General features: G+C 42.9%; 2 protein-coding genes across 4 annotated transcripts; one reads left to right on the forward strand and one right to left on the reverse strand.

Moving 5' to 3' along the window:
- Positions 1 to 4,283: 4,283 nt before the first annotated feature.
- Positions 4,284 to 73,115, reverse strand: LOC121534575 (potassium channel subfamily T member 2-like). 3 transcript variants are annotated; one of them, XM_041841150.1, is made up of 28 exons: positions 73,021 to 73,115; positions 72,457 to 72,536; positions 72,106 to 72,205; positions 69,115 to 69,163; positions 68,851 to 68,910; positions 68,605 to 68,679; positions 68,049 to 68,132; positions 67,697 to 67,791; positions 57,505 to 57,685; positions 56,585 to 56,749; positions 55,819 to 55,955; positions 55,471 to 55,534; positions 52,314 to 52,422; positions 51,980 to 52,088; positions 51,626 to 51,775; positions 50,076 to 50,272; positions 49,595 to 49,811; positions 48,730 to 48,835; positions 48,338 to 48,510; positions 38,036 to 38,107; positions 37,555 to 37,689; positions 17,208 to 17,319; positions 14,811 to 14,912; positions 14,266 to 14,349; positions 13,687 to 13,815; positions 8,621 to 8,939; positions 5,950 to 6,040; positions 4,284 to 4,992 (listed from the first exon to the last, which is right to left on the reverse strand). In XM_041841150.1, the coding sequence occupies exons 1-28, from the start codon at positions 73,113 to 73,115 to the stop codon at positions 4,878 to 4,880; spliced, it is 3,405 nt and encodes a 1,134-aa protein (XP_041697084.1). In that variant the 3' UTR covers positions 4,284 to 4,877. The 3 variants fall into 3 exon arrangements, with proteins under 3 accessions (XP_041697084.1, XP_041697085.1, XP_041697086.1); XM_041841151.1 differs by lacking the exon at positions 38,036 to 38,107; XM_041841152.1 differs by lacking the exons at positions 38,036 to 38,107; positions 51,626 to 51,775 and having other exon boundaries at positions 13,666 to 13,815.
- A 15,547-nt stretch (positions 73,116 to 88,662) lies between these two features.
- On the forward strand, positions 88,663 to 126,345 carry LOC121534778 (protein crumbs homolog 1-like). The gene is made up of 8 exons (XM_045206123.1): positions 88,663 to 88,844; positions 89,692 to 90,723; positions 93,871 to 94,424; positions 110,102 to 110,267; positions 123,240 to 124,161; positions 124,387 to 124,428; positions 124,636 to 124,758; positions 125,986 to 126,345. The coding sequence occupies exons 1-8, from the start codon at positions 88,796 to 88,798 to the stop codon at positions 126,242 to 126,244; spliced, it is 3,147 nt and encodes a 1,048-aa protein (XP_045062058.1). The 5' UTR covers positions 88,663 to 88,795; the 3' UTR covers positions 126,245 to 126,345.
- The last annotated feature ends 17,834 nt before the right edge of the window (positions 126,346 to 144,179 follow it).

Here is a 144,179-nt window from a genome sequence, read left to right on the forward strand (position 1 = left end):
ATTATCATTATCCCACCTTCTAAAGTAATTGACAGGTGGCACCATTGACTTACGGCATCAATATGTGTCTTCAAATATTATTCTTTAAGAATAGCTGTTAAATTATTTGCATATAGGAAATCGGGTCACAATGCAGACACAGTGGACGAATATGAGACACATTTTAATACCATGTGTAGACATAATTCTGAAAATGTGGGCACAATCAGAATATAGACAAGATCAGGGCAAAGGTCACATGTTAGCGGCAGGTATAAACAAGTCTTTTTTTTGGTCATTGTGTCAATTCAAAGTTGGCAACAATGTCATTTCGATGAACACTGTGATAGTATCCAATGGTGTAACTTTTACTAGGTACATGGAGGACCTGTACCCCTCCAATTTTTTTAATTACATTTTGGTCTATTGATATATTATCATTGAATGATTTTCGTGCGACTACAAGACTTAATGTGCATGAGCTGGATAAAACAGCCATTGAAAAGAAGTCACCACTGATAACAGTATTAATTCCATATACTGTATATAAAACACATTTCACAAAGTGTGTGAAAATGTGTCTTAAAAATGTGCCTTCACAAGACAGCTGGTCTCTGTAGTCTGCTCTCTCTCCCTCCCTCTTTCTATCTCACTCTCTCTCTCCTTCTCCCCCTTTCTCTCCCTCCACCCTCTCCCCCTGTCTCACATCGTTGCAGGTAAAGAAGTGCCCTTGAGTCAGATCTAAACAGTCTCTCTTTCCTTCTCCCCCTTCTCTCTCCCCAGGCAGGTAAAGAAATGCCCTAGAGTCTTAGATCTAAACGACCATCGCTGTCATCACACAGGCCTTGATGTTTGTTTACCCGATGAGTCTTCTTCTTCCCTCACTCTTACAAGATTCCCGTGGTTACAATTAAGGATTGAATTTGCATATTGAAGTGTCAAGTGAGCAGCGAGCGCTGCCCTCATAAGCAGAGATGAGGTTGTTGTTTTTTTCTTTATGAGACCACAACGACTGAGAATTAGTGAAGGGATCGTTTGCTGTGGCTCAGGAGACCACCACTTGAAGAGGCGTTGACACCTCAGCGGTGAAAGATATCAACCGAAGACATTAGCAATTTTTTTTGTGTGATTGTAAGCTCCCTGCTAGTCCACTACCTTATGTGTCCCCTGCTGTTTCCCGGCATGTATGCATTTTAGCGGCTCTTCATTAAGGACCTGTCCTTTAAAAAAAGGCTGTTTCTCTTTGAAGATGATGTTTCTGGAATGAGATGAGTGGTGGTGATATGTGTTTTGATTAATTATGAATTAACTAAAGGAAAATATGAAAGAGTGTGAAGGAAGCGGAGTGAAGCGGAATAGATCAAAATCAAGACAAAAACCATCAGATTACTTTCCCCAATATTTCTTTTTCAATGATTTTCACTGATCTTCTTTTGAGTAAATTCAGACTTAGATGTTGGTAGAGGCAGCTGTGGAGCACCAATGAGGGGGAGTATGTAGATCAAAGAACAGCTATGTGTCGTCTTGTTCTCGGTGCAGTTCTAAATCTCCCTTGGGAGGCTGAAAAACAACATGAAGATGTTGGGTGTGTTGTGTGAATCTCAAAGGTTGGGTGTGTAATAGGGCAAACATTTTGAAACAGCGTAACACAAGATCATTATTTGGTGTTCTAGATAATGAATTACAGAGGATGCTATTAGTCCTAGGAAGGATACAACATTTTCCAGATTTTATTTGTGGATGAGAGATGACATATCACAAGCTATTGCCAAGGAGTGCTTCTGTCACCTAGTTTTCCAATTTGCAAGTTGTTTTTTTATAAGCATTATTTCATTCACTATCTGGGTAGTCTTATAGTGGCCAGAAATCAATTATCATTATTGCAAGAGCTATTCTTTCAATTACAAAAGCATAACATTAGAAAAGACATCCACAAAAATCTACAGATTTGATGGCAATCCAGGGTGGGATCTACTTCATATACAGTCTGTGTTTGGATAGGTGTGATTTTATCACACCAATTAAGCTGTACCTTACTGTCTAATAAATGTGAGTACTACTTTAGATACCTCTCTCAAGGGCAGTGTAAAGCTGTCACTTTGCCATCTCCCTTCCTCAGGGATTTTCTGCTGTCTTCCTCTGAGCTCTTAAGCCTTTATTTAATGCCACACACACAGATAGATGCATGTGTGCTCTCTTTCTCTCTCACACATACACATCCACCACAATACAGAGCTTTATATCCAGGACTCCATGACTTTGGCACCGCCCACATCACAGACCCAGGAGCTACCAGAGTCCAAAAAACACTCACCTGCAGACTAGAATAACTAAAAGACCAGGGGGTTTATGGCAGACCAGTGTATATTATGGCAGACCAGGGGGTTTGATCAAGGCATTTACACAGATCAGACAAGTGTGATACCTCAGTTTCAAGGGTGTTTATTTAAAACAAAAAAAAGAAAAGAAAACAGGTCTCCTCCAGGAGACCTCTTCTGGGTTACCGCCTTCTGGGCTCCGGGGAATGCTGTCTCCTCTGGGGTAGAACACAGAGCCCCTCGGTTCTATCAGACCGTGAGGACGTCTGTCCGGTAGCAACCTCTCACTACCTACAACCCTCCCGTGTGGTGCCCTCCTAGCAGCTTTATGGGCCCCGTACAGCTGGTGAGCAATCAGCCCCTTGATTACTCACCAACCTCAATCAGCCCCAATTAGTCCTGGCCGGAGGACCCGTCGAGACCTGGAACGTCCAGCAGAGGGAGCCACCGCCGAGTGATGTAGACTCCGTCTGTTACCAGGCCTCGACGAGTCTCCCCCTGGTGGCTTGTCCGCGGTACGCCACAATATATTCATAGAAATGTGTTGCTTCTATGGCCACTCTGTAGGCTTAATTTTGAATACTATTATTACTTCTGACTCCTGTCATCGTAATAAAATGTTGATTCATGTGCACTGTCCCTGTCAAATAAATAAATAAACTATTTCATGCAAAGCGCGTTATAGTTGCTAGCGGCGTCACTACAGATCCGGGTTCGATACCGGGCTGTGTCGCAGCCGGCCGCGACCGGGACACCCATGAGGCGGTGCACAATTAGCCCAGCGTCGTCTGGGTTAGGGCAGGGTTTGGCCGGCCGGGATGTCCTTGTCCCATCGCGCGCTAGCGACTCCTGTAGCGGGACGGACGCATGCACGCTGACACGGTCGCCAGTTGTACTGTATTTCCTCCAACACATTGGTGCGGCTGGCTTCTGGGTTAAGCGGGCATTGTGTCAAGAAGCAGCGCGGCTCGGCTGGGTTGTGTTTCGGAGGACGCACGGCTCTCGACCTTTGCCTCTCCCGAGTCTGTACGGGAGTTGCAGCGATGAGACAAGACTGTAACTACCAATTGAATATAACGAAATTGGGGAGAAAAAGGGGTAAAAAAAATCAAAAATCAAAAATACCCTTTATAGCGCGGTGCATTATACAGCCGACAATGCGCCTTTTAAAGGCATTTTCCCCGCAATTCACATTTCCACCATCGTACCATCGCATTCATGGTAAACGCTGCGCATGTTGACTCAACTGTAATTTCCTTTAAAAGTCTGTTAGTGCGCCGTGCTATAACGTGCCTTGCATTGAATCCCAGTCTAAATAAACTTAAAAGCTAATGAAGAAAATAGTTCCCCACAAGTTCAGAAATCTATTTGCATTCAAAGTGTGCAGAGTAAACATTCCATCATTTATGACAGTCATTATGAATGACAACAAACATTTAACAGATGAGTATAGTACAATGCATGATTCAAATGAATAAATAAACTGTAAATATGATATCAGGTATAGAGAGCAATAGTTATAGAGCAATGTGGTGTCTTTTTGTAGGCACTAACTCTGCCATGGCTGGTTGGGCAAAGCCTATGGGGAAATTAACAGGGTTTTTGACTGATATTATCTCATAGAACACAATTTATAAGATCTCCTAAGCCTGTGTTAACCTCAGACTTCATTTTCTGCGTTTATCCCAAAACCCCATTCTTTCCCCATTAATTTCCGCCATAGCAATGGTTGAACAAGCCAGAGGTTACTCATTTCCGTTTTTTAGGACTACAAGCCGGCGAGCTCTATACTGTAAACTATGAGGACAGATGTTTGCATAAACATGCAAACAAATACCACCATTTACATTTGAGTCATTTAGCCGACGCTCTTATCCAGAGCGAGTTACAGTTAGTGCATTCATCTTAAGATAGCTAGGTGGGAAAATCACATATCTCAGTCATAGTAAGTACATTTTTTTCTCAATAATGTAGCTATCAGCAAAGTCAGTGCTATTGTGAATGTTAAAAAAATGGGGGTGGTGAGGGGGGGGTGCTGTGGGATTATACTAAAATACTATTTGACAGGTAGGGTTTCAGTCATATTTGGAAGATGGGCAGGGACTCTGCTGTCCTAGAAGAGCTTTGACCATGGAGTGTCTTTAAAATCATTGAGTTCGCAAACTGAGTTTATCCTCTGGAAAGGCCACATTTTGAAAGAGAGCAATACAGTTTAAGACGTACGTGTATCTGTGTTAATTGAAAAGTAGATAAAGTATGGGGATGATACAGTCCAAGATTATATTGATTGCACCACCACATGCTTTGCGCAATGCAATGTGAATTGTAGCACATAACATAATTATGGCATTAAAGGGATAGTTCACTTTGTTGAAGTTTTAGCTTTTTTTTCGACGTACCTAAGGTGTTGTCATTTCATCCTCACCGTTTTACATTTGTTGGTTATTTAGCTAGTTTTATTTTTTGTTTTGTTTTATTTAACGTCCAGAATCTCCTGGCAAGGATGTAGCAGTGCAAAAAATGATTGATCCCTTTAACACACCAATACTACTGTAAAGGCAGGTTGTGTGTAGGTATGGATCAGAAAGAAGTCTCTATCTTGGTGTGCTCCCCAAGACATGTGCTGCTTCCCAGACTCTCCCTGCTGTCACCAGCCTTAGGGACGTACCCCAGGGGATCTGAACGGATAATATACCTGTAAAATAGGATGGAGAACATTTCAAATATACATTCCTCTCACTCTGAGTGGTTTGATATTTTCAAACATTTGTTTATACACAAAATAATACGGATATGGGAGTAATATCGAGTAGGAGACATTTTATGATCTATTAAAGCTCTGACACACCAGTTGGATTGTCAAACGTTTGCCTGCCGACAGTTCTTAGCACCTCTGAACAGAGTGTCGGCAGTCAAACTCTTTTGTGTTCACACTGCAAAGACCTTGGAAGTCATCAGCCACTCAGCCTTGTTAAAATATTCTAAACCAGAAGGTGGCAGTAGCGTTGTTTAGCTATGCATATCCGTGCGTATTGCTTATTGTCTAGATACCAAGCTACCTGTGCTAATGTTGCTATTTTGTAGAAAGCCCTTATTGATACTAACCAGATGGCCACAGCTAGATAACTACCTAGCAAGATGACGAATAAACAATTTAATTCACTCTCCATAATCCCATACTGCCAGTGCCAGCCCATAGCCAAATGTTTAGCTAGCTAACGTTAACATATTCGCTAGCTAGCACAACATTGCAACAGGACACTACATTAACTCAGCATCTAACACCGGCAGCTGTTTCATGGAAAGTAGCTTATCCATTGTGATTGAATTATAATGTCAATACTAGCTACAGTGGTTAGCTAGCTTGGAGGAAGTATTTAGTGTTGTGCTACCATCCCATAGCCTACATTGCATACGAAGTGTGACTGGCTCATCCTTGGATGTACGGAGAAAATGCCCTTTTTAGGTTTGTTGCTACCGGATCGGCACGCAGCAGGTACCACTTTTGTTATAGCAAGAGAAGGAACGGCCTTCTACTGTGATAAGTACCTATCGGCAGTGAGATTCTCTGTGTTTCATGCTTTAGTCTGCACATCATCAACTGTTTGGGTGTGTCTTTAACCCATACTTAACTACTTATTGCCATACTTACACTATGTCATTCAGTTCCAGTTTGGTGTCAGGAGGTGGGTTGATCAACACATATGTGTGGGAGTGAGTGCTCTGGATTTTGCTCATGTCATCTAGAATAGGAAAAAACAGCAATCATAGGTCCTAGTGGAAACATACTTGCGAACTCTTGAAAAAGTTTAAATTAAACAAAATCAGCATCAGCCAATTAGAATCGTCAATGTAGTTGAACATGATAGAATGCTACATGTTAGCTTTTCCCATGAACTAGCCTGACACACTTAGCCCTATGCTAATACGACCAGCTGGTAGCCTAGTCAACAAAGGTAAACCTTGAATTTTGAAGTTTTAAATATCCCTCTGTTGGCCAAGTTGACCTATTGTAAGACATGCCATTGTTTGGTGGATATACAGTCTAAGATCTTTGATTGACTGATGTGGAATTTGTTACAGGAAATAATCGTGGCCAGCTGACATTGTGTTAGCATAGGGCTAAGTGTGCCAGGTAATTTTGTTATACACTGAACAAAAATATAAAACGCAACATGCAACACTTTCAAAGAATTTACTGAGCTACCGTTAATATAAGGAAATCAGTCAATTGAAAAAAAAAAATACATCTATGGATTTCACATGACTGGGAATACAGATATGCATCTGTTGGTCACAGATACCTTAAAAAATAAGTAGGGGCGTGGATCAGAAAACCAGTCAGTATCTGGTGTGACCACCATTTGCCTCATGCAGCTCGACAATGGGCCTCAGGATCTCATCACGGTATCTCTGTGCATTCAAATTGCCATCGATAAAATGCAATTGTGTTTGTTGTCCGTATCTTATGCCTGCCCATACCTTAACCCCACCGCCACCATGGGGCACTCTGTTCACAACGTTGACATAAGCAATACGCTCGCCAACACGACGCCATACACGCTGTCTGCCATCTGCCCGGTACAGTTGAAACCGGGATTCATCTGTGAAGAGAACACTTCTCCAGCCTGCCAGTGGCCATCGAAAGTGTGCATTTGCCCACTGAAGTCGGTTACGAAACCAAACTGCAGTCAAGTCAAGACCCTGGTGAGAATGACGAGCATGCAGATGAGCTTCCCTGAGATGGTTTCTGACAGTTTTTGCTGAAATTCTTCGGTTGTGCAAACCCACAGTTTCATCAGCTGTCCAGGTGGCTGGTCTCAGACAATCCCGCAGGTGAAGAAGGCAGATGTGAAGGTCCTGGGCTGGCGTGGTTACAGATGGTCTGCGGTTGTGAGGCCAGTTTGACGAACTGCCAAATTCTCTAAAACAACGTTGAAGGCAACTTGTGGTAGAGAAATGAACATTAAATTATCTGGCAGCAGCTTTAGTGGACATTCCTGCAGTCAGCATGCCAATTGCACGCTCCCTCAAAACTTGAGACATCTATGGCATTGTGTTGTGTGACAAAACTGCACATTTTAGAGTGGCCTTTTTTTGTCCCTAGCACAAGTGGCACCTGTGTAACGATCATGCTGTTTAATCAGTTTATTGATATGCCACACCTGTCAGGCGGATGAATTATTTTGGCAAAGGAGAAATGCTCACTAACAGGGATGTAAACAAATTTGTGCACAACATTTGAGAGAAATAAGCTTTTTGTGCGCATGGAACATTTCTGGTATCTTTTATTTCAGCTCATGAAACATGGGACCAGCACTTTACATGTTGCATTTATATTTTTGTTCTGTGTATTTCGCGTTTTTATGTGCAATTATTGGGAGACCATTCAGCCTGAAGAACACCACGGGACATTACTCGGGCTGGTTCAGAGCAGGGACTGGCGACTGAGGAGCTGCAGGGAGGTGACTTGACTCAGCGAGGATTTGCGAAGCAGTGGAAAGATTTGCAAGTCGGAACCAGGCTACTTGCAAGTCGTCGCAACCAACGTGCTTTGGACAGTGGTGGACGCTGGCTGACTAGTTCTGCGAGCTATTCCCAAGGAGAGCAACCACTGCCATCTGGAGGACTATTTAATTATTTTGACCATGTGATATTTACTACAATTCAGCTTTTAGTTGTGAATGTGTAAAATGTTTAATGTTCTGAAGAGGACCACAATGGAAATATTTAAAACTTTTTTGTGTTATGCTCAACACATTTTTTGTTTGCATTTTTGGCTGCATTGTGTTTTTAAATTGTCAAATAAAATCAATCAATCTCATGGGAAAAGCTAAAATGTAGCGTTTTATTACATTCAACTACGTCGTCGATTCTAATTGGCTGATGCGGATTTTGAGTTCACAAGTACGGACCCCCAGTGATTTAGGCTACGGCCAGCCAGAGATTTTACAGATTGACGGATGATGGACAATGGAGATGGACGGATGATGGACAATGGAGTTGATTGTTCTTTAAAACCTCACAATGTCTGCCTTTCTGCAAATGCAACTTGTCCGAAAATAGCTAACTAGAGTTGAACTTTTCACAGACAAAAACGGACAATGAGACATATAAATACGTATTCAATTATATGCATTCATCATTGTCCGTTTGTTGACTGACAATCATCTCTGTCGTCCATCCATCCATCCACCCATCCATCCATTAATCAACAAAGCCTGAGTCTCATGTTTCAAACACATAACAAGTTTTGCTTTCTATTCCAGGAAACTCAACTAGCAATCCCCAAAAGACCTCCCTCCCCATGTGTGGTCTCTCACCGTAAGCCGTGGCACAGAGTCCCAGGCTCTTCATCCGGTTGTTGACCAGCTCAGCCAGCTCCTGTCTCTCAGAGCGTCTGGCCCTCAGACCCAGGCCCTCCTGGCCCCCCTTCTGAGCCCCCCTCTGGTTCCCCCGTGTGCCTCTCCGGCTCAGCTTTCGCACCCACTGCATGCTCTTCCTCCTCAGCAGGGGGGCCTTCCCGTCCAATGGGTCGCTGGAGGTGGAGCTGCGGTGGAGCCCTCTGGTCACAGGGGGAAGCTCTATGTCGGTCTGCTCCTTGGCGTCGTCAAAGTCCTCCACACATACCGAGAGCTGTGACTGAGTACAATCAAAACACAAAGCCATATACAGTGGGGAAAAAAAGTATTTAGTCAGCCACCAATTGTGCAAGTTCTCCCACTTAAAAAGATGAGAGAGGCCAGTAATTTTCATCATAGGTACACGTCAACTATGACAGACAAAATGAGGAAAAAAAATCCAGAAAATCACATTGTAGGATTTTTTATGAATTTATTTGCAAATTATGGTGGAAAATAAGTATTTGGTCAATAACAAAAGTTTCTCAATACTTTGTTATATACCCTTTGTTGGCAATGACACAGGTCAAACGTTTTCTGTAAGTCTTCACAAGGTTTTCACACACTGTTGCTGGTATTTTGGCCCATTCCTCCATGCAGATCTCCTCTAGAGCAGTGATGTTTTGGGGCTGTCGCTGGGCAACACGGACTTTCAACTCCCTCCAAAGATTTTCTATGGGTTGAGATCTGGAGACTGGCTAGGCCACTCCAGGACCTTGAAATGCTTCTTACGAAGCCACTCCTTCGTTGCCCAGATGGTGTGTTTGGGATAATTGTCATGCTGAAAGACCCAGCCACGTTTCATCTTCAATGCCCTTGCTGATGGAAGGAGGTTTTCACTCAAAATCTCACGATACATGGCCCCATTCATTCTTTCCTTTACACGGATCAGTCGTCCTGGTCCCTTTGCAGAAAAACAGCCCCAAAGCATGATGTTTCCACCCCCATGCTTCACAGTAGGTATGGTGTTCTTTGGATGCAACTCAGCATTCTTTGTCTTCCAAACACGACGAGTTGAGTTTTTACCAAAAAGTTCTATTTTGGTTTCATCTGACCATATGACATTCTCCCAATCCTCTTCTGGATCATCCAAATGCACTCTAGCAAACTTCAGACGGGCCTGGACATGTACTGGCTTAAGCAGGGGGACATGTCTTGCTCTGCAGGATTTGAGTCCCTGGCGGCGTAGTGTGTTACTGATGGTAGGCTTTGTTACTTTGGTCCCAGCTCTCTGCAGGTCATTCACTAGGTCCCCCCGTGTGGTTCTGGGATTTTTGCTCACCGTTCTTGTGATCATTTTGACCCCACGGGGTGAGATCTTGCGTGGAGCCCCAGATCGAGGGAGATTATCAGTGGTCTTGTATGTCTTCCATTTCCTAATAATTGCTCCCACAGTTGATTTCTTCAAACCAAGCTGCTTACCTATTGCAGATTCAGTCTTCCCAGCCTGGTGCAGGTCTACAATTTTGTTTCTGGTGTCCTTTGACAGCTCTTTGGTCTTGGCCATAGTGGAGTTTGGAGTGTGTGTTTGAGGTTGTGGACAGGTGTCATTTATACTGATAACAAGTTCAAACAGGTGTCATTAATACAGGTATCGAGTGGAGGACAGAGGAGCCTCTTAAAGAAAAAGTTACAGGTCTGTGAGAGCCAGAAATCTTGCTTGTTTGTAGGTGACCAAATACTTATTTTCCACCATAATTTGCAAATAAATTCATTAAAAATACTACAATGTGATTTTCTGGAATTTTTTTCCGCAATTTGTCTGTCATAGTTGACGTGTACCTATGATGAAAATTACAGGCCTCTCTCATATTTTTAAGTGGGAGAACTTGCACAATTGGTGGCTGACTAAATACTTTTTTTCCCCACTGTAAATGAATGAAGTCCATGGTATGTCTATGGTGAAACAGGGTCAAATGAAATGACCAGAACAAAGCGAAGTAAAACATATACAGAAAAATGGAGTTAAATTGATGCCCAAAAAGTTTCACAAATGATCAAGAGCGAGGCCAGACAATTTATAAGTGGGTTTGACGATGATTTCTTACTGATATTACCACTAGTAGCAAATCTCACCACGTTTGTCAAGCACAATTTAACCAAGACATATTACAGGGGAGGAAATCCAACTTCATCTGCACTAAAATGAGATTTAGGGCTCTATTTTCGGCTGACGCTAAGGCGGTGCAAGAGTCAAATGCACATCAGTTTGCAATTTCGTCATGTAAGAACTGGCACGCTAGCATTTTCCACCCCTTATACCAGGTTAGCCAATTTACCTGTGTAACATCAGCTCACTTGCGCTGAGGTGGGAGGGGTGGTAATATTTGAGGCGTGTCCTTAAAATCAAGCGCAAAAAGGACAATTTCATGCAGTGCTAAAGGAAAATGTTAAGACCCACTAAAAGCAGGTCTTAACTGTAACACAGTTAGTAATGGCATGGATTTCTAGAGCGAAAACGCAGCCTATCCAGCCGGGATGCACAGTGCCCATGGAACGAGAGATTATTATTGGTTTCCCCCCATAAAAACCAAGAATAGCCTACCCTCCCCTTAATCAAGGCTGGTTTAGCAGCTTCACATATCCTGGCCATGCATTAGCCAAGTAGCCTGAGAGTGCCTTGAAATAAATAAAGGTTTTTGCTTTTTTGTTGTTGTTGCTTTTTCATGATTCATAATTCACATACTTAATTTTGCTTGGCCAAGTAGGCTATTCAGGCGCTCTCCTCCAAATTATTCAGTCCTCCTATAATACCATAACAATGGCAGATTTTTTTAGAATGTGCCTCGCCCATAGGCAATGATACAATTGACAGGAGCCTAGTACTTTGTATAGATGCCAGACATAATTGACAGATGAGTCAAAAGTACAGTAGAACTTTTTGGATGACATGGGTCCCATTATGCCTGGCGAAAACCAAACACTGCATTCCACGGTAAGACCCTTATACCAACGGTCAAGCATGGTGGTGGTAGTGTGATGGTTTGGGTATGCTTTGTCTTCACGCAAAACATTCGCACATCTATACAAAATACTAGGCTTCTGTCAATTGTATCATTGCCTATGGGCGAGGCACATTCTAAAAAATTAATTGGGGATGCTTTGCTGCCTCAGGACCTGGACGACTTGCCTTAATAGAAGGAACCATGAATTCTGGTCTGTATCAGACAATTCTACAGGAGAATGTCAGGCCATCTGTCTGTGAGCTGAAGCTGATGCGCAGCTGGGTCATGCAGCAAGACAATGAGCCAACACACACAATCAAGTCTACATGAAAATGGCTAAAAAGCAACACATTTGTAGATTTGGAATGGCCTAGTTAAAGTCCAGACCTAATCCCAATTGAGATGTTGAGACAGGACTTGAAGTGAGCAGTTCATGCTTGAAAACCCACAAATGCCGCTGAGTTAAATAGTTCTGTATGGAAGAGTGGTCCAAAATTCCTCCACAGCGAGGTCAGACTGATCAACAACTACAGGAAGCGTTTGGTTGAAGTCATTGCAGCTAAAGGTGACTCAACCAGTTATTGAGTGTAAGGGGGCAATTACTTTTTCACACAGGGGCATTGGGTGTTGCATAACTTTGTTTATGAAATAAATGAAATAAGTATGTAATTGTTGTGCTATTTGTTCACTCAGGTTCACGTTATCTAATATTAGGTTTTGGTTAAAGATCTGAACATTCAGTATCAAAAATATTCAAAAGTAGAGAAAATTAGAAAGGGGGCAAATACTTTTTCACAGCACTGTATGGGCAGCGTCTCAATCCACCCCATCCGCCTATGGCGGCCTTCCACATCTGCGGTGGAAGGTGGCCGAGCTACAGCGATGTTTGTCAGAACATGAGACATCCCGAAAATCGGTCTTCTCATGAAAACGGTTTGGCCTACAAACCAGTATGACCACTCTATGGAAGGATGAGACTCTCACAAACACGATGGTATTCACAGCTTTGCTCTACAACCAACACAAATGTCACGGACTAGTTTTTTAAAAAATGAATGGAAGTATGGAGGTCGTTTTGTGCCTACCAAAAAAAAGGGGTTCAATTCGTGTTAAAAAAACTAATATTTCCTGAGCTTTCTTATATCTCCTAGATATAGGACAGACACTTCTAAGCTTTTTTCCTTATTACTTATTCTTTTTTGCAATTTATGAATGTGTTATTCAATGCGTTTCTTTGGGATTTGGTAATAAAGGTCAAATTCAATATTTTATCAAATACATTTATTTTTATTATTTTTTTATACGTAAAGAGGAACTAAAATAAAAAATCCAATACCTAAATGATCCATGGAATGACCATCTTAAAACAATTCAATATGTCAGCTTATAATTGCCCCCTTGCTTATGTTTGTTTAACCCTCCCGTTGTCCTAGGGTCAAAATGACCCGCCACTGTGTTGAACCAACTTTATTTAATTTTTATATTTTGGGGATCATTTGTGAGAAGGAGGCAGTGAGACTTTAAAGAAAGTATCACTGCCTCCTTCTCACAAATGATCCAAAAAATATAAAAATTTAATAAAGTTGGTTCAACACAGTGGCGGGTCATTTTGACCCTAGGACAACGGGAGGGTTAAATAGAACCCTCAATCTGGCTAAATGAATATCGATTGGTTTTCCAAAATCATGGAATCTCATAAATGGGGCTGAACTTACCTGGGAGTATGGCTCGCGCTGCATATGGGCGAATAAAAAAGGAAATAGGAATGATTTCAATGACTCTTACTGTGTTGTAATGTGCTTAAATAATCATGAAAGCATGCAGACTAAACATGTATACGTAAACGTAACAAACGAGGAAAGAACACACACACACACACACACACAAACACACACACAAAGCACGACTTCAAATGAACCACAATGACACAATAATCAATGCCGCTATAATATGTAATTAACACAAACTTTCAACCTAAACTGGCATTTTACAGCCAAACAAATTATGTAACACTATTAGAACAGCCTTGGGTCTAGAGGTCACCTCGGAGGAACCAGACATCTGGGATTCGGTCCTGTAGATGCCGATGGGAATGTCACCGACAGTGGAACACAGTTTCTGATAGAGCCTTCCATACGTCTGGATCCACAGGTCATCCTCTGAGATCTGCATCTAAAAAGGTAAGGAGGAGGTCATTTCTAATTCCATTTCTCTATACAGGAAAAACACATTCCTTGCAGCAGCACCATATTTGATCTAGATTCTAGAAACACTGTGCATTACACTATAACCATGAGAAGTACACCGAATGGAGTCACTTACCTGTCAATATAAGGATTTGGACAGACAAGGGAAGCCTGCACTAGGCAGTTTGCTGAGTATATTCTCGGATCTTAGCTGCTGTGCTGTCACACATAGGACTACTGTACTGTACAACGGCTGCATCTTAATAGTCTACAGAGGCCTCCTTGTCTTCCTTCCTTTCATCTGACATAAGGAGAGGAAGCCACATTATACTATTGGGATGAACCAAGAGAATCCTTGCCTTATTGCCTATCATCTGGAATGAGAAGGAAGCCACTTTTGACTATTGTGGTGCACCCCGAACAGAGAGTAACTCACAGAGCAGAGGAAGCCAGAGCCCGGGGTGGTGTCCAGGCCCAGCAGCAGCCTGGTGATGGAGATAATATAGTCTTTGACAAATGACTGGGATGGCAGACCAGGACAAACAGAAGAAAAGGTAAGGAAATTATGTCAAATAGTGTTTTTGTGCACAGTCATTTCATAAAAAGGGACATTTCTGATCATACAGAAATACAGAAATCAACACAATCCAATTAAACTAGCATTATATCCTATAGACACTGGGATACATATGAACACATTCTATATTCCATTAAGGGTTTTAACAGTAAATATCTGGTGGGTATTTGTTTTTGGAATAAATAACTATAATCGCTCCAGTACATGCCCTTTAGCAAAACCAGTCTGTGCCACAGAGATAACCTTGTTTTAATTAGCCTCTGTAGGCTAATTAAAGAGATTAGCCTCTGTATACAGTACCATAAAACCTCTAATTAGGTAGCTACATCAACAGTGAGTATACATCCAATAGCATTCCTATGCTCTCTGCTTCAGCACAGTACAGGTGGGTCCTGCCTGGTTACCTGGTAGAGGAGAGTGTCCAGCATGCCAACACTGAAGACCCTCCCGGCAGCAAATGGCAGGCGGAACATGAAAGCCAGGTTGGAGCCTTTCTCCCGCTCTTTCTAATAAGTAATAAGTAATATTAATACATATTTGTAGAGCGCTTTAATACATGCAGGAATCACAAAGCTCTTTCTGCTCCCATAGACATACTGTATACCAGTCAGGGACACCAACACACTAATGTTAGGATCACAGGATGTATAAATCTGAAGCATCCATTTAGAACTTCTTCTCACCACCAAATATGGTGATGAGAGGAAGTCCAGTGGTGGGAAGTGGGAGAAGATGGCGCTAGATGAAACTAGGCTGACATTTTCTCATCGATGAAACATTCGATCTCAATACAGTTTTCTGTTACCAAAACTAGAATATGTTATGAACAGAGTGCACTAAGCTTTGTAGACTTTACCAATTGAAAATGTTGGTGACATTCCCAGAAAGACAATAACCCTAAGCACACATCAAAATAAAAAAATGAATGGTTATTGACCACAAAATCTACATTTTGCAATGACAATCTCAGTCTCCGAACTTGAACCCCTTTGAAAACCTGTGGTTTGAATTGAAGTGGAGTCCATAAGCGCAGATCGAAGGCAATCAAGGATAAGGAAAGATTATGTATGGAGGAATGGTCTAAAATCCCTCCCAATGTGTTTTCCAATCTAATAAAATATTTTTGAAAAAGGCTCAGTGCTGTTATCCTTGCAAGGGGTGGGTGCTGGAGTATTGAAAACGGGTGACAATAATTTTGACGCCTATCTTTTTGAGAATGTTTTTTTTTTATTACTTGTTAAACAAAATCTCTCTGAGCAATTGTATTAGTATAAAATAATATAATTTCCAAAAAAAATGTGAATACAATATAGCTCAGTATTTGTATTATTTATTTTATACTGTATTTTTGCTCATCTATATCAAGGGTGCCAATCATTTTGGAGGTGGCTGTATCTTGGGTGAATTACCAGTATCCTTGACAGCATTCCCCAAACCTCTTCTTGAGTAGCCCAGCCACTTATTTGGTATATTGCAGTACAGCATACCTGATTCAACTGGTCACCTAAGCATCAAGTCCTTCAGGTGTAATAACTGGAATAGAAATGAGAATGGCTGGGGGTACTCAAGAAGAGGTAAAGATATTTGAGAGAGAGAGAGACAGTTGGTGGTCGATAGTTGTATGAGGGGAACGGCAAACTGCAACAGGAACAATATGGAAGGGATGCATGCACAAAACATACTACCCCTGAAAGTTTTACATGCCACGTGTGTCTATGAATGTGAATGATAATTTCTCATAGAAAAGGGCCGACAACTGATGTTGTTTGAGATGGAGGTGGAAATGTTATATGCTTGTACTGTATGTAGGCTACTGTCCAATCTTTGCATAATTATGTATAACCATCTGTTCCTTTGCTTTGAAGACTACTCAACGTCAGTATCCTTTGCTGCTGTAAACAAGACATTGGTGTAAACGTTGCATTTATAGAGCTACAGACATCTACACACAATAGTTTGAAGAAATAATTAGTAAAAAGACTTGTGGCAATCCAATGCGTGATATAGAGCAGCACATTGAACAGTTGACAACAAGCTTCTAATTTACGCTTGGCAGCATGAATGCGATCTCCGTCAACGTCCGGGACATTCTGTGTTCAAAATAACTGGGAACTGGAAACTTGGAAATCTCTGACTTCCGACTTCAGTGCGCTCGAGACAACCAGGAACTCTAAGAAAAAAAATTAGCTCCGACTGGGAAAAATAGTCTTGAACGGTCATCCAACTCCAAATTCCAACTCTGGTCTCTTTCTAGCGCTCCGACTTTCCGACCTGAAGATAAATATGCCATTTAGATCACTGACGTCATGATTTGATCGTCTGAAGGTAACCAAGTACAGCGCTGTAAAAATTGCAAAAAGTGCATAGGGGGTAAAATGTACAAAATAATAATGTTACCAAACATGGGTCTAAAAAAATAGTTTCCCCCCGAGTTTTCATATATCGCTCAGAAATAGGACAGACACTTCAAAAACCTTGTTCCTTATGATACATTTTTTTACTGTCTGTTTTGCCATTTATTAATGTGTTATTCAATGCGTTTCTATGGACTATAGCAGTAAAGGCCAAATTCAATGTTTCATCAAATATTTAATAAAAAAATTGTATACCTACAGGGGTTCTAAAATCAAATGTCTAAATTGTACAATTTATGACCATCTTAAAACAATTCCATATGTTAGCATAGTATATATTGCAATCTAAGGGCTTAGACCTATAGGGGTTTTAAAATGCGCTTTGTCCGCTGTCCAGTGTGTTGCTCTATATCCCGGCCTTGACGTACAGCTCACTGATGATTTTACCTTCTCCAGTTTAGAGAGAGCCAGAGAGTACCAGTCCTTAGCTCTGAACTGCATAAACCTCATGTTGGCCGGGTGGGTTAGCTCTGTGATGATACTGAGGCTGGGGAACAACCTGGGTGAGAAGTAACACAATATAGGTGGGATTAACTGGACTAAATAAAACAGAAAAACAACGACTGAACACAGTGTCAACCTCGCAAACAAATGTGACACCCAAAATACATTTACTTAACTGAATGACTAGATCAAATGAATAACTCTGAATGAATTAATAGCCTAGCTAATATAAACAGACATGATAAAACGTGGGCAACACAAGAAAAAACAGCATTGCTATCTACTTACACCATTCCAGTGTTTTCACCATTTAGTGAACAGCTACCTACAGTGCATTTGGAAAGTATTCAGACCCCTTGACCTTTTCCACATTTTGTTACGTTACGGCCTTATTCTAAAATGGATTAAATTGTCCCCCCCCCCCCTCATCAATCTACACACAATACCCCATAATGACAAAGCAAAAACAGCTTTTTCTGAATTTTAGCAAATGTATTACAAATAAAAAACATCACAATTACATAAGTATTCAGACCCTTTACTCAGTACTTTGTTGAAGCACCTTTGGCAGCAATTACAGCCTTAAGTCTTCTTGGGTATGATGCTACTAGCTTGGCACACCTGTATTTGGGGAGTTTCTCCCATTGTTCTCTGCAGATCCTCTCAAGCTCTGTCAGGTTGGATGGGGAGCGTCGCTGCACAGCTATTTTCAGGTCTCTCCAGAGATGTTCGATCGGGTTCAAGTCCGGGCTCTGGCTGGGCCACTCAAGGACATTCAGAGACTTGTCCCGAAGCCACTCCTAAATTGTCTTGGCTGTGTGCTTAGGGTCGTTGTCCTGTTGGAAAGTGAACCTTCACCCCAGTTTGAGGTCCTGAGCGCTCTGGAGCAGGTTTTCATCAAGGATCTTTCTGTATTTTACTCCGTTCATCTTTCCCTCGATCCTGACTAGTCTCCCAGTCCCTGCCACTGAAAAACATCCCCACAGCATGATGCTGCCACCACCATGCTTCACTGTAGGGATGGTGCAGGTTTCCTCCAGATGTGATGCTTGGCATTCAGGCCAAAAAGTTCAATCTTGGTTTCATCAGACTAGAGAATCTTCTTTCACATGGTCCGAGAGTCCTTTAGGTGCCTTTTGGCAAACTCCAAGAGGGCTGTCATGTGCCTTTTACAAAAGAGAGGCCCTTCTCCCCCGATTCCTCAGTTTGGCCGGGTGGCCAGCTCTAGGAAGAGTCTTGGTGGTTCCAAACTTCTTCCATTTAAGAATGATGGAGGCTACTGTGTTCTTGGGGACCTTCAATGCTGCAGAAATGTTTTGGTACCCTGCCCCAGATCTGTGCCTTGACACAATCCTGTCTCTGCGCTCTACGGACAATTCCTTCGACCTCATGGCTTGGTCTTTGCTCTGACATGCACTGCCAACTGTGGGACCTTATATAGACAGGTGTGTGCCTTTCCAAATCATGTCCAATCAATTGAATTTACCACAGGTGGACTCCAATCAAGTTGTAGATGATCAATGGAAACAGGATGCACCTGAGCTCAATTTCGAGTCACATAGCAAAGGGTCTGAATACTTACGTAAATAAGGTATTTTTTGGTTTTGATTAACTGTCTGACAACATGAAACATGAGATGAGAACTACAATAAATCAGAAAACAAATGGATTCGCTGATGCAGTGTAGTAAGGTTGCCAAGGAAACTAGCTCTGCAGTGTGTACCATTTCCTGTCTTTCAACTACATGGTTTAAAAAATAATCCCTAATCAAAATTAATCTTCAAACCCACCTCTAAAATGTTAAACTGTGTTTAAAGGTTTATTAAAAGATTAGCCTGTATATGACACTTTTGATATCATAGAAATGCCTGCATAAGACCCCTTGGGCTCCCGAGTGGCGCAGCGTTCTAAGGTACTGCATCTCAGTGCTTGAGGCGTTACTACAGACCCCCTGGTTCGATTCTAGGCTGTATCACAACCGGCCGTGATTGTGAGTCCCATAGGCCGGCGTACAATTGGCCCAGTGTCGTCCGGGTTTGGCCGGTGTAGGCCGTCATTGAAAATAAGAATTTGTTCTTAACTGACTTGCCTAGTTAAATAAAAGGTAAAATAAAAAAATTATAAAATAAAATAACTGAACATGTGGTCCAGTATATTGGACTATAAAATAGTTTGACCAAAGGTTAAAAACATAACAGTGAATGGTTCTATTTCAAATACTTGTTTCGATGTCTCACAATAGGGATTCGCTGATAGGCGGATCACTACAGGAAGAACCAATCACACAGCGTCTGTCGGAGACAGACAGGTTGAGTGGCAAATGAGGTGAGGCCCTCCCTCCTTATAAGGCACCACTCGCCCCACCCTCTGGTTATTCTCACTCTCATCATTACGCTTTCTGAAGCTATCCTCAGCACGACTTGATCCCGGTCTGCCTGCTTAATTGTTCTCAGGCCAACCGTGAGGTTAACGCTACAAACGTAGGACCTCAGCTCCTGTCAATAGTGTTATGTACTGACCAAAAGGAATGTTTTTGCTTCAAATAGAGTTAGTTTTCTACTTCTCAGTAGCTAGCGTCACATGGCTAGCTATCTAGACCTGGTTAGCCCACGCTGCAAAGCATAAGCTAACTTGTCTAGCTCGCTGGAAAGCAAGCTAACCACACTAGCACAGACGGTAGTATCTCCCTTCTCTCATTTAGTTTAACTTACGTTCACTCGTTTGTGTCAACTAGACCAACCGGTTTTAGCCTCACGGTTCTAAGGTCATAGGAGAACACCACGGTTCCCTTCGGCTAGCACTGTGCTAGCTACAGCACACCTTAGCCACACAAGATAGTTGCTAGCTAGCTAACGCCTTACTAGCCTCGTGGTTATAGCGTTAATACTGTGCTCACCCTAGCTAGCCATTAGCCGCAAGGCTTTTAACAAGCTATCTTACGCCTATTCAAAGCCTCTGTATTAGCAAGCCCTGTTCTATACAATGGCCACTGCCATCGGAAAATCGGTCTTCTCACAAAATCGTCTGTAGCGACCGAACGACCTACAAACTATTATCTCTATGGATGAGACTCTCACGAACACGTATATTTAGGTTGTTTTAGACAGGGCTTAGACTGTTTAGTGCCACAAATAAGGGGCTAAATACATGTAAAAAAAAAATATATATATATATATATATATATTCCTGATCTTATATCTTTCAGATATAGGCCAGACACTTCAGAACAAACTTCCTTTAGATTTTTTTGGGGGACTATCTGTTGTTCCATGTAGCCTGAGTGGCGCAGTGGTCTAAGGCACTGCATCGCAGTGCTAGCTGTGCCACTAGAGATCCTGGTTCGAATCCAGGCTCTGTCGTAGCCGGCCGCGACCGGGAGACCCATGGGGCAGCGCACAATTGGCCCAGGGTAGGGGAGGGAATGGCCGGCAGGGATGTAGCTCAGTTGGTAGAGCATGGCATTTGCAACGCCAGGGTTGTGGGTTCGATTCCCACGGGGGGTATAAAAAAATAATGTATGCACTCACTAACTAAGTTGCTCTGGATAAGAGTGTCTGCTAAATGACGTAAAATGTAGTGAATCTGTTATTCAATGTGTTTGTATGGGCTAATAGCAGTAAGGACAAAAATAACTTTTCATCAAATAAATGTTTTACTATATTGTTTTGATACTTCAAGGGGTCTTAAAATTCAAAATCAAATAGCAAAATGATCCTTTGTATGACCTTCTTAAAACAATTCCATATAGGCCATTCCTCCCCCACTGAGCTAGAGGACTCCTGATACCTCCATGAGTGATAAGTATAATTTTTGTCTTTATCTGTTTGTCTGTCTAGTACTGTCTTTTTGCTAGCTAGGGCCATCTACTTTAAGTGCTGCCTGTCTTCCCAGCAGCCTACTTGGTGTGTGAACTGCTGACTGCTCATAACTTGCAGATTGTTGACACATCAACCAGGATTAAGGGACAATTTGTGACTTGTTTTGGTAATCAGTGGCTGTATTGGAGGGGGAGTGGTTTTACCTCTCCTAGGCAATCAGCAATTAGTACAGGGAGGTGTGCTCGTCACCTCTGCTAGGCAATTAGCAATTAGTGTTAGTACAGTCTCCCCTGGTTTCTCAGCGGTGGCCGCGTCAGTGGCGGTCTCGTCGGCAGAACTAAGACGGTTATGCCGAGTTGTTCTGCGGAGTTGTTCGAGGAAGGAAAGAGAGGAAGGCTCCACACCACTCACTAGTTATTTTCTGATGATCTCATTTGCTCCTTTGTAGCTTTGGCTACTATGCTTGTGTTTTCTCTAGCTGTTCGCTCCTCTCCCTGTAGGCTTTACAGACACTTCCCACCCCTTGGCTGCAACCCTTCTAATTTAGTGTATCCTGCACGCACAACCCATGTGTGGAATTCCTGGTATCTGGCAGCGTTTGGAACTGCCGATCTGCAGTCAAGAACGCAGAGTTCATCTCAGCCTATGCTGCTCTTCAGTCCCTTTACTTTTTGGCCCTGACGGAGACATGGATCACCCCAGAGAACACTGTTACTCCAGCTGCTCTCTCTTCATCTGACTACGTTTTCTCTCATAGTCCAAGAGCATCTGGTCGTCCCAGTGGTGGTACAGGGCTACTCACTTCTCCTAACTGGAGATGTTTCTATTTTTCTCTCTCTCACCTGTCCATTTCCTCATTTGAATTCAATGCTGTCACTGTCACTTGTCCACTCAAGCTTAACATTGTTGTCATCTATCTCCCACCAGGTGCCCTTGGAGAGTACCTCAATGAGCTTGACACCTTGATAAGCTCATTTCTTGACGATGGCTCACCACTCTTCGTACTTGGCAACTTCAACCTCTCGACGTATGCCTTCGATTCATTTCTTTTCAACTCTCTCTATCCCCTCCTTGCCTCTTTTGACCTCACCCTTTCCCAATCCCCTCCAACTCACAAGGCAGGCAATACGCTTGACCTCATCTTTACTAGAGGCTGTTCGCCCACCCATCTCACTGCAACCCCCCTCCAGGTCTCTGATCACTACTTTGTTTCCTTTTCCTCCAACCCTAGCCACTCAGCTCCAACCCAGATGATCATGCACCGTCACAATCTTCGCTCCCCTTCGCTCCCCTTCTATCCTATCATCTCTCCCTTCTGCTAAATCCTTCTCCCTCCTGTCTCCTGATTCTGCCTCTTCGACCCTACTTTCCTCCCTTTCCGCATCCTATGACTCGCACTGTCCCCTTTCCTCCTGACCGGCTCGGCCCGCCCCTCCTGCTCCGTGGCTGAGTGACTCATTACAGAACAGGACTGTGGGCAGCTGAGCGAAAATGGAGGAAAACTAAACTTCCTTATCATCCTTTCACTCCCTCCTCTCTACCTTATCTTCCGCTGTATTCACTGCTAAAGCCACTTTCTATCACTAACCCTAAACTATTTTCCACCTTCTCCTCTCTCCTTAATTCTCCACCCCACCCCCTCCCTCTCTGCAGACAACTTTGTCAACCAATTTGAAAAGAAGGTTGACAACATCCGCTCCTCATTCACTCAGCCTATTAAGTCCACTGGTCCCACTCACACAGAACTATCCTACGAGTTCTCCCATTCCTCACTTCCCTCATCCCTGACCACTGGCTGCGTCCCCTCTGACTTCAAAATGGCCCAAGTCACTCCCCTCCTCAAGAAACCAACATTCGACTTATCTGACGTCAAAAACTATAGACCTGTAGCCCTTCTTTCTTTTCTTTCCAAAACACTTGAGTGTGCTGTCTCTGATCAACTCTCTCGTTATCTCGCTCAGAACGATTTTCTTTTCCCTAACCAGTCAGGCTTCAAGACGGGTCACTCAACCAAGACTGCTCTTCTCTGTGTCACGGAGGCTCTCCGCACTGTCAAAGCTGACTCTCTCTCCTCTGTCTTCCTAGATCTATCTGCTGCCTTCAACACAGTGAACCATCCGATCCTCCTCTCCACCCTCTCAGGGCTGGGCGTCTCAGGCTCTGCACACTCTTGGATTGCATCCTACCTGGCAGGCCGCTCCTACCAGGTGATGTGGAGAGGATCTATGTCTGCACCACATACGCTCACTACTGGTGTCCCCCAGGGCTCGGATCTTGGCCTTCTCCTCTTATCTCTTTACACCAAGTCACTCGGCTCAGTCATATCCTCACATGGTCTCTCCTACCATTGCTATGCGGATGACACTCAACTACTTTTCTCAATTTCTCCATTTCAACGTCATCCTAAATAACAGGTTTGCTATCCTAGAAGACAATATGGAGTTAACCATAGAAAGCTTCAACAAAGCTATGGAAGAAGCAGGGGAGAAAGTGCTTGGTCACAATAAATCCAGAGCAGAGGAATGGATACCCCAATTCACCTGGAGAAAAATAGAAGAAAGGAAACACATACGAAAACGCCAAATCTACTCGACTGAAGGAAAGGATAGAAAAATTATACACAGCAAAGGACAAAGAGGTCAAGAAGGGAGCCAGGAAAGACAAAAGAGAATATAACTGCGAGCAGCAATGAACGGGGTTCACAGGATGACAGAAAGGATACAAGGTCAGTTGGATAACAAACCAAGGACTCTGTCATGTAGGATCTATCTTCCTTTATGTGCAATCATGAGTCTAAATATTTGACGTATGGTTCATGTGGAGAAGATAATTGCAGATGATTTTGAGCACAAACAGCAGCAGTTAGGATAAGCTCCCGCTAGAAACCCCACTTTCAGCAAACAGAATGCACTCTTAATGTACTATTTTTTTTATGTACTTATCAAAAGTTATAAATTGATATTTTTTCTTCAAAGGAAGATAACGTTTTCCAACAACAGGACCAATTACAGGACTTATCTACTTCAGGAAACCACTGAAATCTTCTGAGAACAACTATATGGGAAAAACATATACTTCAAGGACCTCAGGACTAGTATTGACAAACAAGTGCTCAAAGAAATTACAAGAGTATTACATATCTGGAGGTTAAGAAAAGAACAATCAGTAAACCTATCTGTGAGGAAAACTTGTGAGGAAACTTGAGATACTTGAAGGTGTGGAAGGCCTACTCCTTTAATTATACTGGACTGAGCATAATTTTATCTTACTACAAGTCAGTATTATATATATATATATATATATTTTTTTTGTTGTTGTTGTATTTTACTCCCAATTTCGTAATATCCAATTGCAATCCAATTATGACCTTGTCTCATCGCTGCAACTCCCCAACGGGCTCGGGAGAGGCAAAGGTCGAGTCCTGCGTCCTCCGAAACATGATTTGCCAAACCGCGTTTCTTAACACCCACCCGCTTAACCCGGAAGTCAGCCGTACCAATGTGTCAGAGGAAACACCGTTCAACTGATGACTGAAGTCAGCCTGCAGGCGCCCGGCCCACCACAAGGAGTCGCTAGAGCACGATGAGCCAAGTAAAGCCCCCCCCGGCCAAACGCTCCCCTAACCCGGACGACGCTGGGACAATTGTGCGCCGCCCTATGGGACTCCCGGTCACGGCCGGTTGTGATACAGCCTGGGAACAAACCCGGGTCTGTAGTGACGCCTCAAGCACTGAGATGCAGTGCCTTAGACCGCTGCACCACTTGGGAGGCCCAATATTTTATTATTTCAATAATTGTATAAACCACAATTGAAATATTTCAAAAACAAACAAAAGGCATTATTTTAAAAAGCATCATCCCAGCATTGTTCAAGAAGTTGTCATGGAGATTGTTTACCCTGAAGAATTACAAAGCACAGATGCCAAGAAGAATCACAAAGCAGCTGTGCTTTCAGACCACTTTGTGTCCCTTTATGCTGATTTTACCAAGAAAAATAACAAATGGACTAACAAACATTATATTCCACAATGATAGATCAGCCATATTGAAAACAGTGCAGATCCTATCCCTATGTAAGAGAAAAGGAAATTAATAATGGATCTCGAATTATTATAAATAAGGACACAGATCTTGATATTCCCAAACTAACCATGAATATTTATGACAGTGGAACTGTCCACAGTAATGAGGATGACCTTAAGAAATGTAAGGAATTCTTTACTACATTGAAAGCTGAAGTTGAAAAAGGATGATCATAACAAAGAACAATTTGAAGAGACATTTAATGCATATAACTTTCAGCTTTACTTTGCCCAATACAAATAACAAATTGTAGCGCACATATGAGACAAGCCAAATTCAGCAGTTGAGGGAAGAAATCATCAAAAGCCAGATCTCTTATAAGGAGCTACAGTCTCAGATGAATGAATTACAACAAGACAATCTGTCTCTAAAAATTCAAATGAAAAGAGACCCAGGACAATATGGTGCAGTGGAAGACCCTTTCTAGTGAGCTACAATCAGGCAATGGGCCAGCCCAATGAACTCAGTCCTAACGCAGCCAGTTACACAAAGCTGAATAAGCCATGTCACTCTACAGGATCACCAGAACTTATTGCAGAGCAAAGAACTAAACCACCATCCTTGACTAAGAGTCTATAGAAACAGTAAGAAAACACTAACAGACCATCCTGAAAGCCAGCCCTCAGCTTCCATGCAAACAGGAGGTGACAAAATACCTCTAATGGACCCCAATAGAAACTACAGAAGAAGATCACGTCAACCCTTCCACTCTCAGGTGCCATGCCAACCCTTCCTCCATCACCCAGAGTAGCCACGTCGACCGTTCCTCCATCACCCAGAGTAGCCACGTCGACCGTTCCTCCATCATCCAGAGTAGCCACGTCGACCGTTCCCCCCTCATCCAGAGGAGACACGTCGACCGTTCCCCCCTCATCCAGAGGAGACACGAAAGACAACTGAAAGACATTACAAGGAAACTCTAGCTAACCCAACTGATTGAAGGCCCGACTAGGATAACAAAATCCACAAAAACACAACTGGACTTGATATTATCCAATAAGCCTGAACGAATAACAAAAATCATACAACATCATTTCTGGTTTATCTGACCACAATCTTACTTTGGTTGCAAGAAAAATCACCAAACAGAGGTTCAGATACCAGGATAGTAATAGGACCAAAAGTAACACCAGTCGCATTCCTAAAAGAGATTTGGATCTTTTTGAAAATGAACTAAGGCAAATCAAATGGTCTGAAATCATTTATGGTGTACAGTGCCTTCATAAAGTATTCATACCCCTTGACTTAAGCACATTTTTACTCCTGAACTTATTTAGGTTTGCCATAACAAAGGGGTTGAATACTTATTGACTCAAGACATTTCAGCTTTTAATTTTGTATTTGTTTGTAAAAAATTTGAAAAACATCATTCTACTTTGACATTATGGGGTATTGTGTATAGGCCAGTGACAAAAAATCTAAATTTAATCAATTTTAAATTCAGGCTGTAACACAACAAAATGTGGAAAAAGTCAAGGGGTGTGAATACTTTCTGAAGGCACTGTAGATTTAGAAAACGACTGCAATGAAATTACAACAACAATTCATCAAATCCACAGCAAATTCTCAAGGAAAGTCCCACTCTTTGGCACCTGACGAATAAGAAATCACTCAAATCTGGTTTAGAGGTTGACCGCCTAGTTTACGATGGACTGAGAAATTAAGTGACTGAGAGTCACAGGAAAGCCAAAGCTGGAGGCCAAAAGCAAGGAGGCCAAATGCAACCTCATAAGGAAAAACATTGATAAACTGACTGGAAAAGGCCATGTCAAGAATGGTGTACTACAACTTAAGGTAGATGGAAGTCTCCAAGACAAAAACTCTGTCATCGCCACCACTTTCAATAACTACTTCATTGATTTCAGTTTTAGAGTTGGGCCAACAATTTACCATCAGAGACCAGACTATCACAACTCACAACGACTGTCACCAGGTTTTTAACCTAGTGAAGACAAATGAAGGGAAGGTGCATAAACTCATATCCTCTGTCAAATTCTAAAGCCAAGGATATACAGTACCAGTCAAAGGTTTGGACACACCTACTCAAGGGTTTTTCTTTATTTGTGCTATTTTCTACATTGTAGAATAATAGTGAAGACATCAAAACTATGAAATAACACATACGGAATCATGTAGTAACCAAAAAAGTGTTAAACAAATCAAAATATATTTGAGATTTGAAATTCTTCAAATAGCCACCCATTGCCTTAATGACAGCTCTGCACACTCTTGGCATTCTCTCAACCAGCTTCACCTGGAATGCTTTTCCAACAGTCTTGAAGGAGTTCCTACATATGCTGAGCACTTGTAGGCTGCTTTTCCTTCACTCTGTCGTCCGACTCATCCCAAACCATCTCAATTGGGTTGAGGTCGGGGGATTGTGGAGGCCAGGTCATCTGATGCAGCACTCCATCACTCTCCTTCTTGGTAAAATAGCTCTTACACAGCCTGGAGGTGTGTTGTGTCATTGTCCTATTGAAAAACAAATGACTGTCCCACTAAGCCCAAACCAGATGGGATGGCGTATCGCTGCAGAATGCTGTGGTAGCCATGCTGGTTAAGTGTGCCTTGAATTCTAAATAAATCACAGACAGTGTCACCAGCAAAGCACCCCCAAACCATGACACCTCCTACTCCATGCTTTACGGTGGGAACTACACATTCAGAGATCATCCGTTCACCCACACCGCGTCTCACAAAGACACGGCGGTTTGAACCACAAATCTCCTATTTGGACTCCAGACCAAAGGAAACATTTCCACCAGTCTAATGTCCATTGCTCGTGTTTCTTGGCCCAATCAGGTCTCTTCTTCTTATTGGTGTCCTTTAGTAGTGGTTTCTTTGCAGCAATTCGACCATGAAGACCTGATTCACACAGTCCCCTCTGAACAGTTTATGTTGAGATGTGACTGTTACTTGAACTCTGTGAGAGCCAGTTTCATCATAGAGCTTGATGGTTTTTGCGACTGCACTTGAAGAAACTTTCAAAGTTCTTGAAATGTTCCGTATTGACTGACCTTCATGTCTTAAAAGTAATGATGGACTGTCGTTTCTCTTTGCTTATTTGAGCTGTTCTTTCCATAATATGGACTTGGTCTTTTACCAAATAGGGCTTTCTTCTGTATACCTTGTCACAAAACAACTGATTGGCTCAAATGCATTAAGAAGGAAATAAATTCCACAAATTAACTTTTAAGAAGGCACACTTGTTAATTGAAATGCATTCCAGGTGACTACCTCATGAAGCTGGTTGAGAGAATGCCAATAGTGTGCAAAGCTGTCTTCAAGGCAAAGGGTGGCTATTTGAAGAATCTCAAATATAAAATATATTTTGATTTGTTTAACACTTGTTTGGTTATTACATGATTCCATATGTGTTATTTCATAGTTTTGATGTCTTCACTATTATTCTACAATGTAAAAATTCGGGGGGAAAAAGTATTTGAGGGAAAAAAGTATTTGATCCCCTGCTGATTTTGTACGTTTGCCCACTGACAAAGAAATGATCAGTCTATAATTTTAATGGTAGGTTTATTTGAACAGTGAGAGACAGAATAACAACAAAAAAATCCAGAAAAACGCATGTCAAAAATGTTATAAATTGATTTTCATTTTAATGAGGGAAATAAGTATTTGACCCCCTCTCAATCAGAAAGATTTCTGGCTCCCAGGTGTCTTTTATACAGGTAACGAGCTGAGATTAGGAGCACACTCTTAAAGGGAGTGCTCCTAATCTCAGCTTGTTACCTGTATAAAAGACACCTGTCCACAGAAGCAATCAATCAATCAGATTCCAAACTCTCCACCATGGCCAAGACCAAAGAGCTCTCCAAGGATGTCAGGGACAAGACTGTAGACCTACACAAGGCTGGAATGGGCTACAAGACCATCGCCAAGCAGCTTGGTGAGAAGGTGACAACAGTTGGTGCGATTATTCGCAAATGGAAGAAACACAAAAGAACTGTCAATCTCCCTCGGCCTGGGGCTCCATGCAAGATCTCACCTCGTGGAGTTGCAATGATCATGAGAACGGTGAGGAATCAGCCCAGAACTACACGGGAGGATCTTGTCAATGATCTCAAGGCAGCTGGGACCATAGTCACCAAGAAAACAATTGGTAACACACTACGCCGTGAAGGACTGAAATCCTGCAGCGCCCGCAAGGTCCCCCTGCTCAAGAAAGCACATATACAGGGCCGTCTGAAGTTTGCTAATGAACATCTGAATGATTCAGAGGAGAACTGGGTGAAAGTGTTGTGGTCAGATGAGACCAAAATGGAGCTCTTTGGCATCAACTCAACTCGCCGTGTTTGGAGGAGGAGGAATGCTGCCTATGACCCCAAGAACACCATCCCCACCGTCAAACATGGAGGTGGAAACATTATGCTCTGGGGGTGTTTTTCTGCTAAGGGGACAGGACAACTTCACCGCATCAAAGGGATGATGGACGGGGCCATGTACCGTCAAATCTTGGGTGAGAACCTCCTTCCCTCAGCCAGGGCATTGAAAATGGGTCGTGGATGGGTATTCCAGCATGACAATGACCCAAAACACACGGCCAAGGCAACAAAGGAGTGGCTCAAGAAGAAGCACATTGAGGTCCTGGAGTGGCCTAGCCAGTCTGCAGACCTTAATCCCATAGAAAATCTGTGGAGGGAGCTGAAGGTTCGAGTTGCCAAATGTCAGCCTCGAAATCTTAATGACTTGGAGAAGATCTGCAAAGAGGAGTGGAACAAAATCCTTCCTGAGATGTGTGCAAACCTGGTGGCCAACTACAAGAAACGTCTGACGTCTGTGATTGCCAACAAGGGTTTTGCCACCAAGTGCTAAGTCATGTTTTGCAGAGGGGTCAAATCTTTATTTCCCTCATTAAAATGCAAATCAATTTATAACATTTTTTACATGTGTTTTTCTGGATTTTTTTGTTGTTATTCTGTCTCTCACTGTTCAAATAAACCTAACATTAAAATTATAGACTGATCATGTCTTTGTCAGTGGACAAACGTACAAAATCAGCAGGGGATCAAATACTTTTTTCCCTCACTCTATATGGAATGGACACTGTGTTTCTAAAACAGTACAAATAAATCCTGATACACCCAATCACCAAAATAATTAACCTTTCAATACGGCAAAACACATTTCCTATGGCATGGAAATCAGCTATTGTAACTCCAATATATATATATCAGGAGACAAACATGATGTGAGCAACTAAAGACCAATCGTTATCCTCCCTGTCATCTCGGAAGTTGCAGAGAAAGTGGTCATGGAACAGCTAACAGCTCACCTGAATATGGGTAGTTTTCCCCTTCACTCCATGCAGTTTGGGTTTAGGGCAGGGTTGAAAGTAAGGCAGTACGGTCCAGTAAAGCGTCCTGGCAAAATACATAGTGGTGGTATGCCGTACCGGTAAAACATGAGCCTATCACAAAAATTTAAACAAAATGTAAAAAAAGCTGTAGGTTATTACACCATTATTTATCATTAGGCTACCGCATGTCAGAGGCTTGAGAAATTAGCGAATGGACTTGAAGACCAGTGGTATAGCCTACTCTCCAAAATGCAATGTGGTTAGACGAGAACACTGAAGTTTTGCCAAGGCAGAGATGAATGGCCGACACCAAGACGTGTGTGGACAGCAGTGGATGCATAAATTCTGGCCTAATGACAATCGCCAAAATGTCACTACAATTTCTGGTGTTTTGTGTAACAGATGTCTCTCTCCATTCACCACTGTTTGGAGGCTGGAAATATGTTGCGAGTGGATGAACGTGCGCGGGTAGCCTAGTAAACGAGCCCTTTGAAGTGATTGTTTGACAATCAGATGAAAACATCATGACTGATTGTGTTTATGCCACAATAAAAGGTAATACATTAAAAAAGTTAAATGACATCTTTACGACTATTGAATTAATAGGGATTCTATATGTGAGCGTGTGCACACTTAGGAGGTCCCGTACCGGGAAGAAATTCAATCTACTTTCACCCCTGGTTTAGGGTCAACCACTCTACAGAAACAGCATGTTGCTATCTCCTAGAGATGACCAAGGCCAAGCTGGACAAAGGGGGTGTTGTAGGTGCAGTTCTCCTTGACCTCAGAAAAGCCTTTGACACTTAACCACAATGTCCTCCTCTCCAAGCTATCCAACTTCAACATCTCAACAAGTGCTTTAAAATGAATTGAGTCTTATCTGGAAGACCGGATGCAATGTATTGGGATTAAATGTGAACTATCATCACCAAGGGATTGCACTATGGCGAGTGGCACAGGAGTCAATCCTGGGCCCTTTGTTATTCAGCCTCTATATTAATGACCTTCCATCTGTTTGCCAGAGCATGGATATTTAAATGTATGCGGATGACACAGTTATTTATACGCATGGCAAAAATGCTGATGAAGTGGCAAGCAAACTAACAGCATCATTGGATAAAGTGGCTGAATGGCTCAACCACTCCTTTAAATATCTGGGCATTATCCTAGACCCTACTTTCACGTTTAAAAAACACAAAAAGATGTCCAGCAAAATCAGATATCGTCTTTCAAATGTTCGATACATCAGGTACTCACTCTCTACAGAGGCAGCCAATATGTACTGTATTTACATGCAATGATCTTCTCTCACCTGTCCTATTCTATCACCGGCTGTTCTCAAACCAATGAAACATCAATGAAACCCCTTCGATCACTATATAAACAAGCACTGAAGATCCTGGACAGGAAATTAGATCGTTATCATCACTGTAATATTGAATGTTATATCCTACTATACTACTGTATGAGTGATGTGTATTTAAATATGTTTATATATTTAGATATGTTTAGTAAGGGACCACGGATGAAATGTAGCAGTGTTTAGCTAACACTGCTGCAAACCTCATATTTCACTGTCTGAAATGTATGTTTTTAACTAAACATGGTCCCTTTAAATAAACTACTACTACTACTACTACTACTACTACTACTACTACTACTACTACTACTACTTATGCAAAGAATGAGTTGTTATTAGTTTCCTTGTTTTTTTTTATATCAATACCAAATTCAGTGTGGTTCGTCTTAGGGACATCAATGATAATGATGACAAGTTTGATAGGCCACTGTGGAGTGGATTAACAGTGGTTTAAATGGACACGTAAAATCAGATTTTTGATTTGTCAATAACTCAGCCAACTTTTCAAGTTAAGAAATGTACCATGGGCCGAATTTGGTGTCCTTTGGTCCTATGGTTCATGAAAATAAGATTTTAGATTTTTTGTGTGTGCATATTTTAGCATATTAGCGTACGTGCTACTGGTATAGTGTGGCCATCTTTAAATGCATCAATGCTATTTTCCCAAACTATTTAGGGACTAAAGACCAAATCTGGAGTGAATCTGACTTTTGGTCCATGAGATAAATATATTTGTATGATTATTCTAAGCATTTGTGTTACATAGTCAAAACAGTTAATTGTTAATAGTTTCCTTATTTTTTAAGATATAAATGCCAAACTTAACATGGTTTATTATGGTAATGTATTCGATGACCCCAAAAAGTTTAAAATTAATAGGCCATTGTGAAGTGGATTTACAAAGCATTTAAATGGACACGTACAATCTGATTTCCTGATTAATCAAGAACTCAGCCATCTCTTAACTTAGCTTGAGAAAAGCTAAGGGATTGGTTAACAGATGTACCATGGGCTTACATGCAGAATTTCGAACTTATATGGTTCATGAGAATATTGAGATTTTTTTCAGCATGAGGAACAATACCTACATATACTGAACAAAAATATAAACGGTTACACGTGGTCTGTGGTTGTGAGGCCGGTTGGACGTACTGCCAAATGTTCTAAAATGACGTTGGAGGTGGCTTATGCTAGAGAAATTGACATTCCTGCAGTCAGCATGCCAATTGCATGCTCCCTCAACACTTGAGACATCTGTGGCATTCTGTTGTGTGATAAAACTGCACATTTTAGAGTGACCCTTTATTGTCTCCAGCACAAGGTGCACCTGTGTAATGATCATGCTGTTTAATCAGCTTCTTGACATGCCACATCTGTCAGGTGGATGGGTTATCTTGACAAAGGCTCAAATGCTCACTAACAGGAATGTAAACAAATTTGTGCACAAATTTTGAGATAAATAAGCTTTTTGTGAGTATGGAAAACTTCTGGTATCTTTTATTTCAGCTCATGAAACATGGGACCAGCACTTTACATGTTATTATATTTTTGTTCAGTGTACAAAGTTTAAAGTCTCTAGGTCAAATGGGGCGACGGATATGATGATTTAAGTGAGACTGCACCTATAGGCCAATCATGGCATTCTTTTTGACCAAGTTACTCATGGCCTCTAGTTTCTGTGTGCCAAATTAGAAAAAAGTTACCAATCTATGCTTGAGTTATTAGACAAGGAAATGTCAAGGAAAAGAAATAATCTAAGAATAACGATAGATTTCACAGCTTTGTTGTGAACGCCTAAATATGTAGAAAGACTTGCCACTTTATTTTTATTTTTTTTATTTCACCTTTATTTAACCAGGTAAGCCAGTTGAGAACAAGTTCTCATTTACAACTGCGACCTGGCCAAGACAAAGCAAAGCAGTGCGATAAAAACAACAACAACACAGAGTTACATATGGGGTAAAACAAAACAAAGTCAAAAATACAACAGAAAATATATATACAGTGTGTGCAAATGTAGCAAGTTATGGAGGTAAGGCAATAAATAGGCTAGAGAAGAATGGGAGAATCTCCCCAAATACAGGTGTGCCAAGCTTGTAGCGTCATACCCAATAATACTCGAGGCTGTAATCGCTGCCAAAGGTGCTTCAACAAAGTACTGAGTAAAGGGTCTGAATACTTATGTAAATTTGATATTTCCAGGTAAAAAAATTTTTTTAATTGCAAACATTTCTAAAAAGCTGTTTTTGCTTTGTCATTATGGGGTATTTTTTTATTTTTTTATTTTTTATTTCACCTTTATTTAACCAGGTAAACCAGTTGAGAACAAGTTCTCATTTACAACTGCGACCTGGCCAAGATAAAGCAAAGCAGTGCGATAAAAACAACAACACAGAGTTACATATGGGGTAAAACAAAACAAAGTCAAAAATACAACAGAAAATATATATACAGTGTGTGCAAATGTAGCAAGTTATGGAGGTAAGGCAATAAATAGGCTATAGTGCAAAATAATTACAATAGTATTAACACTGGAATGCTAGATGTGCAAGAGATTATGTGCAAATAGAGATACTGGGGTGCAAAAGAGCAAAATAAATAACAATATAGGGATGAGGTAGTTGGGTGGGCTAATTTCAGATGGGCTGTGTACAGGTGCAGTGATCGGTAAGGTGCTCTGACAACTGATGCTTAAAGTTAGTGAGGGAGATAAGAGTCTCCAGCTTCAGAGATTTTTGCAATTCGTTCCAGTCATTGGCAGCAGAGAACTGGAAGGAATGGCGGCCAAAGGAGGTGTTGGCTTTGGGAATGACCCGTGAGATATACCTGCTGGAGCGCAGACTACGGGTGGGTGCTGCTATGGTGACCAATGAGCTAAGATAAGGCGGGGATTTGCCTAGCAGTGATTTATAGATGGCCTGGAGCCAGTGGGTTTGACGACGAACATGTAGTGAGGACCAGCCAACAAGAGCGTACAGGTCACAGTGGTGGGTAGCGTATGGGGCTTTGGAGACAAAACGGATGGCACTGTGATAGACTACATCCAATTTGCTGAGTAGAGTGTTGGAGGCTATTTTGTAAATGACATCGCCGAAGTCAAGGATCGGTAGGATAGTCAGTTTTACGAGGGCATGTTTAGCAGCATGAGTGAAGGAGGCTTTGTTGCGAAATAGGAAGCCGATTCTAGATTTAACTTTGGATTGGAGATTCTTTATGTGAGTCTGGAAGGAGAGTTTACAGTCTAACCAGACACCTAGGTATTTGTAGTTGTCCACATACTCTAGGTCAGACCCGTCAAGAGTGGTGATTCTAGTCGGGTGGGCGGGTGCCAGCAGCGTTCGATTGAAAAGCATGCATTTAGTTTTACTAGTGTTTAAGAGCAGTTGGAGGCTACTGAAGGAGTGTTGTATGGCATTGAAGCTCGTTTGGAGGTTTGTTAACACAGTGTCCAATGAAGGGCCAGATGTATACAAAATGGTGTCGTCTGCGTAGAGGTGGATCTGAGAGTCACCAGCAGCAAGAGCGACATCATTGATATACACGGAGAAAAGAGTCGGCCCAAGAATTGAACCCTGTGGCACCCCCATAGAGACTGCCATAGGTCCAGACAACAGGCCCTCCGATTTGACACACTGAAATCTGAGAAGTAGTTGGTGAACCAGGCGAGGCAGTCATTTGAGAAACCAAGGCTATTTAGTCTGCCAATAAGAATGCGGTGGTTGACAGAGTCGAAAGCCTTGGCCAGGTCGATGAAGACGGCTGCACAGTACTGTCTATTATCAATCGCGGTTATAATATCGTTTAGGACCTTGAGTGTGGCTGAAGTGCACCCATGACCAGCTCGAAACCGGATTGCATAGCGGAGAAGGTACGGTGGTATTCGAAATGGTCGGGTGATCTGTTTGTTAACTTGGCTTTCAAATACTTTCGAAAGGCAGGGCAGGATGGATATAGGTCTGTAGCAGTTTGGATCTAGGAGTGTCACCCCCTTTGAAGAGGGGGATGACCGCGGCAGCTTTCCAATCTCTGGGGATCTCAGACGTTATGAAAGAGAGGTTGAACAGACTAGTAATAGGGGTTGCGACAATTTCGGCGGCTAGTTTTAGAAAGAAAGGGTCCAGATTGTCTAGCCCAGCTGATTTGTAGGGGTCCAGATTTTGCAGCTCTTTCAAAACGTCTGCTGTCTGAATTTGTGTGAAGGAGAAGCGGGGGGCATGGGCAAGTTTCAGCGGAGGGTGCAGAGTTGGTGGCCGGGGGTAGTGGTAGCCAGATGGAAAGCATGGCCAGCTGTAGCAAAATGCTTGTTGAAATTCTCGATTATTGTAGATTTATCAGTGGTGATAGTGTTTCCTAGCCTCAGTGCAGTGGGCAACTGGGAGGAAGTACTCTTATTCTCCATGGACTTTACAGTGTCCCAAAACTTTTTGGAGTTAGTGCTACAGGATGCAAATTTCTGTTTGAAAAAGTTTGCCTTTGCTTTCCTGACTGCTTGTGTATATTGGTTCCTAACTTCCCTGAAAAGTTGCATATCGCGGGGCTATTTGATGCTAATGCAGTACGCCACAGGATGTTTTTGTGCTGGTCAAGGGCAGTCAAGTCTGAGGAGAACCAGGGGCTATATCGGTTCTTAGTTCTGTATTTTTTGAATGGGGCATGTTTATTTAAGATTGAGAGGAAATTACTTTTAAGGAACAACCAGGCATCCTCTACTGACGGAATGAGATCTATATCCATCCAGGATACCTGGGCCAGGTCAATTAGGAAGGCCTGCTCGCTAAAGTGTTTTAGGGAGCGTTTGACAGTGATGAGGGGTGGTCGTTTGACCGCGGACCCGCTACGGACGCAGGCAATAAGGCAGTGATCGCTGAGATCCTGGTTGAAGACAGCTGAGGTGTATTTAGAGGGTATGTTAGTCAGGATGATATCTATGAGGGTACCCATGTTTACGGATTTAGGGTTGTACCTGGTAGGTTCGTTGATAATTTGCGTGAGGTTGAGGGCATCTAGTTTGGATTGTAGGATGGCCGGGGTATTAAGCATATCCCAATTTAGGTCACCAAGCAGTACGAACTCTGAGGATAAATGGGGGCAATCAATTCACATATGGTGTCCAGGGCACATCTGGGGGGCTGAGGGGGGTCTGTAGCAAGCGGCAACAGTGAGAGACTTATTTCTGGAAAGGTGGATTTTTAGAAGTAGAAGCTCAAACTGTTTGGGCACAGACCTGGATAGTATGATAGAGCTCTGCAGGCTATCTCTACAGTAGATTGCAACTCCACCCCCTTTGGCAGTTCTATCTAGACGGAAAATGTTATAGTTGGGGATGGAAATTTCAGAATTTTTGGTGGCCTTCCTGCCTCTGAAGCAGAGATGGCAGTTAGAAGGAACGACATGAGGTAAGTGTACAAAATCACAAAGAAACTCACGGCAGACAAAAAGGCCAGCAAAGATGTTCCACTGAAAGATCAAGATGGGAGACCGATGAAAGAGATGAAAAATATAGAGTGAACAGTGTTTGCACATTGACGATAGTTGCGCTACCTGAACAGTGTCTGAGCACTAACAAGGGTTTCGCTACCTAAACACTAACAATGGTTACGGTACCTGAACAGTGTCTGCACATTGATGATGGTTTCGGTACCTAAACAGTGTCTGCAGATTGACAATGGTTGCAGTACCTGATCAGTGTCTGCACATTGACAATGGTTCCGGTACCTGAACAGTGTCTGCACATTGACGATGGTTTTGGCGTCAGCCATGTAGTCCTCCTCTGCACTCATGGTGCTCTCCTTGTCCACCACCACCATGTTGGCTGCAAAGGACACGCCGCAGCGCAGGAGGTCATCCAGGCTAGGGGAGACACACACACACACACATTTGACTTGAATTTGACTTCTTGACTTGAAAAACTCAAGACCTTAGTTATAGACTGTCAGGAAAACCTCTGGACTCTGCACATGAGCTAGCTATCTTTTGAAAGATTCGCTGTGGAGAGAGAATCGTAACTAATAGTACCTCGGGGGCTGTCTAGAAAGGTGACGTTGGACACAGGACTTATTTGAGAAATTGATATTTCAGTTCACTCAGTCCGTTTCCTTTAGATGTAGTCTTGATAGGAAGACTAATAGCATACAAATGCAGTACTTGCACTAAATTAGATGATTGATACGGTTATAAGGTGATGTGCGTCAAGTACTTATCGATGGAGCCGACCATGTAGAACACCATGGGGAACCAACAGATCGCCTCCAGGAACTGTGTGTCAGGCCTGGTGAGACAACAGAACGCGTCACAACATGGAAAAGAATAGAATAGAATGGAATTCAATTAAATTGAATAGATCTTCATTGTCCATATGAACAAATATTGTTATTTTTGCTGTCACAGTACCCAACCCGCCATATCCAAAAGAGACAGACACTTTTATAAAATAGAGAAAATATGGTAGGAGGTGCTGCTTTGCTTGTGGTAAAAGTACCAAAAAGGGCGCTCATTGGTATCTTGCTGAATTCAAGATAAGCCATAGCCATTCAATCTCATTTAACATTCACTTCCCAGCTAGCACATAACGTTCTGAGAACCATATGTTTCATAGAGCTTGGTGAGCGCGTGGTTGTCCTATGGTTATTTTGCATACAACCTTCCCACAACTTTGCCGGATAGTTGCTTGGCTTTGTAACATTCTCAGCACATTTAAGGAACTTGACAAAAAAAGAAACGTTATTTTCTTGGTATTTCATTACTTTAAATGTTCAAACATGGTTACATTTAATTGTAATTATGGTAATATTCTAGGAATGTTCTCCAACTGGTTTGCATTGGGAATGATCTCAAATATTCAAATCGAATCAAATATTTCAGAGAACGTTAAGAAACAACGTTCTTCTGTGGGGATTTTAGTACTTCAACACAAGGTTTCCTCATGGTTCTATTTAAAATCATGTTCTCAAATTGTTCCGAGAATGTTAAGAAAACGTTCCATAAAAAACACTACAAAACTTTAGTAACGTTCAGAACTTTCTAAAAATGTTATTTAAAGTGGAACTGAAAGCGTTTTAGCAACATTAAATCTTATTAAAATCTGATCATAGGAAGAATATGACACCTTTTTTGTTTACATTTTCTGACAAGCGAGCACTTAGATTTTCACGTTTTCATAAATTCATAGAATGTTTGGGAATTATGTATTGTAACGCATTTGTGAAAATTCTATAGCAATATAGAGTGGGAAGGCAGACGTGTGTTTTGACAATGAATAAACCAAAATAAAAACATCTCTCTTGTCCAGGACCAGTGTCAATGGGGCTGATGTGGATGCGGTGTCGGAGTCAGGCGCAGGACACAGAAGCTCAGTCAAACAGACTTTACTAGTCAAATATACAATACAAAAATAAACGGGCCTCAAACACTGGAGGCGAAAGCGACATGCAAGCAGTGCGTAAAACACTAACTAAATGAGCACAAAACTCTGACATCAACGGACAGGCGGACAACAACACACAAACTCACATACACAAAGCAGAAAAATTATAGGACACATAATTAGACACAAACGGACACAGGTGCAACAAACATCAAAACATCCAACGGTGGTAGCTAGTACTCCGGGGACGACGAACGCCGAAGCCTGCCCGAGCAAGGAGGAGGAGCAGCCTCGGGCAGAATCCGTGACAGTACCCCCCCTGACGTGCGGCCCAGCCGTGCGCCGACCCCGGACTCGGGACGCACCAGGAGGACGCTGGAGCAGGGCGCGTGGGATGACCACGGTGGAACTCAGTCAGGAGGGATGGATCTAGGATATCCCTCCTAGGCACCCAGCACCGTTCCTCCGGGGCCGCACCCTCCCACTCCACGAGATACTGGAGACCCCCCATCCGACGCCTCGAATCCAAGATGGTCCGGACCGTACGCTCGGAGCTCCTCGATGTCCAGTGGGGGCGGGGGGTCTCTCCTATCTCACCTTCCTGGAGTGGACCAGCTACCACCGGCCCGAGAAGAGACACATGGAACGAGGGGTTAATATTCTTATAATCAATAGGCAGTTGTAACCTGTAACACACCTCGTTCAATCTCCTCAGGACTTTAAAAGGCCCCACAAACCGCCGACCCAGCTTCCGGCAGGGCAGGCGGAGGGGGCAGGTTTCGAGTCGAGAGCCAGACTCGATCTCCCGGTGCGTGACACCGGGCCCTCACTGCGGTGGAGATCGGCGCTCGCCTTCTGTCGACGGATGGCCCGCTGCAGATGGACGTGTGCAGCGTTTCACGTCTCCTCCGAGTGCCGAACCCACTCATCCACCGCAGGAGCCTCGATCTGGCTCTGGTGCCATGGTGCCAGAACCGGCTGATACCCTAACACACACTGGAAAGGGGTTAGATTGGTGGAGGAGTGGCGGAGAGAGTTCTGTGCCATCTCTGCCCAGGGGATATACCTTGACCACTCCTCCGGCCGGCCCTGGCAATAGGACCTCAGAAACCTACCCACATCCTGGTTAACTTGTTCTACCTGCCCATTGCTCTCTGGGTGGTAACCCGAGGTAAGGCTCACCGAGACCCCCAAGCGTTCCATGAACGCCCCCCAGACTCTGGAGGTGAACTGGGGACCTCGGTCAGACACTATATCCTCGGGAACCCCGTAGTGCCGGAAGACGTGGGTAAATAGTGCCTCAGCGGTCTGTAGGGCAGTAGGGAGACCCGGCAGGCCTTAGAAAACCGATCCACAATGACCAAAATGGTGGTATTCCCCTGGGAGGGGGGAAGGTCGGTCACAAAGTCCACCGAGAGGTGAGACCATGGTCGTTGTGGAACGGGCAGGGGATGTAACTTCCCCCTGGGCAGGTGTCTAGGCGCCTTACACTGGGCGCACACCGAGCAGGAGGAGACATAAACCCTCACATCCCTAGCTAACGTTGGCCACCAGTATTTTACGCTAAGGCAGTGCACTGTCCGGCCAATACCTGGATGTCCAGAGGAGGGTGACGATGAGCCCAACTAAATAAGCCGATCACGAACCCCGAGCGGAACGCACGTCCGCCCCACAGGACACTCTGGGGGAGTAGGGTCGGTACGTAACGGCCGCCGATCTCCGCATCGACCCCCACACCACCGGAGCCACCAGACAAGACTCCGGCAGTATGGGAGTGGGCTCAATGGACCTCTCCTCTGTGTCATACCGCCGGGACAGGGCGTCTGCTTACCGTTCTGGGACCCTGGGATGTACGTTATTTAAAAAAATGAACCGGGTTAGAAACATATTCCACCTAGCCTGACGAGGGTTTAATCTCCTAGCTGCCCGGATGTACTCCAGGTTACGGTGGTCAGTCAGAATGAGGAAAGGGGTGTTGAGCCCCCTCAAGCCAATGCCTCCACACCTTTAGGGCCTGAACCACGGCTAACAGCTCCCTGTCCCCCTACGTCATAATTTTGCTCCGCCGGGCTGAGCTTCTTAGAATAGAACGACAGGGGCGGAGTTTAGGTGGCGTGGGACCGTTGCGACAGTACTGCCCCCAATACCGGCCTCTGACGCGTCCACCTCTACTTGGAATGGTAAAGCGGGGTCCGGATGCGCCAGCACCGGAGCCAAAGTGAACAGGTTCTTCAGTTTAACAAATGCCCTGTCCGCTTCAGCTGACCACTGCAAACGCACCGACCCCCCTTCAGCAGGGACGTAATGGGAGCTGCCACCTGTCCAAAGCCCCCGGATAAACCTCCGGTAGTAATTAGTAAAACCCAAAAACTGCTGCACCTCTTTAACAGTGGTTGGAGTTTGCCAATTACGCACGGCAGACACACGGTCAACCTCAATCTTCACCCCTGACGCGGACAACAGATAACCCAAAAAGGAGATGGACTCCTGGAAAAACAAACATTTCTCTGCCTTGACATACAAGTCATGCTCCAACAGCCTCCCCAACACTCGGCACACCAGGGCTACCTGCTCGGCTCGTGTAGAAGAGTACACTAGGATGTCGTCGATGTACACCACAACACCCTGCCCATGCATGTCCCGGAAGATCTCGTCCACAAAGGATTGGAAGACTGAAGGAGCATTCATTAACCCGTATGGCATGACGAGATACTCGTAATGACCCGAGGTGGTGCTAAATGCTGTTTTCCATTCATCTCCCTCCCTAATGCGCACCAGGTTGTACGCGCTCCTGAGATCCAACTTTGAGAAGAACCGCGCTCCGCGTAATGATTCAGTCATACTCGCAATCAGAGGAAGAGGATAACTGTATTTAACCGTGATCTGATTGAGACTACGGTAATCAATACACGGGCGCAAACCCCCATCCTTCTTCTTCACAAAGAAGAAACTCGAGGACACTGGGGAAGTGGAGGTCCGTATGTATCCCTGTTCAAGGACTCGGCTATGTAAGTCTCCATAGCCGCTGTCTCCTCTGAGACAGAGGATACACATGGTCCGCGGGAGTGCTGCTCCTGTTTGGAGGTCTATCGCACAACTCCCCGTCTATGAGGGTGGCAACCGTGTCGCCCCTTGTTTTGCTGAACACGAGTGCTAAATCCTCATACTCAGGGGGAATGTGCATTGCGGGCACTTGGTTCGGACTCTCCACCGAGGTCGCCCCCACGGAAACACCTAGACATCTCCCTACACACTGGGCAGACCACTCCATGAGAGCCCTCTGTTGCTACGAAATGGTAGGATCATGGGCGATTAACCAGGGAAGCCCCAGCACCACGGGATACGCAGGAGAGTCGATCAGATATAACTGAATGGTCTCCTCATGACCCCCCTGCGTATTCATCTTAAGTGGTGCTGTGACTTCTCTAATCAACCCCGATCCCAGCGGCCGGCTATCTAGGGCATGGACAGGGAAGGGAGCATCAACAGGCAGGAGGGGAATCCCTAACCTTAAACAAAATTTACGATCAACAAAATTCCCAGCTGCGCCTGAATCGACTAGCGCCTTATGCTGGGAATGAGGTGCCACCTGTGGGAAATCTTACAGGTATACACATGTGAACAACAGAGAGCTCTGGGTAAGTGGGGCGCCTACTCACCTGAAATGACTCCCCAGTGCGTGACCTGTTGTTCCCTCTCCCTGGAGACCCTCCCCAGCACCTAGCCGCAGTGTGCCCTCCACGGCCACAGTTGGTGCAGGGGACGGCCCCCTCGGGTTCTCTCTCCTCCTCTCTAGCGCCAGCACCCCCGAGCTCCATAGGGATCGGCTCGGAGGTGCTGGAGGATGGAATGGACGACCCCCATTCGGGGACGTCCGCGGGTAGCCAGCAGGGTATCGAGACGGATGGACATGTCCACCAACTGGTCGAAAGATAGGTTGGTGTCCCTGCAGGCCAGCTCACGACGAACGTCCTCACTAAGACTGCATCGATAGTGGTCGATGAGGGCCCTCTCATTCCACCCTGCATCCGCCGCTAGAGTCCGGAACTCCAGGGCGAACTCCTGTGCGCTCCTCTTCCCCCTGTCGGAGGTGGAACAGACGCTCCCCGCCCGCTTTCCCCTCAGGTGGATGGTCGAAAAACTGCCCTGAAGCGGCGGGAGAACTCCGCGTAGGTGATGGTGGCGGCGTCTATTCCCTCCATTCGGCGTTGGCCCACTCCAACGCCTTGCCGGAGAGACAGGAGATGAGGGCGGAGACGCTCTCGTATCCCGAGGGCGCCGGGTGTATGGTGGCCAGGTAGAGTTCCACCTGCAGGAGGAACCCCTGACACCCGGCTGCAGTGCCATTATACGCCCTCGGGAGCGAGAGCCGAATTCCACTGGGTTCCGGTGCTGGGATGGGAGGACTGGCCGATGGTGATGGTAAGGTGGGCGGAGGTGTGGGCACCTCTCTAGTTACCAATCGGCGCAGAGTGTTCGTCACCTCATTCATGGCGGACCCGAGTTGCCGGATCATGGCGTCTTGCTCGCTGATCCGATCCTCCAGCGACTTGGGTGCCGCCGCTGCTCCTGCTGACTCCATGAGTGGTGTGTTGTTCTGTCAATGGGGCTGATGTGGATGCGGTGTCGGAGTCAGGCGCAGGACACAGAAGCTCAGTCAAACAGACTTTACTAGTCAAATATACAATACACAAATAAACGGGCCTCAAACACTGGAGGCGAGCGATTACGCAAGCAGTGCGTAAAACACTAACTAAATGAGCACAAAACTCTGACATCAACGGACAGGCGGACAACAACACACAAACTCACATACACAAAGCAGAAAACGTATAGGACACATAATTAGACACAAACAGACACAGGTGCAACAGACAGACCAAACCAAACAAACATCGAAACATCCAACGGTGGTAGCTAGTACTCCGGGGACGACGAACGCCGAAGCCTGCCCAAGCAAGGAGGAGGAGCAGCCTCGGCAGAATCCGTGACAACCAGAGTCTAAGCAGACCGGTGCGCCATAGCCAATCAGAGCTACAGTAGGCCAATATGCAAATAAGCCATTTGCCACATGGGCCTGCAATCATTCACTTTGAACTGGACTGTGTTACAGGCAGTAGCAACAGCACGACTTTAGATCATTAGAACGCATTCGCCAAAAGCCACCTGAATGGATTTCTGCAAATATTGGGGGGCTCTCAGATGCTTGAGGGGCAGCTCTTGGGGGGACTGTTGGGGGATCTTGGATGGTTGGTGGCCTGGCAGTTGGGAGCTTGGGCACTGGTTCGGGTCCCCGATTTGACTTGGTGGGAGATCTGTCGATGTGCCCCTGGGCGGGGGTGCTTGACCCTGGTTGCTCCTGTGGGTCACTCTGGATTGGAGTGTCTGCAAAATGACTGAATGTAACGTAAATGTTGAGCGGCTTCACTGCAGTTAGATTGTATGTTTTAATTTTATTTAATTTTTTTATAGATATGCTTACTTAGGCTAACAGTCGTTCAAGTTCAGCATAGCTAGCTAGCTAGCAAAGTGATTCACATTTCTTGCTAGCTAACCAAATTACACCTGCATCTCTAGCTGTAGCCACCCAAAAACGATGAGGGGAAAAAGTCAGTCACTCATCCACTCCTCCAATGACATGACATCCTCATAGTAGCTAGCTAATGTTAGGCTCTGTGTTTTTAGCTTACTAAATAAATAATGAATGCAGCATTGCTGTGTGGTGCACTCAAAATGTATTGTAGTTGAGTAGCAAGTCTAGGCTACTCCCCTCGGGCCCCTCATCACCACAAACGACTTCAATTTTTTAAAACATTTTAGTAATTTAGCAGATGCTCTTATCCAGAGCGACTTACAGTTAGTGAGTGCATACATTTTTCATACTGGCCCCCCATGGGAAACGAACCCACAACCCTGGCGTTGCAAGCGCCATGCTCTACCAACTGAGCTACACAGGGCCTACGATGGCAATGATGGCAGTCTCAGACTAAAGTATGTAGCAAACGACAGAGCAGCAGAATAATTTAGTGTGAGTCATCAGGCTAGACTAAAGTAACACTGACATCTTTTAGGGAGCAATAATGAGGTGACCAATAATGGTTGCAATGGAGAACAGCTGTGCGGGTGAATTATGCGCTTATTGGCGGTTTAACGAGACATCAGCTGCCGATAATCTAGTGCCATCGATGGTCACAATAGGCCCCTTGTTATTAGATTATTAGGCCTTCTGTAGCTCAGTTGGTAGAGCATGGCGCTTGCAATGCCAGGGTTGTGGGTTCGATTCCCACGGGGGGCCAGTATGGAAATTGTATGCACTCACTAACTGTAAGTCGCTCTGGATAGGAGCGTCTGCTAAATGACTCAAATGTAAAATTATATTACAATACATTCTGTAGGCTACCCGTTAGCCTATCCATTGTCACATAATAAAAGGTGTGAAAACCGATAATAGCCTACTGTTTGTGTTTCTGTGGATGAGTTGATGAGCTGATTTGCAGTGGTGTAAAGTACTTAAGTAAAAATACTTTTAAGTAGTATTTATATTTTTGACAACTTTTACTTAACTACATTCCTTAAGAAAATATTGTACTTTTTACTCCATACACTTTCCTTGAAACCAAAAGTACTCGTCACAGGAAAACAGTCAAATTCACGCACTTATCAACCGAACATCCCTGGTCATCCCTACTGCCGCTGATCTGGTGGACTCACTAAACACATGCTTCGTTTGTAAATAATGTCTGAATGTTGGTGTGCCCGGGCTTTCCATAAATAAATAAAACAAGAAAATGGTGCCATCTGGTTTGCTTAATACACTGCTCAAAAAAATTAAGGGAACACTAAAATAACACATCCTAGATCTGAATGAATGAAATAATCTTATTAAATACTTTTTTCTTTACATAGTTGAATGTGCTGACAACAAAATCACACAAAAATTATCATTGGAAATCAAATTTATCAACCCATGGAGGTCTGGATTTGGAGTCACCCTCAAAATTAAAGTGGAAAACCACACTACAGGCTGATCCAACTTTGATGTAATGTCCTTAAAACAAGTCAAAATGAGGCTCAGTAGTGTGTGTGGCCTCCACGTGCCTGTATGACCTCCCTACAACGCCTGGGCATGCTCCTGATGAGGTGGCGGATGGTCTCCTGAGGGATCTCCTCCCAGACCTGGACTAAAGCATCCGCCAACTCCTGGACAGTCTGTGGTGCAATGTGGCGTTGGTGGATGGAGCGATTCATGATGTCCCAGATGTGCTCAATTGGATTCAGGTCTGGGGAACGGGCGGGCCAGTCCATAGCATCAATGCCTTCCTCTTGCAGGAACTGCTGACACACTCCAGCCACATGAGGTCTAGCATTGTTTTGCATTAGGAGGATACCAGGGCCAACCGCACCAGCATATGGTCTCACAAGGGGTCTGAGGATCTCATCTCGGTACCTAATGGCAGTCAGGCTACCTCTGGCGAGCACATGGAGGGCTGTGCGGCCCCCCAAAGAAATGCCACCACACACCATGACTGACCCACCACCAAACCGGTCATGCTGGAGGATGTTGCAGGCAGCAGAACGTTCTCCACGGCGTCTCCAGACTGTCACGTCTGTCACATATGCTCAGTGTGAACCTGCTTTCATCTGTGAAGAGCACAGGGTGCCAGTGGCGAATTTGCCAATCTTGGTGTTCTCTGGCAAATGCCAAACGTCCTGCACGGTGTTGGGCTGTAAGCACAACCCCCACCTGTGGACGTCGGGCCCTCATACCACCCTCATGGAGTCTGTTTCTGACCGTTTGAGCAGACACATGCACATTTGTGGCCTGCTGGAGGTCATTTTGCAGGGCTCTGGCAGTGCTCCTCCTTGCACAAAGGCGGAGGTAGCGGTCCTGCTGCTGGGTTGTTGCCCTCCTACGGCCTCCTCCACGTCTCCTGATGTACTGGCCTGTCTCCTGGTAGCGCCTCCATGCTCTGGACACTACGCTGACAGACACAGCAAACCTTCTTGCCACAGCTCGCATTGATGTGCCATCCTGGATGAGCTGCACTACCTGAGCCACTTGTGTGGGTTGTAGACTCCGTCTCATGCTACCACTAGAGTGAAAGCACCGCCAGCATTCAAAAGTGACCAAAACATCAGCCAGGAAGCATAGGAACTGAGAAGTGGTCTGTGGTCACCACCTGCAAAACCAGTCCTTTATTGGGGGTGTCTTGCTAATTGCCTATCATTTCCACCTGTTGTCTATTCCATTTGCACAACAGCATGTGAAATGTATTGTCAATCAGTGTTGCTTCCTAAGTGGACAGTTTTATTTCACAGAAGTGTGATTGACTTGGAGTTACATTGTGTTGTTTAAGTGTTCCCTTTTTTGAGCAGTGTATAAGGAATTTGAAATTATTTATTATTTTACTTTTGATACTTAAGTATATTTTAGCAATTACATTTACTTTTCATACTTAAGTATATTTTAAACCAAATACTTCTAGACTTTACTCAAGTAGAATTTTACTGGGTAACATTTACTTTTACTTGAGTCATTTTCTATTAAGGTATCTTTACTTTTACTCATGACAGTTGGGTGCTTTTTCCACCAATGCTGATTTGGGCCATCAGTTGATTGACAGATGTAGGCCTACCATAGAACGATAAACTTTCCTTCAGTGTGGATGCGCGCCCACGTTTTATAGCTAGGCTATGTATAATTTGTCAATATACAGTAGTTATACAGTAGTTATGGTCTTTGGTGTGGATGACCTTACTTACTAAGCTGTTATGCGCCGGCTACAGTAGCACAGGCCAACTTTAACCGCTGGACCACACTGACGCCACCAATCATTTATTCTGCCTATTGCTTGCCTTTAACATATAATAAAACTACATAGGCTACTTGAACTGGCGCCCAGTGGACCTGCAGTCTAAGGTACAACGTAGGCAGCTATGGTACTGCATTGTATACAAACACCGCTTCCAGCTGCACTCTGGCGGTGATTCTAAATATTTCTTCAGATATTCAAATCCTCCTGCTGATTATTTTCATCCTGCGACGCAAATCTGTAACGCTTTAGCAATGGAGACCTGACCAAGAGGGCAGCGCAATAAAAAGGTTAAGAAGATCAAATAAAACGCTGCTCTTACTGATTATCCAGGAGCAGCACAATCGGGTTCAGCTCTTTCTTTAGTCTGTAGGAAGCTCTAAGTGGGACGATGAAGTTGTACAGTCCATTTCCCGCCGTCTCAGCCGACACAATGATTAGCTTGTTCTTAAAGCTATATGCTTTGGCGTCCTCAAAGTTGTTATGCTGACAACCCTATGCGGAAAATAACATACATTTTTATGTTGTTGTTTTAAAATGTAAAAAAATGTATTTCAATTAAAATGTGGGTCGGTTTCCCGGACATTGATTAAAAAGCAGATTTCCCATTGTGCATGCATTTTAGTTCAGGTCTAGGCTTAATAGTGCCAATGGTTAACATGACTTAATACTACCTATATTGCTTTAACTGATTAAGTGACATGCATCATTTACCCCTTCCAGTCTGAGGCAACAGTATGGTACTTTCTCCTTCAGTAGATGGCAAAGTGTTGGAGAACTACCGATGTAGGGCAGGTTGGGAGAATAGCCTTTCACATAGCTTCAAATAAACAGACACACAATTCATATTTTACTGTAGAGTATGGATCGCCGATTAAAATTAATAGACAAACAAATGTCATTATTGTCTCACAAATCATCATCTAATGCAGGTGTTCTCCAATTCCAGTCTGAGAGCTACCAGGTGTGTACGTTTTTGTTCCAGCACTAACCTACCTGAATCAATCAACTATGCATGGTCTTCAGTCTAGAACATACAGGTGTAGGGTCTTAATTTGATCACTCTTTTGTTGCTGAGAATTTTCTTGCACCACAGGAAATGCAGATGAGCTTTGTGATTTACATAAATTAACTGAAAACCCACTCTAACACAAAGTTATATTAACATTATTGCACATGTAACCTACTTTTGGCCAGCTAATAGCCTAACCACTGATAAAGCAACATTATGGACTAAACCAGTGGAGGCTGGTGAGGGGAGGACGTCTCCCCTCACCAGCCTCTACTGGACTAAACGTTCAAATCCTGTTGCTACAGGATTATTTTGCTGTGACAAAATAGGTCTAAATATATCCTGTATCTGTAGTTAATTGAATAATGTGCACACTGTAGCACTCCAGGACCAAAGTTGGAGACCCCTAACTGAAATAACCAAAAGGCTCTTTTAACCCCATTTTTTTTTCATTGGAGAATAAAAAGTAAGACATATTGCATGGTATCAATGTAACAGAGGTAGTAACATGTTTCCTGAAAAAAATGTTTGGCTTACATCCTCTTATAGAAATAATATAAAACATACTCCTCAGTTGATTGGTCCTCCTCGGAGGGCAGGGTCTCGTCCTCTGATTGGTCGCTATAGAGGTCACCTGTGTGCATAGAGGAAGTATCTGGCACCTCTAGCACGGGGCTGATGCTGGGCCTCCTGCTGTTACCCTTAATGTCCTCTGGGGGGAGACAGAGAGTAGGCCCAGAGCGGGGCTTGAAGCCTGTGTCCTGGAGGTCTGTGGCCACAGTGCCTGAACAAGGATACAAAGGAACACAACATTTACAACTATTTATTGTGGGCATTTTTCTGTGTCTGTCTTACAAGTCATTCATAATATTTCAGAAAAATACCAATTGTAGTTCAATAATGCAGAATAATCGATGACTATATATACCAATATCCACACTAGCACACTATACTTGCCCAATACATCACTCACTTGTTAGTATACTTCATCACTTCATGCTACGTAGTACACACGTTTTGATATTGGAATAGAGCTCATATTACTGACCCATGCTGGTGATGACACTGTGGACAGGCAGGCAAGGCCAGCTGACCATCCTCTCCCTCTTAAAGGTTGAGTTCTCCTCCTTGGTGATGTTGATGTAGAAGCAGGTGTCATTGGGGCTCATCCTGAACTGGGACCCGGGGTTCAGCAGGATGCTCTTACTGTCCTCCCGGCACACCCCGATCAGACACACACCATACCTGAGGACAGAGATCGAGGTTTAGAGTTAGCTCACACAGAGTGGAGGTACAGAGGGGAAATAACAGAGGGAGAGATGTCTGTTCAACGCCTATTTGACTGGGCAACTGAGTTTTTCCTGACCACATGATGAGACCAGAGTGTTTGCTAAGGTTTTCCAGGTATGGTCATGAGGAGTCGCTTGAAGTGTAAGAGGAATTGGAGATGGAGGAATGCAGTGCTGAGGCAGAGGGCTCGTAGAGAGGACGACTGGCTACTATTCTGAACTTTGTGTGGTGAGCTTTCTGACGCCCAGAGCTGCCGACGCATTGCCCAAATGGGTGCTTCACAGAGTGGAAGAGGAGAAGTCCAGTGGCTATATGACTCGTGCTGGTTCCCGGACTTGCCCTCTACAAGATAATCAGCAGACTCCATCACCATCATTTACCATCCTCTGACCAGCTCCCTCCGCTCAAGCCATCAACTGACCCTCTCCATCTGCAGAGGATGCAGCTTTCAAAGACTTGGGCTCTATTGGTTGACCTGACATATTTATTTTTTGTTTGTTTTGTGCTTATGAAGTGCTTTGAGATTTCTGTTATGAAAAGTGCTATAGAAGTTTAATACATTATTATTATTATGATTATTATGATTATTATTATTATGTGGTCAAATCCCTACCCTTTGACCTACATTTTGTCACCTGTATTAGAATATTCATAAATAGGGCTGGTTTTAAATGTGTCGGATCAGTGCTATTTCAGTCAAATATTTTGTTGATGTTTATTGTATACCTGGTGTGTTATACCTAATAGCTACCGGACTATCTGCATTGACCCTTTATGCGCGAACTTTATTTTACTCATCACATATACGCTGCTGCTACTGTTTATTATCTATCCTGTTGCCTAGTCACTTTATTCCTAGTTATATGTACATATCTACCTTAATTACCTCGTACCCCTGCACATCGACTCGGTACTGGTACCCCGTGTATATAGCGAAGTTATCATTACTCATTGTGTATTTATTATTCTGTGTTATTACTTTTCTATTATTTCTCTATTTTCTTTCTCTCTGCATTGTTGGAAGGGCCCATAAGTAAGCATTTCACTGTTAGTCTACACCTGTTGTTTAACAAGCATGTGACGAATAAAATGTGATTTTATTTGTTGGTTAAAAGTGTTTATTGAGCATTTAAGCACACATATCCGTCCCCATCCATGGATACAACTGAAATAGCACAGTATATCTAACCATTGGAACCGGGATCACAAGAAAATGTAAGGTAATCTGTCAGTAGGGCTGTTTAATGGCAAGTCTGTGACCCTTGACCCTAGGACCCCCCCTAAGACGTATTGGTGTTTTCTACTTACTTCTTATGTGAGTGGAAGGAGGTGTAGGTGAAGCTTTTCCCCATGTACTCCGAGAAGATGATGCTGTCTCTCATGGCGATGTTATAGACCTCGTTCCCGGAACACTTGCCATAGGTCCTGTGCCACTGCTCTGGAGACTGCTGCCCCTCCCTGAAGCACATAGAGTAATGAAGAGGGTATTCATAGTCTAGGCTTTCGCAGTATGCATTTTTTTCCATTTGCAGACTTGGTGGGTAGAGTAAAGACTTGGGTAGAAACTTGGTGGGTTGGTGGGTTGCCTACTGTAGATCTTCTGGAGTGTACACCATTGAGGTGTTGACTAGATATGAGGGTGGAGGGTGGTTGTGTACTTACAGACCCTGTGAAGTGTGGACCAGTAGTGTTATAAGGGTGGAGGTCGCTGGACAGATGCAGTTCAGGGCCAACATGGCGTACTTTAATTCCTCCTCACACACAACATGATCTAAGGCAATGGAGATTAATAAGATTTGATTACGTTTGACGTATTACTGAGATGGGACTCAATGAGACTAACCTGAATACATAGAGAAAATATAAATACAAAAACTAGAGAAGGAAGGGTTAACCCATTATTGGGGCCACAATTCAGGATATTCCAGAAAATGTATGCCAAGATCCCAAATCATCTAAACAAATGTTTCTTAACAATACATTAATCTGTCTTTACCTGCAAATTTCACATGGAATTTATTCTCTGGCTTTAGAATCTGGACATAAATGGGGCACTTTGGAGCGAAATCCTTCACAGCCCAAGCTCGCAGAATTGTCTGATGGTCCTTAAGAGGCAAACAAGACAACAAAAACACATCAGAGATACATTTGTTTGAGCTGTTTTATGTTCCATTGCTTTATGCACTGCACCGTGGTTATAACACTGGCGCCTAAAAACAATGGGTGACCAAGCATTCTGCGGTCTCGTCCCCCGGCTCTGGAACGAGCTCCCGCTCCACCTCTGCATGCCCCAGATCACAACTGCCTTTAAGTCTGAGCTCAAGAACCACTTCTTTAAACTGGCTTTCGCTTATTGTGATCTATTTTGTGTTGTCTTTTGTTGGTCCTATACGTTAGTTTTAAGTTCTATTGTTTTGTCCTTGTCGCCTCCTTATTCTGTTGTGTATCTTGTATAGTACTAGCTACTAGATAGCTACTATCTTTCAATTTTTCGCCTAATGTTTTTAGCTCTTTTATTAAAGCATTTTTATTTTAATGGTTGCTTTCAATGTAAAGATCTTTGGGATTTACTTCTATAAATGAAAAGCGCTCTACAAATGCTATTTATTATTATTATTATTATTATTATTATTATTATTATTATTATTATTATTATTATTAGGTATGTTTATGTCAGATGTCATACAAAGCTTGAGCAATACAAAGTCCCTCTGTACCTTGTATAAGTACTTGTCCTATTATAAGTGATACTCTTGCCGGTATGTATCATAGTATTGTCAGCTCAATTTGCAATAAAACGTGCCATGCTATGATTTTTTATCATAACATGCTAACTGGATTTACTAACTAACTGGATTTATGTCAACTCCATCAGACACCATATAAAAGGCATTTCATTTTTACAGTGTTTAAAGGCTTTGATTGTTTAATTCGAACATTCAATTATTAAAATATGTTATACAAATCTCCAAACTTCTTTTTGTTTTGTTTTATAGCACTATTAAATGCTCGAGGGCTAATTTAATTAGCATTTTGGGATGTGTTTCTCGATTTATACTAAACAAAAATATAAACGTGTTGGTCCCATGTTTCATGAGCTGAAAATAAAAGAGCTGAAATAAAAGATCACAGAAATGTTCCATACGCACAAAAAGCTTACTTCTCTCAAATGTTGTGCACAAATATGTTTACATCTCTGTTAGTGAGCATTTCTCCTTTGCCAAGATAATCCATCCACCTGACAGGTGTGACATATCAAGAAGCTGATTAAACAGCATGATCATTATACAGGTGCACCTTGTGCTGGGGACAATAAAAGGCTACTCCACAGATGTCTCAAGTTTTGAGGGAGTGTGCAATTGGCATGCTGACTGCAGGAATGTCCACCAAAGCTGTTGCCAGAGAATGTAATGTTAATTTCTCTACCATAAGCCACCTCCAACGTCATTTTAGAGAATTTGGAAGTAGGTCCAACCGGCCTTACAACCGCAGACCACAATTAACCACACCAGCTCAGGACCTCCACATCCAGCTTCTTCACCAGCGGTTTGCTGATGTCAACGTTGTGAACAGAGTGCCCCATGGTGACGGTGGGGTTATGGTATGGGCAGGTATAAGCTACAAACAATGAACACAATTGCATTTTATCGATGGCAGTTTGAATGCACAGAGAAACCGTAACGAGATCCTGAGGCCCATTGTCGTGCCATTCATTCACTGCCATCACCTCATGTTTCAGCATGATAACGCACAGCCCTATGTCTTAAGGATCTATACACAATTCCTGGAAGCTGAAAATTTTCCAGTTCTTCAATGGCCTGCATACTCACCAGACATGTCACCCATGGAGCATGTTTAGGATGCTCTGGATCGATGTGTATGACAGCATGTTCCAGATCCTGCCAATATCCAGCAACTTCACATACCCATTGAAGAGGAGTGGGACAACATTCCAAAGGCCACAATCAACAGCCTGATCAACTCTATGCAAAGGAGATGGGTCTCGCTGCATGAGGCAGATGGTTGTCACACCAGATACTGACTGCTTTTCTGATCCACGCCCATACCTTTTTTTGTGACTAACAGGTGCATATCTGTATTTCCAGTCATGTGAAATCCATAGATTAGGGCCTAATGAATTTATTTCAATTGACTGATTTCCTCATATGAACTGCAAGTCAGTAAAATCTTTGAAATTGTTGCATGTTGCGTTTATATTTTTGTTCAGTATAGAACATACAACCTAGCACAGCAAATACTTCAATTGTTTAAGCATATGTTGCAGAACAGTGATTCAAATATTATTTCAGAATATTGACAAAAAAGTAAACTATTGACAGAGTTGACAAGCCACTGACGGAATTGTCAACAGATACTCAAAACAGACATATTTGTGCCTCTAAAAATAAAGGTTCAATACAAACATTTGTTTAATATGGGAAATTATTCATTTGAAAATTCCCAATAAAAACATACCCATTCTATCAGATTAGTCAGCACGCATTAGACAAAAATCTGACAGAGTTGATGTTTTACAGAGTTGACAAAAATGTCATTTTTCTTCTTCATTCAAGTGATATATGACTTATTGACTCTAAAAACCTAATTAAAGGTAACATATTTGAACCAAAATTCCTATTCTATCTTAATCTATCAGGCAGATGGAGTTGACAGTTTATGGTTAATACGATGGCGATTCCAATATTCTTTGTTTAAATCTATCAAAAGTAGAGAACTTTACAGACCATAAGTGGTCTTGTTGCACTAAATGTAATGAGGACATGAATAAGGGGTCCTTATGGTATAGCTGACCTTGCTCATTCCGGATTAATTTATGATTTTAGACAAATTTGACAGAGTTCACCAAATCTCTGGACACATCTTTTAGGAATCACAGTTTTGAGATAAATATTATTTAAAGTCACAGAGGGCTATTGCAAGAAAAAATATATAAAACAATTATTATAACTATGCTAACTAGTAGTAACCTTTAGCATATGGTTTGCTAGTGCCCATTCAGGTATGTATTGACCTAATCTAACACAAAAGCCTGGTGGGCTGGTCACTCCTTAGGCCAGTGGGCTGGTCTCTTAGTCCCAGTCTGCTCCTGATTTAACACTTGTTGTAGTGGTAATAGTAGCAAATGTACGTACTGCGGCGGTGCGGTCCACCTCACAGCGACTGCTTAGGATGAAACAAGCCTCTGCATTATCCAGTCTGGAAAAGAAGGACACCCATTCAATACTAAGTGGTTACATCTCAATACTCTACAGTGGCTTCCTCTCATCTCCTCTTCAACTGTATACCAACCCACACTCATCTTAAAACATAAGAGAGGTGAAAGGCAAGCAATATGGTGGATACCCATTGCCTATCCACTATTGTTTTTTACCAGTCCAGCTCTTCCACATCAGTGCAGTTGAAGGAAAGGAGACTAAAGACCCAAAGAGAGGAAACTATTTAAGCGGATTGAGACGCAGCCCTTAGTGTTGGTAACTCACTTGGCCCGTATGAGGTCCTGGTCTTTGAGGGCTGACCCCTGGAGGTAGATGACACGCTGGGACCATAGGGGGATCTGGAGGACCCGGCGAACCTGGGGGTCCATCTCTGTCGGACACAGGATGATGACGTAGTAGTCCTGGATGGGGAGGAACACAGAGGAACAGCCTGGGTCGTGTTCATTAGGCACCAAATGGACGAAAACGGACTGAAACAGGGAGGGACTACCTGGACTTGTCCAAAAAGAAATGCACATTTCTGTTGCAAAGTGTTTTAAAACCTTTCCTGACGCGTGCCTGAATGAACAAGACTCAAGTATACACGCACGCACACACTGTCACGCCCTGGCTCTGGGACTCTGTTATGTTGAGCCAGGGTGGGTTGTTTCTATGTGTTTTGTGTGCTAGGTTGTTTATCTAGTTCATTTGTTTCTATGTTGGCCGGTGTGGTTCTCAATCAGAGGCAACGTGAATCAGCTGTTGCTTGTTGTCTCTGATTGGGAACCATACTTAGGTAGACTGTTTTGCCACAGTGTTTGTGGGATCTTGTTCCGTGTATGGTTTGTGTCTGTAAACCAAGGACTTCACGTATCGTTTTGTTGTTTTGTGTTGTGTGCAAAGTACTAATTATAAAGTATGTACGCATATCACGCTGCGCCTTGGTCCACTCTGTATGACGATCGTGACACACACACACCAACTAATTCACCTACACACACGCACGCACGTACAAACACACACACACACACACACACACACACACACACACCTGCAGCCTGGGGTGGGCGTAGAACTCATTGAGGAAGTCCATCAGGAGGTCTATCTTGAGGGAGCTGACACACAGCACCACATGTTTCTCCGTCTGGGCCCGATGGCGGCTGTAGTTCCCCCCCGACTTCTGTCTCTCCATCCACAGGTAGGCTAGCTGTTCAAACTGACCAATAGCACCCAGCACAGGCACACCTTACTAATACTGCTCATGTTGCGCAAAACACATTCTCAAATCATTCAAATCGGCTAAATACATGGCTAAATGCATACAGTTCACCCAATCCAACACATGTTGTAATATAGAGTAAAGCATTTATATTTTATCACTCTGTTCTTCCATCCTGGTTCTATAGAGCTACAGTGTGCATTGTTTTCTCCAGCCCAGTACTAACACACCTGATTCATATCATCAACTAATCATCAAGTTAGGTGTGTTAGTACAGCTAGCTGGGACAAAAGCCTGCATACCCTGTGGATCTCCAGGACTAGTAGTAGAAAAAAGATGCTTCAACAGAACATTGAAATTGTGTCCATAAAAAAGGCCAGAGCAGCAGAATGGCCGAACAGCAGCAGTATGGATACTTTTGGCCTACCAATGCATCTACAATGCCTCGAACATGATTATGCCCTTTCTAGTTCAGCTGACTCCCTACTCGCATGTGTTCTATCGATTTGGCATTTCCTAGATGTCCGAACATTAGTCCAGTTGATTTCCCTTTAGCAAATAGATGGGAGTGTGGTAATTTTGTCTGTGTGTCTTATTGTGTCTCTGTTTGTCTGTCTGTCTGTCTGTCTGTCTGTCTGTCTGTCTGTCTGTCTGTCTGTCTGTCTGTCTGTCTGTCTGTCTGTCTGTCTGTCTGTCTGTCTGTCTGTATGTGCGGTGCACTGTATGTGTGTGTTCTTGGCCGACTTTCTCACCTGAATGGGCAGCACCACAAGGGCCACTGAGATCATGATGATCACCAGCAGCTTGGAGGGCCACACGTTGGGTGTGACGTCGCCGTAGCCCACCGTGGAGAACGTGACAACACAGAAGTACCAGGAGTCGAACAACGTCAGATTCTTGCCCGCCCGCTCCAGGTGCTGGATGCCACAGATACTACCAGGGATACAGGAAAGCAGTAACACAGGGGTTGTGAAGGGAGTGGTGTCATTGCATCATTTGGGGACAGTTTACCAGACACAGATTAAGCCAAGTCTTTGATTTATCAGGATTTTCATTTTAGGTTCTCCATTGAGTTTGTGTTTTAGTCCAGTACTAGACTTAATCTGTGTTCGGGAAATCGGCCCTTGGTGTCTACACTGAAACAGGAAGTAGGGCCAAGAGATTTTCCAGACCACATGACCCAACCAGGAAAAACACTGGGTCTTTTAACTAAGGCAGATGGTCAAGAAAAACTATTGGTACTACACATAGGGCCAGTTTTCTGGACAGAGATTACATTTACTCCTTGACTAAAAAGCACTTTCAGTGGAAATTCTTATTGAGCTTTTTGGATCAGGACTAAACTTAATCTGTCTCTGGGAAACCGGCCCATAAGGTTTTAGTCGAGAAGAAACATAAACCTACAAGCCAACTGAACTTCCCATAGCCAGACATATATCCTCAAATCTCTTTGTAACATACACTATTGTTAATGATGATCGATATACTGTATGTCGTCAAATATATCTGTGGATGTATTTATTAACAGAAATGCTCTGCATATTGTGGAAATGTATTTTTGCAATTCTTGAATGAATACATAGCATGCATCCTATCTGTTTTTTTTGTTGAATGTTGTGGTCAGTCATGTATTGACATTGGAAGTAGCTTAACCTGTGATCGCACTGGTCCAGTAAATAGATTTGTAAAACTTGGCCACTGAATGAGTGTGCTCTATTCTGTGGACTTATTGGATTTTGTAGGGGAATGATTACATGGAGTAATGTCGTCATTCCAGTAAACCTGCATTTACCAGCTAGGACCTTAAGAGGAATATTCTGTCTACAAAGACATAAGTGTGTCTCAAAGTGATTTAATTTAATTTAATATCTGTTTTGTTTTTGTTTTACATCCTACACAGCACATCTAAATCATCTATAACATATATGTTGTTTTGAGAAATGATAACTGATGGACTACCAGACAAGGGTGTGTGACCATCATCAGCCTTCACCATGAGTATCACTTTATGACCATAAAGGGACAGAGAAAAAACTACGCACACACACACACACACACGTACATTATGGGCAGGGCAGCAAATGGCAGAACTGAGATCACTTAGCGGCCATTAACCCAAGGCAATCAGCTCAGATGAGACAGTCAGCCCACAGGAAACTCAGAAGAGCTGTTAGTATTGCTTTCACTATCAGCCATTGATAACCAGCGTCTCTTTTGTGTACAAGTACATCTACTTTACAAATAATAGCATCCCATATGGAAAAACATAAATCTAAAATATATTTTTAGATCAATTTTTTTATGATACATGTGAAAGATTTAAAATTGGCCAAATAATGTATTCAATATATATATATTTAATAGATTTTAAATACATTCCAACATATATTACGGAATTTATTTAAAACGTATATATACATGTATTTCAAATGTATATCACAATATATGTAAAATGCATCGGAAAATGAATTTTATGTATTTCAAAATATAGTACAGTCTTTCATGTGACAAATAAACAAACATACTTGACGAGAGCATTGGAACCAACGTCCAACGAGCAGAACTTAACGTGTACTGGGTCGTTCCACGAAATGACTTTCTTTTGCATCCCTTTGATATGTTAAGTAGAAATTATGGACCAATATTGAATTTTAAAAGCCTGGACCACATGGAAAATTCAATACATCTGATTATCAATATGAATAAAGACTTACTAAAATGCCAAAATTCAACATTTTGAAATGTCCCTCCGTAAACCTTCTGTGACACACACACAAACACACACACACACACACATTATGGGCAGGGCAGCAAATGGCAGAACTGAGATCACTCAGCGGTCATTACCCCAAGGCAATCAGCTCAGATGAGACAGTCATTTTACATTTTAGTCATTTAGCAGACGCTCTTATCCAGAGCGACTTACAGTTAGTGAATACATATTTTTTTATACTGGCCCCCCGTGGGAATTGAACCCACAACCCTGGCGTTGCAAACGCCATGCTCTATCAACTGAGCTACATCCCTGCCGGCCATTCCCTCCCCTACCCTGGACGACGCTGGGCCAATTGTGCGCCGCCCATGAGTCTCCCGGTCGCGGCCGGCTGCGACAGAGCCTGGATTCAAACCAGGATCTCTAGTGGCACAGTTAGCACTGCGATGCAGTGCCTTAGACCACTGCGCCACCACAGGAAACTCAGAAGAGCTGTTAGTATTGCTTTCACTATCAGCCATTGATAACCAGCGTCTCTTTTGTTTACATGTACATATACTGTACAAATACTAGCATCTCACATGGAAAAAAATATATTACAAAAATATCTGTATATTAAAAAAAATTATGCTACATGTGAAAGATTTAAAATTGGCCAAGTAATGTATTCCCCCCAAAAATATTTAATAGATTTGAAATACATTCCAACATATATTACGGAATGTATTTCAAATGTATATATACAGTGCATTCGGAAAGTATTCAGACCCCTTGACTTTTTCCACATTTTGTTACATTAGAGACTTATTTTTTTATGGATAAAAAAAAAAAAATCTCATCAATCTACACACAATACTCCATAATGACAAAGTGAAAACAGGTTTTTAGACATTTTTGCAAATGTATTACAAATAAAAAAACAGAAATACCTTATTTACATAAGTATTCAGACCCTTTGCTATGAGACTCGAAATTGAGCTCAGGTGCATCCTGTTTCCATTGACCATCCATGAGATGTCCACCTGTGGTAAATTCAATTGATTGGACATGATTTGGATAGACACACACCTGTGCCACAGTCCCACAGTTGACAGTGCATGTCAGAGCAAAAACCAAGCCATGAGGTCGAAGGAATTGTCCGTAGAGCACAGAGACAGGATTGCGTTGAGGCACAGATCTGGGCAAGGGTACCAAAACATTTCTGCAGCACTGAATGTCCCCAAGAACACAGTGGCCTCCATCATTCTTAAATGGAAGAAGTTTGGAACCACCAAGACTCTTCCTAGAGCTGGCCGCCCGGCCAAACTGAGCAATCGGGGGAGAAGGGCCTTGGTCAGGGAGGTGACCAAGAACCCAATGGTCACTCTGACAGAGCTCCAAAGTTCCTCTGTGGAGATGGGAGAACCTTCCAGAAGGACAACCATCTCTGCAGCACTCCACCAATCAGGCCTTTATGGTAGAGTGGCCAGACGGAAGCCACTCCTCAGTAAAAGGCACATGACAGCCCGCTTGGAGTTTGCCAAAAGGCACCTAAAGGACTCTCAGACCATGAGAAACAAGATTCTCTGGTCTGATGAAACCAGAATTGAATTCTTTGGCCTGAATGCCAAGCGTCAAGTCTGGAGGAAACCTGGAACCATCCCTACGGTGAAGCATGGTGGTGGCTGTATCATGCTGTCGGGATGTTTTTCAGCAGCAGCGACTGGGAGACTAGTCAGGATCGAGGGAAAGATGAACGGAGCAAAGTACAGAGAGATCCTTGATGAAAACCTGCTCGAAAAGAGCACTCAGGACCTCAGACTGGGGTGAAGGTTCACCTTCCAACAGGACAACGACCCTAAGCACACAGCCAAGACAATGCAGGAGTGGCCTTGAGACAAGTCTCTGAATGTTCTTGAGTGACCCAGCCAGAGCCCGGACTTGAACCCGATCGAACATCTCTGGTGAGATCTGAAAATAGCTGTGTAGTGATGCTCCCCATCCAACCTGACAGAGCTTGAGAGGATCTTCAGAGAAGAATGGGATAAACTCCCCAAATACAGATGTGCCAAGCTTGTAGTGTCATACCCAAGAAGACTCGAGGCTATAATCGCTGCCAAAGGTGCTTCAACAAAGTAATGAGTAAAGGGTCTGAATACTTATGTAAATGTGATATTCCGTTTTTATTTTAAATTTGCAAATATTTAAAAAAAATCTGTTTCATGTGATTAGTGATTCATTTACGTCTGTCCCTCAGACATAAGTATTCAGACCCTTTGCTATGAGACTCGAAATTGAGCTCAGGTGCATCCTGTTTCAATTGATCATCCTTGAGAGGTTTCTTTAACTAGATTGGAGTCCACCTGTGGTAAATTCAATTGATATGACATGATTTGGAAAGGCACACACTATCACGTATCAGGATATGACCCAGATGCAGACACGGGAGGTGGATAGTACAGTTCTCAGATGATTTATTATAAACACGGGGCAGGCAAAGGGCAGGTCGAGGGCAAGCAGAGGTTCGGGATCAGGTCAGATTCAGGCAGGTACAGGACGGCAGGCAGGCTCGGGGTCAGGGCAGGCAGAATGGTCAGAACCAGGAAAAACTAGGTAACAGAACTTGAGACACAGGAAGACAGGAAAGAACGCTGGTAAGACCTGACAAGACAAGACAAGACTAACTGACAACCGACAACCAGAGAACACAGGAAACAGGAGACAAAGGGCTGTGAGACATAGGTTTAATCCTAGACACATGAAAAGTGGGATGCATACGGAGGGCACGGGGCAACAGAAAATGAACAGCAGAGGGGCTAAGGATCTTGGAGATGGGGAAAGGGCCGATAAAACAGGGGGACAGTTTGCGGGATTCTACCCGGAGGGGCAGATCCAGAGTGGACAGCCATACCCTCTGCCCGAGACAATAACGGGGAGCCGGGGTCCGGTGGCAGTCCACCTGTCATCAATACCTGGAGGTGGTCTTGAGAAGAGCCGACTGGGCTCTCTTCCAGGTACGGCGACAGCAGCGGACGAACATCTGGGCTGAGGGTATGCTGACCTCTTCCTCTTGCTCCGGGAAGAGCGGGGGCTGATATCCCAGGGATACTCAAAAGGTGAGAGACCAGTGGCTGAGCAAGGGAGGGTGTTGCGGGCGTACTCTACCCACAAGAGCTGCTGGCTCCAGGTGGTGGTATTGGCAGAGACCAGGCAGCAAAGAGTCGTCTCCAGGTCCTGATTGGTTTGCTTCAACTGGCCGATAGACTGGGGGTGGAACCCGGAGGACAGGCTGGCCGACGACCCAATGAGCATGCAGAACGCCTTCCAGAACTGGTACGAGACCTGAGGACCCCGGTCGGAGACCATGTCCACCGGAAGTCCATGGATCCGGAAGACGTGCTGCACCATGAGCTGGGCCGTCTCCTTGGCTGAGGGTAGCTTGGGGAGAGGGATGAGGTGGGCAGCTTTGGAAAACCAGGCCACCATGGTAAGGATAACCGTGTTGCCATCAGACGGGGAGAGACCAGTGACGAAGTCCAGGGATATATGTCACCAGGGACAGTGAGGGATGGAAAGTGGTTGAAGGAGGCCTGCCAGAGCTTGCCGAGGAGTCTTATTCTGGGCACACACGGTGCAGGCTGCGACGAACGCGGAGACGTCAGGAACCAAGGTGGGTCATCCAAAAATGTTGTCGTACAAAGGCCAGGGTCCGATGGGAGCCAGGATGGCAGGCCAGTCGAGAGGAATGAGCCCATTCCAGAACCGAGGAATGGGCAGAGTCCGGGACAAACATCCGGTTAGCCCCACCCCCTTGACCAAGAAGGAGAGTGATGGAGTGCTGCATCAGATGACCTGGCCTCTACAGTCACCCTATCTCAACCCAATTGAGATGGTTTGGGATGAGTTGGACCGCATAGTGAAGGAAAAGCAGCCAACAAGTGCTCAGCATATGTGGGAACTCCTTCAAGACTGCTGGAAAAGTATTCCAGGTGAAGCTGGTTGAGAGAATGCCAAGAGTGTGCAAAGCTGTCATCAAGGCAAAGGGTGGCTACTTTGAAGAATATAAAATATATTTTGGTTACTACATGATTCCATATGTGTTCTTTCATAGTTTTGATGTCTTCACTATTATTCTACAATGTAGAAAATAGTAAAAATAAAGAAAAACCCTTGAATGAGTAGGTGTGTCCAAACTTTTGACTGGTACTGTATGTGTTATGAATGACCAAAGTTGTCTGACTTTATAGTAAGTACAGTGTCATATTATAAAAGGCATTTATGTATATATTATAAATGACTGAATGTGTGACTTAGGTCGCTTGCTGAAATAATTGTTCCTGTCTTGAGTTTGGTCTAATACACTGTAGCTTGAATCCTGTCTAAAAACACCAGATTTGACTCTGGGGGATATACAATGAAATCAATGTGTATTTTTCACCATGTAAGGCAGTAGTTCCCAAACTGAGGGGTCGGCAGGGGGAAATGACCGAACAGAACAGCCAGGTCTTGAGCAGGACAGAAAGAAAGATATCACGTTTTGGTGAAGGTCACTAGTTGGTTTGTCTCAATCAGAAGCAATGTATGCCACAGCACAAGAACAGTAACAGCTTTTATTGTGAGAGAAGATGATAAGAACATAAGTATTGCGTTCACATTCTTCCAAGCTTCTTGAGCAAACATTTAACATAGAATACACAAAAAACATAAAGCAAGTGCTTCTTTGTATTTTGAGGCACTATGCCTTTTTAGGGCATTTAAGCTCCAACTCCTCTCCTAATGTACAAAACAATCTGTGGATTATGTAATTGTAGATACATTGGAGAAAGACTGCCACTTAAATAAAATCTTGCTTTCAAGTGCCCCTCTCTGCTGCACACAGCCAGCTTCCATTGCCCTTGTCACATGGATGATTTAACTAGTAATTACCATTTGGAAGGCCGTTCAAGTGGAGTTTTTGCAGATGTGTTAAATTCCTACTTCCAACTTGGTTACGAACGCACCATAACACCACTAACCATCCACGTTATAGACATATAATACCACTCATTGGAAGCACAAGACCTATACCTACACTTTGACATATTGTGGAGCATTAAATGATGTACAGTTTTTGTTTAAATTTATAAAAAGACAAACAGATATATTTTTCATTATTTAATTAAGCTCAAGATAGGCACTTACTATAGTTTTTTTTAATCTCTTGAGATGGGAAAACTAGTTTTGTAATAAGTTGAACATGTGCTCTTTATGACAGAATGTTAAAATTAGGTGAAATCAAAATGATTTATTTTACTCACCATCACAAATTAAATTACAGTGCCTTCGGAAAGTATTCAGACCACTTGACTTTTTCCACATTTTGTTACAATACAGCCTTATTCTAAAATGTATTAAATAAATAAAAATCCTCAGCAATCTACAAACAATACTCCATAACGACAAAGTGAAAACACGTTTTTTGAAATGTTTGCAAATGTATGAAAAATATATTTAAAAATACCTTATTTACATAACTTTTCAGAACCTTTGCTATGAGACTCGAAATTGAGCTCAGGTGAATCCTGTTTCCATTGATCATTCGGAAAGTATTCAGACCCCTTGACTTTTTCCACATTTTGTTACGTTACAGCCTTATTCTATAATTTATTAAATTGTTTTTCCCTATCATTAATCTACACACAATACCCCATAATGACAAAGCAAAAACTGGTTTTTAGAAATGTTTGCAAATATATTACAAAAAAAAAACAGAAATATCACATTTACATGCACTACCAGTCAAAGGTTTGGACACACCTACTCATTCAAGGGTTTTTCTTTATTTGTACTATTTTCTACTTTGTAGAATAATAGTGAAGACATAAAAACTATGAAATAACACATATGGAATTATGTAGTAACCAAAAAAGTGTTAAACAAATTCTTCAAATAGCCCCCCTTTGCCTTGATGACAGCTTTGCAAAATCTTGGCATTCTCTCAATCAGCTTCACCTGGAATGCTTTTAAGAGTCTTGAAGGAGTTCCCACATATGCTGAGCACTTGTTGGCTGCTTTTCCTACACCCTGCCGTCCGACTCATCCCAAACCATCTCAGTTGGGTTGAGGTCGGGGTATTGTGGAGGCCAGGTCATCTGATGCAGCACTCCATCACTCTCCTTGGTTAAATAGCCCTTACACAGCCTGGGGGTGTGTTGGGACATTGTCCTGTTGAAAAACAAATGATAGTCCCACTAAGCCCAAACCAGATGGGATGGCGTATCACTGCAGAATGCTGTGGTAGCCATGCTGGTTAAGTGTGCCTTGAATTCTAAATAAATCAGAGACAATGTCACCAGCAAAGCACCCACACACCATAACACCTCCTCCTCCATGCTTTACGGTGGGAAATACACATGCAGAGATCATCCGTTCACCCACACTGCGTCTCACAAAGACACGGCGGTTGGAACAAATAATCTCACATTTGAACTCCAGACCAAAGGACACATTTCCACCGGTCTAATGTCCATTACTAGTGTTTCTTGGCCCAAGCAAGTCTCTTCTTCTTATTGGTGTCCTTTAGTAGTGGTTTCTTTGCAGCAATACGACCATGAAGGCCTGATCCACACAGTCTCCTCTGAACAGTTGATGTTGAGATGTGTCTGTTACTTGAACTCTGTGAAGCATTTATTTGGGCTGCAATTTCTGAGGCTGGTAACTCTAATGAACTTATCCTCTGCAGCAGAAGTAACTCTGGGTCTTCCTTTCCTGTGGCGGTCCTCATGAGAGCCAGTTTCATCATAGTGCTTGATGGATTTTGCGACTGCACTTGAAGAAACTTTAAAAGTTATTGAAATGTTCAGTATTGAATGACCTTCATGTCTTGAAGTAATGATGGACTGTCGTTTCTCTTTGCTTATTTGAGCTGTTCTTGCCATAATATGGACTTGGTCTTTCACCAAATAGGGCTATCTTCTGTATACCACTGCTACCTTGTCACAACACAACTGATTGGCTCAAACGCATTAAGGAAAGAAATTCCACAAATTAACTTTTAACAAGGCACACCTGTTAATTGAAATGCATTCCAGGTGACTACCTCATGAAGCTGGTTGAGAGAATTCCAATAGTATGCAAAGCTGTCATCAAGGCAAAGGGTGGCTATTTGAACAATCTCAAATATAAAATATATGTTTATTTGTTTAAAACTTTTATGGATACTACATGATTCCATATATGTTATTTCATAGTTTTGATGTATTCACTATTATTCTACAATGTAAAAAATAGTACAAATAAAGAAAAACCCTTGAATGAGTAGGTGTGTCCAAACTTCTGACTGGTACTGTAGTTCAATCAATGATTTTTCCACCTGATTTCAACAAAATTACGTTGAACCAACGTGGAATAGACGATGAATTGACATCTGTGCCCAGTGGGATATTTCATATTCTAGGCAATGTGAATAAACGCAGTGAAATACTGTCTGTTGAGTGCAGGGTTCGTTCTTTGGAATATGTGCCTTCAACTTTCATTAAAAAAGTCATTTTTTCAGGATCTAGTAGTAATTGCTGCCACTACCTTGCTTTTGTGGCATCGCACACATTACATTAATGGTCTTGTGGCAGTCAACAGGAAGCCAGATATTGAGGGAATTATTCCGAGGTAATTTACATTGTAATGCCATTTACACACAGAGTGCACTGGAGAAAATAGGTCCCAGAGCTGTACACTTGGTAACCCAGAAATATGATGTCAGACATGATGCATTAGTTGCAAGTGACTGTAAGTGCTTGAAGCTCTGAGGTGGAAAACCACAGATAATGACCAGCAATTCAATCTGGGCTGATCCTGTAAGACCCTATTGGATGTGGGAGAGGTGGTCCAAAGCAGGGTGCTTTGCCTCCTCCATCCACTTATTGAGTTAGCCTGAGAGAACATGCCAAATTGCTAAGTGCTAACATTTTTTTTTTTACATTTGTAAATTTTTAGTCATTTAGCAGACGCTCTTATCCAGAGTGACTTACAGTTAGTGAATGCATACATTTTTTTTTTCATACTGCCCCCCCGTGGGAATCGAACCCACAACCCTAGCGTTGCAAGTGCCATTCTCTACCAACTGAGCTACACGGGACATATTTTTTGCTGTTGTTTATCGTCGTTTCTGAAACTAATTGTTTGCTTAATTTACATTGGTTTTCGAAGTGCCCATGTTTGGGATGCAGACTGCAATTTACAAGTGCACACACATGCAAGCACACGCACACACTCACCAAGTGAATATGAGGCAGAAGAGGGTGGAGATGAGAATGAGCACCTGGTTGGAGATGGCAGACTGTGTTCGCTGTATTCGCTGATGCAGGTCATTCTAGGGGGAAAAGGTCATGGGTGGTTGGTAACCTTTCCACCTCTATCTATTTTTGTAAAGGACTTTTTTAATCTATTTAATTGATAAATAAGGTAGGTACAAGTAGTTGAGATGGGGAGACAGAACAGAGGGATAGAGCAGTGGCGGGACCGGGGATCAATCCGCTGCCTCCAGGTGTAATGTGTGGTCCAGAGGTGGCAGCACTACCGCAACAAGCTGATTCAGCCGTATCTGAGTTGAGGCAGATTAACACTCACAATCATGTTCTCCAAGGCATGCTTGGCCAACCAGCAGTTCAGGAACACAGGGATGAAGAGGTTCCGTAGAGGGAGCCACATGGTCTGAAACAGCACAGAGATCGTTATAGGCCATCCCGTCTACAGAAGCCCAAAACATTCCTGACAATGTTGCCAGTTACAAAAAGATAGGCTGTCACAATGTTTCAGCAACGTAGCTGTGTTAGCTGGGGTGCCTCTGGTTATGGTACTCTCGGGGACAAAACATACTACTAGGAGTTTGTAGGTACGTACAGTATATGATGTGACTTAAAACATCTTTAAAATCCCAGTAAAAGCCACATACAATTTAGAATTCAGCCATGTTCATGTAGAGTGTTTTCATTAGCTGTGACTATTGGATGAGACAATAATAGCCATAATAGCCCTGCCATAGCATTGTGTTTCGCTAGAGTCCAGGGCCCATATTCACGTCTCGGAGCGGGAGTGCTGATCTAGGATCAGGTCCCCCCCCCCTTAATTATTATTTAACAGGCAAAACTGATCCTAGGCCCTATTAGAGTGTGTTAACTCTTACGGTGAGCAGGAAAGGCACTGTGTTCACCATCTCCAGGATGAACGTCAACCGAATGATCTGCTCCCAAATGTTGCCCTGAGGACAAAGTAGAGTGCTTTTCCTGTTTCACAATCTATTGACTTTATATATAGATATACAGATTGATGTTGTGTATTGAGTAGTGATATTGATATGACTGTAGAATAGACATTACTATGAATGTTTCCTTAGATTGAGTGACATCCTATGGAGTGGGTTGGTACTTACCTTGTAACTCAGGTAAGTCAATAGAATAGTTTCAAAAAGACAGATAACTGCCACAGACACCTGTTGAAGAAATAGAAGTATGGATAGACTCTTTGTTTTCATCAAGTCTTATAAAAAAAACGGTTTCACATCATTGGGAAGCAGGTTAACTGAGAATAGAAACGACAAACAGCAGTAATTGCATAGTGCCCATGTATACAGTAGTTAGCAAACACAACTACAAGTTAATAAATTATGAAGGAAATTTGTTGGCAGAAATTTCACCTGTAACGCCCATATGGGAAGACTTCGTTCAACCCATATTATGGGAGACCTGGTGGGAAAAAAAGCTGTGTGTTAGTTCACAACTGGAGATTGAGATGTAGAGAGATATTTGAATCATGTCCAGAGAATGACTAGTGATCAGTGGTGTGTAGAAAATAACTAATTGGTTGTGCTTGATGTTGGATTAAAGAGTCCCTGAAAACAATACATAATCTAAAACCAAGTTTGGGAAAACCCCTTGACAAAGTAGGATAATGTTTCTGTTCAGTATTGCACCCTACTATGAGGGTGAATTTAGGGGCACTGGTGTAGGGTTGAGCCATGAAACCACAAACAGGCTTTAGAAAAGGCGAACAGCTAAAAGCAGTGGATGGCTGTCCTATTGCTTGGAGTCATCGTGGTGTGTTATAGCATCCACCTGCTGGGTTCAGGTGGCTGTTTGTGCCAATACAACATGTAGAATTGTTGGGAAATAACTGGAAAATGGCGGCCAATATTCTGGTCAGAAGCACGTTGTTCTGGTATGTTTCCTCTCTAAGTGAGGGTGTCTTGATGCATTGTTGCCAGGTAATATTAATATTATTAGGTCCATGTCAGGATATGCTTCTCTTTAATTTAACACTCGATTAAATAAGAGTAGATAGAGTAAATACTCACCAGTCAATCTTTAAAAATATGTATGTTTGATTGGGGCATCCCCAGCTGTAGAGAGAAAAAATATGTCCAACTATTTAACAAAATGCACAATAATATTGAAGAAAATGTAATGAAATTAAATGAAATGTTATTTGCCACATGCGCCGAATACAACAGGTATTCACCTTACAGTGAAATGGTTACTTACAAGCCCTTAACCAACAATGCAGTTTTAAGTTAAGTAAAAAATTGATAAGTAAAGTAAAGAGCAGCAGTCAAATAAAATAACAGTAGGGAGGCTATATACAGGGGGTATCGGTACAGAGGCAATGTGCGGGGGCACCAGTTAGTTCTACAGTCATATTTCAAAACAAGGACAACGGCAAGGAAACTGACTGTACCTACCTCATCCTTTTATCAAAACTGAGTACAATGTCACCCAACTCTTATTTGCTTATGTTTCCAGATTAGATTAATGTATTGTAAAAGCATTTACATTTACAAAGCTTACATAAGTAACCCAATTGAAGCTACACTGATGAAAATGTAAGAGCGCAGATCAAATAGCGACTCAACAGATGCAGGTTACAATGCTTTCTGTCCACCAGCATTATACAGTCCACCCACACAGACATGGCCAGAGAGGAAGAGGCGAAGCAACAGGGTTTACTCAAAATCCTAAAATCTTTCCACGTTAAGCAGATCATTAATTATTAAGCAAGTGAGGAGTTTTTGCATGGGGGACAACGAGTGTCGAATTTTGTCAAGTTAAAAATGTATTTCTATTTTGATATGTGAGGCTTATTTGATCTAATAGAAGTTTCTTAATGCTTAGGTTGTTACGAGTGTACTGATATAAGTGGGATGGACGTGACATCCCGGCAACTTTTAGAAAAAAACACTTTATATCGGAGTTGTTGAAATTCGAGACGGTCTATGCAATGACGAGCACAGCATCTCACTCGTCATTGAATACAGGCAGTTGAAGTGAATATCCCTCATCAAATAAAATAAAAAAATAGTTAAAGTTTCAAGTTTTATTAGTTGTATGTACGGGATACACATGGTACACACCGTCCAATGAAATGATTAATTGCAGGTTCCTTCTCACATAGCATAAGCATAATACAGGAAGGAACAATTTATAGTCCAATTTTTTGTGGGAAAGTGGGATTGGGGGATAAGTGTTTAAATTGTGCAGTTATAGCAATCATAATACAAGTCTGGTAGCAGCAGTTGTGATTGTGTGTGTGTGTGTGTGTGTTTGTGTGTGTGTGGATGTGCATGTGTGTGTGTGTGTGTGTGTGTGTGTGTGTGTAGATGTGTGCGCGAGTGAGTGAGTGCATGTGTGCTAAAATGCAACGAATCAGAGCAGGTGGACAGTCTAGTTCAGGTGTTCAGCAGTCTGATGGCTTGTAGATAGAAACTGTCTGAGCCTGTTGGTATCAGACCTCATGCTCCGATACCGTCTGCCCGACAGTAAGGGAGTGAACAGCTCATGGCTGGGGTGTGTGGGGGTCCTTGATGATGCTGCGGGCCTTCCTCAGGCCACCATTCCAACAAATCTAATTTTTAGGGTGGAGACACAAGCATCTCGTCATTATATCTACATCTCTAACATGGCTATGCTGTCCTTGATAGAGCTACAACAGTGTTTCCCAACTCCGGTCCTCCAGTACCCCCAACAGCACATGAGGATGAGGACCACACTACATGTCATTGCGTGACTCCACGTTTACTTCCATATGATGGTTATTATCTCAATATTTGGACATAAAGGCGTTTCCACCGCCATTTCTCGCATAACTAATTATACCGACACAAAAAGATCCCACCATGTCGAATGAACAAATTGTCTGTCAGCATTATAAAGGTGTACCGGCATTTTCTGTTCCCATCAGACCGGTTGTGACTTTTTTCATGCGTCAGGTAATTCATCCGCATGAAATGGCTGGATGGAAACCTGGTTAGTGAGACATTTTCCATGGCATGGTTTTGGTACTGTTAATGACTAATAGTTTCCACATTTTCTACTGATGATCCCTTGTTTCTTCTCTGATAATTACTGTACCTTGAGGGCCATCTTTAGAGGCTGTTGTCAAATTGTAGTCATAAAAATGCAACATTTTTGTGACAATTCAGTAATAATAATAAGCCATTTAGCAGACGATTTTATCCAAAGCGACTTACAGTCATGCGTGCATACATTTTTTGCGTATATGGGTGGTCCCGGGGATCGAACCCACTACCTTGGCGTTACAAGCGCCGTGCTCTACCAGCTGAGCTACAGAGGACCACCAATCACCATGTGGTGTTTCTACATTCACCTACAAGACATTAAATGACTATCCTTACCAGCCATGTCCTTTGGATGGGTCAGCTGTCAATACGCGACACATGTATAAGACACAGCTCAGGACCTTTAGGGAGAAGTCAAACACTTGTATTCTCAGGCCTGGGAGACAAAGACAGAGAGGTAATAATGTCATACCTAAGGTCAGTACTTCCTCACCATGTGACCTGAACAGGAAAATCTCTGGGCTCCTTGGTTCTAACTGGTTCAACAATTTGCCATTTGTTACAGATGCAACGGGTGTATTTTTTACTATCTCTTTAAAATAAAGTACAAATAAGATGTATTAAATGGATAGTAACAGCATATAGTGTAGTTCAACTGTGACTACATAGTTAAAAAACATTACTTACTTGATCTTTGGTTTTTGATGAAGAACAGTTTAAGTCTCTCTTTGAAAGTACTTTCATTGGCATAAAATTCGACTTGCACCCTTAAAATAAAAGAGAAATATAAATAGTTTCTATAAATAAAATTAATAATGACATATTTACTAAGCATTTGCACATGGGCAAGGCTGGGTATTAAACAAGGATTCCACAGGTGCAAACTCTTAAATAATATTACTATTTGACCCTGGACTGTGTAGGCCTATCATAGTCTCATTCCTTTGTTATGCAAGCACCATGATACTGTAGGCCTTAATAAAAATGTTAAACCAATTTTAAGGGGTGCCATTAGATTTTAAGGTGTACCATTAAAATAGTCATTCTCTTTCCTCGCCAACTACAATTTGCAAAACAGAAAATCACATCAGAAAATCTGTTATTATTGTATTGAAAAAGAAAAATGATAGCCAAAATGTTTTTAGAAATCCACCGACCTTAAATTTAGTACTAGCTACAACAAAGTTAAACCGCATGATAATGATTAAAACATTTTTTTGTATCTAAAAGTGTCAAACAAACTCAACCTACCTGTCATCGTCTTGTAAATTCTGGTCCCCGAGGAGTAAGTCCCTGAATCTATACCTCGGGGGAAGATGGGGTACTTTGCTCTCCAAATCAACCATAGTTCTCCTTAGCTGTAGCTACATCAGTTGCGTGTGCGGGTGCGACTAGACTCCCAAAGTCCAATTGCATCATTAAGCTCTTGAGACGTTGTGCATGTGTTATCTCACTGTCAGCATCATCCAAAGCACACATCGCAGTCATTGGAGTCGTTGGGTTATTGGTGATAATGATTAGGCTAATAATGATGATTTCAATATTTACTTCAACAAAAGTATGTGGACACCCCTTCAAATGAGTGGATTCGGCTATTTCAGCCACACCCGTTGCTGACAGGTGTATAAAATCGAGCACACAGCCATGCAATCTCCATAGACAAACATTGGCAGTAGAATGGCCTTACTGAAGAGCTCAGTGACTCTCAACGTGGCACCGTCATTTTCCAACATGTCAGCTCGTCACATTTTGGCCATGCCATGCTGCCCTGGTCAACTGTAAGTGCTGTTATTGTGAAGTGGAAATGTCCAGGAGCAACAATGGCTCAGCCGCGAAGTGGTAGGCCACACAAGCCCACCGAACAGGACCGGCGAGTGCTGAAGCATGTAGTGCGTAAAAATCGTCTGTCCTCGGTTGCAACACTCACTACCGAGTTCCAAACGGCCTCTGGAAGCAACGTCAGCACAAGAACTGTTCATCGGGAGCTTCATGAAATGGGTTTCCATGGCCAAGCAGCTGCACACAAGCCTAAGATCACCATGCGCAATGCCAAGCGTTGGCTGGACTGGTGTAAAGCTCACCGCCATTGGATTCTGGAGTAGTGGAAACGTGTTTGCTGGAGTGATGAATCACGCTTCACCATCTGGCAGTCCGACGGACGAATCTGAGTTTGGCAGATGCCAGGAGAACGCTACCTGCCCCAATGCATAGTGCCAACTGTAAAGTTTGGTGGAGGAGGAATAATGGTCTGGGGCTGTTTTTCATGGTTCGGGCTAGGCCCCTTAGTTCCAGTGAAGGGAAATCTTAACGCTACAGTATACAACGACATTCCAGATGATTCTGTGCTTCCAACTTTGTGGTAACAGTTTGGGGAAGGCCATTTCCTGTTTCAGCATGACAATGCCCCCGTGCACAAAGCGAGGTTCATACAGAAATGGTTTGTCAAGATCGGTGTGGAAGAACTTGACTGGCCTGCACAGAGCCCTGACCTCATCCCCATTGAACACCTTTGGGATGAATTGGAACGCCGACTGCTAGCCAGGCCTAATTGCCCAACATCAGTGCCCGACCTCACTAATGCTCTTGTGGCTGAATGGAAGCAAGTCCCCGCAGCAATGTTCCAACATCTAGTGGAAAGCCTTCCCAGAAGAGTGTAGACTGTTATAGCAGAAAAGGGGGGACCAACTCCATATGAATGCCCATGATTTTGGAATGAGATGTTCGACGAGCAGGTGTCCATATACTTTTTGTCATGTAGTGTATATCTGCCTTCATAAGGCCTACATTGTTTTTGTAAAATTACTCTAATGGCACTGTCACAACTCACAACATTTCTGTTTGGGTGAACAGTCCAATAACTTTTGAGTTCTCAAGAACAGACCGATCTGTCAGATTTACAGCCTAAAAATGACAGAGCAGTTCAAGAACACAAAAGTTTATTGGACTGTTCACCCAAACATAAATATTGTGTTACAGTGCCATTAGACTAGGCCTAATGTAGGCAGATGTATATTCAAATCATCATTAATCATCATTAATAAACCGACGACTCCAATGACTGTGACATGTGCGTCATTCTCAAAACTCTTATTTAGGCTATATTTTGTGAAGTTAATATACAAGACTGGGTCTGGAACATACTGTATGTGGCTCCAGAGCATCATGTGGCTCTTTAACTGCCCCTCCCTGGTGATCTATACTGTAGTCATTTAAAGTAATCTATAGACTATAGTAGTAGTAGAATGAACACATATCAAAGAAGTTCTACTCACACTTGAACAACCACATGCAAAATTATAATATTTTTTTAATATTCAATTGAAGTTGGCTACACCCCTTACTATTCAAAACAATACTGTTTTGTTTTAAATACAGTCAGATGCGCAAAAATGTAGGCTACATAGCCAAAGATGAAGAGGCGAAGCAAGAGGATTTACTCCGCCCAAAATCTGTCTGCGTGAGATAAGCACTTTTCACTCAGAGTACCACAGTATGAGTCATAATACTCATAAAACCTAGCGGTCAAACAGGGAAATGGTTCCAATCGTTTTTCCACCATTCATTTTTCCCATAGGGGATTTTAAAAATGCTTAAAATAAGGGCTGTGTTTTGTGTAGGCTTACCCTGGCGTGACGTTTTGATAACCGTGTAAATATCTAGGACTAGGTGACTTTTACGCAAATATTACCCAATTATCCAAGTTGAAATGACGTGGTGTGCCCAGGGGATAATGCCACGTTTCTCAACAGGTTAATTTTCACAGATCTACTGTAACTTTCTCCAACAGGTGATGAGACCTCGCGCAATATCAGACCAACTGCCAGACCACAACCTAGTGGCTCAGGTCTATTTTTACCGGGTAATTCAATTTATTTTTTCACCATTAGACTAGTTTATCATATTTAGTGATGCAAATAGAAGCTACTCCAGTAACACTTACTTAAATCCTCCAAGTATAATGATGACATGATTACAAGGCATATAAAGGGTTATATTATACCTGGATTCTTAAAGTTAAGTGTTACTGTCAGGCAGTCGAGGGTAGAATCTAGCCGTACTGTGCCACCTAGGTGTGATATGAGCCCTAGGAACTCAATGGAATAACCATAAAATAACAGGTTCTTGGTTTGGGAGGGGAGCAGTATAACAATTACCCAGAACCAAATCAAGAACCTATTACATTGAGTTCCTAGGGCTCATATCACACCTAGGTGGCGTAGTACAGCTACATTCTACCCTCGGCTGCCTGACATTTGGCATAGTCGTCAGAATTTGGGTTTTGGGAGCAGTGTGCATTTGCCCAAGGGACAACTTTTAGCTAAACAAACATGATGATGATGCTAATATTTCCCGGTGCACCCTAGGTGCCTAAATGTAAAGGTCCTAACGGTGAATTGAAGTATGGTGAATGGAAATTCAGGGGCTTTTAGGCATTCAAGAATTTACAGGAATAAAAAAAGTTGAAATCCAGGTAAGCGTGCTGGCAGAGGCGGAGCGTGACAGAGCCACCAAGATATGTATGTATTTAGATTCCCTTTACAGTGAACAAATTCCCATAGCTCGGGTAAGATCTCAGTTTTATAGTTGCAAGCAAAAGCCTGATGAGACTGTAAAAGCATACGTATTGCGTTTGAGGGAACTGCATTGCAGGCTTCAGCAGCGCAGCAGGAAACTGACTGGAAGCAGGCTTTAAAAAGAGAAATCATGGAAGAGGTTCAGGACCAGATGAAGGTGTTCATAAGGGACTTTGAAGTTGGAGGTGTCAAAATACCAAACCGAGGAGTTGTAATTGTAAAGTACGAACTTTCAACTGACCCCCCTCATTATTGGTATGAATGTTATCATTGCATGTTAGGATGTGTTATTCAAAAGCCAGGGGAACCCAGTGACTTTGCCTCCAGTCTCAGCAGGTCAAAAGAGGAGCCTCTACCACCTGCCGGTGGACAGATGCCGCCAATTGGAAGGAGGGGTCCCTTGAATATGTTGGGCCTATCGGCCGTCATTAGACCCGCATTCCGTCCAGAAGTGGTGTCGGGAGGAGACGTACCTGCACAGGATCAAGAGGCCGTGGCTACCGCAGGCCGGTGGAAGCCTCGCCTGAACCAGATACTGTGGATGTGGGTGCCCATGGAGCCCAAGACCGGAGTGTGACCACTGTGGTGGCGGTGCCGGACCAGCAGGAGGACTCTGGTACATGGCTTAGTGAGTGGCAGCCTGGTCAGCTGAGTGATCCAGACATCCAGGCTGTCAAATGGTCTGTGGAGATAAAGTTGATGCCAGGGGCGTATTGGTGTGTTGTGTAGGAGGTTTACAGACCTTAACAGCCACGAGCAACGCTTCCAGATTGTCTGTCCAACATCCAGGTACCAGGACGTGTGGATAAAGTATATTGAAGGTGCTGGCCATGTGAGGGTGAGGAGGACCATGTCTCAAATTCGTCAGCACTTCTTCTGGCCACACATGGTAGAGGAGGTATGAGGTTTCACTCTCGGGGTACTACCTGTAGCCTGCAGACAGTGGAGGCTAGGGTCCCCTTAAGCCCCACTGTGTAGGTAGGGAGGGAGAAGCAGTTAAGCAGCATAGGCAGAACCATGCCCGCAAGATTCAGACTTCCTCCCAGGTTCTAGGCAAGCCAGTGTGGGTAGGGGAAGGCAGCGCAGAGACTGGAGTAGATGGTTTTTATACTGCCCCTGCAGTTGAGCCCACTGGGCAGAACAGAGCAGAAGTTTTATCCTGATGCTCCAACCGGGTGACCTTTAGACAACCGTCAGACTGCTATGGAGAGCAGGACAGATTCTGTTTATAATGTAGCAGGAAGGCCAACCTGTCTATACCCCTGGAGCTGCAACTGCTAGACCGAGCCAGGCTTCGGAGAGCCTGATGCACAGGAGCATTGTGTACCTTAAGGTGATTTGCTGATCCGGCTTCACCGTGTGGGAAATTGAGGAGCTGCCGTGAGAGAATCTATACTACTGTAGGTGAACCTGTGAATTTGGACTGGACTGAGGATGACGTTGGCGCCATCTGGTGGAATAAGACTGTCTTTTGAAAGTGACTGTTTCTTGCGGAGATCTAATCAGCATAATATATTTTAGCACTTTTTGGCTGAATACTTTTCTGTAGACATTATTTTTTTATAATTTATCACACAAAAATAAAATCTAATGAAAGTTATAATTGTGTACTCTACTTTAGCCTCTGCCTCCTTCTGGGTAATTGTTACACTGCTCCCCTCCTAAATCAAGAACCTGTTATTTTATAATTATTCCATTGAGTATCTACTGGGCTCATATCACATCTAGGTGGCGTAGTATGGCTACATTCTACCCTTGGCTGCCTGACATTACCACGATTCCTTTCATCTGGCAGTGGCCTGCTTGATGAGCTGAAATGTCTCAGAACAATGTGTGCATTTCCTTGTAATCCTTAAGAGCTGTACTTGTTTTTCAGTTGATAGATAAGGAGAGAAGCCAACAGTTGTTAATGAGGATTTTATCAGTAACAACGATCGAAATTCATTGACTTATAAATGCAATAACGTTTATAAACTTGAGGGCCCAGAGCAAGTGATGCATCATAGTGATGGAAAATGGTCACGCAAACCCACTTGTATAGGTAAGTAAATGAATCACTAGCTAAAATGAGCAGGATACCATCACACATCCAACTGTCTTGTCTCATGATGTATCAACCATCATTGACTTTTATATCAACTTCCTATACAGTGGGGGAAAAAAGTATTTAGTCAGCCACCAATTGTGCAAGTTCTCCCACTTAAAAAGATGAGAGAGGCCTGTAATTTTCATCATAGGTACACGTCAACTATGACAGACAAAATGAGAAAAAAAAATCCAGAAAATCACATTGTAGGATTTTTAATGAATTTATTTGCAAATTATGGTGGAAAATAAGTATTTGGTCAATAACAAAAGTTTCTCAATACTTTGTTATATACCCTTTGTTGGCAATGACACAGGTCAAACGTTTTCTGTAAGTCTTCACAAGGTTTTCACACACTGTTGCTGGTATTTTGGCCCATTCCTCCATGCAGATCTCCTCTAGAGCAGTGATGTTTTGGGGCTATCGCTGGGCAACACAGACTTTCAACTCCCTCCAAAGATTTTCTATGGGGTTGAGATCTGTAGACTGGCTAGGCCACTCCAGGACCTTGAAATGCTTCTTACGAAGCCACTCCTTCGTTGCCCGGGCAGTGTGTTTGGGATCATTGTCATTTACATTTTTTTTTACATTTTAATCATTTAGCAGACGCTCTTATCCAGAGCGACTTACAGTTAGCGCATACATTATTTTATCGAACCCACAACCCTGGCGTTGCAAACGCCATGCTCTACCAACTGAGCTACATACCCTGCCGGCCATTCCCTCCCCTACCCTGGACGACGCTGGGCCAATTGTGCGCCGCCCCATGGGTCTCCCGGTCGCGGCCGGCTACGACAGAGCCGGGTTTTCACTCAAAATCTCACGATACATGGCCCCATTCATTCTTTCCTTTACACTGATCAGTCGTCCTGGTCCCTTTGCAGAAAAACAGCCCCAAAGCATGATGTTTCCACCCCCATGCTTCACAGTAGGTATGGTGTTCTTTGGATGCAACTCAGCATTCTTTGTCCTCCAAACACGACGAGTTGAGTTTTTACCAAAAAGTTCTATTTTGGTTTCATCTGACCATATGACATTCTCCCAATCCTCTTCTGGATTATCCAAATGCACTCTAGCAAACTTCAGACGGGCCTGGATATGTACTGGCTTAAGCAGGGGGACACGTCTGGCACTGCAGGATTTGAGTCCCTGGCGGCGTAGTGTGTTACTGATGGTAGGCTTTGTTACTTTGGTCCCAGCTCTCTGCAGGTCATTCACTAGGTCCCCCCGTGTGGTTCTGGGATTTTTGCTCACCGTTCTTGTGATCATTTTGACCCCACGGGTGAGATCTTGCGTGGAGCCCCAGATCGAGGGAGATTATCAGTGGTCTTGTATGTCTTCCATTTCCTAATAATTGCTCCCACAGTTGATTTCTTCAAACCAAGCTGCTTACCTATTGCAGATTCAGTCTTCCCAGCCTGGTGCAGGTCTACAATTTTGTTTCTGGTGTCCTTTGACAGCTCTTTGGTCTTGAACATAGTGGAGTTTGGAGTGTGACTGTTTGAGGTTGTGGACAGGTGTCTTTTATACTGATAACAAGTTCAAACAGGTGCCATTAATACAGGTAACGAGTGGAGGACAGAGGAGCCTCTTAAAGAAGAAGTTACAGGTCTGTGAGAGCCAGAAATCTTGCTTGTTTGTAGGTGACCAAATACTTATTTTCCACCATAATTTGCAAATAAATTCATTAAAAATCCTACAATGTGATTTTCTGGATTTTTTTTCTCTCAATTTGTCTGTCATAGTTGACGTGTACCTATGATGAAAATTACAGGCCTCTCTCATCTTTTTAAGTGGGAGAACTTGCACAATTGGTGGCTGACTAAATACTTGTTTTCCCCACTGTATACCAGATCCCTGTACAGTCTACCAAATGACTTTCGACCGGCTGGATCTTACAAAATATATGTTCGTGAAGGAAGGAGCGAGTCAGACGTTTCCGTGTAAATGACAGGATTATAACAGACCACTACTTTTTGCTGATGTTCGATGTCAGAATGTACATGTGACCCACGGTAGTTGTACACGTAAATATTACGTACTCACAACATAAAATGTTGTATATATAGGTTACATGTAATTTGTATTGCAAATGAGTTACTAGCTAAAATGAAAAAGATACTATCACAAACTCAAAAATATTGCCTCATAATATACACTGTAAACCATTAACATTTTTATATCAACTCTCTTTTTACAAAGCCGGCTGCAAACTGGACCCATGGTTTTATGATTGGCTGGACCTTACACAAGATATGTTTATTAAGGAAGGAAGTCAGACATTGAACTGTAAACAAAAGGATGACCAGGGCCATCATCTTGTTGCAAATGTTGGTTGTCACAATGGATATTCAGCCACTACCGGTTGTAAGTATAATGCGACAGTGAGAATATAATAAATTAAAACACATTTTACACAGGTTTTTGTCGAGTGTGAATACATACTGAGCAAAATTACATATTGTAATTTAGTTACAATAGTATTTTATCAGTTACTGAAAATGCTATCATAGGCCTCATTTGATTAATTTTAACTGTCATGTCAATCCATTTACGTACCCAGTTAAATTAATATAGGGAACGTTTTTATGCATCCTTACACAGTGAATTATTAAGTGTAAGAGATCATGATTTTAGTCAGGTTGTTCAAGACCTAGATGTGATTGATTAAAATATTTGAGAAAATCCCAGTCATTTACTCATAAACAAATGAATGGTAATTTAATCAACAAAACATTGGTTTCACTCATAGGTATGTTTGGTAAAGCAGGAACATTTAATCAATGGCATTGGGAAATGTTGAGGCCAGTCCCATTAATGCTGCCAGTAGTTGTAGTGTGCCTCTCTTCTCTTACTGTACTGTATGTAACTTCAACACAGTTGTGTATTTTCTTAGCAGGCTGGTGAATCAATACAACATACCCAAATCTGCAGAAAATCCCCTGAAGAGAGGATATCCCACGTTGGCCACGAATGAAGAGTGTTAATGATATGTTTGATAAAGTTGCTTTTACATTTGGTTCATGATATGGAATATGCCTCACAAGACAGGGTTAATAGGGGAGCAGAGTGGAATGGAGGTCCACCATCTTAAGATGAAAAGACATGTTGGATATAATAATGGGAACAGAATACAGGTATAAGCACAGGCAAAATCCTAGAGGAAAACCTGGTTCAGTCTGCTTTCCAACAGACACTGGGAGACTAATTCACCTTTGAGCAGGACAATAACCTACAACACAAGGCCAAATCTACACTGGAGTTTACATTTACATTATAGTCATTTAGCAGACGCTCTTATCCAGAGCGACTTACAGTTAGTGAGTGCATACATGTTTTTTTTAAATGTTTTTTTATACTGGTCCCCCGTGGGAAACGAACCCACAACCCTGGCATTGCAAACGCCATGCTCTACCAACTGAGCTACACCGGACACGGGAGTTGTCTAGCAATGATCAACAATCAACTTGATAGAGCTTGAAGAATGTTAAAAATAATAATTGGCAAATATTGTACAATCCAGGTTTGCAAAGCTCTTGGAGTTCACCCCAAAAGACTCACGGCTGTAATCGCCGCCAAAGGTGCTTCTACAAGGTATTGACTCAGGGGTGTGAATACTTATATAAATGAGATATTTCTGGATTTGATTTTCAATACATTTGCAAACATTTCTTAAAACATGTTTTCACTTTGTCCTTATGGGGTATTGTGGGTAGATGTGTGAGAGAAAAATAATATATTCAATGTATTTTGAATTCAGGCTGTAACACAACAAAATGTGAAATAAGTAAAAGGGTATGAATACTTTTTGAAGGCACTGTACAGTATAATGTGGGTAAAACAGTATGTGAACATTATTAAAGTGACCAGTGTTCAATAACTTTATGTACATAGGACAGCAGTCTCTAAGGTGCAGGGTAGAGTGCCGGGTGGTAGCCGGCTAGCGACAGTGTCTAAGGTTCAGGGCAGGGTACTAGGTGGAGGCCGGCATGTGATGACTGTTTAACAGTCAGATGGCCTGGAGATAGAAGCTGTTTATCAGTCTCTCAGTCCCAGCATTGATGCACCTGTACTGTCTCCGCCTTCTAGATGGTAGCGGGGGGAACAGGCCATGGCTCAGGTGGCTGAGGTCTTTGATTATCTTCATGGCCTTCCTGTGACACCGGGTGCTGTAGATGTCCTGGAAGCGAGGCAGTGTGCATTGGGCTAAACGCACCACCCTCTGGAGAGCCCTGCGGTTGCGGGCTGTGCAGTTGCCATACCAGGCTGTGATATAGCCCGACAGAATGCTCTCGATGGTGCATCTGTAGAAATTTGTGAGGGGCCGAACCAAATTTCTCCAGCTTCCTCAGGTTGAAGAAGCGCTGTTGTGCCTTCTTCACCAAGCTGTCGGTGTCAAGGGACCATTTCAGGTCCTCAATGATGTGCACGCTGAGGAAATTGAAGCTTTTGAAACTTCAAGCTTTTGAAACTCTCCACTTTGGCCCCGTCCATGACCTATGCACACTCACTGGACTCTACCCACACACTCACACATACTACACTGACACTGCAACACACAAATACACACACACACACACACACACACAGTCTTGAACAGCTAACCTTGTGGGGACACACAATTCAGTCCCATTCAAAATCCTATTTTCCCTAACCCCTAACCCTAACCCTAACCCGTACTCTTACCCTAACCCTAACCTTAACTCTAACCCTAACCCTAACCCTAGCTCCTAACCCTAACCCTAAGACTAACCCTAGCTCCTAACCCTAACCCTAACCCTAATTCTAACCCTAACACTCATTCTAACCTTAACCCTAAACCCCCTAGAAATAGCATTTGACCTTGTGGGGACCAACAAAATGTCCCCAGTTGGTCTTTTTTGTTTGTTTACTAATAATTAAACACGTCCACACACACTCACAAAACACACACACACATGCATACATGCATATTGACGCCACACACACACACACACACACACACACACACACACACACACACACACACACACTCACACATATACTTTCACACACGCTGCTGCTACTCTGTTTATTATCTGTACTGATTGTCTAGTCACTTTTACCCCTACCTACATGTACTGTACATATTACCTCAATTACTTCAACTACCTCGTATCCCTGCACATTGCCTCGGTACCAGTACTTCCTGTATCTTGTATATAGGTTATTATTGTTATTATTATGTTATTTTGTTGTGTTACTATTTCCTTTTTTTTTTCTTGCTAATCTGTGTTGTAGGACGTGGAACTCAGATCCCGAATTACACGATCTGACCTAAGACAATGCACTGAGGTATAATAAGAACTGGAGACTGTGGGAAATTATTCTCTTATATTTTAGATGTGCTGTTAGCTTAATAAGAAAGCATTCATGATTAAACATAAAAGGTTTGTACTGTACTGATATAAATTGTTTAACCTAACAAGCTGTGATTAATGTGAGGAGCTGTTAGGGTGTAGGGTGAGATAAGGCTTGTGACTCACACTGCCTCTTTGTTGAACTGTCCAAGGACATAGGTACAAAGAGTATAGTTAGAGTGGGAAAGTACAGGAAAACTGTGTCTATGGGTGCTGACTTTCTGGACAAGTTGTGAGGAAAACAACTGATGCCTGGCAACAGTGAAGCGCCAAGGGTCTGGGACCAGCCTGTGCGCCAACGATAGGCTGAGTAAGTCTAAACCACGCTCAGTCTCTTCTCTGATAGGCCAGCAGGGAGCAGGAACTATCTCTGTCAGAGTATTTAAAGAATAACTTATAACAATGGACCAGTTCTCTGACTGCCCTGTGTGGTATTTCAGTGGACCCGTATATACGAACATCATATTTACCATTGAAGTGTTTTGCATTAATTAAAATACTAGTCTATTTTAGAAGACGTGTATTGACCTCTTTTTGTTCCAATACCAGATTTGAATTGACGCAACTTAACAAGACTGGTACCGGTACCGAGTCAATGTGTGGGGGTACAGGTTAGTCAAGGTAATTGAGGTAATATGTATATGTAGGTAGGGGTAAAGTGACTATGCATAGATAATAAACAGCAAGTAGCAGCAGCGTAAAAAAAATAAAAGGGGTGGGGTCAATGGAAATTGTCCGGGTAGCCATTTGATTAACTGTTCAGCAGTCTTATGGCTTGGGGGTAGAAGCTGTTAAGGAGCTTTTTGGACCTAGACTTGGCACTCCGGTACTGCTTGCCGTGCGGTAACAGAGAGAACAGTCTATGACTAGGGTGGCTGACACCGCCTGGTATAGAGGTCCTGGATGGCAGGGAGCTTGGCCCCAGTGATGTACTGGGCCGTACACACTACCCTTTGTAGCGCCTTGCAGTCGGATGCTAAGCAGTTGCCACACCAGGCAGTGATGCAACCAGTCAGGATGCTCTCGATGGTGCAGCTGTATAACTTTTTCAGGATCTGAGGACCCATGCCAAATCTTTTCAGTCTCCTGAGGGGGACTCGTTTACTATGTTATGTCTAGTCTATGAGACTAGGCTGGTTTGTCTTCAGGTTTATTGACTGGGAAAGGGTGAAACTGAGTCAAGAAGACAACAATCACTCAAATGCCTTCACTACAGAATGGCATAAATATCCAACAGAAGGAAAGCTAGACGTTGGTCTGACCAATTTGAATCTATGCTTCAATACTGTTTTGATCACCCGGACTGGGAAATGTTCTAAATCGCCTCTGGGAATAGTATCGATGTATACACTGACTGTGACTGGGCTCATCAGGACGTGCACAGAGGATGTTGTTCCTACTGTGACCATAAGAACTTATCCAAACCAAAAACCTTAGATAGATGGCAGCATTTGTGCAAAACTGAAAGTGCGAACCAGCGCATTTAAACATGACAAGGTGATTAGGAACATGGACGTGTACAAACAGACCAGCTATGACCTCCATAATGCAATCCCTTACAAAAAACAGGAATCCTGCAGGAATTCAACCTTTTGTGAAGGAATTGTGCAGGTGTCCTGACTATAAGAACTTATCCGAACCAAAAACCGTGGATAGATGGCAGCATTCGCGCAAAAGTATGACTTGTCCTGCAGAAATGTTGAAAATCCTGCACAAACATGACAATTCCTGTAAGTATCCTGCAGGACCGAAACCTGCAGGATTTTGATAATCCTGCAGATATGGCATGTCCTGTAGGACCATGACAATTCCTGCAGGAATCCTGCAGGACCGAAACCTGCAGGATTTTGATATTCCTAGGGCCTATCAGATAGTCAAAGTGCTGGAGAAGATAAAGTGTGTGTGGAGGTGAGTGCACATCATTTTGTATATAGCTAGCTAGTTTTTGATTCCCCAAAAAATGTGTTTTAAACTCTCCTTTACAATTTACAACAAGAAGATGAATGGTCATGTGACATCTTGGTCACCATAGCAACAGTTGACAGTTGGCAGTTGAGGAAATGGCTGCCAGGCAGTTTAGCTAGCTAGTTCAAGTACTGCTAATAAATAAATAAAAACTTTTGCTTTCATGGAAAGCGACAAATGAGGTTTGATATCCCTCTTTAGTACTATGTCTCTGTAGTACTGTTGTCACAAGTTAGACTATAATTTTTAAATGTTTTGAAACAGATGGTGATAGATTAGATTTCTTGAAAGGCTAATGGCTTCTTGGCTAAAGTAGCACTTGACGACGGTAACCAAGTCACATAACTGATCATGACATGTAAATAAGGAAGTGATTGCATTTAAATACACTGAACAAAAATATAAATGCAACATGTTTCATGAGTTTCATGAGCTAGTTAGACTCCTCAAATAGGCGACATTTAACATTTGGTAATCAGAGCAAAATTCAAGTACACAAACAATCCTGAAAATATGCTGCATAATATCTCCCTCAAATTGCAATTAGTTCACATTACATCAGCCATAATAGCAGTATTTTGTCAGTATGCCATTATCAGTATACTGTGTTGTTTGGCTCCCTCTAGTGGGTGTTTATAGAAGTCATTAAATTAGTTGATATCAAAGTGCAATTGACCTATAGAAAAACATGAAGAACTGTGTAAACAACTTTATTGCAAAATAGCTAAGTACATTTTACTCAATGAGTTGCTTTGCAAATAACAGAATACAATAGCATCACTAACAATCCAGTATAACACATACACTGAGTATACCAAACATTAGGAACACTTTCCTAATGAGTTGCACCCACCACTTTTGCCCTCAGAACATCCGGGGCATGGACTTTACAAAGTGTCAAAAGCATCCTTAAGGGATGCTGGCCCATGTTGACTCCAATGCTTCCCACAGTTATGTCAACTTGGCTGAATGTCCTTTGGGTGGTGGACTGTTGAGTGTGAAAAACCTTGCCCATTCACCCTCTCAATGGCACACATACACAATCCATGTCTCAACTGTCTCAAGGCTTAAAAATCCTTCTTTAACCTTACTCCTCCTCTTCATCTACACTGATTGAAGTGGATTTAACAAGTGACATCAGTAAGTGATCAATGCTTTCACCTGGATTCACCTGGTCAGTCTATGTCATTGAAAGTTCGTAATGTTTTTTATACTCAGTGTACGTGCCATTTCACTTGTTAAGATCAACATAATATCCCAGTGTGAAATCACTTGTTCTTAATGTTTTGTATACTCAGTGTAGAGACACACCAGAACACACACACTCTCTGTATGACAAGGTGACTTTTATCAATATACGGAATTCACCTGTATTTACCCCCCAAAAATGAAAAGCTAATTAGCTGCTAATGTGGCTATCATAAAGAACTACAAATGCCATGATGATCTAGACGAGACTGCCAAATTGAGGCAAAGGTAAGAATCTCTGGTTTAACTATCTAATGTTAGCTAAATGTAGTAATGAATAAATTGCCTACATTTCTTTAATGGACAATTCTGTGAACTGTCTCGTGCAAGTTTTGACACAATACCTGTTAGTAAAGGTGTCAGCTAGAGATTATGTGCAAGAGCTTGCAGAGATTAGTAGTTTTGCATGATGACTACTTTGATGCTAATTATATTTTTTTCGAATCTGAGAGTAAATACAGCCGAATATATTGATAAAAGTCACCTTGTCCGAGAGAGATTTACATGGTTATCAAAACGTCACGCAAGGGTAAGCCTACACGAAACACAGCCCTTATCTTAAGTGTTTCTAAAATCCCCTATGGGAAAATGAATGGTGGAAAAACCATGTCCCTGTTTGACTGCTAGGTTTTATGGGTATTTTGACACCTCCACTGTGGGGCTCTATTCACCTCAAGGACCCCTATGTTATGGTGTACAACAGGCCCCCCCGAAGAGGGTTTTCTTGACCTCATTCCAGGTGGTTCCTGGTTTTGACTAGGTAGTATACAGCTACGACCGGAAGTTTGTTTTTCGTAGCAGGTTAGGATAACTTACGCAGCAGGTTAGGTGAATTAACTTGGCAGGTTTGGATAATTAGATTATGGTTTGGAAACAGTTTAGGGTTAGCTAGAATGCTCTCCTAACCTGCTACAGAAAGTAACTTCCAGTCGTAACTGTACTCCATCTTGTCACAATCGTGGTTACTGCCTTCTTCATCTCTTCCTCATTCGTCCTTCCCCATGTCTTCTTTGGGCGGCCAACCTTCCTTTTACTTTAACAGTATAGACCCCTTCAATGTTCTGCCCTTGTTCTCCCTAATTTCAGACCCACTTGCAATTTGTATTATGAAGTAATTAGGCAACTAAATATGTCAGCATCAACAAATGTGAATGAATCAGCATAAATGTGTAGCATGTAAAAACTATACCTCAGTGAGATTTACTGACATCATGCAAATTGGCTCCCCATGTAGAGTATGCTACTGCTGTGTTTTACTGTACAGTAGGTTTGATTCAACACCTGTACCAGTGTTTCATTATTGAACATGTTTTGGTGACAGAGGTGCCATAGCGACACAGATTAGAGCCATATTGCCTCCTCTGGCCAATGCTGATTCTGCCTCAACTGGCTAAATGCACACTACTTAACAACTACATAAGATAGGGGTCCTCCTACTCCTAATATAGGTGAGGTAGGTTCTAGTCTCTTATGTAAGCTTTCGTGTTTCTAGAATGGAGATGTTTTCCATTGCTCAAATTAGTCCTGCAAACTCCTCCCTGGACAACACTCCATTTGTAAGACATTTTAAGTGCATTAACTTAATCCCAAATAGGCTATATGGGTTGTAGTGATCCCAGCATTAGACTGGAATGGGCAGCCATTCATGTATGGGGGAAACACAAAGGAAGAAGCTGATATCTGTTGTGATGGTTTCCAAACCACTTCTGTGAAATGCAATGGAGTCATATACCGATATTTCGATTTCTACTGATTAGGAGGACTTGGCAAGGACCATGTTGAGAATCAACGTGTGTGTTTGGATTTTGTGGTTGTGCTATACAGGTAATTCTGCTCTCTTGTTCATGCCCACTGGGCACAGACATCAGTTCAACGTCTAGTTTTGATTTACATTTGGTTGAGTTGTCAACTAACGTGAATTCAACTTGAAATCAACAACAAACATTCACCATGTTATTGGATTAAGGTTAAAAGTTGGGTGAAAAAAAGACAAAATTCCCTTACCTTCATGACTTTTTAAAAAATCCAATCAGTTTTCAACGTAATTTTTTTGGTTTAAATGACATGGAAACAATGTTGATTCAATCAGTTTTTGTCCAGTGGATGTTGTTTGTTGTTGTTTCTTCTGTGAGATCCCATGCTTTACAGTGTACAGGGCAGTGTGTTATAAAGAGTATATATAATTGTGTCATCATGCTAATGTTCACGTATACCTTTTTAACCTAATTATGTATTTTCTATCATGTTCAAACTAAATGTCACGAAATAAACTACAAGTATCTATTTCTATAATTAAAGTTATATTTATTGGTTGATATCAAACAAGTAGTACACATGTGCAAGTACGTGAACATGTTCTACCAACCAATCTGCAAAATAGTGTCATACTTCCCTAGATAAAGTAATTAACTAGGTATGTGTGAATACGGATATATTGGAAAATAATGATGGATGAAGATTTTTTTTAAACAAACTAGTAATCAATGGCATGTCATGGGCCAAACTTTCACATTGATGTTTCTTAGTATGGCCAAATATAATATTTGTCAATTTCCAATAGGTGCCATATCATATGAATAACATATCAATTCCACATAGATGCAAAATGAATTGCCAACTGGTTTTATTGTAGGATGCAAATATATCTGATTAAGTTTACCTATCTACACAGGTGGTCTCTGTGAGGAGGACACTTATGCATGTGAACTGCAACCGTGTCAGAATGGTGGCGTCTGCGACAGCCAACATGACGGCTACAGGTGCCTCTGCTCTCAACAGAACCAAGATGGCCGACTGTACGGAGGTGAGAATTGCACAGTCGCCCTCCTGGGCTGCAACGGCAACCGCTGCAAGAACGGTGGCATCTGCTCTCCCCTCTTCCTGAACTACCGCCACACCTACACCTGCACCTGCCGCGCAGGCTTCACCGGCTCCAAGTGTCAGATGTCAACCATCTTCTCCTTCGAGACCAGCGGCTACATGTATGTGGAGACCCAGCAATCGGACCCTGAAGTCCCTCTCAACGTCACCCTTAGCTTCAAGACGGACCGGCCTGTCGGCACACTCCTCCAGCGCCGGGTCGACGACCTGCTGCTCACCATTGAGCTGGTAGACAGCCACTTACGCCTCAGCATGCTAAGAGCTCAAGGGACAAGAAACCCAGTGGTCCTGGAGCTACCGCCGAGCGTGGCGGACAGCCAGTGGCACACGGTGGAGGCCTGGCTGGGAGGTGAGGAGGGGGGGAGTGGTATCAGGCTGCTTCACTCCCCCTGCACTGAGGTGGGCTGCACCAGGGAGTTCCCCGCCACCGAGACACCCCTGCTGGAGCAAGGCTCCGGCCTACGAGAACCCAGCTCTGTCCGCCACAGCCTCTTTCTAGGAGGGGTGGGACTGGGCTGGGGCTCCGGTGGGGTGGCAGGGGAGAGGGAGGCTGATGCTGCTGACCCGCCTGATGCACCTGCCCCACCTAGCCCAGCTGCTTACTTCCTAGGCTGCTTCCGGGACGTGTTTGTGGAGTCACGGCTGGTAGTACCCGCCGCCGCCAACTCACCGGCTCAGGTCAACGTCACAGCCGGGTGCAGCGACAGGGACAAGTGTGATGACAGCCCGTGTCAGAACCGGGGGCATTGCGTAAACCAGGGATGGAGGAGCTATGTGTGCGAGTGCTACAGACCGTACGAGGGGACTACGGACTGCGCTGAGGGTAAGGCCTGAGGGATGTGGTCTTGCATGTCTGAAAACACTGTAAATGTAGCAGCAAAACACTTGAACAATGCAAAATATGAAAACAATGGGCATTATGAAACCGTAACATGATACAATATGAGAGCCACACCTTCAGAATGTATTCATAGGTTTTCTGCTCTATTTTGATATTTTCCATTCCATTTCAATAATCTCACATATCCTATTAGTGCAAGCGTGTGCTTCTCATACAGCTTGGATAAATGTAGCTTACAATAATAAAATGGTCAAACTGAGAAAGTAGGGATCATTTTGGACTTCACTAAGGACTCTGGTATGAGTTTCATAAACTAAATCACCTGACGTCAACAGATCAGCCTCAATAGAATCACTACAAAATCTAAATGGCTGGCATCCTAATGTGGCACCTAAGATATGGATAAAAGTAGCCTGTGGCAGACTGCAAAGGAGCTTAGAGAACTAGTTAAAATAGCATGCACACACATGCAACCGTGTAAACATGCACGTATGTACACACACACATGTACACACACATAGGCATGCACACTTACACACACCCACGCATGTACACATATACAGTGAAAGAAAAAAGTATTTGATCCCCTGCTGATTTTGTACATTTGCCCACTGACAAAGACATGATCAGTCTATAGTTTTAATGGTAGGTTTATTTGAACAGTGAGAGACAGAATAACAACAAAAAATCCAGAAAAACGCATGTCAAAAATGTTATAAATTGATTTGCATTTTAATGAGGGAAATAAGTATTTGACCCCTCTGCAAAACATGACTTAGTACTTGGTGGCACAACCCTTGTTGGCAATCACAGAGGTCATACGTTTCTTGTAGTTGGCCACCAGGTTTGCACACATCTCAGGAGGGATTTTGTCCCACTCCTCTTTGCAGATCTTCTCCAAGTCATTAAGGTTTCATGCCTGACGTTTGGCAACTCGAACATTCATCTCCATCCACAGAATTTCTATGGGATTAAGGTCTGGAGACTGGCTAGGCCACTCCAGGACCTTAATGTGCTTCTTCTTGAGCTACTCCTTTGTTGCCTTGGCCGTGTGTTTTGGGTCATTGTCATGCTGGAATACCCATCCACGACCCATTTTCAATGCCCTGGCTGAGGGAAGGAGGTTCTCACCCAAGATTTGACGGTACATGGCCCCGTCCATCGTCCCTTTGATGCGGTGAAGTTGTCCTGTCCCCTTAGCAGAAAAACACCCCCAAAAGCATAATGTTTCCACCTCCATGTTTGACGGCGGGGATGGTGTTCTTGGGGTCATAGGCAGCATTCCTCCTCCTCCAAACACGGCGAGTTGAGTTGATGCCAAAGAGCTCGATTTTGGTCTCATCTGACCACAACACTTTCACCCAGTTCTCCTCTGAATCATTCAGATGTTCATTGGCAAACTTCAGACGGGCCTGTATATGTGCTTTCTTGAGCAGGGGGACCTTGCGGGCGCTGCAGGATTTCAGTCCTCCACGGCGTAGTGTGTTACCAATTGTTTTCTTGGTGACTATGCTCCCAGCTGCCTTGAGATCATTGACAAGATCCTCCCGTGTAGTTCTGGGCTGATTCCTCACCGTACTCATGATCATTGCAACTCCACGAGGTGAGATCTTGCATGGAGCCCCAGGCCGAGGGAGATTGACAGTTATTTTGTGTTTCTTCCATTTGCGAATAATCTCACCAACTGTTGTCACCTTCTCACCAAGCTGCTTGGCGATGGTCTTGTAGCCCATTCCAGCCTTGTGTAGGTCTACAATCTTGTCCCTGACATCATTGGAGAGCTCTTTGGTCTTGGCCATGGTGGAGAGTTTGGAATCTGATTGATTGATTGCTTCTGTGGACAGGTGTCTTTTATACAGATAACAAACTGAGATTAGGAGCACTCCCTTTAAGAGTGTGCTCCTAATCTCAGCTCGTTACCTGTATAAAAGACACCTGGGAGCCAGAAATCTTTCTGATTGAGAGGGGGTCAAATACTTATTTCCCTCATTAAAATGCAAATCAATTTATAACATTTTTGACATGTGTTTTTCTGGATTGTTTTGTTGTTGTTCTGTCTCTCACTGTTCAAATAAACCTACCATTACAATTATAGACTGATCATTTCTTTGTCAGTGGACAAACATACAAAATCAGCAGGGGATCAAATACTTTTTTCCCTCACTATATACTGTACATACACAGTAACGCACAGATATACACTCAGGCAGAGAGGAGCAGATAAACAACATCTGACTCTAGGATTAAGGAAACGTTTAGGGATTAAGGAGCCAACTGGGACCGCCTTCACTTTCCATAAAACAGGGTTTCCCAAGGACTCTCGCAACAATCCTCTAACGCAGGGGTGTCAAACTCATTCCATGGAGGGCCTAGGGTCTTCAGGTTTTTGTTTTATTCTTTCAATTAAGACATAGACAACCAGGTGAGGGGAGTTCCTTACTAATTACTGACCTTATTTCATCAATCAAGTACAAGGGAGGAGCGAAAACCCGCAGACACTCGGCCCTCCGTGGAAGGAGTTTGTCACGTGCTCTAACGTGATAGGTGGAAATAACTGGTCTGAGTTCTAAGTACTGGTCCGCTTCACCTAGAATCAGGGATGGGCAACTCTTCGGGGCCGGATTGCCCCAGCTAACACAACTGACTCCAATAATCAACTAATCATGGTCTTAAGTTTAGAATGCAATTAGTTTAATCAGGTGTGTTGGCTAGGGAAAAAGTGATACCAATCTGGCCCTCGAGGACTGGAGTTGCCATCCCGGTTACTTGAAGGAGTGACATAAACATCTCAGGCTGATACCAAGTCAAAGTTGGGGGCAATTTCATTTCAATTCATGATTTGAAAACTTTGAGTCCAGAATTGAATTTCAATTAACTTCCTGACTTGAATGAGTTGAAATGGAATTGGCACCAACCCTGTTACCCAGGCTAGAAAACAAACAAAAGTCAAGTTTTTTGGGGGGGGCACTAGCACACGGTGGCTCACCCGGAGATAGAGTGGTTGTGTCTTTGTGTTTTGACACTATCTCTCTCTGTTAGTTCTTCATCTATCCATTTAGTAATTGGGAGGATATAGTATTTAACTTTCTAATTTTTTTTTACTCTCTCGCTCTTTCTGTACCCACACAGAGTACAACACGGCCAGGTTCGGCAACGAGGATGCGGCGAGTTATGCCGTCTTCTCCGTGGATGACCCCCCGGGTTCTGGCACCATCGCCATATCCATGTTCGTGCGCACGCGGCGCTCGAGCGGCCTCCTCCTGGTCCTGGCCAACAGCACCAGCCAGTACCTCCGCCTGTGGCTGGACGATGGCCGGGTAAAATTTCAGGTGAACAACTTAAAGAGCCTGTCGGGTCGGGTCGTGGTCAGCGACGGCCACTTTCACTTGGTGACGGTGCGGCTGGAGGGCGACTCGGTGACCCTGTTCCAGTCGGCCCATAGCCAGGGAACCATCCCCGTCCTGCCCGTGGTGGCTCAGCCGGGGGACCTGGTCTACGTCGGGGGCCTGGCCGACCAGAGAGCCTCGGCCTCCTTTGGAGGTTACCTGAAAGGCTGTGTCCAGGACCTGAGGATTAACAGTAAACGGCTGCAGTTCTTCCCCATAGCAACCCCAGTGGCCTCGTACGGCCTGGTGGAGCTGGTCAATGTCACACAGGGATGTACCAGTGACAACGCCTGTAGTGTGAGTAGCTGGATATACAGTATACTATACACATACAGGTATTTTTCCACAACACAGTTGCGCCATGACAATACCAGTTTTTAAACCCAGAGTTCCAAGTGGCCAATATTTCCGGGAATGCCCGCAAAGCAGACCAAACAGAACAGCCTGGGTTTTGGAGTTTGGGAAGTCAAAGGGAGCGTGAAAAATAATAGCCGAACAGCTAAATGTCCTTATTTTTTTTTTAAATTTTTATCAATGTCAATCAAACAAGAGATATCAGTCACATGATTTGCACAGCAACAAAACATGAGCAAGAAGGGGGGATTGACAAGCAGTTCAAGATACAACAATTGAGAGATAATATTACGAGGGGTACCTAACAAATATCTTAGATGGCGGAGACGGCATTTAACCGGCCCACTAGTGTTGTTGTAGCCGTGCCATGCAGCTTAGCTGTGGATTTCTCTAGAATAAGAACGTCCAAAAAGTACATTTTCCAGGAAGATTTAAAATAAGTATTTGGATCAAATAAAAAAAATGTACTGCCTTTTTAGCAGCAGTTAGGGCACACATTAACAATTTCAATTTCATCGAATCCAATAGAATGTCAAATATTTCCTAGTAGAAACAGACCAGGCGACATAGGTACATTTACCTCTATCAAGGTGTGAAGAAGGTATTTAATGTACTGTATGTCCAGAGGTCAGAGACCACTGGGCATTCCCGAAACATATGTACATAGCTCCCGACTAAACCAAGAGTGCAACCGTTGCAGAGCTTATTGTCAGAGTTTCATCTGGAAGCGGCGATATGGTGTATAATAACATTTGTGAATACATTTTAAATAAATTAACTGGTGAGAGAAGTTTTTTGTTGATGAGAAAACATTGTTCCATATCACCTTCCAGTTCAACTGTTCTCCGAAACCTAGGAGTTCTCTGTTCCAGATGGAAGTGACCGCTCTCTTTTTATTTTGTATTGATTTCACCTTTATTTAACCAGGTAAGCCAGTTGAGAACAAGTTCTCATTTACAACTGCGACCTGGCCAAGATAAAGCAAAGCAGTGCGATAAAAACAACAACAACACAGAGAGTTACATGTCAGTAGAGTTAAGTTTGGAGTAGAGAGTGGAGACCAGGCCAACAGATTTGGGAGTATTCAAAAGTCACAACCAGGATAAGAGAATCCCAGGGTACTCCGTAGGCTTTAAGAGCCGAGCCTTAGGTAAAAAAAAAAGAAAAAAGGAAGTCCCTAGAAGATTATATGATTCTTTGAGGTCTTGAAAAGTTTGAAGACCTGAATTGTTAAAGATGTCACTGAGTGTGAAGATATTTCTACTAGACCATTGAGGAAAAACAAAGGGTTTTGAGCCTGATAAGATTAAGTTCTTGTTTCATAATGGGGAATGGCTGTGAAAAGGGAATGAGATCATAAGATGTCTATTGGCCTGTCTCCACACGTCAGCTGCATTAGCAATTATTGGACCCATTCAGAGACATGTAGATTTTTGTTTACAGTCAGAGAATAAGAAGTATTGTAGTCTAATAGGCTTTATTAAAGCCTCTTCATTGGGACGCCATGCGGCTTGATTAGTGGGATCTGGACAGATTTTCAGAAATCTCAAACTGAAAGAAAAGTCATATTATGTAAGGTTAGGTAGAGCCAGTCCACCAAATGGTTTGGGGAGCTGCAGTGTATTCTAGGTAATTTGTCTTTCCAGATGAAATTCCTGCACAATGTATACATTTCTTAGAAATATTGAAGAGGGGTGAAATGGGACACATAGAAAATACAAAATTAAAGCGAGGAAGAATGTTCATCTTAACCACTGAAATTCTACCCTGAAGTGTAATATGTAAGGGAGACCAGTGGGCCAAGTCCTCTTTAATTTTCCCAATAGCAGCTGAGTAATTGTCTTTTACCATTAGTTGGAAAGTGGGCTAGATTTTGATCCCCAGATAAGTGAAACCCATTGGATTTGATTGGCGAGTGAGTGTTGTGGGGAGTGGAGACTTCTCGGATGCAGAATTTAAGGGCATTAAAATTGACCAATTTATCTTATATCCTGAAAAGAAACCAAAAGGTTCAAATAATTTAAAGGGGCATCTGCAATTGCTACAGCCATTTTTGGACTTGTGAATTAACAATATGTACCCATTGATTCTTGAGGAATATAACTTAGAAATGCCTTATGAGCTTAGTTCAACTGTCATACCCCATAAGTCTCCTGAGTGGCGCAGTGGTCTAAGGCACTGCATCGCAGTGATAGCTGTGCCACTAGAGATCCTGGTTCGAATCCAGGCGTTGTCGCGACCGGGAGACTCATGGGCGGCGCACAATTGGCCCAGGTTAGGGGAGGGAATGGCCGGCAGGGATGTAGCTCAGTTGATAGAGCATGGCATTTGCAACGCCAGGGTTGTGGGTTCGATTCCCACGGGGGGCCAGTATGAAAAAAAAACATGTATTCACTAACTGTAAGTTGCTCTGGATAAGAGCGTCTGCTAAATGACGTAAATGTAAAACCCCAAATATATTTTACTCCAATGTTTGTAAGCAAAGTAAATGTAAACAAACACTATAAATGTAGGAAAGTGATTACCTCAATTTGATCAATTAGCCTTAACTCAAATATAATCAGTAAATACAAAACAGTTAACTACACTCAAAAAGCAAAAGTTTCTGTGTTGACTTTAGCCTAGAGCGCAAAGAGAGCAGAGAGCGGTTGAGACATGAGACACACGTTTATGTAGTTATCAGCCCTGTAAGACAGCAGTGCCCCCTGCCCTCTCTCCCCTCTTCCCTCACTGTAAACCCCAATGTGCTGTCATTACTCAAAACCTTTGAGGAAACCTGTTGCACTAAATATATCTGAGTACAGTTACATAAAGTGATTTTGTAATCATTACTCAAACCGATAGTAGCTACTGAGTACGGTTACATGCACACAATAATGCGATTATTGTGAATAGTCAGAATAATATAATAGTTCGATTAAAATGTTTACATGCTTTGCAAGAAGAACGATTTCCTTTATAATCCTGTTTACATGGACACATCTGAAATCAGGCTACCTGATGCCACTCTTATCAATACAGACAATTGGCAATCAAAATAAACGCTCTACCACTGCGACCATGTTATTTTTGGGAAGCATATTTGATTCTGAGTTCGGACATATAAAGTTTTTATGTGAAAACTACTTCTAAGACACATACATTTAGTTGTTTCGAACTCACTTCACTCGAGCTAAAGAGGTAGGCTCACTCGGCTGGTGCTAGCACATGCACAGATGAAATCAACAGTGTGCAACTGCAGCCCGCAATGTGGGGCGTTCCTGCCTTCCGCCTGCTGTGTACCAGAGAAAACCGTGCCTGACAGGCGGGGGCGAAGGACACTGTCTACCGGTCGCCCCTGCCTCCCGCTAGCACAGCAGGTGGGAGGCTGGGGCGACACAGTGTGTTAGCTAACTAGCTAGCTTGCTATACCGTGTGCTAGCTAGCATGCTAGTTAGCTAATTAGCACATGGTGTCGCACCCGCCTTCTGTGTACCGGACTAGCTGGCTAAGCTAGCACACAGTGTCCTTCACTCCCGCCTGCCGAACACCTGCCCTCGCCATCGTTAACAGAACTGCGGGAAAACAGTGCCCGACAGGCGGGGACAAAGGACACTGTCTACCACTTGTGTACAGCTAGCTAGCTACCATTGTTGCCCCCGCCCCTTCTTTTGTGGGGTTTATTGGCAGCTGGCATCCAACGTTATTGTGCATTAACGTCACCTACTGTACTGGAGTGCCTCTGCCTCCCGCCTGTCCTAGCTTAAAAATTGAACAATAAAAGTATAAAAAGGGGTTACTGCAGATGCAGGAATGCCCACATGCAGGAACGCCCCAAATTGCAGGCCGATCAAGGTGTTTACATGTCCTAATAATTCAAAAAATTGCTCAGAAAACCTGCTTATTTAGATTTGGACTTTACGCCAATTAAGATAAACAGAGTAAGGTGTTTACATGACTATTGCATAATCTGCCTACTGCCATAGTCAGTTTAATACTGAATTATTACTGAGCATGTAAACATACTCACTGTGATCCTGTAAGGGATCCAGATTTGAGTTTTATCAGCGTGAAAAAAAAATTACGCCCCCACACCTCCCAATTTCATTTCCCAGTATGCCTTGCCTTTGAATTAATTGTAGAGATACCACCCATGACTGTATTTGATAGTGACAGTCATGCTTGTTGAATTTGTTCATTTTCAATCCTGTGGCCTTCAGCAAGTGAGTTCCCAGGCGAATGTTATCATTATAATGAAATTCTTTATGACAATACATTACATATTTCATAAGACCTTATTTTGAGGCCTAGCTTTAACCTAATACAGTGGCCTGAAACTCAAGGTTTACAGGCCACATCAGGCCTGCAAGTAGGGTTGCAAAATTCCAGTAACTTTCCCAAACTTTCGAAAAATCCAGGTTGAAGGATTTCCAGGAATCTTCCAACCGGGATTTCTGGAAAACCTGGGAAATGTTATAGAATTTTGCAACCCTACCTGCATGTCACATTACACTAGATTGCAAAACGATGTGTAATTCCTATTGGAATCCAGCCAGAGTTAGGATATCCAACAGTTGACATTTGTATTCTCCTGCAACCTGCATTCATAATGATTGCTAGGGTTAGGAACAGTGGGAGGAGACTACCGAAGCCATTTAAACTGGAACAACCATTTCAATAACGGGTACAAAAATATATTTTTTTTATATATCAATCTGCAGTAGTGCATGCTGGGAAAAAAGTTAATTTGTTATAACTTGAAAAATAGCAGCTTTGCACACTCTTGGCATTCTCTCAACCAGCTTCATGAGGTAGTCACCTGGAATGCATTTCAATTAACAGGTGTGCCTTCTTAAAAGTTAATTTGTTGAATTTCTTTCCTTCTTAATGCGTTTGAGCCAATCAGTTGTGTTGTGACAAGGCAGGGGGGGTATACAGAAGATAGCCCTATTTGGTAAAAGACCAAGTCCATATTATGGCAAGAACAGCTCAAATAAGCAAAGAGAAATGACAGTCCATCATTACTTTAAGACATGAAGGTCAATACGGAAAATTTCAAGAACTTCGAAGGTTTCTTCAAGTGCAGTCGCAAAAACCATCAAGTGCTATGATGAAACTGCCTCTCATGAGAACCGCCACAGGAATGGAAGACCCAGAGTTACCTCTGCTGCAGAGGATAAGTTCATTAGAGTTACCAGCCTCAGAAATTGCAGCCCAAATAAATGCTTCACAGAGTTCAAGTCACAGACACATCTCAACATCAACTGTTCAGAAGGGACTGTGTGAATCAGGCCTTCATGGTCGAATTGCTGCAAAGAAACCACTACTAAAGGACACCAATAAAAGAAGAGACCTGCTTGGGACAAGAAACACGAGCAATGGACATTAGACCGGTGGAAATGTGTCCTTTGGTCTGGAGTCCAAATTTGAGATTTTTGGTTCCAACCGTCGTGTCTTTGTGAGACGCGGTGTGGGTGAACAGATTATCTCTGCATGTGTAGTTCCCACCGTAAAGCATGGAGGAGGAGGTGTTATGGTGTGGGGGTGCTTTGCTGGTGACACTGTCTGTGATTTATTTAGAATTCAAGGCACACTTAACCAACATGGCTACCACAGCATTCTGCAGCGGTACGCCATCCAATCTGGTTTGGGCTTAGTGGGACTATCATTTGTTTTTCAACAGGACAATGATCCAACACACCTCCAGGCTGTGTAAGGGCTATTTGACCAAGAAGGAGAGTGATGTACTGCATCAGATGACCTGGCCTCCACAATCCCCTGACCTCAACCCAATTGGGATGGTTAGGTGTTAGTTGGATTGCAGAGTGAAGGAAAAGCAGCGAACAAGTGCTCAGCATATGCGGGAACTCCTTCAAGACTGTTGGAAAAGCATTCCAGGTGAAGCTGGTTGAGAGAATGCCAAAAGTGTTCAAAGCTGTCATCAAGGCAAAGGTTGGCTATTTGAAGAATCTCAAATATAAAATATGTTTTGATTTGTTTAACACTTTTTTGGTTACTACATGATTCCATATGTGTTATTTAATAGTTTTGATGTCTTCAATATTATTTTACAATGTAGACAATAGTACAAATAAAGAACAACCCTTGAATGAGTAGGTGTGTCCAAACTTTTGACTGGTACTGTACATGTAGGTAGAGTTAAAGTGACTATGCATAGATAATAAACAGAGAGTAGTAGCAGCGTAAAAGAGGGGGGACAATGCAAATAGTCTGGGTAGCCATTTGATTAGCTGTTCAGGATTCATATGGCTTGGGGGTAGAGGCTGTTAAGAAGCCTTTTGGACCTAGACTTGGCGCTCCGATACCGCTTGCCGTGTGGCAGCAGAGAGAACAGTCTATGACTAGGGTGGCTGGAGTCTTTGACAATTTTTAGGGCCTTCCTTTGACACTGCCTGGTATAGAGGTCCTGGATGGCAGGAAGCTGAGGACCCATGCCAAATCTTTTCAGTCTCCTCAGGGGGAATAGGCTTTGTGGTGCCCTCTTCACGACTGTCTTGGTGTGTTTGGACCATGATAGAATTTGAAGCTCTCAACCTGCTCCACTACAGCCCCGTCGATGAGAATGGGGGCTTGCTCGGTCCTCTTCTTTTTCCTGTAGTCCACAATCATCTCCTTTGTCTTGATCACATTGAGGGAGAGGTTGTTATCCTGGCACCACACGGCCAGGTCTCTGACCTCCTCCCTATAGGCTGTCTCATCGTTGTCAGTGATCAGGCCTACCACTGTTGTGTTGTCGGAAAACTTAATGATGGTGTTGGAGTCATGCCTGGCCATGCAGTCCTGGGTGAACAGTGAGTACAGGAGGGGACTGAGCACGCACCCCTGAGGGGCCCTCGTGTTGAGGGTCAGCGTGGCAGTTGTGTTGTTACCTACCCTTACCACCTGGGAGCGACCCGTCAGAAAGTCCAGGATCCAGTTGCATAGGGTGGTGTTTAGTCCCAGGGTCCTTAGCTTAGTGATTATCTTTGAGGGCACTATAGTGTTGAACGCTGAGCTGTAGTCAATGAATAGCATTCTCACGTAGGTGTTCCTTTTGTCCAGGTGGGAAAGGGCAGTGTGGAGTGCAATAGAGATTGCATCATCTGTGGATCTGTTGGGGCGGTATGCAAATTGGAGTGGGTCTAGGGTTTCTGGGATAATGCTGTTGATGTGAGCCATGACCAGCCTTTCAAAGCACTTCATGGATACAGACGTGAGTGCTATTGGTCGGTAGTCATTTAGGCAGGTTACCTTAGTGTTCTTGGGCACAGGGACTATTGTGGTCTGCTTGAGTCAGGGACATGTTGAAAATGTCAGTGAAGACACTTGCCAGTTAGTCAGCGCATGCTTGGAGTACACGTCTTGGTAATCCGGCCTTGTGAATGTTGACCTGTTTAAACGTCTTCCTCACATCGGCTACGGAGAGTGTGATCACACAGTCGTCCGGAACAGCTGATACTCTCATGCATGCTTCAGTGATGCTTACCTCGAAGCGAGCATAGACATAATTTACCTTGTCTGGTAGGCTGGTGTCACTGGGCAGCTCGCGGCTGTGCTTCCCTTTGTAGTCTGTAATAGTTTGCCAGCCCTGCCACATCCGACAAGTGTCGGAGCGGTGTAGTACGATTCAATCTTAGTCATGTATTGACGCTTTGCCTGTTTGATGGTTCGTCGGAGGGAATAGCGGGATTTCATATAAGCGTCCGGGTTAGAGTCCCGCTCCTTGAAAACGTAAGCTCTACCCTTTAGCTCAGTGCGGATGTTGCCTGTAATCCATGGCTTCTGGTTGGGGTATGTACGTACGGTCACTGTGGGGACGACGTCATCGATGCACTTATTGATGAAGCCAGTGACTGATGTGCTGTACTCCTCAATGTCATCGGAAGAATCGCGGAACATATTCTAGTCTGTGCCAGCAAAACAGTCCTGTAGCTTAGCATCTGCGTCATCTGACCACTTCTTTATTTACCGAGTCACTGGTGCTTCCTGCTTTAGTTTTTGCTTGAAAGCAGTTACAGTGAGGGAAAAAAATATTTGATCCCCTGCTGATTTTGTGAAATAAGTATTTGACCCCCTCTCAATCAGAAAGATTGAATACAAGGCTGGAATGGGCTACAAGACCATCGCCAAGCAGCTTGGTGAGAAGGTGACAACAGTTGGTGCGATTATTCGCATATGGAAGAAACACAAAATAACTGTCAATCTCCCTCGGCCTGGGGCTCCATGCAAGATCTCACCTCGTGGAGTTGCAATGATCATGAGAATGGTGAGGAATCAGCCCAGAACTACACGGGAGGATCTTGTCAATGATCTCAAGGGAGCTGGGACCATAGTCACCAAGAAAACAATTGGTAACTCACTACGCCGTGAAGGACTGAAATCCTGCAGCGCCCGCAAGGTCCCCCTGCTCAAGAAAGCACATATGCAGGCCCGTCTGAAGTTTGTCAATGAACATCTGAATGATTCAGAGGAGAACTGGGTGAAAGTGTTGTGGTCAGATGAGACCAAAATCGAGCTCTTTGGCATCAACTCAACTCGCCGTGTTTGGAGGAGGAGGAATGCTGCCTATGACCCCAAGAACACCATCCCCACTGTCAAACATGGAGGTGGAAACATTATGCTTTGGGGGTGTTTTTCTGCTAAGGGGACAGGACAACTTCACCGCATCAAAGGGACGATGGACGGGGCCGTCAAATCTTGGGGCCTCCTTCCCTCAGCCAGGGCATTGAAAATGGGTCGTGGATGGGTATTCCAGCATCACAATGACCCAAAACACACGGCCAAGGCAACAAAGGAGTGGCTCAAGAAGAAGCACATTAAGGTCCTGGAGTGGCCTAGCCAGTCTCCAGACCTTAATCCCATAGAAAATCTGTGGAGGGAGCTGAAGGTTCGAGTTGCCAAACGTCAGCCTCGAAACCTTAATGACTTGGAGAAGATCTGCAAAGAGGAGTGGGACAAAATCCCTCCTGAGATGTGTGCAAACCTGGTGGCCAACTACGAGAAACGTCTGACCTCTGTGGTTTTGCCTCCAAGTACTAAGTCATGTTTTGCAGAGGGGTCAAATACTTATTTCCCTCACTAAAAAGCAAATCAATTTATAACATTTTTGACATGCGTTTTTCTGGATTTTGTTGTTGTTATTCTGTCTCTCTCTGTTCAAATAAACCTACCATTAAAACTATAGACTGATCCTGTCTTTGTCAGTGGGCAAACGTACAAAATCAGCAGGGGATCAAAAACTTTTTTCCCTCACTGTATGGTCAGATTTCCCAAATGGAGGGCGAGGGAGAGCTTTGTACGCGTCTCTGTGTGTGGAGTAAAGGTGGTCAAGAGTTTTTTTTCCTCTGGTTGCACATTTAACATGCTGGTAAAAATGAGGTAAAACGGATTTAAGTTTTCCTGCATTAAAGTCCCCGGCCGCTAGGAGCGCCGCCTCTGGATGAGCATTTTCCTGTTTGCTTATGGCCTTATACAGCTCATTGAGTCCGGTCTTAGTGCCAGCATCGGTTTGTGGTGGTAAATAGATAGTTACAAAAAATATAGATGAAAACTCTCTTGGTAAATAGTGTGGTCTTAGATTGGTGCTATTTCGAGCAAAACCTTGAGACTTCCTTAATATTAGACTTCGTGCAACAGCTGTTGTTTGGACATATACACAGACCGCCACCCCTTGTCTTACCGGAGGCAGCTGTTCTATCTTGCCGATGCAGCGTATATCCTGCCAGCTGTATGTTATCCATGTCGTTGTTCAGCCAGGACTCGGTGAAACATAAGATATTACAGTTTTTAATGTCCCGTTGGTAGGATATCCGTGATCTTAGTTTCTCTATTTTGTTATCCATTGATTGTACGTTGGCTAATAGGACTGATGAGAGGCAGACTACGCACTCGCCGTCGGATCCTTACAAGGCACCCCGACCTACGTCTCAGAGATCTCTGTCTCTTTCTCATTCGAATGACAGGGATTTGGGCCTTGTCGGGTGTCTGAAGAAAATCCTTCGCGTCCGACTCGTTAAAGAAAAAAATCTTTGTCCAGTACGAGGTGAGTAATCGCTGTCCTGATATCCAGAAGCTCTTTTCGGTCATAAGAGACGATGGCAGAAACATTATGTACAAAATAAGTTATAAATAATGCGAAAAAACACACACAATAGCACAATTGGTTAGGAGCCCTTAAAACGGCAGCCATCTCCTTCGGCGCCATTCTGAATATTCATTGACATTTTGGAGTAGGTGCAAGATAAGAAGAAAATAGTACAAGGGTTTGAGTCAGAGGTCTAACTGTTGTCTCCAAGTTGCCACACACCTCTCCAAACTGTGCACAGTTCCTAAGTAATTTCAATGCACTTTTATGACCCAAGGAAAGAGCTTCAACTATAAGGTGCTTTTATTTTGCTCTCCTAGCTTTGCCATTGAGGAACTGTAGCAGGCACACTTCAACATCTATTCCACGCTGGTTTAACATTATTTCATTGAAATGACTTGGAAACAACGTTGATTCAACCAGTGTGTGCCCAGTGTGCTGCGTCCCCACCATTACACAATTACTGTTGTTGTTCACGCAATCCAAACATTTTCCACTTTTAAATGTTCCAACATGGCTAGCTAAGTTATAAAATACAATCGTACAGTTTTTTGGCTTACAAAAGGCACCTTAGACGAACAGATTGTAATTTTGCTACGCATAGAATGGAGTCATGAGTGCATTCAAGTGCGTGTTCCGTGACATTTTTTCGTCACAATACGACAAATGGGCTCATTCTGTTCAGGACAACCCAGGGTATAACGCAGGTCATCCTTGCAACTGTGGATCAAACATAGCGATCATGTTGATACTGTAATGACATGAGTTTTCAAATATGGAAATGTGAAGTGCACATTTGGACTCCTGGGTGTGTGGTTTGCTTGTATGACATCAAAGTGGTATTCATTATAATCCTCAACCTCTCATCTTTCAGAACACATCGACTCCTCTCAATTTACAGAATTTCCCTCACTCAGACAACAACAAATGTGCAAAAGTAGGGAAGGGATAGGGGCATCTTCTTGTGGCGCACGGTGCTCAAGTTTATAACGGCTGTCAGTCAAAACCCATACAGCGCTGTGAAGCAGAGAACCAGAGCCCTGACTTCATGTATAGCATGTTACAGTACAGCCACTCCGTTTCAATTTAGGCGCTTATCAATGCCAAAATCTGCCACTTTCAACCCGTATACAGGATGACAGGGGCTGTGAGTGGAAAGGGCTACACAATAAAAACAAATTTACCAACATTTCTGAAAATGGATATACAGTGGGGAGAACAAGTATTTGATACACTGCCGATTTTGCAGGTTTTCCTACTTACAAAGCATGTAGAGGTCTGTAATTTTTATCATAGGTACAGTTCAACTGTGAGAGACGGAATCTAAAACAAAAATCCAGAAAATCACATTGTATGATTTTTAAGTAATTAATTTGCATTTTATTGCATGACATAAGTATTTGATCACCTACCAACCAGTAAGAATTCGGCTCTCACAGACCTGTTAGTTTTTTCTTTAAGAAGCCTTCCTGTTCTCCACTCATTACCTGTATTAACTGCACCTGTTTGAACTCGTTACCTGTATAAAAGACACCTGTCCACACACTCCATCAAACAGACTCCAACCTCTCCACAATGGTCAAGACCAGAGAGCTGTGTAAGGACATCAGGGATAAAATTGTAGACCTGCACAAGGCTGGGATGGGCTACAGGACAATAGGCAAGCAGCTTGGTGAGAAGGCAACAACTGTTGGCGCAATTATTAGAAAATAGAAGTTCAAGATGACGGTCAATCACCCTCGGTCTGGGGCTCCATGCAAGATCTCACCTCGTGGGGCATCAATGATCATGAGGAAGGTGAGGGATCAGCCCATAACTACACGGCAGGACCTGGTCAATGACCTGAAGAGAGCTGGGACCACAGTCTCAAAGAAAACCATTAATAACACACTACGCTGTCATGGATTAAAATCCTGCAGCGCACGCAAGGTCCCCCTGCTCAAGCCAGCGCATGTCCAGGCCCGTCTGAAGTTTGCCAATGACCATCTGGATGATCCAGAGGAGGAATGGGAGAAGGTAATGTGGTCTGATGAGACAAAAATTGAGCTTTTTGGTCTAAACTCCACTCGCCGTGTTTGGAGGAAGAATAAGGATGAGTACAACCCCAAGAACACCATCCCAACCATGTAGCATGGAGGTGGAAACATCATTCTTTGGGGATGCTTTTCTGCAAAGGGGACAGGACGACTGCACCGTATTGAGGGGAGGATGGATGGGGCCATGTATCGCGAGATCTTCCCTCAGTAAGAGCCTTGAAGATGGGTCGTGGCTGGGTCTTCCAGCATGACAACGACCCGAAACACAAAGCCAGGGCAACTAAGGAGTGGCTCCGCAAGAAGCATCTCAAGGTCCTGGAGTGGCCTAGCCAGTCTCCAGACCTGAACCCAATAGAACATCTTTGGAGGGAGCTGAAAGTCCGTATTGCCCAGCGACAGCCCCGAAACCTGAAGGATCTGGAGAAGGTCTGTATGGAGGAGTGGGCCAAAATCCCTGCTGCAGTGTGTGCAAACCTGGTCAAGACCTACAGGAAACGTATGATCTCTGTAATTGCAAACAAAGGTTTCTGTACCAAATATTAAGTTCTGCTTTTCTGATGTATCAAATACTTATGTCATGCAATAAAATGCAAATTAATTACTTAAAAATCATACAATGTGATTTTCTGGATTTTTAGATTCCGTCTCTCACAGTTGAAGTGTACCTATGATAAACATTACAGACCTCTACATGCTTTGTAAGTAGGAAAACCTGCAAAATCGGCAGTGTATCAAATACTTGTTCTCCCCACTGTATAGCGTTTTGGAATGAAACTCTTCATTTGTTACATTTTCTTAATCTATTAACTGTTTGCCACGTTTTACCATTTTTTCTGGTGTGGTGCCATGTCTGCAGCATGGTTGCCTGGTGTTCTTGTTAGTGTGTGGCTTATTGTCACGTCCTATTATCCAGAATTAAGGGGTGTCTGGTGATACTACAGAGGGTAGTGCATATGGCCCAGTACATCACTGGGGCCAAACTTCCTGCCATCCAGGACCTCTATACCAGGCGGTGTCAGAGGAAGGCCCTCAAAATTGTCAAAGACTCCAGCCACCCTAGTCATAGACTGTTCTCTCTGCTACCGCACGGCAAGCGGTACCGGAGCGCCAAGTCTAGGTCCAAAAGGCTTCTCAACAGCTTCTACCCCCAAGCCATAAGACTCCCGAACAGCTAATCATGGCTACCCGGACTATTTGCACCCCCACCCCATCGTTTTATGCTGCTGCTACTCTGTTAATTATTTATGCATAGTCACTTTAACTCTACCCACATGTACATTTAACCTCAACTACCTCAACTAGCCGGTCCCCCGCACATTGACTCTGCACCGGTACCCCCCTGTATATAGCCTCCCTACTGTTATTTTACAGTAGGGAGGCTATATACAGGGGGGTACCGGTGCAGAGTCAATGTGCGGGGGCACTGGCTAGTTGAGGTAGTTGAGGTAATATGTACATGTGGGTACACTTTTTTGTTCTTTTATTTTACTTTTTTATTAAGAAATAAATGCATTGTTGGTTAAGGGCTGTAAGTAAGCATTTCACGGCGATGTCTACACCTGTTGTATTCGGCGCATGTGGCGAATAAAATTTGATTTGATTAGATACCACCTCCGTCCAGCATGTAGGGGAAATGGATTTCCCCATCTCAAAATATTATGCTAGAATGTACTATTTAAAATGTATATAATTAAAACAAATCATGTTAATGATAATACATAACTAAAATCATATTTATGGTAAAATGTTAAAAGATTAGATCCTTGGATCAATTATATGTGTATCTTCACAGCCTACCTGCCTCAGATATTTGGAACTGGCCAAAAGGCTTTCGTTAACCCTTGATTTGAGTTGCTCCTGGTCTGCTATGTAGACCTCAGTTAAACTTTATGTTGAAGCTTTAGATCCGTTTACTTTTGTTTATTTACAGACCTTATACTGTACATATTCTATTTTATAGACTTTATGGTTTGAATTCTGTTACTTTGTAAATACACTATATATACAAATGTATGTGGACACCCCTTCAAATTAGTGGATTCGGCTATTTCAGCACACCAGTTGCTGACAGGTGTATAAAATCGAGCACACAGCCATGCAATCTCCATAGAGAAACATTGGCAGTAGAATGGCCTTACTGCAGAGCTCAGTGACTTTCAACATGGCACCATCCTAGGATGTCACCTTTCCAACAAGTCAGTTTGTAAAATTTCTGCCCTGCTAGAGCTGCCCCGGTCAACTGTAAGTGCTGTTATTATGAAGTGGAAACGTCTAGGAGCAACAATGGTTCAGCCGTGAAGTGGTAGGCAACACAAGCTCACAGAACGGGACTGCCAAAATCATCTGTCCTCGGCTGCAACGCTTACTGCCGAGTTCCAAATTGCCTCTGGAAGCAACGTCAGCACAAGAACTGTTCATCGGGAGCTTCATGAAATGGGTTTCTATGGCCGAGCAGCCGCACACAAGCCTAAGATCCCAATGCACATTGCCAAGCGTCTGCTGGAGTGGTGTAAAGCTCGCCTTCACTGGACTCTGGAGCAGTGGAAACGTGTTCTCTGGAGTGATGAATCACTCTTCACCATCTGGCAGTCCGACAGACGAATCTGGGTTTGGCGGATGCCAGGAGAACACTACCCGCCCGAATGCATAGTGCCAACTGTAAAGTTTGGTGGAGGAGGAATAATGCCCTGGGGCTGTTTTTCATGGTTCAGGCTAGGCCCCTTAGTTCCAGCGAAGGGAAATCTTAACACTACAGCGTACAATGACATTCTAGACGATTCTGTGCCTCCAACTTTTTTGCCAGTTTGGGGAAGGCAATTTCCTGTTTCTGCATGACAATGTCCCCGTGCACAAAGCGAGGTCCATACAGAAATGGTTTGTTGAGATCGGTGTGGAAGAACTTGACTGGCCTGCACAGAGCCCTGACCTCAACCCCATCGAACACCTTTGGGATGAATTGAAACGCTGACTGCGAGCCAGGCCTAATCGCCCAAAATCAGTGCCCGACCTCACTAATGCTCTTGTGGCTGAATGGAAGCAAGTCACCGCAGCACTGCTCCAACATCTAGTGGAAAGCCTTCCCAGAAGAGTGAAGGCTGTTATAGCAGCAAAGCGGGGACCAACTCCATATTAATGCCCATGATTTTGGAATGAGATGTTGTCCACGAGCAGGTGTCCACATACTTTTGGTCATGTAGTGTAATTTAAGGTTTAGGAAAATAAACCCCCTAATCTTTCCACCATACTCAGTTCAGTCTTTTGTTGCCTGCTTGGTCCGTCCCTTTTCTCTCATTTCTGCACATGAGCTTAGCTAGCTAATGACATTGCCTATAAGTGTGATTAGGGATGTCTATTGGAGAAGCAGATCCTTGAACTCTTCATGCATATTCTCTTTGACAACATATTTGCCCCATGACACAGCACAGTTGCCCCATGACAACACAGTTGCCCCATGACACAACACAGTTGCCCCACCATGACAAAGTCAACTGCTTGACAGAGTTATTGTTTGTCTCCCCCAGAAAAACCCGTGTCTGAACAGCGGCGTGTGCTACGCCATGTGGGACGACTTCATCTGCAATTGCCCTCCCAACACTGGAGGGCGTTGCTGTGAGGAGGTCAAGTGGTGTGAACTGTCTCCATGCCCCTCGACCGCAGCCTGCCAGTCCCTCTCCCAGGGCTTTGAGTGTGAGTTGTTAGTTCGAGAACCCCATTCTGAAAAGATTATCAAGAGATTATCAACCAAATTCCATTCTGCAGAATTCACTATTACTTACAGAAATGTTTCCAAAACCTCTCCTTGAATACCCCAGAAAGTTCAAATTATTTGACCTAATCCAGTATCAGCACACCTGATTAATTACTGGTAGCTCACTAATCATCAAGCCCTTCATTAGCTGAATGTGGTCTGCTTGATTAGTTGAATCAGGTCTGCTTAATTAGTTGGATCAAGTGTGCTGTACTTGAATAGATCAAATACGTGGAACTGGCTGGGGGTTCTCAAAGACAGGTTAGGAAATACAGACATAAAGCAATTGCTTCTCTGTATTTGGCATATTGTATATAGAGTAAGCTATTATGTCGGCCTATTCATACTATCAGTGTGTATCCATTGAATGGAATGTTATTTTGCCATTGTTGATTTATTTGATGGAGTGACTGTAAGACCCAAACATTTTTGCAAATGCGTTTTTCCAACACTTACAAAAATACATCTAGCGCTGGCTCAGAATGTTTGTTTCTCTGTTTATTTTTGTCTACAAAATCAATATAACACAACACATGCTACTAGAAGATACGTCTAGGTCTAAGGAGATTAACTATGTAGTGCATGGATCAACTAGGTTCAGTCGCGGGCCGATTTTCTTCTTGAGCGGATGGTCAGGGGGGTGGAACATAATTACAAATAGTTTGGAGACTACAGGTTGACTGCAACAAGCCCAAACAGATATAATACTTGACTCAAACATTATCATTTCAAACCTTGCTTACATTTGTATATGATCACATATTCAGTGCATTTGAAAAGTATTCAGACCCCTTGACTTTTTCCACAGTTTCTTACATTACAGCCTTATTCTAAAATTGATTAAATAAAACAATTTCCTCATCAATCTACACACAATACCCCATAATGACAAAGCGAAAACAGGTTTTTAGACATTTTTGCAAATGTATTAAAAATAAAAAACAGAAATATCACATTTACACAATAATTCAGACCCTTTACTCAGTACTTTGTTGAAGCACCTTTGGCAGTGATTACAGCATCGAGGCTTCTTGGGTATGACGCTACAAGCTTGGCACACCTGTATTTGGGGAGTTTCTCCCGTTCTTCTCTGCAGATCCTCTCAAGCTCTGTCAGGTTGGATAGGGAGCGTTGCCGCACAGCTATTTTCAGATCTCTCCAGAGATGTTCGATCGGGTTCAAGTCTGGACTCTGGCTGGGCCACTCAAGGACATTCAGAGACTTGTCCCGAAGCCACTCCTGCGTTGTCTTGGCTGTGTGCTTAGGGTCATTGTCCTGTTGGAAGGTGAACCTTCGCCCCAGTCTGAAGTCCTGAGCGCTCTGGAACAGGTTTTCATCAAGGATCTCTCTGTACTTTGCTCCGTTCATCTTTCCCTCAATCCTGACGAGTCTCCCAGTCCCTGCCGCTGAACAATATCCCCACAGCATGATGCTGCCACCACCATGCTTCACCATAGGGATGGTGCCAGGTTTCCTCCAGACGTGATGCTTGACAAGTGATAGTCCCACAAAGCACAATCCAGATGGGATGGCATATCGCTGCAGAATGCTGTAGTAGCCATGCTGGTTAAGTGTGACTTGAACTCTAAGTAAATCACCAACAGTGTCACCAGCAAAGCACCATCACACCTCCTCCTCCATGCTTCACAGTGGGAACTACACATGTGGAGATCATCCGTTCACCTACTCTGCGTTTCATAAAGACACAGAGGTTGGAACCAAAAATCTCAAATTTGGACATCAGAGCAAAGGACAGATTTCCACTGGTCTAATGTCCATTGCTCATGTTTTCTTGGCCCAAGCAAGTCTCTTCTTCTTATTGGTGCCAGTATGAAAAATGTATGTACTCACTAACTGTAAGTCGGTCTGGATAAGAGCGTCTGCTAAATGACTAAAATGTAAAATGTAAAAATGTGTCCTTTAGTAGTGGTTTCTTTGCAGCAATTCGACCATGAAGGTCTGCTTCACACAGTCTTCTCTGAACAGTTGATTTTGAGATGTGTCTGTTACTTGAACTCTGTGAAGCACTTATTTGGGCTGCAATCTGAGGTGCAGTTTACTCTATTGAACTTATCCTCTGCAGCAGAGGTAACTCCTGGTCTTCCTTTCCTGTGGCGGTCCTCATGAGAGCCAGTTTCATCATATCGCTTGATGGTTTTTGCGACTTCACTTGAGAAAACTTTCAAAGTTCTTGAAATATTCCGTATTGACTGACCTTCATGTTAACGTAATGATGGACTGTCATTTCTCTTTGTTTATTTGAGCTGTTCTTGCCATAATATGGACTTGGTCTTTTACCAAATAGGGCTATCTTCTGTATACCACCCCTACCTTGTCACAACACAACTGATTGGCTCAAACGCATTAAGAAGGAAAGAAATTCAACAAATTAACTTTTAAGAAGGCACACCTGTTAATTGAAATGCATTCCAGGTGTCTACCTCATGAAGCTGGTTGAGAGTTTGCCAAGTGTGTGCAAAGCTGTCATCAAGGCAAAGGGTGACTACTTCGAGGAATCTCACAAATAAAATATATTTTTATTTGTTTAACACTTTTTTGGTTACTACATGATTCCATATGTGTTATTTCATAGTTTTCATGTCTTCACTATTATTCTACAATGTAGAAAATAGTACAAATAAAGAAAAACCCTAGAATGAGTAGGTGTGTCCAAACTTTTGACTGGTACTATATCTATATCTATCTATATATATATATATATATATATATATATATATATATATATATATATATATATAAATAACTGTCATGGAAATTCTACACAGGGACACTCGAAGTCAATCTTAAATGAATCGTTGTTTATTATCAGCATGCTGGAGAGGTCACAGTCAAACTTAGATGCATAAAGTACCGGTCTGAAGTGACCTCTCCTGGGGCAGTCCCGTTAGTTCTCTTATATACTTAAACAGACAAGTTATATTAGCATTATTCATAATTAATTCATCATTAATGTTTTGGTTAATGCATGTGACCGAACAATACTGGTTCATGCATGAGACAGACCAATACCTCACGAGGCTTCTTCTTTCCAAGCTGAGACCTTGAAACTGAGATATTTTCGTTCTCAAAACAAGGTTCTGGGCGTACTGCCAAATTGCAGACACTGATAGTGAGGATTCGTTCAATCAGTCACTTGCATGAACACAGAAATTGGTTATTAGAAAAGCACAAACATAAAATGTTCCATCACATTCCCTCCTTATCACTCAATCTGTGATAATTATCATAACATTTTAATGTAAGCATTTCGATTTTAGCTTCTATTTCAAAATACATCATTATAATAAATCATAATAAAGGTTATTAACGGGAGTGAGTCTAATTTAATTCATAATCATCATAATAAAGCTAAAATCTACAATCAAAGTAGTAAGTAAACAAAATCAACGCATAAAACTACAGACACTTTCAAACCCTTCATTCTGGGTTTACAATCATTCTGGGTTGTACTCGTAAAACCATTGCAGTAGTATGTTTTAACTTAAGACCTTCGCTTCATACAGTTACACATATGCTTCATTACACAATTTCATTGATGGATTCTGGCAATGGAGCTTTTGTCGTGAGTGGCATGTTAATGACAGAACGGTATCAATGTATTTTTAGTCTAAATTACTATAAATGTTGAAGTGTGCAGACATCCACAATCAACCTGATACCCCAAATAAACAATTTTGGAAAAGCCTAAATCAATTACGGGCACGGTTAACCACCCCACTCCTTCACTCAGGTCTCATGGTAGAAGTGGTGAAGGACCATAGTGAACGCCATTGTCGCCATTACTTCAGCCGGTTAGAGGGGGTGAGGCTCATACTGTTCTCAATCAAATTATCCCTTCCATGCATCTTGATACCATCTGTGGTCACCTTCGCCATAACCCCGAGAGAGGACAGACCAGAACAACAGTTTAGTTTAGGACATTTCTGATTCAGGAAATCCAGAAAAACTATTCACTGTATGACAAATTATTACTACTACCAATATTCTTAATACAAATGTCTAAGACAAATGTCAAAGAGAATAACAACACATAGTCGAAACATTTTTTTTCTCCAAATTGGCTTATACTCCCCTATCATCTTGGTGATCTCACTGCAGAGTTATATGTCAGGGAGTTAGAGGGCTAATCCTTAGGGAGAAATCCCGACCATCTAGCAGACCCAATCTGGTGAGATTTGTATTGAAGCCAGACAAAAACAAATCGAACAGCAATACACTTCATATATCACTCGACGTGGGGAAAACTTCAATCCATTTGGAGTAACTGTCAACCATTACCAACATCTATTTGCATATTTACCAAAGAGCCCTAGGGGACTGGTAATTCCCCCTTTGGACACATGACTCACATCGTGATTCATGCGTCCCAAAAAAACTAACAACAACACTGCCTGTTAATAACAAACACAATTTGAATTACATCACTCGATAACTCCATAAGGAAATAATTGTATCCCATAAGGTAATGGTAAAATAGACTAGAGACAGCTGACCCTCATTCAGGGGCAGCGCTCTCTCTCTGTCCTTCTCGTGGTCCGAATCACACATAGGACTATTGCTAAATTATAAACTTCTTCCTAATTATTAGTGTTTCCATATTACATTTAAATGTCACCCAATATTCTTAGCCTTTCTAGTAAGGGTGATCAGGCCTCACCAGAAAGTCAGAACAGAGGTCAGAGGTCAGTCAACTCTATTAAGTGAGTGTTTATTTCCATGTACCTCAGACATCATTTAAGATATTTCAAACATTTTGAGTATCAGGTTTACATTGGGTTTTTCAGTACATTTCTTATCAAGAGAATTTACATGTGTGCAACCAAAACTCTAACAATAGATACTTCAGAAAATGTCATTTGTGTGCCCTTTAAGGTGCATCCTTTCTAACCCGTGAAAAACCCACTCAAACCAAAATAATTAGACCCCACACAATAAATGAAACACAGTATTAACATCACAGGTGGGTTGTGTGTGGGTGCTAAAAACAAAGAAAATTGCCAGGCCTTACTTATTTTGGGAGCTCCCTTAACACCGGATCCGGGTACCTTTATATTGTATAGTACACAGTCTCAATAACTGCTCTCCTAAGGCACCTGCCTTAGGAAGCCTTTCAAAGGGAGAGATACAGAATCATTAATAAACACGTTAAAAATAACTTGGTAGCAGACATTCCATCAGTCCTGGAAGAAAGAAAATAAACATGTACTTAGTTTGCACATCTTAAATCAGTCCTAAAAACTCTTTATCTTAATTTAGTTTACTGCATCTTGAGCAGGAAGTCTTGATAAAACCATGCGTTTACAGAATTATACTTCAGACACATCAGATGATACGGTGTCCCGGTAAGCAGAATAGGCCCCTCTCTTGTAATCTTATCATTTTGACATGTTGCATTGACATACAGTTCTGTATTAACTGTCCCTGGGACATAAATTAGTCAAAATATGAAACCTGTTGTTTAACAAATCTGCTAGGACCTTCAAAAAGTTGGTGCTGACTTATCAGCTCAATATTCGGTACTAAAAACATTTACTTGGATATACTTCAATTCTGGACACAGTTCCACGTAATGGAAACAGATTATTGTTTTAGATGACATTACCTTCTTACTTAAATCCCTGGTGCTACCCAAACTATAGAATTGAGTAATAATCATTGGAAATTGTCCCTTACAGCCTGTTTGAGTTCAGTGAATACTGTTGGCTATCTATTATTCCACAGGAAACGTATCTCTAACCCAAACACCAGATGGCGGCCTCTAATTTAATATCAGTCCCAATGCTCAATCCCTCTGTTCGTCATGTGACCTTGTATTGAAACATTTACTCTTCAAATTACTAAGATATTGCATTATTAGAGTGCTATCTGAAAGCCACTAATATTACCATTCACTTTGTTACTATCACTAGTCTCCATATCTGTTTACTTCAACTAGGACCCTTCATCCTAATAGGCCCTTTTCACGATGGCGTCATCTAACTTCCGCCTTTCCGCGTAGCAGGTTAACTTCACTTCCGTTCGCCCGTAACCTGAGACTTCTCAACGAAAATACAACTGTTGACCACTAACTAGCAAGCTAGCTACTTGAAGAAATTCCAAAAGGTACGTTTAAGTTAAATTAGTAAAGTTAAGAGTAATAATGTTTACGTATATGCAATGGTTTGTAACTTGCTAACGTTATTGTTAATTCATAATTGTTCACTGCCTTAGTTACTTAAAAGTGGGCTAACGTTAGCTAACAACAACTTAGTACCAGATACCGATAACGTTAAAGGTAGCGTTACATTGCTGCCTGGCTGTAATGTAACAAGTTTACTTAGCTAGCTATCTAACCCTTTGTTAGGCAGTTAGTTTATTCATGAATGTATAGTAACTCACCTATTCAAATACTGTTGTGCATGATAGCTAGATAAATATTGATTCCTGGTCAAAGCTGAATGTTAATTTAGCTGTTTCTTTTCTCTCGGTGTCTGTATCGCAACAGTATCCCATCCAACACCGAAGCATGGCACAATCTTCGAGAAGATGCTATTGCAGTGTACCATTTTGTTCAAACAACAAACAGAAATTCCCGTATCTGAGTTTTCACGATTTCCCTGTTGATGGAGAAATACGTGCCCGTTGGGTGAGGGCGATCAGGAGAGATGAGGGACCAAGTTTTAAGATTCTTCGTGGGAGCACCTTTGTTTGCAGTCTTTATTGCCGTCAACAACCCACATCGGTTTGTAAGAATTTCGTTGTGTATTAAGTTTAATGATACAAAATCAGAGCTCAGACTGAGAAACAAACTGATCCACAGTGGAACTTTGTGGAATCATTCTTATTAAATCTGCAACCGCAGCAAAACACAACAAAAAGAAAACTTATCTATCTTAACCTATCTTATCATAATGTTAGAGAACTGTTTATCTGAGAAACCTGAAGCCGATGAGCCTCCTCATTTTTCTTCATGGACCTGTAACATCGCCCTCTCACTGTCACCTCACCGTTAACTACACTTGAGACTGTTTCAATACAGTGATTGGGAGAAAGGGCGCAGCATTAGCCATTAATACATTACTGACTCTTATCTTACGGTCGATACAAACAGCAGTAATATTAAAAAGAGGCTGCAAAACAGAAACTCGTCAGCTCATAACCTTCGCTAGCATAGGGCTAATTTAAGCTAAATAAAGATAAACACGTACCTTCATAATCAAACAGGTAACCTTCAACGAAGAACTTGTAGCCTTTATCAAGCTTCGATCTTGAAGTAAGGGACCACTTGTCAGCAAGTCGTTCTACGTCGTTAAGTCGTATTGGTGGCAGATGTGAAAGGGACTGGGTGAACTCCATAATGATGTGCTACTAGCTAAGCGTTCCTAAGCGACACCGGATGTAAACATAACCTGCATCGCGGCAGAACGGAAGTTGTCTGACGTCACGTGAAAAGGGCCTATAGGAAGACCTTCTCAATCTCTACTGCTAATAAACTCGGATCACTCTCAAACAATGTTCTGCTTTCCCCCGTATTGCAAGGTTTAAAACAAAACAAACATGATAACTTTCTCCATATTGGAAGGCATTGTTTTAATTTTAGTCTACCCTAACAATGTTACTCTATATATTTATTACCAATTTGTTGGATATTCACTTTCTGCTTCACACTTATTAAATGTCTATTATTTTAAGATTAACATGTAATGCGCTGAATTTATAAAAGATATCTGCCAATTCAGATGGGAAGAAAAACTTTGGAGGGAGCTTCCTTTTTTTAAGGTAGCTCTCGAGACTAGTCTCTTTCTGGGATCAACTTTCACAATAACTGGGCTGGCACTGTCTAGCAGTCCCCTGTAGATGGCGAGCTCTGTCCATAATAAGTCTCCCTAGCAAGTTAAACTAGTAAACCATTATACATTCATACATTCTTACTATGTCAAATCTAGTAACCCATTATACTATTCATTTCTCTTAATACTTTTTACACCACTTACGTACGTCTACATGTGGGTGTGCAAGTTGTGTATATATATATTTTTTTTCTACTGTTACTTCATCAGATCTCTAGTAAACCATTACACTCTTCATATATTACTTTATCTCTAGTAACCAATTATACTCTTCATATGTTACTTTATCTCTAGTAACAGCATATTTGGGAATAGTGCTTTCTCTTATCTCACATACAGAATCCCTATATAAGTTATAAATCTTAGGTATTCACATCCACGCCACCAGCAACAATCACAGCGCAGCAGCCCAAGAGGTACACATATCTCGAGGAAGTCAATGAACATTGTTACAGCCCTTACCAATCTCAGCTGTTACCCTCTCAAACTTTTCAATGGCTTCTCCTGTTAGTGCTCACTACCCTAGATAACGTTATAGTTCTAAAAACTCAGCTCACACAGAACTGGTTGGGGTTTTCATTCAGATATGCACAAATCTTACACCGGAGCTAGTCCCCTAACAGCTGTCATTCACTCAATACTTAATAGTAATAATATCTCTTATTATTCTACATTTTAATCTCTTATTATCCACATTTCAATCAATCAGCTTATTATCAAAATTTCAATCAGCTTAACACGTCCTTTCCACACTAACACAACTTTCACATCCACATTCACTTAGTACTATTTCCAAACACACTCGGTAATCTCCCTTATTACCCCATGTGCATCTTCAATGATTCTCTGTCATTACTTCCTATGCAACATATGTATCTTTCACATACATATGTAATAACACCACGTGCTATTAGTAGTGGCTGCAGACCACGTAGACACTTCTCTTATAAATGCCCACAGACAGCTGTCAGCGGGGCTTTCCATGGTACCGTTACACCCTCGCTCTAGTCTTCTCATAAGACTAGTGAATTGCCTTCTCCTATAAGACTATGGGTACCTTTTTATGCGTTATTCACCTTAATTTTATTGGTTCATGCATGTGACCGACCAATACTGATTCATGCATGTGACAGACCAATACCTCACGAGGCTTCTTCTCTCCAAGCTGAGACCTTGAAACTGAGCTATCCTTTCAAATCAAATCAAATTTTATTGGTCACATACACATATTTAGCAGATGTTATTGCATGTGTAGCTAAATGCTTGTGTTCCTAGCTCCAACAGTGCAGTAGTATCTAACAATTCACAACAATACACAAATCTAAAAGTAAAAGAATGGAATTAAGAAATATATAAATATTTGGATGAGCAATGTCAGAGTGCCATTGATTAAAATACAGATGAATAGAATACAGTATATACAGTGCCTTGCAAAAGTATTCTTCCCCCTTGCCGATTTTTCTATTTTGTTGCATTACAACCTGTAATTTAAATGGATTTTTATTTGGATTTCATGTAATGGACATACACAAAATAGTCCAAATTGGTGAAGTGAAATGAAAAAAATTACTTGTTTAAAAAAAATGCTAAAAAACAAATAACAGAGAGGTGGTGTATTCACCCCCTTTGCTATGAAGCCCCTAAATAAGATCTGGTTCCAACAATTACCTTCAGAAGTCTATAATTAGTTAAATAAAGTCCACCTGTGTGCAATCTAAGTGTCACATGAGCTCAGTATATATACAGCTGTTCTGAAAGGCCCCAGAGTCTGCAACAGTTTCTCATGGTCAGAGTCCTTTAGGTGCCTTTTGGCAAACTCCAAGCGGGCTGTCATTTGCCTTTTTACTGAGGAATGGCTTCCGTCTGCTCACTACCATAAAGGCCTGATTGGTGGAGTGCTGCAGAGATGGTTGTCCTTCTGGAAGGTTCTCCCATCTCCATGGTGGAACTCTGGAGCTCTATCAGAGTGACCATCGGGTTCTTGGTCACCTCCCTGACCAAGGCCCTTTTCCACCGATTGCTCAATTTGGCCGGGCGGCCAGCTGTAGGAAGAGTCTTGGTGGTTCCAAACTTCTTCCATTTAAGAATGATGGAGGCCACTGTGTTCTTGGGGAGCTTCAATGCTGCAGAAACTTTTTGCTACCCTTTCCCAGATCTGTGCCTCTACACAATCCTGTCTCGGAGCTCTACAGACAATTCCTTCAACCTCATGACTTGTTTTTTGCTCTGACATGCACTGTCAACTGTGGGACCTTATATAGACAGGTGTGTGCCTTTCCAAATCATGTCCAATCAATTGAATTTACCACAAGTGGACTCCAATCAAGTTGTAGAAACATCTCAAGGATGATCAATGGAAACAGGATGCACCTGAGCTCAATTTCGAGTCTCATATCGAAGGGTCTGAATACTTACGTAAATAAGGTATTTCTGGGTTTTTTTAACCTGTTTTTGCTTCGTCATTATGGGGTATTGTGTGTAGATTGATGAGGAAACAATAATTTAATCAATTTTAGAATACGTCTATAACATAGCAAAATTTGGAAAATGTCAAGGGGTCTGAATACTTTCCGAATGCACTGTATGGTTCCTTACCCTGTCAGTAGTCTACTGGAGGGAAACCTTACATGACACACCGTTATCCATTTATATGGGCTGGATTTAGTTTGCACCTGTTTGTTTCATAGGGAATTAAAAGATACATTCTGTATCTTAGACCTTACATGTATATGGTTCCTTACCCTGAAAGTAGTCTATGGGCAAGGAGAGACTGTAATCCATGGTTCGGATTTCTTTAAAACAGCCACTAACAACTTCAGATAACTTTAGCTAAGGCTAACCAAAAATCAGTGGGAGAGATAAGGCAACCGTTCAATGTTAAAAATGTCATAGTCAAATCAACTGAAATCAAGTGAATGACTTAGTTACTTAAAGGTGATTTGGCCCAGTTGTTGAACATTGAACTTGTCCCCATCTCTCTCGTAGATTTTTGGTTAGCAGTGGCTAAAGTTAGATGAAGTTAGTAGAATTTATTTAAATAAATTCAAACCATGGTTTAGTCTTTTCTGGCAGATAAGACTACTGACAGGGTAAGGAACCATATAACTGTAAGGTCTAAAATAGATAACTTATCCTTTAATTCCCAATTAAACAACCTGCCTCAATCTGGAAGGACTGCAACCTTTGCACCTGGTGCAACCACTTAATAAATGCAGCCCATATGGATGGATAATGCTGATAACGTGTCATGTATGGTTTCAACCTCCAGTAGAGTTTCCTGATGGTTTGTAACAAAGGCTACTGCGTTTCTGTAACATACAGTATTATAGGTGCAATCTGTAATTTTGATTTCCAGTCATCAGCCCACTTGTTATGTCTTAACAAATGTAACTTTTTCCAATGTTGCTTATTGTGGTACTGAGGATATTTAAGTTAGGGATTTAAGGCTCTATTTTCGGATGGCATCAAGCCAGCAGAATTGTGAAACGCACGCTCGTTTGCAATTTTGACCTGTTAAAGCTCTTCTATTTTCAAACCCTAGCGCCAGGAGTGGTAATTTACCTGTTTTATGAGCTTGCTTGCACTGAGGTTGGAGGGGTTGCAATATCTGTGTTGTGTCCTTAAAAATGTGTGCCAAAGTGCCAATTTCAATATGCGCTGGTGGGAATATTTAAGACCAACCGAAAGCTGGTTTTAGTGGTTGGTTATGGCATGGATTTTGATAGCGGAAGCGCAGCCTATCCAACCGTGACGCACAGTGCCCATATGCACATGGAACAAGAGAGATGTGCTTTTTGTGCCTTTAAACCTCATATTTAAAAACATAAAAAACATGTTTTTTTCCCATTTCGTTTCATTTGATAAAAAACCAAGCACCCTCCTCTCAATGAAGGCATTTTTTTGTCATACCCAATGCATTCGCCAAGTAGTCAAGACTATCGATTAAGGGTTTGGCTCGTGAGACCGCTTTGAAATACATTTTAATCACCAAATCTTTATTAAAAGATCAAGTTAGGCAGCAGCAAAACAGTGAGCGGACATCCCCTTTTTACCTATGTAGGCTATTGAACATTATTTTAGCCAGCTCCTGTTATTATTTTGGATGTTCGTAAAATGGAACGAGAGATGGATAATAAGATAATCCGGTGACACTCCAATTTGGAAACATTTAAGTTATTTTCCTGTAACAATTGCTTGTTTTCTGTTTAGTTTGATTGATGTCTCTGATCTCTTCCTTATCCTGGCCATGAATTAGCCAATTAGCCTATCCATTAAAGGTTTCTAAAGGGTCTACTCAAGGCTGTTGCCATCATGCTATTTCATTATTCACAATTCACATAGGCCTACCTGCAGTGCATACTCCATTCGGCTTGTATCCATCCCCATTTCCAAAGAGTGCCTCTTATCTGGATACCAAAGATGCACTCCTCCAAACATATTCAAATTTTTCAGTCCTATAACACCATTAACGGTAGGCTTAGGCTATATCTTCCTTATTGAGAATGTGCCTCTCACACAGGCTAAAATACAATTTACGGGAGCCTAGCATTTTTTTATTTGAGGAGAAGCCTCGTTGAAGCCAATTACACCAATGTTGACTGTCAACACGCCAAACATATTGATCAAACACTGGATTATTATTTTTTTACTGTTGCTATCATTCATTACTGTAACCTATGCTCTTTAATAAACTGTAGTATCAATCCACAATGGACTAAGACAAGAATATTCTGTGCCCCCAGCCGAATTAGAGTTGATGACAATGCAAAGACCATCAATAACCTACACAACCTGAGATAAACACATGCAGTACGAAGCCATGGAATGCCTTGATTGGCCAGTGAGTGGCCAACACCTCATCACACCTACAACTTGTTTATTTATCAAAACCCAGCCATTTCGCGCCACCGCCAGCTATTGCGCTCATAATTCCGGCTGAGAAAATAGCAAAAATATTTGACACACCCGGGACCTATAGCGCTACCGCCAGCGCTATGTTTGCATTAGGTTTGTTAAAATAGTACCCTACGTCTTTTAAGCCTCTGCTGTTTTGCATTCCAGGTGTGTCCAACGTGACCCTCTGGAATGACAGCATACTGTCCTACAGAGGCAATGAGAAGATCAGCCGCAACCTCAGCAGCATCCTCCTCAGTGTGCGAACCAGGCAGACGGACGTCACGCTACTACACGCTGAGAAAGGCTCTGAGTTCCTCACAATCTCCCTCCAGGACTCTCGCCTGGTGCTGGAGCTACAGGCCAGCAGTGGCGAGGCCTCCCCCAAGCTGACTGTCCAGAGCCGAGGCCTTCTCAGCGACGGCCAGTGGCACACAGTGGAGATCTCCATGGAAGCCCCGGATCTACAGACCTCCAGGTGGATCATGGTCCTGGATGGGGGAAGAGAGGGAGGAGAGAAGGAGGTGTCCGACGCCACCTCTGGGAGCCTGGACTTCCTCAGGGAGGGAGTGGACATCCTCTTGGGGGGTTTGGGGCCCGAGGCTGGGGGGAACCTGGCTGGATGTCTGGGCCCCGTCCAGATCGGTGGGCTCCCGCTGCCCTACTATGGCGACACCGACCTGAACATTCCCAGGCCCCAAGAGGAGCAGTTTGTGAGGATCCCCGGTGTCGCCACCCCCCAATATGGCTGCTGGGGGGCCAGTGTGTGCTCGCCCAACCCCTGTCTGAACCAGGGGGTATGTGAGGACCTCTTTGACCTCTCCCTCTGCAGGTGCCCATCTGAGTGGATTGGGCCACAATGCCAGAATGACGCGGACACCTGCGCCATCAAGCCCTGCGTCCATGGCAACTGCAGTGTCCTAGGGGAGGGTTACGTATGTACGTGTGAGCCGGGGTATGGGGGGGCCAGGTGTGAGAAAGATGTGGATACGTGTGAGAACAACAAGTGCGGCCCAGGGGCCACCTGTCTCAGGGGCCTCCTGAACTACTCCTGTCTCTGCCCCAGGAACATGACCGGGCCCCTCTGCAAGTGAGTCTCAAACACTCCCCATATTGCCCTTAAACCGTAACCTATCTCCAATCCCCATTCCGCAAACTCTAACCTAACATAATGCTAACGCTAAGAGAAAATGTCCAGAGACAAATATGCAAAGCACAACAAAACAATCCAAAGCTATAATTATATTGTGTTTGTGACATATTACATAAAAGGGTGATGTGAACACAAAATGACCCTTAAATCATTCTCTTTCAGTGAGAAGGTTCCAGAAGTCCCGTGGTACATTGAAAAGATACCGTAAGTAATTTCAAGTTCTTTCAAGTAATTGCATGTTTTTTTGTAAAAAATAATCTCCTCTCAAGCCAATACAAGTTCACGCATAGTGACATAAAACAAACATCAACTGAATCAACTAGCTAACAATCCTGTTTGAACCATGATGCCAGCTATCAGACTCTTAACTGTCATATCTCATTCTTGTATGTTTGTGTCGCTCTACTCTAGATACCCCAACCTGCCTGTATCCGTGTGTCCTGGCCACAGATGGAACTACAGCTGCTTCAACGGGGGGAACTGCTCTAAGCTGGACAACACCTGTGATTGTCTGCCAGGTTTTATAGGGCAATGGTAAGCCATGGCTGTAAACAATAGTACATCTGTAGTAAATGCTTGTGTCAATGAATCTTAATGAAACCGAAGTGTAATTTCAATGTAATTCAGACATTCTTGAAGATCGGGACAATCCTTGTCCTGAGCAAAGGATCCCAATTTCAAACTCCAAAACTCCCCCAAAAACATTTAAATGGCAAAAATGTTAAAAGATCCGAAAACGGTTCTTATATAGTTCATTGCAATAGCCCTCTGTGACTTAAAACTGTGAATCCTTAAAGATGTGTCCCATGGTTTGGTCAACTCCGTCCAATTTTTCTTAAAATCTCTAAATGAATGAGGAATGAACAGGGTCAACTATACTGTATCATGAGGACCCCATCCATTTCCTGATAACATATAGTGTAACAAGACGAGACCACTTAGGGTCGGGAAAGTCCTCTACTTTTGATCGATTTAAACAAACTATATTGATATCACCATGGTCAAAACCATAACCTGTCAACTCCATCTCCCTTGAAGATTATTAAGATAAAATATGAATGATCAAATATGTTCATTTTAATTGTTTTAGAGTCATAAAGGAACAGGGGAAAAACAAAATTGCTACTCAGTATACCACTTGAATTAAGAAGACAAATATTGCATTTTGTCAACTCCATAAAACAAACTCCGTCAGACTTCTGTTAATATTTTTTTGTAAATATTCTGAAAACATTTGTTAATCACTGTTCTGCAATATATGCTTAAACTATTATAGTATTTGCTGTGATTTAGACCTAAGGGATACTCTTTGCTATATAAATGTTATTTTATGTTCTGATTCAAGAAAAACATGCCAAAATACTAACCGAATTAGCGCTGGAGCATTACATAGTGTTATAAGTCAAACAAAAATACTTTTGGAGATTTACATTACATACATTTGTATGACATATTTGGATAATCTAATGTTAGAATTAAACAATCAAGGCCTTTAAACACTTGTTGGACAATAAATGTGAAAAGGAAATGCCTTTTACGGAGTCTGATGGAGTTGACATAAATCCAGGTAGGTCCATTTTATAAAAACATGTTTTAATTGGGAGGTTGCTACTTTACAGAGTGTGATAGCTGATACTTCTGGTCTAATTGGTCTATTGTACCAATGTATATTATTGATAATAATAATCTTAATATTATTAAAATATAAAATAACTGTAAAGTAATATAAGTATACTTCATTAAATCCCCCGTCTGCAACAGGTGTGAGGTAGACTTTGATGAGTGTGCGTCGGGTCCCTGTGAATACGGAGGCTACTGCCACAACCTCGTCAACAACTTCCGCTGTGATTGTGAGATCAACTTTACAGGTGACCAGTGCCAGATTGATGTCAATGACTTCTACCTGTATCTGGCCCTGCTGCTGTGGCAATACATGTTCCAGCTCACATCCTACCTCCTCTTGCACCTCGACGATGGCCCCGAGATCGAGTGGGTACACCAGCAGATGGACGACAACTAAGGGCCTATTGGGGCCAACATGGACAACTAGGGGCCATTGGGAGCCAACATGGACAACTAGGGGCCATTGGGAGCCAACATGGGCTACGAAGAGTTGTTTGAGTTTTCTGGGTCGATGTTACACACCCCCTCCTAGACACAGGTCTAGGATCAGTATACCCTCCCCAAATCCTTACCTTCACCATTAGGGAGTACATAGAAATCCTGTCCTCAGTGTTTCTAGGGGCATCCCACTCCCGATTAGCTAATCTGGACGATTAGGGGTGAAGTGATACAGTACATATTTCAGTACAGTATGTGTATCAACATGGCTTGTGTTAAACAATTCAGCCAAAGAAGGTGACCGTTAACTTTAATCTGTTCTAAATTAAATGACCTGCAGCTCTTCCTATTACAATACAGTATGCTCATTTTAATGTCTATATCCATCCAGATCTGACTTTCATACTGAAAGTCCATCATGGTAAAATGCTGTTTTTCTGTGCCTTACAACCAGAAAATATTTGCGGAAAATGTTTTTTCTAAGGTATTTTATGTTTTCTAATTTAAGAAGCTGAATGTTAATAGAACCCCATTTATATGTATGTATAGCTTGTGTATATATATATTTTGTATATACTGTGCATATTCTTTTGAGTTGCACACTGTAAAACAGTGAGAACATCTATGGTTGAGAAATGTAGTTACTAGCAGATAATTGATAACGAGAAACTGTATATTTAACACAAAACCAGAGAGCTATAATCACAACATGCATACTGTACATACCTAATTTGTAAGGGTGAAAATATGTACAATAAACTTTGTATAATAACGCAGACTGAGTGAATCTAAATCAAACTTTTTTTTAATTCATGTTTATGTTACTTTAATATTACTCTGTACATACTTTCCATTTGTATTATTATTAATTTATTCATTCAGGGAAAACCCATTGAGACCATGGTCTCATTCTGGAGGGTGCCCTGATCACAATAACCACTACAATGTAAAAAAAAAAAAAAAACACCAATCAATACAAAACACCAAATTTATGAAAAACAGTTACAGTCCTCAACTACTAGGTCCTCAATTAACAGCCGAAACAAAAAAAAGTAATCTAGTTAATCATAGAAATTGCTGTGAGTAATCGCTATTTGCACAAATTAAGATGTAATTCAAGATTTTCCATACAAAAAAACAAGAATATTGACGTCTTGATTTTGTCTAAAGTAACGGTTAGCAAAATTATTGTACATTGAGGAAGCACACTTTCTAACTTGTTTTTACATTGCATTGTTGTTTTTAGCTGTATAGATGATGTATTTGGGATGTTTTCAGTGTATTTTGAAGGCTTTCAGACAATGTGATTAATTACGATAAAAATAAAAAGTGGACAAAAATTACAAAAAGTTAACTGATTAACTCTGACAGCCCTAATAATAACATATTCCATTTAGCAGTCGCTTTAATCCAAAGCAATTTATAGTCATACATTTCCTATGGGTGGCCCCAGTGGGAATCAAACCCATGATCCTGGCACTGCAAGCGCCAAGCTTTACCACTACCAACTGAGTCACGCAGGACCACATACTGTGATATCTTAACCAGCCTTCTCCTAAAGAATGCATTTGTCAGGAGTTTAAATCAAAACGGAGATTTGATGTCTCCTAAAATACCACATTTTTTATTTGTATATTGACTTGTTTCAACAAGGAAATGTGCGTATGAGTGGTCTAAGGCGGTCATAGAATTCAATAACACATTTCTGATAAGAAAGAATGATGAATGCCAAAATGTTTGTCAATTTCATCTTACGGCCACTATAAGCACCAATCTGTGCACACACACAGTTAGTGAATGAGACCCAATATCTTTCTGTTTTGTAATGTTGTACCAATGTATATGCATCATAATATTATTGACATTATAATATTAAATACAATTCATAATTAATATTTCATTGTTATCTTAATTAATAAAATAATAATGTATTTAATTAAATTCCTTGTCTGTAACAGGTGTGAGGTAGACTTCGACGAGTGTGTGTTAAACCCCTGTGAAAACGGAGGCTATTGCCAAAACCTCCCCAATGTCTTCCACTGTGAGTGTGGGATCAACTTCTCGGGCGACCAGTGCACGATTGACTGCAACGACTTCTACTTGTACCTGGGCCTGGTGCAGTTGCAATTCATGCTCCAGCTCATTTCCTACCTCATCCTGCACATCGATGATGGCCCAGAGATAGACTGGGAACACCAGCAGATGGACAGCGACGAGGAGCCCATTGGGGCCAACATGGATGACTAGGGGCCATTGGGAGCCAACATGGATGACTAGGGGCTATTGGGAGCCAACATGGATGACTAGAGGCCATTGGAGGCCAACATTGACGACTAGGGGCCATTGGGAGCCAACATGGGCAAGTTGATTGATTGTTCTGCATAGATGTTGCCCACACCTCCTAGACACAGGTCTAGGATCAGTATACCCTCCCCAAATCCTTTATACCCTCCCCAAATCCTTACCTTCACCATTAGGGGGTAAATGGAAAAACAGACCTCAGATCACGTCTAGGGGCATTCCACCCACAATTAAGCTGTTTCTACTCCTGTTTCTACTCCTGAGTGGCACAGTGGTCTAAGGCACTGCATCGCAGTGCTAACTGTGCCACTAGAGATCCTGGTTCGAATCCAGGCTCTGTCGCAGCCGGCCGCGACCGGGAGACTCATGGGCGGCGCACAATTGGCCCAGGGTAGGGGAGGGAATGGCCGGCAGGGATGTAGCTCAGTTGATAGAGCATGGCGTTTGCAACGCCAGGGTTGTGGGTTCGATTCCCACAGGGGGCCAGTATTTAAAAAAAATTGTAATCACTAACTGTAAGTCGCTCTGGATAAGAGCGTCTGCTAAATGACGTAAATGTAAGCTCATGTGGATGATAAAGAGAAAAGGGGACAGTACATATTAGAGTACTATGTATGTCAAAGTCAGCCAAGGAAGGCCAAGTTAACTTTCATCTGTTCTAAACAGAATGACATGCAGCTCTTCCTATTACGATACAGTATTACATTTTAAAGGGAAAGATCAGTATTTTACAACTTAATGTTAGATTACAGTTTCTCCTCGCCCATAAACTACTTTCAGGGTGAGGAACAATCTAACCTTAAGTTGTAAAATACTGAACTTCCACTTTAATGTCTATAGCCATATAGACCAGATTTTCATACTGAAACCTGACATGTTAGAAGGCTGTTTTTGTGCCTTACGATCTAAATACATTTTCACTTAACTTTTTTTCTAAGCTATTGCTTGTTTTTTTATTGTAATGAAGCAGAATGTTGATATAAACCCCATTTTATATTTATGTATAGCTTGTGCATTTATTTTGTATATACTTGGGCTGTGAAACAATAATTTTATCAATTTGAATTAATCTAAGGATTTGCTGTAATTATTTGCGATTAATTGCAAATTCTGAATTTGCATAAATTAATGTTTTTCATACATAAAACATTGCAAGAATATGAATGTCTCGATTTTATTTGAAGTAAAGGTTAGCAAAATCAGGTAATGTCAAGGAATCAGCCGAGGCTGCCCCTCCTCCTTGCTCGGGCAGGCTTCGGCGTTCGTCGTCCCCGGAGTACTAGCTGCCACCGATCTATGTTTCGGTGTTTGTCTAGTTTGTCCTGATTGTTTGCACCTGTTTCCCATTATGCTATATTGTATTCCCTTTATAAACCCCTGTCGCTCATTGGTTATTGTGTGTGATTGTTTTCCGTTAGGTCGGCAGTGCTGGTTGTATGCGTTATTTGTTTCTCCCTGTTTGGAGGTTTGTTTTGTACTTTCTTTACTGTGTTAAGTAAAGTACGTTCTGCCAGTAGTTCGGTGTCCTGCGCTTGACTTCGTTTCCCGCATACACGTCACCTTGACAGAATCACACACCACTCATGGAGTCAGCAGGAGCGGCGGTGCCAGCTGGATCAATGGAGGAACGCATCGAACACCAAGCGGCCATGATCCAGGCTCTCGGCACCGCCATGGAACAGGTGGTGAGCACTATTGGGCGATGGGAAAGAGAGGGTCTGCCTACGGCTTCTCCAACGATACCACCACCATCGGCGATGCCCACGCTTCACCTCCCGGGGTCCAGTGGGATTCGGCTCTCGCTCCCGAGGGCTTATGATGGCACAGCGGCCGGGTGTCAGGGTTTCCTGCTCCAGGTTGAACTCTACCTAGCAACCATCCACCCGGTGCCCTCGGGATACGAGAGCGTGTCCGCCCTCATCTCCTGTCTGTCCGGCAAGGCGCTGGAGTGGGCCAATGCCGAGTGGGGGGGAATAGACGCCGCTACTGTCAACTATGCGGAGTTCACCCGCCGCTTCAGGGCAGTATTCGATCATCCACCAGAGGGTAAAGCGGCGGGTGAGCGTCTATTCCACCTTAGACAGGGGAGGAGGAGCGCACAGGAGTTCGCGCTGGACTTCCGGACGCTGGCTGCCAACGCGGGATGGAATGAGAGGGCCCTCATCGGCCACTACAGATGCAGCCTGAGGGAGGACGTGTGTCGGGAATTGGCCTGCAGGGACACCAACCTCAGCTTCAACCAACTGGTGGACATGTCAATTCGCCTGGATACCCTGTTGGCTACCCGCGGACGTCCGGATTCAGGGCCGTCCATTCCATCCCCCAGCACTTCCGAGCCGACCCCTATGGAGCTCGGAGGTGCTGGTGCTAGGGAGACCAGGAGAGAGACCAGGAGGGAGGCCGTCCCCTGCGCCAACTGTGGCCGCAGAGGACACACTGCTGGTCGGTGCTGGGGAGGGTCTCCTAGGAATTGAGGCGGTAGGCAGCGCACTGATGAGTCATTCCAGGTGAGTAGGCACCCAACTCACCCAGAGCTCTCTGTTGCGCATATGTGTATTAAAGTTGTGTTTCCCGAGGTTTCTCCTCACTCCCAGCATAAGGCGCTAGTAGATTCAGGCACAGCTGGGAATTTTATCGATCGCCAATTCACCTATAAGTTAGGGATTCCTATTGTACCTGTTGATGTGCCCTTCCCCATCTATGCCCTAGATAGCCGCCCTTTGGGGTCAGGATTGATTAGGGAAGTCACAGCGCCGCTCAGGATGAAAACGCAGGAGTGTCATGAGGAGATACTACGTTTGTATTTGATTGATTCTCCTGCGTTTCCCGTGGTGTTGGGGCTTCCCTGGTTAACATCTCATGACCCCAACATTGCATGGCAACAGAGGGCTCTCAAGGGATGGTCTGATCAGTGTTTCGGGCGGTGTGTAGATGTTTCCGTAGGGGCAACGACGGTGGAAAGCCCGAACGAAGTTCACACCATGCACATTCCACCTGAGTATGCCGATTTGGCACTCGCCTTCTGTAAAAAGAAGGCGACTCAATTACCACCTCATCGACAGGGGGATTGTGCGATAGACCTCCAAGTAGTGGTTGGATCTCAGGAGCGTGTACAACCTGGTGCGCATTAGGGAGGGAGATGAGTGGAAGACAGCATTCAGTACCACCTCGGGTCACTATGAGTACCTCGTCATGCCATACGGTTTAATGAATGCTCCTTCAGTCTTCCAATCATTTGTGGACGAGATTTTACTGGACTTGCATGGACAGGGTGTAGTGGTGTATATTGATGACATTCTAATGTACTCCGCTACACGAGCCGAGCATGTGTCCCTGGTGCGTCAAGTGCTTGGTAGACTGTTAGAGCATGACCTGTATGCGAAGGCGGAGAAATGTCTGTTCTTCCAGGAGTCCATCTCCTTCCTGGGACATCAGTTGTCCGCGTCAGGGGTGGAGATGGAGATTGACCGTGTTTCTGCCGTGCGTAATTGGCAGACTCCCACCACGGTGAAGGAAGTGCAGCGGTTCTTGGGTTTTGCCAATTACTACCGGAGGTTTATCCGGGGCTTTGGACAGGTAGCAGCTCCCATTACCTCCCTGCTAAAGGGGGGTCCGGTGCGTCTGCAGTGGTCGGCTGAGGCGGACAGGGCGTTTAGACATCTGAAGGACTTGTTTACCTCGGCTCCGGTGCTGGCACATCCGGATCCCTCTTTGGTGTTCCAAGTTGAGGTGGATGCGTCCGAGGCTGGGATCGGCGCTGTGCTGTCTCAGCGCTCGGGTACGCCACCAAAACTCTGCCCCTGTGCTTTCTATTCTAAGAAGCTCAGTCCGGCGGAGCGCAATTATGACGTGGGGGACAGGGAGCTGTTGGCTGTGGTTCAGGCCCTGAAGGTGTGTAGGCATTGGCTTGAGGGGGCTAAACACCCTTTTCTCATTCTGACTGACCATCGTAACCTGGAGTACATCCGGGCAGCGAGGAGGCTGAACCCTCGCCAGGCAAGGTGGTCTATGTTTCTCTCCCGATTTGTATTTAAGCTCACCTATAGACCAGGCTCACAGAACGCTAAGGCAGACGCCCTGTCCCGACTATATGACACAGAGGAGAGGTCCATTGAGCCCACTCCCATACTCCCGGAGTCTTGTCTGGTGGAACCGGTGGTGTGGGAGGTTGATGCGGACATCGAGCGGGCGTTACGTACCGATCCTACTCCCCCACAATGTCCAGAGGGTCGGAGGTATGTGCCGCTCGAGGTTCGTGATCGATTGATATATTGGGCTCACATGTCACCCTCCTCTGGTCATCCTGGTATTGGTCAGACAGTGCACTGCCTTAGTGGGAAGTACTGGTGGCCCACTTTAGCTAAGGACGTGAGGGTTTATGTTTCCTCCTGCTCAGTGTGCGCCCAGTGTAAGGCGCCTAGACACCTGCCCAGAGGGAAGTTACAACCCCTACCCGTTCCACAACGGCCGTGGTCTCACCTATCGGTGGATTTTGTCACGGACCTTCCCCCCTCCCAGGGGAACACGACGATCTTGGTCATTGTGGATCGGTTTTCGAAGGCCTGCCGTCTCATTCCTATGCCAGGTCTCCCTACTGCCCTACAAACTGCTGACGCCCTGTTCACACACGTTTTCCAGCACTACGGGGTGCCTGAGGATATAGTGTCTAATCGGGGTCCCCAGTTCACCTCTAGAGTCTGGAGGGCGTTTATGGAACGTCTGGGGGTCTCGATTAGCCTTACCTCAGGTTTTCACCCCGAGAGTAACGGGCAGGTGGAGAGAGTGAACCAGGATGTGGGTAGGTTTCTGAGGTCCTATTGCCAGGACCGGCAGGAGGAGTGGTCAGGATATATTCCCTGGGCAGAGATAGCCCAAAACTCACTCCGCCACTCCTCCACTAACCTTACGCCTTTCCAGTGTGTGCTAGGTTATCAGCCGGTCCTGGCACCTTGGCATCAGAGCCAGAAACCTGGAACGCTGCGCATGTCCATCTGCAGCGGGCTATCAGGCGGCAAAAGGTGTGCGCTGATCGCCACCGCAGTGAGGCTCCGGTGTATGCACCGGGAGATCGGGTCTGGCTCTCGACCCGAAACCTGCCCCTTCGCCTGCCCTGCCGGAAGCTGGGTCGGGGGTTTGTGGGGCCATTTAAAGTCCTGAGGAGATTGAACAAGGTATGCTATAGGTTACAACTGCCCATTAATTACCGCATTAACCCCTCGTTCCATGTGTCTCTCTTCAGGCCGGTGGTGGCTGGTCCACTCCAGGAGAATGAGATACGAGAGGCTACTCCGCCCCCGTTGGACATCGAGGGGGCTCCGGCGTACTCAGTCCGTTCCATCTTGGATTCGAGGCGTCGGATGGGGGGCCTGCAGTACCTCGTGGAGTGGGAGTTGTACGGTCCGGAGGAATGATGCTGGGTCATCCTAGATCCCTCCATGTTGAGGGACTTCCACCGGAGTCATCCGACTCGCCCTGCTCCGCGTCCTCCTGGCCGTCCCAGAGGCCGGGGTCGGCGCACGGCTGGGGCCGCGCGTCAAGGGGGGGTACTGTCACGGAATCAGCCGAGGCTGCCCCTCCTCCTTGCTCGGGCAGGCTTCGGCGTTTATCGTCCCCGGAGTACTAGCTGCCACCGATCTATGTTTCGGTGTTTGTCTAGTTTGTCCTGATTGTTTGCACCTGTTTCCCATTATGTTATATTGTATTTCCTTTATAAACCCCTGTCTCATTGGTTATTGTGTGTGATTGTTTTCCGTTAGGTCGGCAATGCTGGTTGTATGCGTTATTTGTTCCTCCCTGTTTGGAGGTTTGTTTTGTACTTTCTTTACTGTGTTAAGTAAAGTACGTTCTGCCAGTAGTTCGGTGTCCTGCGCTTGACTTCATTTCCCGCATACACGTCACCTTGACAGGTAACTTGAGAAAGCGCACTTTCTTTAAAGGCCCCGTGCAGTCAAAAACGTGATTTTTCTGTGTTTCATATATATTTCCACACTAGGTTGGAATTATACTGTGAAATTGTGAAAACTATGATAATGCCCTTTTAGTGTAAGAGCTGTTTGAAAAGACTGCCTTGAAATTTCTGCCTGTTTTGGAGGGAAATAGTTCCAAACCTCTCTGCCAATAACAACACATTTTCAGTTTTCCCATCCCGATTAGAGTTTACTATAGAATACTACAGTACTTACTGTATAATTCTATAGTAAACTCTAGTATACTTAAGTAATAAGGCCCGAGGGGGTGTGGTATTCAGTTTCGATAATTTTTTTTAAACATTCAATATATTATGAAATAAAGCTTTTTTAATGGAAATTCCAAAGCCCAAAATAGTGAGCATTCAATTGCCAAAACATTGAACATTTTTCATTGTCTCTGTCAGGTCCACATTGGGTAGAGATCAACATTTCAGTTGTGTATATTACTTAGTTTTTATTTGATTACTATTATTTTTCATTCCTTAAAGTCATCATCTCTTCTCTGCTCAGGCAGTTGCAGTCTGCCAGCCAAAGCTAACGTTATCTATGTGCTCCCCATACTGTACTGACTTTAGTCATCCTATTTAGCTACTTAAGTAGCCTATGCTCAGTGGTGTAAAGTACTAAAGTAAAAATACTTTAAAGTACTTCTTAAGTAGTTTTTTGGGTATCTGTAGTTTACTTTAATATTTATATTTTTTACAACTTTGCCTTTTACTCCACTACATTCCTAAAGAAAATAATGTACTTTTTACTCCTTACATTTTCCCTGACACCCAAAAGTACTAGTTACATTTTGAATGCTTAGCAGGACAGGAAAATTGTCAAATTCACACTCTTATCAAGAGAACATCCCCGGTCATCCCTACTGCCTCTGATCTGGTAGACTAACTAAACACAAATGCTTCATTTGTAAATGATGTCTGAGTGTTAAAGTGTGCCCCTTGATATCCGTGAATAAAAAAATCAAGAAAATCGTGCCGTCTGGTTTGCTTAATATGAGGAATTTGAAATGATTTAAACTTTTACTTTTACTTTTGATACTTACAGTGCATTGCAAAAGTATTCATCCCCCTTGGCGTTTTTCCTATTTTGTTGCATTACATATGTTGTGTATGAAGATTATGACTAGTCTTGAGGGACAAAGAAGAACTGTTTATCTTAGTTTGAATGTAGCAGTTGGAGGGTGACGCCCCAGGGGAGACCGGTGATTGGACGAAAAAGGGAGCAACCCATTTATTGCCATTGTTTATAAGTATGGGTTAGACAAAGGAGAAGTCAGAGGCATTCAGATTAATTTGGGAGGTGCTTCTCCAGACACCGCGGGTCTGTAACTTATGCTGTAACCTTGTGATATTAATAAAAGCCTCTAATCATGGTGCAGCCTAAGCGGACTCTTTGTTGACAGCAATAATTGCCAGCATTCACCCGATACGACAAATGGCGCCCAACGTGGGGCTGGTCTGCATCTCTCCTTTGCTCATTCGTAGCCGCCAAGCTAACTCAAGCTAACTCGGTCTGAAGTCATGACCAGACAAGGGTGAGTGTTCCTCACAGCTTAGGTTGGATACTGCGTGTGTACACTGGAGGGGTGTACCATACGACCGAAATGTGCCTCATGTGGCGTTATTGCGGTCGACTAGGAGTCTGTAATAATATTCTAAAATGTTATTCCATTGGTGAACGGCAGATAATTGGAATTTTAGAGCATAAAACGGTAGGAATTAAGTATTGAAGGTGTACAATTAAGGCAGATATGCGCATACATTAGAGCACTGTACCGCTTAAGACCCCAGGGGGGCCATTTTAGAAATGGGCCGACAAATCCGCTGGCACGATAGAATGTGCAAGTCGGTGTGTTTTTTAAAGAAAAACTCGGGTTGATGGAATTTATCTGATTTGTGATTATTGCTCGACTTTCGTCCGACGGGGGGTCTGTTGGGTCTGATTTCTCTGTGAATTGTCATTAAGTCCACGGTAGCACAAAATGGTAGGGAAATATGTTAAAAAGAAAATGGGCAGTGCAGGATGCTTATTTGTGTGTGGTAGGCCGCAGTTAGCTAAAGGCTAATGTTAATGCTAATGCTAAATGTTGGTTCAGGCCACATTGTCCATAAAGGCTAATGCTAAATGCTAAGGCTAAATGCTAATTGTGTTGTCTGCTACATGCTAACGTATCCTTAGAGGTCCTATTGCGATAGGATAACCCTCTTAAATGTGTTTGTGTGTGTGTGTGAGCTCTGTTAAGTGTTATTGTCTGACTATAAGTATAAAATAGTGAAGCTGTAGCGTAATGCTATCGTTCTATTGTGTGGCAATCGTATGGTTAAATGGATTTGCGCATGCGCTTGATTTTACGGCGCTAAAACTACAACATGAGGAGATTGGTTAAACTACAACATGGGATTGTGGGTAACGTGTCATATTTCTGTGGGGTTACACTGCAGGGGGAGAAATAGCCACAGACAAGAGATATTTGGACACGAATCTTCTAAATCGTTAAAGTGACTGTTGTTCGAACATGAAACTATTTGTTGAGATGTAGTGAATTTATAAATTAAATATATGTTGACGGAGTGTAATGAATTAAATTAAATGACGGATTAAAATAAAATAAAAATGTTTTTGAGCGATCTATTTAGTCCTGGGTTAAGTCTTAAAGCGAATGTGAGTGGGGGAATATTGAATATGGTTGAAGTAACTCAGTGTTGCATTAACTACTAAAATATTTTCCTGTGTCTCTGTTCTTTTGTCATATGAGAGGAACAAAGGAGAGAGAGAGGAGGGGCTAACGTGTGCGTGACGTGACAAGGCGTGACGCGACAGAGGATCGAGTCAAGGGTTTGAGACTGGTCTGGTTACAAAATCTTCCCCTACAGGATATCTGAGGTTATGACAATTTCACATAGGCTTGGCAAATACTATTTCATTAAAAATTGCATTTTGGAGGCTATGTGCATCACTGGGGTTGATTGGAGTTGTGTTGGGAATCAAGGACTGACATTATTCTGTAAATTTAAGATAATTAGGTGCTTATAGAGCAAGGGGTTATGGGAATTGTAGTAATGGTAGGGTTACAGGCTTTGTTTATGGGTATTGTAGTCTGAAGTTGACTACTTGCATTTGATGGGTTGTGGTAAGATAGCCACCACTAATTGATAAATTGGTGACATAGGATGTAGAAATAAAAAATTGGTTTTAATTATTCATAATTTTTAATTGAGTTTTTAATTGATTTTTTATTTTAATTAGAAATGGTTTTTGAATAAAAATGTTAATTGAATTTTTTCATATTCATATTTTTATTGATTTAATTTTTATTGATTTAATTTTTATTGGGTTGTTAGGTTATATTAATAATTAAAGGGGGGAAGCCATAGGCTATATAGTCTAAAATAAAATAATTCACGATAAAGGAATATAAAAGGGTTGTTACAATGGGGAGAAAGGACAGCAAGGCTATGAAAGTGATTACACCGGTTGATATGGAAAAAATTGTAATCCTTTAACTAAAGTAGTGCTAGGTTATACGGCAAATGAAACAAAAGTTTCCCTTCATTCTCAAACAAAAACTGATAAAAGATTCCAGCGATAAGATAAACAACGGTATAGAGAAGGCGACAGGAAAACTAATGGCAGAAGTTAGTACACCTTTCTCACATACGGATTCAGCAAAAAGACACCCACCTTATGAGAAGGAAGTAGAGCTTAGGGATGTTTATCCTCAGCTTCCAGTGATCATCCAGCAGGGTGATTATTGCATCAGAGATGAAGATGAACAAATAATAGATAGAGGACAAGCAGAAACGACAATGAAGATGAATCCAAAACTCCAGAAGTAAGAAAAACCGAGATGTCTAGAAACTAAGAGAAGAATGAGGTTCGAGTTCAGATGAAGACAGCGATAAAGAGGAGACTAAAGGTGCTGTGTATTCAAAAGGAGTTTATCCTACAAGGACTGGCACAGAAGAAAAGTAAGAAGATGATGGAAGATGATATTTTGAGGACAGAACTTAGAATATAAGCTTTTGAAGAATCCTGATATGTCAACAGCAAGAAAGAACAGGATCAAGAAACTCTCAGAAAACTCAATCATACAAATGGTGAAGAAGAGAAGCTTTGGTTATGAAGAATCAGAGTGAACCAAATCAACAATCACTGTTACAGCTTCAACTGAACAATATCAAATGCAATTGTACCAGCCAAGGGGGGTACCAGGTGTTTCATATCCACAGCCAGTTTCTGGACAGACACAGAATTGGAGAGGAAGAGGACGAGAAGGCTTAGAAGGAGGAGGAAGATTTCAGCTACACTTCCAGCAACTTTCAGAAGACTGTTATAATTATGGACAGGTTGGTCACTTTACCTGTGACTGCAACAAGTCAGGAGGAAACAACAGAGAACATTTTTAAGGAAGATACAGGGGCCAGTCAAGATCACCTGTTCTCCAGGTGAACCCTAAGGATTCTAGAGTGCCTAGAAGATACGAAGGGGGGTGTCAGCTGGTAGCACCGATTAGAGAAGAAGAGAAAATATTTAACAATTGAAGTAAAAACAGAGGACTATGAGAAATAATGGTGAATAGGGGAAAAACTTATCTGTGTTCAGCCTAAAGTGGTTAAACATCTCACTATGTAAAATTAACTAATTAGGATAGGGATTTGAGGTAGTAAAACAGTTGATTCCTCTTACGGAACCAATTGAGCTCTGCTATAAAGATCAGAAAATTACAATACCCATACTGGTATCAGAACATATACCTATTGCATTGTTGGAAAGAGATGCATTGTGTCAACTGGACTGTACAATAAGATGTACACTAAACGGCTGTCTGGTAGAAGATTTAAAAAAGTAGGGTTTTTGGGAATCATATTTGCTTAAAAAGATAATATCATAGGAAGGATGATAATCTATTAGACTGCCTATTAGACAATCTGTCTGGGAAATAAAGTTAAAAGGGGTGACTGTTATTCTGGGTTACATTCTTACACCAAGAGATTTCAGGCTAGGCTAAAAGGTGTTTAGTCGTTTGCCAAGTCTGTGTGTAAAGAAGTCAGAAGCAGGTGGGGACTTTCCCTATCACATATCCTAAAAATTTGGTGGTAAAGGGATTTTGTGAATAAATCAGTGGAAAAGGTTTTTAAAGGTTAGGAGAAAAGATTAGATTAAAATAAGTTAGGAGAACTAGGTTGAAGGAACTCTAAGACAGTAAGCTACGTTTCAAAGTTAGTAGTAAGGGAGAGAACAATGGTGAAGGACACTTTAGAGTAGGAAGATCAAGGTAATTGTAGGTGTATTTTTTATAATCAAAAGTTTGAAAGTTAGGGTTTAGAGTAGGAAGAGAGAGTGAATGTAAGTTACATTTACGTCATTTGACACTAGTGGTGATAGATGGAAGTACAAGCAAAGACTTCAAAGCTTTGGGGAAAATGGATGACGTAACTAAGGACATTAACACTTCAGTCTATTAAAACAACAGTGAGAAGCAATTTAACTCTTTCAACATTGATAGTTATTAAAGCCATAAATATATCGCATTTGATTATAAGGGAGCCAATGGCTTCAGCACCAATTTTAGAGGAAAAATACTTATTAGGGTTAGGATGGGGACGTTCCTCCCACATGGAGAGATAATTATGGAGAAGAAGTATTGTTATCAGGACCAGAAGTAGAAGCAAGCTGTTGCACCTAATCAAAGGAGATATAGTTTGTACAACAATATGAAGTGGAAGAGGGTTATGAGTGATTGTTCATTTATTTTGCGTAATGTTACAGAGAAAGATCAGGGAGAATATATGTGTACTTATCTAGTGCAAGCATTAAAATTTGTTCCGGTTAAGAGTTATTGGTTAAAAGGCTATGTAATTCGTAAAGTGACGCTTATAATGGAAAATGTGAAATCTGTTGAAGCTTCCGCAGTCACCGAGGGAGTTCAGGAGGAGTAGATTACAGTAGTCACTCCAACAGTAAATAATGCATATAGGATATCGGTAGCTTTCCCACTAGAAATAATTAAGGTTGATACATCAACTAAATCAACTACTTTAATGGTAACTTTGGAAAGGGATTAATGATACGATGGCAATAGCAAATGTATTAATAATAATTAATAATTAATAAAAGCCTCTAATCATGGTGCAGCCTAAGCGGACTCTTTGTTGACAGCAATAATTGCCAGCATTCACCCGATACGACAACATCCTGTAATTTAAATGGATTTTTATTTGGATTTCATGTAATGGACATACACAAAATAGTCCAAAATGTTGAAGTGAAATGAAAAAAATAACTTGTTGAAAAAAATTCTGAAAAATAAATAACGTAAAAGTGGTGCGTGCATACAGTGAGGGAAAAAAGTATTTGATCCCCTGCTGATTTTGTACGTTTGCCCACTGACAAATAAATTATCAGTCTATAATTTTAATGGTAGGTTTATTTGAACAGTGAGAGACATAATAACAACAAAAAAATCCAGAAAAACGCATGTCAAAAATGTTATACATTGATTTGCATTTTAATGAGGGAAATAAGAATTTGACCCCCTCTCAATCAGAAAGATTTCTGGCTCCCAGGTGTCTTTTATCCGCGGGATTAATTTTAATCACTGGACTTTGATCACCGGATATTCGGCCAGTCAGCACTGCGTGTTATCGACCCAGAACATATCAGTTTTTCCGCCGGAATCACTGGACCTTTAACTCCGGATTCTTCGCTACCAGCTGGCTACAACAAAACGGACCTTATGATAACTCAGCTATACAGCTGATATCTGCTGGACTGTTCCTTTTTACGGTACTACATCCTGTTTATGTTTAGCCTCAGCCCAAACATGGTTAGTTTATTGTTGTTTCGGTTATTTCTAATTGTACTATATCACTGTAGACCCCCCAGCCTAGCTAAACCTGCCTTAGTTAGCTCTTTTGTCCCTCCACCCATACACTCAGAGACCGACTCAATTGATGCCTCTAGAGATACTATCTCTTTCAGTGTTACCCAACGCTTAGGTTTACCTCCACTTTACTCATATCCTTCCATATCCTTGTCTGTACATAATGCCCTGAATCTTTTCTATAACACCCGGAAATCTGCCCCCTTTATTCTATGTACCCAACGCACTAGAAGACCAGTTCTTAAAGCCTTTAGCCGTATCCTTATTCTAGTCCTCCTCTGTTCCTCTGGTGATGTAGAGGCTAACCCAGGCCCTGTAGCCCCCAGTATCACTCCTACTCCCCAGGAGCTATCATTTGTTGACTTCTGTAATCGCAAAAGTCTTGGTTTCTTGCACATAAATATCAGAAGTCTACTTCCTAAGTTTGAGTTATTCACTGCGTTAGCACACTCTGCCAACCCTGATGTTCTAGCAGTGTCTGAATCCTGGCTCAGGAAGGCCACCAAAAATTCTGAAATTTCCATCCCCAACTATAACATTTTCCGTCTAGATAGAACTGCCAAAGGGGGTGGAGTTGCAATCTACTGTAGAGATAGCCTGCAGAGCTCTATCATACTATCCAGGTCTGTGCCCAAACAGTTTGAGCTTCTACTTCTAAAAATCCACCTTTCCAGAAATAAGTCTCTCACTGTTGCCGCTTGCTACAGACCCCCTCAGCCCCCCAGCTGTGCCCTGGACACCATATGTGAATTGATTGCCCCCATTTATCCTCTGAGTTTGTACTGCTTGGTGACCTAAATTGGGATATGCTTAATACCCCAGCCATCCTACAATCCAAGCTAGATGCCCTCAACCTCACGCAAATTATCAACGAACCTACCAGGTACAACCCTAAATCCTTAAACATGGGTACCCTCATAGATATCATCCTGACTAACATACCCTCTAAATACACCTCAGCTGTCTTCAACCAGGATCTCAGCGATCACTGCCTTATTGCCTGCGTCCGTAACGGGTCCGCGGTCAAACAACCACCCCTCATCACTGTCAAACGCTCCCTAAAACACTTTAGCGAGGAGGCCTTCCTAATTGACCTGGCCCAGGTATCCTGGATGGATATAGATCTCATCCCGTCAGTAGAGGATGCCTGGTTGTTCCTTAAAAGTAATTTCCTCTCAATCTTAAATAAACATGCCCCATTCAAAAATACAGAACTAAGAACCGATATAGCCCCTGGTTCTCCTCAGACTTGACTGCCCTTGACCAGCACAAAAACATCCTGTGGCGTACAGCATTAGCATCAAAAAGCCCCCGCGATATGCAACTTTTCAGGGAAGTTAGGAACCAATATACACAAGCAGTCAGGAAAGCAAAGGCTAACTTTTTCAAACAGAAATTTGCATCCTGTAGCACTAACTCCAAAAAGTTTTGGGACACTGTAAAGTCCATGGAGAATAAGAGCACTTCCTCCCAGCTGCCCACTGCACTGAGGCTAGGAAACACTATCTCCACCGATAAATCTACAATAATCGAGAATTTCAACAAGCATTTTGCTACAGCTGGCCATGCTTTCCATCTGGCTACCACTAACCCGGCCACCAACTCTGCACCCTCTGCTGCAACTTGCCCATGCCCCCCCGCTTCTCCTTCACACAAATTCAGACAGCTGATGTTTTGAAAGCGCTGCAAAATCTGGACCCCTACAAATCAGCTGGGCTAGACAATCTGGACCCTTTCTTCCTAAAACTAGCCGCGAAATTGTCGCAACCCCCTATTACTAGTCTGTTCAACCTCTCTTTCATAACGTCTGAGATCCCCAGAGATTGGAAAGCTGCCGCGGTCATCCCCCCTCTTCAAAGGGGGTGACACTCTAGATCCAAACTGCTACAGACCTATATCCATCCTGCCCTGCCTTTCGAAAGTATTCGAAAGCCAAGTTAATAAACAGATCATCGACCATTTCGAATACCACCGTACCTTCTCCGCTATGCAATCCGGTTTCGAGCTGGTCACGGGTGCACTTCAGCCACGCTCAAGGTCCTAAACGATATTATAACCGCGATTGATAATAGACAGTACTGTGCAGCCGTCTTCATCGACCTGGCCAAGGCTTTCGACTCTGTCAACCACCGCATTCTTATTGGCAGACTAAATAGCCTTGGTTTCTCAAATGACTGCCTCGCCTGGTTCACCAACTACTTCTCAGATAGAGTTCAGTGTGTCAAATCGGAGGGCCTGTTGTCTGGACCTATGGCAGTCTCTATGGGGTGCCACAGGGTTCAATTCTTGGGCCGACACTTTTCTCCGTGTATATCAATGATGTCGCTCTTGCTGCTGGTGACTCTCAGATCCACCTCTACGCAGACGACACCATTTTGTATACATCTGGCCCTTCATTGGACACTGTGTTAACAAACCTCCAAACGAGCTTCAATGCCATACAACAATCCTTCAGTAGCCTTCAACTGCTCTTAAACACTAGTAAAACTAAATGCATGCTTTTCAATCGAACGCTGCTGGCACCCGCCCACCCGACTAGAATCACCACTCTCGACGGGTCTGACCTAGAGTATGTGGACAACTACAAATATCTAGGTGTCTGGTTAGACTGTAAACTCAACTTCCAGACTCACATAAAGAATCTCCAATCCAAAGTTAAATCTAGAATCGGCTTCCTATTTTGCAACAAAGCCTCCTTCACTCATGCTGCCAAACATGCCCTCGTAAAACTGACT

The sequence above is a fragment of the Coregonus clupeaformis genome, chromosome 21 (assembly GCF_020615455.1).
Source record: "Coregonus clupeaformis isolate EN_2021a chromosome 21, ASM2061545v1, whole genome shotgun sequence".
NCBI classification, from domain to species: Eukaryota; Metazoa; Chordata; class Actinopteri; order Salmoniformes; family Salmonidae; genus Coregonus; species Coregonus clupeaformis.

What these genes read in the sequence shown, in the direction of transcription:
- LOC121534575 (XM_041841150.1), bottom strand. Translation starts at nt 73,115, where the DNA reads ATGGTTGATTTGGAGAGCAAAGTACCCCATCTTCCCCCGAGGTATAGA. An exon ending in TTCCCATATGGGCGTTACAG is followed by an intron (nt 68,911 to 69,114) that starts GTGAAATTTCTG and finishes TTTCTTCAACAG; the next exon opens with GTGTCTGTGGCAGTTATCTG. An exon ending in GCTCTGGCTTCCTCTGCTCT is followed by an intron (nt 13,816 to 14,265) that starts GTGAGTTACTCT and finishes TTACCTTTTTAG; the next exon opens with ATGCAGATCTCAGAGGATGA.
- LOC121534778 (XM_045206123.1), top strand. Translation starts at nt 88,796, where the DNA reads ATGTTGAGAATCAACGTGTGTGTTTGGATTTTGTGGTTGTGCTATACA. An exon ending in TTTGTGGTTGTGCTATACAG is followed by an intron (nt 88,845 to 89,691) that starts GTAATTCTGCTC and finishes CTATCTACACAG; the next exon opens with GTGGTCTCTGTGAGGAGGAC. An exon ending in ATGACCGGGCCCCTCTGCAA is followed by an intron (nt 124,162 to 124,386) that starts GTGAGTCTCAAA and finishes ATTCTCTTTCAG; the next exon opens with TGAGAAGGTTCCAGAAGTCC.